This window comes from Ochotona princeps, chromosome 22 (genome assembly GCF_030435755.1).
Source record: "Ochotona princeps isolate mOchPri1 chromosome 22, mOchPri1.hap1, whole genome shotgun sequence".
Taxonomy (NCBI): Eukaryota; Metazoa; Chordata; class Mammalia; order Lagomorpha; family Ochotonidae; genus Ochotona; species Ochotona princeps.
This window is the reverse complement of record NC_080853.1, coordinates 21,012,182-21,155,466: the sequence shown is the minus strand read 5'-3', so window position 1 is coordinate 21,155,466 and position 143,285 is coordinate 21,012,182. Positions and strand designations below refer to the sequence as shown.

The window sequence follows — 143,285 nt, the reverse complement described above, 5'->3', positions numbered from 1 at the left end:
ACAGAAGCTCCAGGCCAACCCTTGAGGAATGCTGGAGTTCAGACCTCAGGAGCGAAGTCCCACCAAGGGCATTGCAGAAGAACAGCTGGTGAGACTGGAGGAAATTTCTGGGGACAGAAAGACCTCCCACCCACGGACTTACTCCCCGCAGATTCCCACAATAGCCAGGGCTGCGCCAAGCCAAAGCTGAAGACAAGAGCTCCACGGAGGTCTCCCACGTGAGTGTCAGGGACCCAAGTTTGAGCCATCTTCTGTTGCTTTCCCAGGTGCGTTAACAGGAAGTTGGATCAGAAGCAGAGGAGCCACGACTCAAGCCTGTCCTCCAATATGAGATGCCAACATCACAAGTGCCTGCTTAATCTACTGTGCCGTAATGCAGGCCTGAGCTGGTTCCATCTTCCAGTCATTCCACCCACTTCTCACACCCTCACTGCTACCACCCTGCTCCAACAGTCTCTTCTCTTCCCCTGCACATGAGAGCAGCTTCCCAAGAGGGTAGGTTGGGCTGTCATCTGCCCAATGGACAGTAGTCAGAGAGATCTTTCTAAAACATAAGTTACTTAACTTCCTCCATTGATCCAAGTGAGTATCAGCAAGACAAACAAGTGCGCCCATGCCCTGGGATGGCATAGACAGAGGTGCCAGCGAGAACACCACAAACAACAAGTGCGCCCATGCCCTGGGGTGGCATAGACAGAGGTGCCAGCGAGAACACCACAAACAACCAGTGTGCCCATGCCCTGGGATGGCATAGACAGAGGTGCCAGCAAGAACGCCACATAGTAACGGCCTCTTAGATGTGATGTGAAGAAAGCAAAGTGTGAGCGTTGCATGATCATTAGTAAAAGAAAAACAGAGAGAGAGTGTGTGCGCATGCGTGCACACTTGACTGTATATAAAAAACACCATTGAAAGACACAAGATGGACCTGATGCAGCAGCCTAGTGGCTAAAGTCCTCACCTTGCACACACAGGGATTCCATATGGGCACCGGTTCTAATCCCGGCTGCTCCACTTCCCATCCAGTTCCCTGCCTGTGGCCTGGGAAAGCAGTCATGGATGGCCCAAAGCCTTGTGACCCTGCACTTGCATGGGAGACCCAGAAGAAGCTCCTGGCTCCTGGCTTCAGATCTGATTGACTCTGGCCATTGCAGCCTCTTGGGGAATAAACCAGCAGATAGAAGATCTTTCTCTCCTTCTCTCTGTAGATCTGACTTTCCAATAAAAATAAATAAATACATACATCTAAAAGAAAAGATGCAAGACAGGAGGGGACTAGGGTAGGGGCAAATTGCTTATACTCCAGGACTTCTGACTGCTGAACCCTGATACTGTTGAACAATCCCATTATCTGTTCAGCAAGAAGTCCATTCTGTGACAAGTTCTACACGAAACAAGCGATTCACTCTCCTTTCTCACCTCCCACCCCACTGCACAGAAAGTCTCGTCTCCTTGCCTGTAAGGTCTCAGAACCTGCTTGCCTGCATCTCTGCTCTTGTCTTCCAGCACCTTCTCCTCAAGCCCCAGCCACCCTGGCCGCCTCTTGACCCTCTGGATGGCCAGCATGGCTGTTAGGGTATGTGCTAACACTGACCTCCCCAGACAGCTCAATGTGCTTTACTGTGCAGAGGCTGCCCTCAGAGATCCCTTCCTTAGGCAGGGAGCCCCGAAGTCATTGAAATTTGCTCCCCTTCACTCCCAACACTGAAAGCTTACTCTGCTTCCTTCACAGCAATTGCTCCATCGGAAGCGATGTGATGTGCCTGTGTATCCTGCTCCTCCTCCGCTGTGCTGCCAGCCAGCATAATCTTAGCACCTGAACTGGTGCCTGGCTTGGGCTCTACAACATCTTGCAAATGAATGAATAGTTTTCTGTCTTTCCTACAAACTGGTCCTGGCAGTCATAGTCAAGATCCTGGCCTTCATTCTGCTGCTTCCCAATTCACAGGGACGGCGTGCCGGCAGCCACGGCTCCCATCCTGGCTTTACTCCTTGTAGCTCTGTGATCCCAGGCGAGTTGCAGACCTCACTGGGTTTGGGGGGGGATGAGTAAGTGAAGGTTGGGGTGTACAGTGTTCCTCCGGCAGTCCTCCCTGAAGAGGGCTGGATGGAAATGACTGCTGCCCATTTCAGGAACAGAGACAGGGCTTGTCTGGGGAAATGCCCTGCCTGAGGCCACAAAAACAGGGGAGCAGACTTTCAGTGTTCTGGGCTTCTAGCTCTGTGCTCAGTGCCCAGACCTCAGGTTTTTTCCTCCTCACCCTCTTCAGATTGAACAAGAGCCCGGTGCTTCCCCAATGTAACAGCAGCCTAAGCTTACCATCAACACTTTCCCCAACCCCAGGCTGATTTCCCTCCTTGCTGGGAATTGGTCATTTGTCTTTTGCTTTTTCTTCCTGTAAAGGAGGAATGTTCTTGGCCCAGGGAAACAGTGTGTAGACTTTTCTCCAACTGCCTCATCAGATGAAAAGCCGTGCCATCCCAACTTAGGAAAACCGTTCATCTCAGCGTTTCTTAAAAGGAATGAAACAGTTGATCGGTTTTTGCCTCTGCGTGTTTATTTGTTATAACGATAGAAACACCCTTGTTACGGCCCTGGGAATTGAAACCATGTTCTGATTTAAAGTATCTAAATACAAACGTAATTTTCCAGGCATTGCGTTTGTATTTTATTTTCTCAATTTAGACCACAGCCTGCAGGAACGTGGGGCTGGGTGTGTAACGACCTGGAGGGAGTTGTGAATCTCTGAAATTTGACAACAGATGTCACCGATCGCATGTTGTTCACAGAGCCCTCGGTGCTACCTGCCGTTTCAGAGCTCATACATCCCCCCTCCTTTGGGTATAATAAAAATTGTTGCAAGCATGCAATGGTTTATGGTCAGAATTTTCTGTCTCCTAGTCCCAGCCACCACGTCATATCTGACCTTGTTGACCCTGCCTGTGCGGGCTGTAGGAAGCTACAGACATCATCCCATTTTATAGGTAGGGAATCTGAGACCCCACAAAGTACCCAGTATTGCCCCAGGATGTGCAGAACGTGAGTCGTTGCACCTGTCCATGTCCGAAGCTGAGCTCCTGCCAGGCTACCTTGGTTCATGTTCAGCGCCACTGTACAGGGTCCTTGCATTGTGCCATCCATGGAGTGTGTCCAAAACCCGTTGGAAGAAGCAGATGTGTGGGCATGATTGGGATGAAATACAGCACCAAAGCCACCAAAACAATGCACAGAAACTCCCAGGAACCCCAGGAACCCCCCGCAACTGCCCTCAGCACCTTCCCATGTCTGCAAAGCTTGCGCTTTCACAAGTCCCGTGCCCCCTTTCTTTTCCACCTCTACTCTGGGAAGTGGCACTCAGTTGCATCACTCAGGGATCCAGCCAGCCTGTAACCAGAGCTTGTCAGGAGCCTGGCTCTGACACTGCCAGGGAGCAGAGGTTGGGCCATGCCCTTCAATCACATCACTTTTTTCTTTTTCATTTTTAAAAAATATTTATTTATTTTTATTGGAAAGGCAGATATACAGAGAGAAGAGACAGAAAGGAAGGTCATCTGTCCAATGATTCACTCCCCAAGTGACCGTAACGGCCAGAGCTGTCCCAATCCGAAGCCAGGAGCCGGGGCTCTTCCGGGTCTCCCATGAGGGTGCAGGGTCCCAAGGCTTTGGGCCGTCCTCGACTGCTGTCCCAGGCTACAAGCAGGGAGCTGGATGGGAAGCAGGGCTGCCAGGATTAGAACCAGCACCCATATGGGATCCCGGTGCGTTCAAGGCAAGGACTTTAGCCGCTTGGCCACTGTGCCAAGCCCTCTTTTTCATTTTTTTTAAGGACTTTTTCCATTTGAAAGGCAGAGTCACAGAGAGGAAGAGAGCAATAGAAAGTGGGAGAGAGAGAAAGAGAGAGAGAGAGAATCTTTCATTCACTGATTCGCTCCAGTAACTACTAGGGATGGGCCAGGCCAAAGGCAGGAGCCAGGAACTCCATCATGGTCCCACAGGTGGATGGCAGGGACCCACTTGATCCAGCCTCTGTTGTTTTCCCAGGTATATTACCAGGGAGCTGGATTGGTAGTGGAGCAGCTGGGACCCAGTTGGTGCTCTAATGGAGGATGCCGGCTATACTGACGGTAGATTAACTCACTGTCCCACAAGGAAGCTCACTCTTCAATAACACATGAGAATGTGTTTGGCATCAGCTGCCAGCGTGTGCATGAAGTTGGGAGGGCAGAGAGGGGAGAGGGTGAAAGCATGGAGACCATCCATGCTCTTTTGGAATGAGCCTCCAAGGGACACTCACATTTGCTCATTCTCAGCTGTAGTAGAAGTGCTTTCTACACCTGGTCCCATCTGACTCAAACGTGCTGCTAAGCAATGACCCTCTCTCTCCCATTTTACAGATGGGGAAGGGGAGGCTTCGAAGTCAGCATGATTCTACCAGAAAAAGCAAATCCCTCAGGAGGTCATAGGTCACGGTCTTGTCCTGCTGAGCTTTGGTCGTTGGGATCCCAGGGCCAGCTCCTCCCCGCACCCTCTTCCATCAGATGTGGTTGCCACATCTGGCTCCTGGTCCAGGCTTGGCAACCACGGGCAGGCCACGTCATCCCTGGGGTGCTGCCTGCAGGGAGTGGGAGGGTAGTCACGGATCATCGGTGGTGCTCCTGCATGGAGTGCACTTCTGGGGCCAGCCCTGAGTGACACAGGGTCTCTTACACTTGACCGTGAGGGTTAGAGGACGCAGGTGTTTTGTCACCTCTGAAGCACCAGGCAAAGGCAAGCTGTTACAGAATGGATATTTCTGCCTCACCAAAGAAGTGGTGGCTCCTCTTGCCCAAGACTGGGTTGAAACCTTTCAACTACAGCATCAACTGGGAAACTAAGGAAAACTCCACCTCCAAAAGCAGAACGTTTGCCAAGGCAGACCAAGTCTTGCCTTTTATTTATTTTTCACATCCCCAAATATTCCATTTTTTTTATAAAGAAATGAATTTTAAGGGAAAAAACAAAAAGGACCTGGGGTTAGGGGTATAGAATAGAAAATCAGTGCAAATGTGAGCCGTCTGTGTAGTTGTTTCATAACCACAACAGGTTACAACAAAGGCCCAAAGGTGGCAGTGTCCCCTGGCCAGGCTGAAGGTCTCCATTTCGGGATGTGGCATTTGAGCTGTAGTCTTGGGTTTAGGGGTGGTTTAATGGGGGAGGGTTTGGGTTCAATCAGATTTCTTTTAAACAAGATTTATTTTTAAAAATTTATTTTTGTTAGAAGGCAGGTTTACAGAAGGGAGAGACAGAAAGATCTTCCACCTGCTGATTCACTCCCCAAATGGCTGCAGCGACAGAGCTGAGCTGAGCCAAAGCCAGGAGCCGGGAGTTTCTTCTGGACCTCCCACATGGATGGACTTGGGCCATCCTCTGCTGCTTTCCTAGGCCATAGACAGAGAGCTGGATGGGAAGTGGAACAGCTGGTACATGAACTGGCACCCGTATGGGACATTGGTGGCTGCGGGTAGAGGATTAGCCTGTTGAGTCACAGTGCCGGTTCCTCAACCAGACTGGAACAGAACAGCCTTTGACCTAGGCAGAAGCAGGTGACGCATTGGCCTCATGCATGCTGTAACTACACAAGTTCCTCCCCAGGAAGCAGTGCATTGTGGTCTTCCACCTTTCCCACATTTGTGCAACACACTCACTGAGTCCTATTGTATCTCATCTGACAGGTGGACATTTTAGGTCACTGTGGATCAGAGGCCAGCTGACTGCAAGTCTCCTGGGAGCGGCACCAGCCTGGCCCAGGCGCAGCAGGAGCTACGGAGGCCACTGCGGGTGGGGGCACCCCTGGAAAGCCTTTATGCCTGGGTGGGCAGGCATGAGGCTGGAGAGGGCAGGAGAAAGAGAGTTTTCCCCTCCAGTGGTCCAGATGGGGCTCCAGTGCAGAGCCATCTGCTGCCCATCTCTCAGCAGGAGGGACTGCCCTTGTTCACTGGCCCATCTCTCATCCACAGCATCATTCAGTTAGTCCTTCCTTCACGTTGCATCTCCCACTCCCGGCATCCAGCACTCAGTGCTGATACTCGATAGATCCGGAGTCTTCAGCATCCAGAGCTGGAGAAAAATGCTCTTTTTCTGAGGAAAGGGAGGCACTTACAACAGGAAGCTATCTGTGCCACCCTCACCCCTCATTCAGTTTCCTCTACCAACCTGGCTCTACGCCCTCCCACCCTGGCTCCTCGCAGCGGGGAGCCACATCCAGGGTGCCTATCTGCAGGGTTGAAGGAAGCAAGAGGAGAGCCAAGGCCAGCTTAGACAGCTGGGGACGCAGCGGGGAGCAAGCCCACCACAGTGTGGGCAGCTGGGACTGGGGCCGACTGTCCCGAGAAGTCTTGGGGACTGATGGGTCACAGGCTGGGTCTTCCCAAGGAGACCAAGCAGCAGCCAGGAGCCTCACTCCCAGCCAAGTTGTGTGGCACCTTGGCATGGCAGGGACATGGCACACACTACTTACAGCACCAGGGGCTGCTGTCATTGTTTTTAAAATAACGCTGATTTTTTTTCATTGGCTTGAAAGGAAGAGAGGCAGAGAGACAAACAGACATCTGTTACCTGTTAATCTAGTCCCCAAACACCCACAACCGCCAGGACTGGGTCAGACCAAACCCAGGAACCTGATGTTCCATCTTGGTCTCCCATAAGGATGACAGAGAGCCACGTACTTGAGCTCCAAATACTTGCTGCCTCCAAGGGTGTACATTAATGGAAATCTGGACCCAGAAGTGGAGCCAGAGTCCAAACCTGGACACCCTAATGTGGCATGCGTGGTTCCCCAAGTGGCATCCCAAGTGTTATGTCAAACACCAGCCTCCCCACCCCCACTGTACACCACTGATCCCAGTAAATTTATGCAGTTTCAAACCAAGATCCTCCTAACTCCTCTCTCCTCTGCATAAAAGCCACCCAGAGGTGGGCCCAGCGTGGTAGCCTAGTGGCTAAAGTCCTCGCCTGGAACGCACTGGGATCCCATATGGGTACCGGTTCTAATCCCAGTGGCCACACTTCCCATCCTGCTCCCTGCTTGTAGCCTGAGAAAGCAGTGGAGGATGGCCCAAAGCCTTGGGACCCTGCACCCGTGTGGGAGACCCAGAAGAAGCTCCTGGCTCCTGGATTTGAATTGGCTCAGCTCTGACCATTGTGACCACTTGGGGAGTGAATCATTGGATAATATTCCTCTCTGTCTCTCATCCAATCTGAATTTCCAATACAATAAATAAATCTTTTAAAAAAGAAAAAAAGAAAAAGAAAAGGAAAATGCCACCCAGAGGCAATGGTAATGAAAGTGGAATCCAGAGTTGTGCCATCTGTTAGCACACTCCCCTGCCCCATTCTGCCGCCCTACCCTGTACAGATTCTGGGAGGTCCGGGTTGGGGAACGAACACCCTGGTCTGGGGTAGGCTCCCCTGTGATTCTGCTAGGGTTTGTCTGCTCTGCCTCAGGTACAGTCGGGAGGGTGACAGACTCTAGAATACTTCCCAGAATGATACCAGAATAACCAGAGCGAAGACGAACCCGGCATCTGCCAAGTGCCAGGCACTGTGTGGTGGGCAGATTAACTCACGGCCCCCTACCATGTCTACAATAGGGAGTTAGTGTCATCTCCCACTGCAGTAAATTATATTATAAATCAGCAAAAGGAATGCTATAAACTGAGGTTGGGGAGGGCTTCCCTGACATCTTACAAATGAGGAAATTGAGGTCTAGAGCTGACACATCACTTATTCACTGTCATGGAACTTTCTGGAACCAGACTTCTAAACCACTCCACTAAACATGCTCAAAATGCTGAAGGGAATAGGGAGAAGAACCTGGGTGTGGATCCCCCAGAGCAGAACTCCACCCCTGGGAGAAGCTGAGCAGAGGCACGCGCATGGAACGAGCACTCGCAGAGGCTGGACAGGCAGCGGAGGAGGATGGCCAGTGTGCTGTGTTTCAGCCCATTGTCTGATGCTGTAACACAATGCTTAACACTGGATGATCTGAAAAGATCACAAATTTGACTTATGGTTCTGGAAGCTGGCAGGTCCAAGAGCATGGTGCTGGCCACAGGCATGGGCCTCCATGCTACATCAGCCCAGAGCAGAAGGAACGGCCAGGAAGGGCCAGAGGGGACTGCAGGAGAGGACCAACCCTGCTTTTCTCAGAAATCTACCCTGTGATGACTAATCCCATCCTATCGGGAACACCAACTCTGCGGGCAGAATCCTCATTACCAAGCCACCCCTAACATCCAAACTTTAAGTCTCTTGCACTGATGTTTCCAACACATAAACTTTGGGAAATGTGTTCATACCACACATGGCAGAGTGTACGTGTGTGTGCGTGCATGTGCAGAGAGGAGGTCCACAGACAGACTGAGGCTGGTGCTTGGGAACCACGTCCCATGCTGGGCTGTGGGCTACCTACACTGGCAACCGCAGGGGGCCACTGGGAGTTCACAGATTCTATCCAAGGAGGACCTTCCCTAGGGAAAAAAGCAATCCTTAACATTCTGCTTTTGCCATGAGAATCCTGAAGTCCAGATGAAAGGGACTCACTAGCGCTCACATCACTGGTTAGGAAAAGAAAGAAAGCTGGCCATCTTGCAGCTCAGCCCTTTCCACCCAGGACATGGGGAAATGGGAAGTAACAGCCCCTGCTCCAGGCCCTGGACCAAGCATTTTACTGCTGAGCTCTGGTTTAGCCCGAGAAGAAAGGTGTGACCTTCCTGAAAGCTGTCCAGAAGGAGTGCCATGAGGCATGCCCAGGGAAGGCACCTCACACCAGGGAAGGGGCTGGAAGGATCTGCTGGAGGAAGGTCACATTAACTCCACCAGCGGTTCCCAAAGTGTGGTCCCACACTGGCAGCGCCAGCATCACCTGGGAACATGCTCAGGCTCCGCCCCATGCCTACTGAATGAGACCCTCCAAAGGAGGGGCCGGCCACCTGCCTCACAGTAGGTATGTCAGATGATGCTGATGCTTGCTCAGGAAATCAAGCTAGACTCTCTCCAGGGTGGCTGGCTCTAAGCTACTGCAATCTAGCTCAGTCTCCACCAACCCCTGTTGGCCTTGAGGTGCCTAGGAATTCCTTTTTAAAAAAATCTCTGTTTTATTGCACAGACATGATTGACAGGTTGGCCAGAGGGGAGGAGAAAAGAGAAAAGGCTTCTGGACCTGGTGCAATGGCTCAATAGATAAATCCTTGCCTTGCAAGAACCAGGATCACATATGGGCACCAGTTCATATCCCAGCTGCTCCACTTTCCATCCTGCTCCCTGCCTGTGGCCTGGGAAAGCTGTCGAGGATGGCCCAAAGCTTTGGGACACTCCACCCACATGGGAGACCCAGAAGAGGCTCCAGGCTCCTGGTTGGCACTGTTCCAGTCATTGTGGCTGCTTGAGGAGTGAATCAGCAGATGGAAGATCTTCTTCTCTGTCTCTCCTCTTCTATGTAAATCTGACTTTCCAATAAAAGTTAAAAATAAATCTTAAAAAAGAAAAAAGAAGTGCTTCCCTTTTACAAACAATAATTCTAAAGCCAGAAGCACTTCTGGAGTGGGAGGTGCAGCGTCGGGTCTGTTTGACCCTTGCAAGGGTGTCGGTGAATGGACCCAAGTGACCACTAAAACACACTCAATTTTGGCTCCATTGTTTTTGAGTGCAGGCTCCCGCCAGGACCTCAGAGAGAAAATTACAAATCAGTTGGAGTGAAAAAAAAAAAATCAGTTGGAGTGCATGGAGAGGGGTGTGTCAGTGTCCTTGCCGCTCTGGTGTCCTGATTCACTGCCCCAGTCTCAGGGGCCTTCCTAGCACTCAGCAGGTGCACCGAACTGGAATCTTGCTCAAGGCCCTGGTGCCAGTCCTTACCCTGCCTGCAATGTTCTTCTGTAGGCGTTTGCAGGAACTTGCTCTGTTCCTCTGTATGCATACAGCTCTCTGTTAAATGCCCCCTCATCAGAGCAGCCCCTCCAGCTAGAGTGTCACCTGCTGCCATCCAATTCTTCTTACTCTACTTCAGTTCCCTCCACCTGATATTACCCAACCTACCCTCATGATAGTGGAGAGGGTTGCAGGAACTTATTCTGTTACCGTATGCATACAGCTCTCGGTCAAATATCAGGACAGGGCTGCGAAAAGCTCATGGGCAATGTGTATGACGCAAAAATCATGCATGGATTTCAATGAGTGCTGTATACCAATATAAACTTATCTTTTCACAAAATTAATCTTTTTTCTTCGAGCAGCAGAGAAACAGACACACAGAGAGATCCTACGTGCTGGTCCAGTTCCTCAGATGCCCACAGCTGGGCTGGGTGAGGCCAGAGCCAGGAGCCAGCAATACCATCCAGACCTTCCCCCCTCCCCCGGCAAGATTTAATGATTTGAGCCGTCGCTGCTGCCGACCAGGGTCTGCACTGGCAGGAGGCTGGAGTCAGTAGCCAGGGTGCAGCCAAGACACTCCGACGTGGGATGCCAGGCTCTTCGGCTCCCAGCTAACCGAGCACTTCGCAAACTTGATTTTGAATACCATGTTCTTCACCAGCTCTTTGAAGTCTCCTTGTCTATTCAAGAATGCCTGTATTAGATACGTCAATGCTGACTGAACGTCCAATGTTCAGATCAAAGCTGACGCACAGAACAGCAAAACTACATGCCCAAGGTTGGCAGGCAAAGTGGTGGAAACAAAACGCAGCCCTTAGCCACCCCCCGCCCCCCACCATCGTCAGATATCTTCACAGAGACCTAGTGTGCAGTAGCGCCTTCTTCAATATTGCATGGATGAGACAATTAAAAATTAACAAAGCTCTGCCAAATTTATCTCGCCTGTTTCTGCATATGTAACACAGGGACTGCAGTCATCCAAAGTCTTGAGACCCTGCACTCGTGTGGGAGACCAGGAAGAAGCTCCTGGCTCCTAGCTTTGGATCAGCTCAGCTCCAGCCATTGCAGCCATTTGGGGAGTGAACAGCAAATGAAAGATTTTTCTGTCTCTCCTCTCTGTAAGTCTGCTTTTCTGATTAAATAAATAAATAAGTAAATCTTAGGGGGAAAAAAAGCAGAAGGTCTGGCTTTGGTGACATACACTGCGTGAAGTGGAAACTGGCCCGCGGATGAGCAAAAACCAAGGTTATATGCAGGGCACAGCGGTCACCGCCATTCCACAAGAAACCAGATTCCAGTGGAACAGCAAAGTCAGGTAAAGACAAGAAGGCTGAGGACAAGGGAGTCCTTCAGATAAGGGAGTGTCGGCTGTAGCAGCACAGGAAGTTCCCCCAAGTATAAAAGCCAGCCATGGTGCATTTGTTTCTGTATCCCCACCCACCTGCCCTCGCCAGTACTAAAAAGACCTCCTGTAACTGCTCTCTCTCCAGGCTGGTGCCCTCTGGAGTACAGGCTACCTCCTCTCCACAAGTGCCTATTGAGTCTCTGGTGGTCAATTTCCCTACCAAGAGGGACATAGTGACGCCAAAGGCAGCTGGTTGTTGGTGTTGTTTCAGCAGCTCAGCTATGCCAGGACACCTGACTGAGTCTTTTCATGGGAAGATGGCTGCCACCACCCCAGCCATCATGTCTGTGCTCAAAGCGGGAGGGAAGAACAAATGCTTCCAGAAGCTTCATCCCCACTCTGCATCCAACCTGACAGGCTTTAGCTTATGTCTTATCAGCCAGAAGAGGGTACCAAGGACACCTTGAATTGGGAATGCGGGGAGCACTTAGACCACATGTTGATTCCTGCAGTGGGTCTGGCTACACAGTTATCCTCTTTGGAGGATGTTGCCACTGCTGTTCTCAGGAATAAACACTGGGAACTGTGGTCTTCTTTGTATCCAATCCCTGTCTCTGGCTGAAACTTTCAGCTCCCAGCCCCATTAGAGATGTCCTTAAGATATCTGAATTTGCAGGGATGGGAAGGGCAGACGAGTGACGCCCCCAGTACCAATTCCAAGTGATGTGTGTTCCACACCGTGTCCCTTCAGAGGTTCCCTACCTCCTAACTTTCGCCTCATCCTCTCCAGCATCACCACAAGCCCCAGCTAATGATTCCAGGCACCTGGCACATCATATGCTGCCTTCCCTGGAGCATCTGCAGGGAGCTGGAGCAGAAGCAGAGTAGCCAGGTCTGCAACTGATGCTCCAATTAGGGATGCTGGTGTCACAGGTGGCGCCACCTTGTGTCCACAAACCCTGAGTGCATCCGTCTTTGTGCTCTTCCTCTGTGAGTACACACAGGGGAGTAGGAGTGCTTATACAACCTCATGGGGTGCCCATGCCTGCCAGCCCTTTGGCGTTCCCAGTGGTCTTGAGCAGGTGTGAGTAGGTGTGAATAGGTCCTTTCTGTATCTCACGGAGCCCGACTTTGGCCCTTGAACCTCTGATTTCCAATCCTTCATCTAAGAGAAGCCAATGTCGACGGTTAAGTTCTTGGTTGCTAATAACAGAGGCCTCCTCCTCCTGCAGCAGGGTGGAGCGAGGCACCTCAGTGCCTAGGTGGCCTCTGGGAGCCCCCCCTGAATGTCACTCGCTGCCCTCTGTTCTACTCTTCCTTCTGTGCAAGCCGTTGTTCTCTGCCAGGGCTGCCAAGAGCTGTAATACTCTTGCAGTTATGCCATTCAGACTAAGTCCATGTCCCAGTTCGATGCTCCTAGGATTGGGGGAGTCCAGTGGACTGTGTGTGTCAGGGACAGTGGAATGGGGGTCCTTGTCCTAATGCTTCAGCCTGCTAGCCTAGGTCTTACCCTAAGGAGGTTAAACTGTTTCTGGGGTAGGTTAGATGAAGCAGCCCCACAGGGATCCCCTGTACTCAACAAACATTAAGGCTCCCCAATATAGCAGACATTTTAGTTCCTGCAGTTGTAGATGGAGTGACGGGGGCCGGGGAGGGGTGGTAGAAAATTGCATTTCTGTCTGAAGGAGCAGGTGCAGCTGTGAGCTCAGAGATGCCATTTGCACGCACTCCCACCCCTTGCTATCTTGCCGGCGTCTCAGGAGCCAGCCAAGTTCTAGTGCAACATCCAGCCCTTCAGCACAGTTTGTTTATTCAGGCACAGTAGATGTGGTAGGTTGGTTTCATGTATAATCTAGACAAGTTAACCAATTGAACAATAATACGTGGGATGAGAAATTGCCTGGAACACACAAGCAATGCAAACTGACACAAGATGAAATAGAAACTCAGAGTAGCGCTGAGGGTATTGAAGACATTTCCTTCCTTATCATCGCTAATCACCACTTGCACCTGTTCCTGCCCTACAGGGGACCTATAGCTAAACCCACACGGTCCAGACTCAGGGGCAGCTGGCCAGGAGATGGGATGTAATTTTCATTTGGGCCAATCAAGACTTGGACATGGAACTGACTGAGGTCAGTGTGAAGAGGATCCGGACACAGCATTTTCTCTGCTGGTGTGGCTTATAGCAGAGACACTGCATGTGGTTCTGGAAAATAGCAAGGACAGCAGTTGTCACTCACTTCAGCTGGCAGCTTCCTCCTGATTGTGGCAGGGACAGTAACTCGCCACAGCGTGGCTTTGGGAACTGCTCCAGAGAGATGAGCAAAGGGGCCGTTTCCTCAATTTGTCTAACAGCCTGTATAGCACTTATCACTCTGGGATAAATTCCTTTGTGTAAGTTATAAAGAGTAACTCTATTCTCTGAAACTCACTAATAAAACATCATGGCTTAGGCTGGGCCTAGCTATTCCTCCAGGAAGCTTTCCTGGACTTATCAGAGCCTCCAGGAAAGGCTGAGATGAGGCAGCCCTCCAGCTTCCACGGCCCCTCCCCAGGGTATTTTGCAAGCTGCTTTGCTGAGGTTCTGAGCTCTATGCAGGTAGGGCGTGCCACGTGTATTTCCCACTGGGCTCTGCTGGCCTCCTGAGTCCCATGGCTCACTGCGTCCTTGGTACCAGGATATCTTAGCAGGAGGCTTCCTCTCCCAGGAATTAGACCCACTGGGTGTCAAAGAATGCGAATTAGCGACTCAGTCACTAATGGAAGCAAATACAGCCTGGTCCCTCATTGCCTCTCAGAATCCCATTTCAGCAGTGGCTGCAAATCCAGGCAAGGCCAAGACAAACTTATGGTGCAGGGGCGGCTGAACGTTTTAGCTGCTGAGCGCACCCTCTGCAGATCTCCCAGCTGCCTGCTGCAGTGGCCTCCAGACCACCCACACAGTGTGGCTGCTGCACCTCCCTGTCTGAATGAGCCCTACCTGGAATGTTCCCAGGTCGGCAGGGGCCAGCGAGGGCTTGTTGGAAGCCAAATGAAAAATCTCTAGCAATCTGAGTCCTCATCTCTCATGCCACGGGTGCCCGTGACATTGTAATGTATGGCCAGAATTACGGGCTAATGGGAAAGCATTGTGACAGGAGCTCAAGGGCCAGAGGCTGGGCAGGAGTGAGTGTGCTGTGGGGGCACCAGCTGCTGCTAACAGGGCCAAGGCAGGTAAGCTTTGCGATCCCTCCGCACGTGGGCCCAGGCAGCCCCCTTCCTCTGTTTTATCTACCCCTCTCAGGACACAGGGCTGCACTTGCTGCTTACGACACTGCCTAGGCTGTGTCTAGCACACCACGTGCCTCTGTGCTCTCCGTCCCGGTCCACTGTTTCCCACATGGCATCTGTGACTGCAGCAAAAACCTCATCTGGCTGGAAGTGTCCAGGCGCTGGTGGCCCTGGAAATGGCCCTTGGGGGATACTCTGGAGCAGCACCATAGCCGGGCTGCTCCAGAGAAACAGGAAACACTGAAGCTGGTGTCCAGGAAAAGATGGATTCTGGAGAGTGGAGCGGCTCCTGGTATCTCAGGGTCTGCCTTCTGCTCGCCGGAGGCCCAGGAAGGCCACTGGTAAAATCCAGCCCGCAGCCAGAGTCCTCAGAACTGGAAGTTCCATGGTCAAGCATGGAGGACAGACGTCCCAGCTCAAGTAGAGACAGCCAGGTGTCCTTCCTTCATCTTTCTGTTTTGCTGGGAGTCCCAGACGCAAAGGATGATGCCCCCCCACACTAATGAGGGACAATCAGCCTAACCTCCTTATCGATCCAGGAACAGCCTCACAGGTGCATCCAGAAAGTAGAGCTGTAGGAGCTACCTGGATGTCCCTTAGTCCAGGCCAAAGGAGACATATAAGGGCTGTCACAAGCCCTGGGGACCCCTGGTGGAATTGAGGCTGTACTGTGCAATGATGACTCACTGACTTTCACATCCTTGGGGCCGCCTTCCCTTCTGGTATCAGTTCCCCTCTTCCCCTTCCGGGGCTTCCTGTCCCCCTGCACCCCCGTACAAGCATGCAAATCCTTGCCTCAGGGGCTGCTTCCGCCAGAAAGTCCTAGACACTTAGTCCTCTTACTAGGACAAAAACTACCAGAAGTGTGGGGCTCTTCTTCACAGGTGCAACCCAGCCCCACAGTGACTCTGCAGAGACACCTGCTGAGCACATTATCCATGCATCCAATGGAGATCCCACAGGGGTGGGTGTTGTGGGACAGACTAGCTTGGAGCACTTCCAATCCAGCTTCCTGTCCACTTTCCCTTGCTAGGAAACAGTAAACCGTTGCTCAAGCCACACATGAGGCCCTGACACCCATAGGGAAGACCTGGATGGAATTTCTGGCTTTGGCCTGGTCCAACCCTAGCTGGTGTGGCCTTTTGAAAAATGAATCAGTAGATGGAAAAATACTCTCTCTCTTGTTTTCTGTTTTTTTTCTCTCTCTCTGCCTTTCAAATACAAGCACATAATAAATGCATATAATATACATAATAAGCACATCTATTTTAAGTGTCAAATCAACCAGGATTTATGGAGTATGAGCTCTGAGCCAGGCTTCCAAGGCATTCCCAGAATCAGACAGATGGGAGTCTTGCCCTTCGGTGTGGATTCCAGCACAAGGAGAGAGCCTGGTGCTGAGGCCCAAGACAGAGGGGGTGGGGATGCCAGGAAGATGATGACACAGGGACACAATGGAGATCTTGGGACACAGCCCCATGCAGGGCTGGTTTCACGGGACGTGTGGTCTGTGCATCTCATTGGCCACCACTGTGGCTTGGGTCCCTCTGAAGTCACTCACTGGCCAGGAAGCCAGAGGTAGGGTGAGCTAGCAGTGGTCCCCAGAAGTGGTCCCCAGCTGCGCGAGGTGGTGCAGATTCTGAGTCCCTCCCCGCTTTAAGTCCTAGTTCTGCCGTTTACTGAGTTTTCTAATCTTGATTGAGTCACTTAATCTCTGAGCCTCATGTTCTCATCCATAAAATGGACACAAGGTCAGTCAGCAGGATGCCATGAATTTCTGTTTGTGCGACATCTAAGATGACATCTGACTGTCCCATGACCGTCACTGAAGCTCCTTGATCTTGCTTTGTGAAGAACTTAACTGTATGTTGGGAGACTGTCCAACACTTGCTTTACTGTCCCTGTTAGGGGTCCTGCAGAATATTCCATTTTACAGTGTGTCTAAGTCCCGCTAAACTGACAATGTCCTAATCCCTTCCCTGCCACTCAGGCTGCCTGCCGTCCAACTCCTCACTCATATTTCTTCAAAAACAGCACTGAGGTGCTGGCACTGTGGTATAGGAAGCTACACCTAACTTTCACTTGCTACACTGGCATTCGAGTCCCTGCTGTTGTACTGCCGATCGAGCTCCCTGCTTGTGGCCTGGGAAGGAGTAGAGGACGGCTACTGCACCTGTATGGGAGACCCAGAAGAAGCTCCAGGCTCCTGGCTCTGCCTAGCTATGGCCGTTGTGGTCATTTGGAGAGTAAACCGGTAGACGGAAGATCTCTCTCTTTTTTTCTCTCTCTCTTCCCTTCTCTTTGCAGATCTGCCTTTCCAATAAAAAACAATAAAAATAAATCTTAACAACCAAAGAAGATAGGACTGAAATGCAGGCCTAGTCCAGGCCAGCACCCACCCCTGTCTACTTTCTTCTCCTGTTTGCACGGAATCTCTTGCAACACCTGTCCGTGTGCCCCTCTCCCTGCACAGTGTGTGTGCAGGAGCTGGGATCTGTGCCTTTGTGCTGTCTACAAAGCCATGAGCAGCTCCGGGCTTCATGCTGGTCACATCCTGAACACTGGGCTTGACTGTAATTGCAGTAGGCACACCATCACGCATTCATTCAGCACACCTTGGGTCGAGACCTCTTGCACACATTTGCATGCCATTAGCCTCTGTTTGATTGGACCCGGGAAAAAAAAGCAACAGATACAGCTTCCGAGTGAGTCAGGTCGGCCTCTGATTACTCAGTGTGGGAGCTGAGGACTTTGTGGGTGCACCTGCCCTAGTCTGAGCTTACAGCCGTGGCTTAGCAAACTTGAATCACATCTGTGCCCACAGGGCTCATTTGGGTAGGGACTAGGTCTCATATCACCCCAAGCCTCAGGGTGCCTGAGGCTGGGTGATGCCGTGGCTGTGCCCAAGCCCTCCTCTCCTACCTGTCAGGCAGACAGTAAGTGCTGGGTAGGGCAGTAGCATCTTACCCTCGGTGCCCCTTGTACATTCCCAGAGCACAAACGTTCTTTGTAATATGAATGAAGGGACAGAGGAATGAATGAATGAACAAACAAACATACAACATCCAGGTAATCTTTCCAAAGCACAGTTGCAACCCTGTCCCCTCTTGCTCAGGAATCCCCCACGGCTCCCTACGAATGCTGTGACTGTAAGGAGTTATTCCAAAATCCTTCCCTGGACCCGGTGCCATTCCTTCTTCCTCATGAAGTTCGCGCCATCCAGCCGTCCACCAATCAGATGTAACCTGGCATTCCACCTGAGAATCCCACCCCAATCTTCCAGCCCCCTTCCCAACTCCGCCCACTCGCCAATCATCCCTAGGCATTCACCTGCAGGCGCCAATCCCCTGGGGGCCTGGCCTCAATCCCTCCCAATCCCCACCCCCTACACCTGGCAGACCAAAAGGCCCCCCCAGGCGTGGCTCTCTTCTCTGATCTCTCTCTTTCCTCTCTCTCTCTTCTGTCTCCTTTGCCCGCTCTTCTTTGCTCTCCCCTTCTTCCTTCTTTCCTGATCTTCACCACCCCTACCCTGTTCCTGCTCTGTTGGAATAAACCTGAGATACCTCGTTGCGTCTGCTATTTTCAGCTCACGGTAAAGAACCAGGTTGTGGGAATTAGCTGCGCGTAATAATATAATAATATCGTAATATCATATGAACTAGAACTCTCAATCTTTTTAAATAACTAACAGTGACAAAGCCCAGGGCTTCCCTCTGGAAGTTGCGGTTTCCCATGTCTTGTTCCAAGCCTATGAAAGCATGAACTATTACTGCACACAAACTGTTCCAGGCCTGTGTCAGGGACCCTGAAACCAGGGCTTGCACAGAGAGGAGGGAAGGCTCTTCCTCACCTGAGCTGTATGATTTCTGCTGTCCTGCTCCGGCTCCCCTCCTCCCTTCACCCTCCACACCTGGCTAGAACACTTACAGGTCCTGGCCCTGAGGAGGTGCAAGCAGGTGCAGTTTCCCAGTACCTGTGAGAGGGAGGAGCCTTAGGAAGAGCCTGGGGTTAGCCTCAGAGCAGAAACTTTACTGCACTTCCCGGGTCCTACCAGGAGAGGGCGACAGCGTCCCTGGCTACAGGTGCAGGAGTATTTTCTTGGTGCTGTATGCAGGATACACCTCAGAATTTGAATTTTTTAAAACATTTATTTACTGAAAGGCAGAGTAATGATGGAGAAAGAAGAGAAGCTGATTTACCTTATCAGCTGATTCATTCCTCAAATACCCACAAACGCCAGGAGCCCCAAACTCCTTCTAGTCTCCCACAGAGGTGACACAGATTGTCTGGACCCCCATCTGCTGCCTTCCTAGGCACATCAGCAGAAAGCTGGGTCAAAAGCAGAGTGGGCAGGACTCAAGTCCCTGCTCTGCTATGGTATGCAGGTGTCCCAAGCAGCAGCTTTTAACCCACTGCGAGCAGGTGTGGGTGAGTGCCTGAATGCTTGTGGGAGTGGAGGATGCTCCAGTATGTGACTGTGTGCATGGGGTGTGTGTGTGTGTGTGTGTGTGTGTGTGTGTGTGTGTGTGTGTGTGTGTGTGTGTGTGTGTGTGTGGCGGGGAGAAGCCTGAATGAGACTGCATGCCTGTTCTCTCTCAGACCCCTGGGATTCCAATCTTCCAGATGGGGTCCCTGCTGTTAGGAGACCAGCGCTTGGGAAGGGGAGACAGAAAAACAAATGAGTGAATAAATAATTTCACTGGGAGAGATTTTTTTTTAAGGTGGGGACTGGGAGAGGACTTTTTCAAGGTGGGACATGTGGGAAGCCAGGTGATCTCCGAGGAGATGACGTACCCAGTGGCAGAGAGAAAACAGAAGGGACTGGTCAGGAGAGGATGCAGGGGATGTTTCCAAGCAGTGAGCAGAGGGGGCTGAGGCCAAGCCCAGGACAGGAAGTCCTCAGCCGGGCCTCCACAGTAGGGTGGCCAGGGGTTCATGCTTTGCGAGCACTTCCTGCTGCTGTTGGGTGGGAGTGTCTTAGACTTGGATCAGCAGTGGGGAGGCGACTTAGAGCAATGGTCAGGGCTGCCCGGTCCAGGGCAGGCCCCCAGAGCTGGGAGGGGGAGCTGCACTCAGCTCACCTTGGAGGTGGCTCTGCCGGGTGGTGGGGAGGCAGAGGCGACAGGCAAGCTCTTGTTTTGAAAGGGGCAGGACTTGGAAGGTGACAGCTGTGTTGAGAGCAGCCTGGCCTTTCAAAGCATGGCTCTGGCATGGCTCCCTGATCAGCTCAGGCCTCAGAGGCTGGGGCCTTCCTCTCTCCTCCGTTCTGAGGGAGATTCTGCAAATAGCTGCCCGCCCCCCCAGCATCTAGGCTCACCTGGATGTCCTGCGGTGTCCTGGACAGTGTCCTGCAGGCCCCTGGAGCCCAGCACTCTCCTGGGGACAGGTGGGGTTCTAGGCAGCTCCCTCTCCTCCACACACTGTCCTTCATTCAGGTTCTGGGGGACAGAGATGAGCTGTCTCCTCTGTGTCCTACCTGAGGTGGACGCCCTGGCAAAGACACCAGTCGTTGTCTTAGTGGGCAGTGGTAGGGAACTGGGAAAAGTGACCTGGGATCTCGGCCTCATCCTGGCCAGCCGGTGAGAGCTTGGGTCAGCTGTTGAACTCCAAGGGTGGACAGAGAACAGTGTGTCTTCCAAAGGCCCAGAGGCAGCCCCGGAGCTCTGGGGCCAATGCTTGCAGCACTCCCTAGGGATTGGGGTGGGAGGGCCGTGCCTTAGGATGGGGCTCCATACTCTGGGGTGCTCAATCCTGAGAGGGTACCCCAGAGGTGGCACCCTGGACTTTGGGGATCTGCCCCACCCACACTCCTGTCCTCCCCTTCTTACCCACCCCACCCCTCCCCTCTTTCCTGCCTCCCCTCAATGCCAGCCATAGACACCGGGCTGTGTAACCAACCCCAGGCTCAGGCTCGGGCTCCTACCCAGTGCGCTGGTCTCTGGGCAAGAACGACTAGATGGTTGCTTCACTTGCTAGGAAGTGTTGGACGGTGCAGACAGAAACTTCCTGGCTATCCCCTAATCCCCTCGCCGCCCAGAACACAAGGTCCCAGCAGCCAGGTCAACCACTGCATAGCTGGTCAGTGCTGGGAGCGTGGGGCTGCCCTTGGTGCCTGGTGGTGGCTGTCACCAGGCACCAGACCAGGCTTCCAGGCCCAAGGTTAGCCACCCACCTGTTTCTGGGCTTTTGGGGGTTGCCTGCAGGAGGGAGGAGGAGGGCTGTGCTTCAGGAGCAGGGTCTGTAAGTCATCACAGCCCCAGCACACAGACTGGGAAGGAGCTGGAGTGAGGAATCCCTACTCCTCCGCAGGGTCAGAGACCCAGAGAACAGGAAGTGCTCCAGGGCTCCCAGAGCCAGTGGCAGGCCAGGTCTGTTTGCTAACTCCCCTCCGGTTAGGAGCACTGCCCCTTGGCCAGTTGAGATTGCCCAGCAAGCAGCAGGCAATGCTGGGCCCCCAGTCACTTCAGCTGGACTCACGGGAGTTTCAGGTGTCTGTGGACGTGTCTGGAGGCCTTGCATGAGTGACAAGGACCCGGTGCAGGGCGCTCTAAACCTTCTCCTTCCATTTCAGTCACTTTACCTGGGTCTCACAAGGGGACAGTAGCCAGGTTAAAGCCTTGTTGGAAAGGGGCTGATCCACGAATTGGTTTGGCAACTGGGAGGGGGACTTCAGAGAAGGGACTAGCTGGGGTTTGGAAATGAGCAGTGTGCAGCTCCCACTTGCTGGCAGCTCTTGGAACGGGCCTTCACAGCTCTGAAAATTTCCTTTCATGTTGTCTGGGGCCTCCGCACTCCACTCAGTGCTGTGAGCCCTCAGAAGTGATGGAGGGCCCGACTGATTCATTTACTATTGCCCTTCCCACTTCTAGCTAACCAGCTCAAGGGAAGGGTGGACCTTCCTGGGGGTCTCTCAGTTCATTGATTGATTGATTGATTTAAAGGGCAGGCACAGAGAGAAACTGAAAGAACTTCTATGCACGGGTTCACTCCGCGATTGCGCACATTGAGTAGGACTGGGCTGGGCTGGGCAGGGAGCAGAGAACCCAGACTAGCTTTCCCACAGGCATGGGTGGTAACCCCTTGAGCTATCACTGCTGACTCCCAGGGCATGCCTGTGCAGGAAATGGAGCCAGGACTCAAACCCAAACACAATGAGACGAGAAGAGGGCGTCACAGAGTCAGGATGCCCACTTGCCCCAGAACCAGGTCCATCTTGCCAATGGTTGGCTCCATCTCCCTCACGCATGTCCAGCATGCCGTAGGTGCTCAGCAACAGGAAAGAAGGAGATGAATCCTCATCACGCCCCTGCAGGGACATGGGTCATCCCAGTGGCCCAGCAGCTGTCCTCCCTTCCCACTGGCCATTCTCACGCGTTCTGTAGCTGTCCCCTTCCTCTGCAGACCACTCGGATGGTAACCATGGCAACGTCTGGCATTTGTGAGTGCTTGCCCCATCTCTCATTGCATCTCATCTACACAGCAAGCCTGGTGCACAGGGCAGGGCTCCCAGCCCGTTTGCAGAGGACAGAAGTGAGGCTCCCAGACAGGAACTCGTTTTTAAAGGTAGCAGGCTGGGATGCCAACCGCGACACTGCTAGGAGAGGCGGCCACATTCTGACTGCCAGATTTGACAGAACCCCGTCTCTTCCAGGAGCGGCCCCCATAGCCTGGAGCTGCCATGCTGGCTCTCGCCTGACTCCCAGCTGAACCCTCCAGCCTCTGCCACAATCCCAAGATTCCCAGTTATCTCCCCAGAAATTCTCCTTTTAGCCAAATGCTCACGACTCTGCTGAGTCAGGAACAAGAGGCACAGGGACAGAATCTCCCCAAACCTGCTGGGGTCTTCTTTTTTTAAGATTTATTTTATTTTTATTGGAAAGTCAGATACATAGGGGAGGAAAGACAGTGAGGAAGATCTCCAGCCACAATGGCTGGAGCTGAGCCCATCCGAAGCCAGGAACCAGGAACCTCTTCCAGGTCTCTCACACGGGTGCAGGGTCCCAAGGCTTTGGGCCGTCCTTGATTGCTGTCCCAGGCCACAAGCAGGGAGCTGGGTGGGAAGTGGGGCCACCAAGAGTAGAACTGGCACCCATATGGGATCCCAACGCATGCAACGTGAGGACTTTATCCACTAGGCTACGGCGCCGGGGCCCCGACAATGAGCATGTCTTTTTGTGGGTCTGCAAGGAAGTTTGGGCCCAACTTGGCAGGGAATTTGGTGGGGAGGGGTGTTTGTGATGTGGGCATGGTACTGCTGAGGGGCTCACTCTGCCTTATGGGGTGTCCCCACTCTCCCCCTGTGCTTTGCAAGCCTCTGCTTTTCGGTGCTTGTCATTGTCCCCAATGGCCAAAGCCTTGGTGACCACCACCAGACTCAGGGTGGGAGGACACCATGCAAGGGCATGGCTGGAACACAATGGGAGGCCTTCTAAAAAAGTGTTCATGATTTAGTTGTTTTCACTTGAAAAGCAGAATGAGAGAGAGAGAGAGAGAGAGAGAGAGAGAGTGTCTTCCACCCGTTGGTTCACTCCCCACATGTCAACAGCCAGGGCTGGGCCAGGGCCAAAGCCAGCAGCCCAGAATTGCATCCAGGAGTCCAAATGTGTGTGGCAGGGGCTCAGGCACTTGCACCATCATCTTCTGCCTCCCAGGATGGGCACTAACAGGAAGCTGGATCAGCAGTGGAACAGGAACTCAGACCCAGGTCTCCGATGGTCTGGGGCATCCTGAGCTGTCTCTATGCCCAGTGTGTGACACTGTTTATCATCTCTCACAGCTGGGGAGGGCTGGCATTGTTTGGGTTGGGTGCTGCAACGAGCCTGGGTGAGGAGGCCACTGCCCATGGAGGGTTTGCACCGCTCAGCAGCGCACTGAGGAGGCAAGGGCAGAGCCAGGATTCCCCCGACCTGCTGGGCTTCTCTGTCCTTAATTTCCACTGCTGAAGGCAGGGCTTGGTTTTTCTCTCCCATGTCAAACAAACCCATAAGATAATTTCCCCTGCAATAAGGAGAAATGCAACAGTAAAACATTTGTTGTGCAAAATTAGCTAGTCCCATTTCCTGCGAGGAGCACTGATCTGGGATAATTGCTTTTATGCACAGAAAAATCAGAGAGCGACCTGAGACCGTTCTTCTCGGGCCCAGAAAGGTCGCCTTCTTTAAAAAATCAATTACCTATTCCCACTTCAGAGAAAGCGCTTCACGGATGCAGTCTACATTTTAAGTAGGATTCAGGGCTCCAGGCTGAAATCTCCCTGAAAATTCTGTGCAGGGACCAAACGGCCAGGAGAGGCCTCCAATTACCTTCACTATTGACGTTGCAGGTGGCAGAACACAGCGGCCAACTCAATAATGAGCTACTACTTCTCATCCCCAAGAAAGCCCAAAGTGTGGAATAAGCATTGGGTCTGGTTTCCCCTGCCCAAGCTTGCTCTGCTATTGACGGCGATTTGCTGCCACACGCTCACAACCTGACCTATCGCATAGAATGGGAATGGCAGAGACTGCCAGTCCTGAGCCCCATCATATGCAAGTTCTGGGCTCCAGGAGAGACCCGGGTTCAATCTTGATTCTGTGCTTTCTCATCGTGTAAAATTGGTTAACAGCCCCAGGCCTTGGTGTTCTCATCGGTAGAGAGAGAAGAACAGTGAAGTACCACAGGGTCTGGTACAAGTGTCCTGAGATGTTCTGGGCAGAAGCCGTTTGTACAAGGTCAAGGTCCAAGACAAGGAAACTGTGGGGTTGGGCACTTCCCTTGCACCTTGTGTCTCTATCTTGCTACAGTAAAGGGTTCGGCTCTGGAGCAAGATCACTTGGGGTCAGATTCTGGCTCTGCCCCTCACCAGCTGGCAGACCCTAGGCAAGGTACTTCCAGCCTTTATGACCTGGACTTGACAATGGGATCACCCATAGCACCTGCAGTAAAAGAAACCCTTCCAAGAGCAGAAAAAAAAAAGCCTATGATTCCCTTGTCCCCAGCTGCAGTGGAGGGAGTTGGAGGAAGGGTGTGGAGGAATTTGAGGGGCTTTGGGCAAGGGGGAGTGGGCTAATTGGGACAGGGGTGAGATGGGTGAGGCCCTGGTGGGTAAAAGGAACATAGACGGCAGCAGCTCTGAAGTGGGGTGGAACAGAGAGGAGCAGGCACCAACAGGAAGAGTTCCGAGATGCTGATGGGGCGGCTTGAGCTCTCTGTCAAGGCGACCCCGGAGGAAGCTAACCATGGGCTAAACCAGCAACCCTGGGTTCAAGTCCTTCCCCATAGGTCTAGTCTCAGCTCCTCCAGATAAAAAATGAAGAAAACATCATGCAGGTTTTTTATTTTAAACTTTATTTATTTGAAAGTCAGTTATAGAGGGACACACACACACAAACGGTGGAGAGACAATGTGTGTTTGAATTGATCTGTGGTTCACTCCCCAGATAGCTCCAACAGCCAGGGCTGGGTCAGTCTGAATGCGGGAGCCAGATGCCTCATCCAGGTCTCTCACGTGAGTGCAGGGATCCAAGCACTCAGACCATCTCTCACTGGTTTCCCAGGCCATTATTAGGTAGCTGAATTGGAAGTAAAGCAACCAGGACTTGAACTGGCGCACATATGGGATACCTGTGTCAAAGGCAGCGGCTTTACCTGCTGTGCCATGGTGCTGGTCCCAATGGCACACAGCTTTTGGAGTGTTGCAGCAAGAGAGATGCATCCAGTACAAAAAGGCATGGCCTAAAGCATGAGTGAGAGTCTATAGTAGGAGTGGGCACTTGGCCATGGCAGAGGTCCAGTCCTGTATAGAACCCCGGCTACCTCCCTCTCTTTACCGCATGATCTGGATTTCTCTCTTCATCTGTAGCCATCTCCCTGCCTGGTACCTTAAGTGCCAATGAAGTAGGAGCTGGAGGGACGGATGACTCTGAGTCCCCAGCAGCTGGCCTGGACTTGGCACAGAGTACTCCCAGAGACCTAACGAGAGCTATTCCATGCTGCCCTTGGAGCAGGGACTGGGCTCCTTCATGGAACAGCCCTGCAAGCTCAGGTATGGGCATGGCAGGGCAGGCCCGCTTGGAGTCACTGGGGGTAAGAGGAGGCCTGGGGCGCTGGGTTACGCCCATCGAGGCAGGTGGCTAAGTCCCAGTGCAGGAAAACTCAGCAGGCAGGAGGGCGCTGACCCCGAGGGAGCATCTGGAGCTGGGGTTATGTGTGGACAAGTAGAATGAAGAGGCCTGGTCTCTCAGAGTTGGGCTGCCCTAGGAAACAGTGCCTGGGACACTCGGAGCCTGAGCCCGTCACAAGCCCTGCGCGTCCATCCATTGCGGGCTCTTTTCAGAGCCACTGGGCCAGGCAAATGGGTGGTGGCCCCTGTCAGGACGATTAGGGAGCACAAAGCTGAAGGGCTGGCAGCCTGGCATATGGCCTGGGGACGTTTCTCTGGGCAAACCCAGAATAAAGGCCCTGCCTGCCCCCTCTCACCCCTGCTCAGTTCCAGGTTATGCAATATGTTGATGCTGGAAGTGGCAACTACCCAGCCCGCTGGGAATACTGCCACACCTCAGGAAATGAGTCTTGGGGGCGGGTGGGTGACCCAGCTGGCTAGATACTCCTGCAGTATGCCCAGCACGCATACAGCCATGTCCACCAGGACCAACACACACCACTATCCAGGGGAGAGAAGAGGCCTAGCTCCTCTGGAACCCTTTCTTTTGGGAGTTCCGTCTTGTGTACCTGGTGGGGACAGGCACTCCTCAGGTGACCAGGACAGAAATGACAGTTCTGGGGGAACTGGTCCTGAGACTCATGACACAGGTGGTCAGTTAGAAGGCCATGTACACTCAGGAGAAAAATGTCACCAAAGCCAGCTTAGGAAGACAGAGGGTGTGGGTGGGCAGTTGTCAGGGCAGGACAGGGTTGAACGTGAATAAACGCAAAAGCCCTGTGGCAGGAGTGGCTGGCCTGAGAATGACCCCAAAGCTAGCGGCTTTGGAGCAGAGTGAGGGGAGAGTGGGCGAGGAGGGACCAGACAGTGGCTCACTAGGGTTGCATGTGAAGGGATTTGTCTGCGTGGGCAGGACTCTAGTTTTGCCCTTAGGGAGAAGGATGCTGTGGTAGGGCCTCAGCCTGCGCTGTTGCTGTGCACAGCATGGTGACTGCACAGCTCATGCCCACACAGAGCTGGGAGTCCCTGAGCTCTGTGCGGGGCGTCGCAGGACATCTGCAGTAGGCACACGTGTTACTGCCCCGTGTTTGCTGCCTGCAGTCCACCAGCCCAAGCTTTCAAAGTGAGCTTCACTGTAGTTGATTCTGCGGAGAAGAGGCTGAGAGAGAATCCAGGCCTAGGTCAGTGGTTACGGAGGGAGAAGCCACTGCCTTCATCCCACGTTGGAGAACCGGTTTGAGTCGCAGCCGCTTTCCCTCAAATCCAGCTCCCTCCTAATGGGAAAGTAACGGGAGGTGGTCCAAATGCTTGAGCCATTCATGTGGGAAACACGGCTGCAGTCCAGTCTCCCGGCTGCAGGCTGGCCCAGCCCCAGCATTGCAGTTATTTGGGGAGTGAACCAGTGGATAGAAGATCTCACTTTTTCTCAGTAATTGTCTTTGAAATAAATAAAACAACTTTTTAAAGGGGAATATGGCTCAGAACGGGGAGGGGGTACGAGTCTACCATAGGAGTGGGCACTTGTGTCCCATGGCAGAGGCCTGGATTCTAGTCCCAACCCTGTGCGGGGAAGCCACCCTGGCCACCTGACTCTATTTACCCCATGACCCCGATTTCCCTCCCTTTACGTTGACTCACAGCCTGATGCATGCTTCTCTCTCCCTGCCTGGGGCTCTATGTGCAGCAGGAGCTGGAGGGACAGAGGACTCTAACTGTCTCTCTCCACAGAAAGACACACACATACATGCACACATACCTGTGTACGTATAGATACTAACGGACGGATAGACAAACAGATGACAGATACACAGACTGTTAGATACAGACGGATGGATAGACGAGAGAGATGGATATATGGATTTAGATGGATGGATAGATAATACAGAGCTACAGACCTAAATAGTTGATATAATCAGGAATCACCCAAAAACAAAGGGAGTCCAAGTTCCACTGATGTCATGCTAACAATGTTGGGGTAATGCACTTTCTAGCTGTTCATGTTTTGTTTTCAACTCAGGATTCTAGCAGGCATTAGAGGTCCTACATCCCTGCCAGGGCCTGACGCAGAGGTCCCTCCCCTTGTCTTCCTTCCGTGACTTTGATGGTGCTGGAAGAGACAGTTCAGTGGTCTCATGGAATGCCCCTCAATTTGGGTGCACCTAATTGATTCCTCGTGATTAGACTCTGATGAGTTTACACAACACCATGGAGGTGTGGTTGCATTTGTTGCGTTACATAAGGAGGCATGGTGCCAGCCTGCAGATGCTACACTGCACTCATTTGACTGAGGTTTACCATCAGATCTCTCTTTGCAGAGCCAGTCTTTTCCTCTGCAATTGACAATCTACCTGTGTGATGAAGCATGATATCAGGGACGTGTGCATGCACGTCCTGTTTTCCTATAGATGTTCACATGATGATCTCAGCAGTGCCTTACTGGTGCCAATTACAGCAATGATGGCTGCAAAACAGACTTTTTCCCAATTCTATGATCCTTTCTAACAATCTGTAACCTTCACTCCTGCCTTCCTGCCTGCTTTCCTGAAATGTTACATTTATAGACTTTGTTGCTAATATCATTCACTGGTGGGAAATCCATAATCATCACAGCTCTTTTTTTTTTGGATTTTTTTTTTTTTTTTGGAAAATCATATATACAGAGAGGAAAGACAGAGGGGAAGGCCGCAATGGCCAGAGCTGTGCTTATCTGAAGCTAGGAACCAGGAGACTCTTCCGGGTCTCCCACACAGGTGCAGGGGCCCATGGCTTGGGGCCATCCTCGACTGCTTTCCCATACCACAAGCAGGGAGCTGGATGGGAAGCGGGGCCACTGGGATTAGAACCTGCGCTCATATGGGATCCCAGCGTATGCAAAGCAAGGATTTTAGCCGCTAGGCTACCGCACCAGCCCCATCACTGATTTTTTTGATCCTTAGCTTGTTCCAAGTTTGGACTACAGGAGTGCCTGCAAATTCACCTGGGTGCTTCTTTATTCACTTATTTAAGAGGCAGAGGGATTGAGAAGAGACAGAGAGGGAGTGCTTCTATCTGCTGGCTCAGTCTCCAGAACCTGGGAACTCAATCTGATCTCTCACATGCGTAGAGGAAACCCATTCTCAGGCCATCACCTGCTGTTTCCATGGCATTCATTAGACGGAAGCCGGAATTGAAAGCGGAAATGGGCACTGCAAAATGCAACAAACACCTGCCCCAACCTGGTATTTTTTTCAAAAAAATGATTTTATTGAGTCATAGCATACAAGAAACGACATGTGTCTAAGCGCACTGCTTATTCCCACAGCATATCCCCCGTCGCATTCGCTTCCCTTCGCTCAGCGCCGTTACTTTGAGATTGACCCTTCCTGCTGTGGTCATTCTTTGCGTTGCCACACAGACAACCCACCATTTGCTTCTCTGTATGTTGGTAGCCTGGTGAGCAGCCGGTCGTTTCTGGTTTTAGGTCTACTACAAATAAAACTGCTGCTCCTGATAGGGACATAGATTGTCTCTGCCCTTTAGGGTAAACACCTAGAAAAGAAATGGCTGTGTGGTTTGGGAAGAACACAGGTTTTTAAAAACTGCCCAAGTGTTCAGACTGTTTTTCACGTCTGCCCTCAAGGTGCCATACTTCTAGAACCTTCCACCCGCTTCCCTAGCATGGGCACAGTCAGTGCCTTCACATCTCAGCCTCGCCCTCGGCTGTGCAGTCACATCTCACTGGGGTCTTCACCGCCATTTTCTAAGTTTCCATTGGCGGATAGGGTGAGTCCCTGCTTTTGTGCTGTTTGCTACATGTTAGTCTTCTGTGACTCTCCTGCCAGTTTCAGGAGTGTTGTTCAATTTCTGATTGCTCGGTGCGGAGAGTTCTTTATATCCTGGGTGCACGGTTTTTATCAACAAGTATCTGTGTTTTGTCTGTTCATAGCTAGTCCTGAGGAGCATTTTTCTTAAGGTTTGATGCACTTGCATTTATCTCCTTGCTCTTTTATGAATCTTGCTTTTGGTGCCTGAGAGATAGCTGCCTAACCCCGGGCCATGAGGATTTTCTCCAATAGGTTTTATCATTTGAGCTTACACTTAGAACTGTGAGCCACTTGTTTTCAAACGTTTCTTACTTTTTCAAGTTTTTTTTTTTTTTTTTGAAAGGCAGATTTTACTGAGAGGGAGATCTTCGATCTGCTCGTTTGCTCCCCAAGTGGCTACAATGGCTAGAGCTAAGGCAATCTGGAGCCAGGAGCCAGGAGCTTCTTCCAGGTCTCCCACGTGGGTGCAGGTCCCAAGGCTTTGGGCCATCCTCGACTGCTTTCCCAGGCCACAAGCAGGGAGCTGGATGGGAAGTGGAGCTGCCGGGATTAGAACCTGCGCCCATATGTGATCCCAGTGCATGCAAGGTGAGGACTTAAGTCATTAGGCGTCGCGTCGGGGCCCAATGTCTATTTATTTTAAAAAGTCTTATATTCATGTGAAAAGCAGCACAATGAGATGGCTATCTAGAGAGAAAAATCATCCATCTGCTGCTCTCTCTGCAAATGGCTATTGTGGTCCAGTCTAGGCTGAAGCCAGGAGTCAGGACCTCTGTGCTGGTCCTTCCCAGGGGAGGCAGGAATCCAAGTACTTGGAACATTATCTGCTGTCTTCCCTGGCACGTTAGCAGGTATCTGCATTGAAAGTGGGCTGTTCAGGACTTGAACCAGTGCTCTGATGAAATGCTGGAGTCGAAAGTGGCAGCTTAACCCACTGCACTACAACACCAGCCCCACCAAGCTTATCTGCTGCATGCATTTTCACCAGGACATACTTGGCTGCCCCTGGAGCACTTGGCAGTGTTTGTAGCACCAGACTTCAGGCAGAGATGCACTTTGGCATGGCCATTAAGCTGCTGTGTGGGTCCACCTGGTTCCAGATCAGAGTGCCTGGTTAAGGGACAGCTCAAGCCCTCGGGTCCCTGGCACCGACATGGGAGACCCGGATAGAGCTCTGGGCTTCCACCTGTCCCAGCCTTGACTGTAGTAGGCACTTGTGGGGAGTGAATTAATAGATGCAAGCTCTTCCTACCTTCTTTCTCTGCCTTTCAAATAAAATTAAATAACTAAGAACATGTGACAAACACAGTACCAAACAGACTGCGAACACGGCTTTTGAGGAAGCGGAGAGCTGAAGTGGAAATCGGAGGCCTGTCTTGTTAGAGCTCAGCTGGGAAGCAGCGTGGGGACAGGAGCAGGGGTGCTCCAGTAGCTTGCTGCCCCGCACACAAGACCTGATGCTGGCCTTGGGAATAACAAGGACACTTCAGTAAGCACGTGTGCTCATAAACAGCACCCACAGCGATGAGCCACGGACGTCTCTCCGTGGGTAGGTTTTCTCAGCCCTGTTCTGTCATTTTTGCTGTACAGGTCTTCGGTGTATTTGTTTAAATTTATACATAGTAATTCATATTTCCCAATGATATTTTAAATTTTTTTTCTGCTTCAATTCCCAATTACTCATTGCTAGCATGGAGAAATACAGTTGGGGAAAAAAATACAATTGATTGTTGTACATTGATCTTGTGTCTGACAATCTTGCTAAACTCAATTAATTGAAGAGGTTTTTTTTTTCTTTTCTTTCTTTCTTTCTTTTTTTTTTTGTAGTACAGCCTATTTGGTTTTCTCACCTGGATGACTGTTATCTGCAAATTAAGACAGTTTTATTTCTTTTTAATTGCATGCCTTTTTTTCTTTATTCTTGTCTAACTACTCTGGTTAGAAACTCCAATCCAATGCTGAATGTCTGGAGTGGACATCTGGTCTTGCTTCCATGGCAAGGGGACGACATTCTGTGTTCTGAACATGACATTCGCCATAGATAACTGCCCAAGCAAGGACAGATTTGGAAAATGTGTAGACCTCATTGGAAAAGCTGTAGCTCAGCCAGAGGATAGCAGGGAAGCTTCATGGTTGAGCCAGGCTGGGGCTGAGTTGGAAAGGCAGGGCAAGCAACAGGCAGCCCTGCGGAATGTGGTCAGGGGAGCAGGCCCTTGGCAGTGCAGGTGGACACACAACTGGGGTCCGATCATGGTGGGGGTGGAGAGGAACAGAGGGAGCAATGAGTGTTAAGTGCCGGCCTTCAGGTCACATGAGACCCTGATTTCTTGAGGGGTTAAGGCTGTAAGATTGCAGACCGATTGTTCTGGGCCATGGCTGGGGTGGGAATCCCCCAGATCCCCAACCTTGTCATCTAGCACTGTCCTAGCAGCATCTTCTAGGGAGAGCTTAAACCCATGCTCACGGCAGAAGAGAAACACATGGGGCTGGCACAATGGCTCAAATGGCTAATCCTCCCTGCTTCAAGTGCCAACATTCCATATGGGTGCTGACTCATGTTCCCGCTATTCCATTTCCCATCCAGCTCCCTGCCTGTGGCCTGGGAAAGCAGTGGATGATGGCCCAAAGCCTTGGGAACTTGCACCTGCATGGGAGACTTGGAAAAAGCTCCTAGTTGGCTTAGCTCCAGTCATTGTGGCCACGTGGGGAGTAAACCAGTAGATGGACGATCTCTTTGCCTCTCCTTCTCTCTGTAAATCTGCCTTTCCAATAAAATTAAACCTTGAGAGAGAGAGAAGAGAAGAGAAAAGAAGAGGATACTCTTGAAGAAGCCTGGGGCTTCCCAGAGGGCAGCTATTTAGGAACTGAGTAGTGTGCAATTACTAACCTACATAGCTGGGCAGGACTGGCTGTTTTAACCGTTCCCCAAAGCCAGCTGCAGAGGGGTTTGTGACAGTCCTGGAAAGCAAATCTGGGGTCTTGAGAGCAGAGAGCTCACTGGGCTTTGGGGCACAGGCAACTGACTCAGCTGGGCTGACAGCCTGGACTAAGCACCTTTTTGTTCCCAGGTTCTGGCTCATCTGATGACCCAAGACAACCAGGCACTGATCTGGGCTGGAGTTACACAGCCTTCCCTCCCAGGCCTCACCCACAGATCCTGCCAGAAATAGGTGACTCAGACACCCATGGGCTTGCACCCCAGTGGCAGATACAGGGTCAGACCCAATGTCTCTCAGCTCCCGGGATCCATTTCTTCTGTGTCTCCCACGTCTGGCTGAACAGACTCCACCTCGCTTCCCTCAGTGCTTGTCATCTTGCGACTGAGCTCAGGAAACACTCCTGCGATCAGGGAATGCAGGATGATCTGCATGTTGGCCTTGACCCGCCTTCCCTTCCCCCAGTGTCCAGCTGAATACGGGGGGATCAGTTAGTGCTCAAGGCACGCAGAAAAAAAGGTGGGGAACATATGGAACAGCTCCTGGGGCCAGCATTTAAAGTACTTTATTAATTCATCTGACCCTTAGGACAGTCCCACCACAGCGCTTTCATCAACTTGTCTTAGACGTGAAGCCAATAAGGACTACAGGTTAAGGAAAGTGCCTGGGATCACACAGAAGGTGCGAGAACTGCAACTCCAACCCAGGCTTACCAGTTCAGACCCTGCTCTTGTCATCCCTACAGGATACTGCCCTTCCTCCCCAATCCTGTGTGTCCTTGGCTGCTGGCACAGGGAACACGGGCTCACCAACCATTTACTGACCTACGGCTCAAGCACTGGAGCCCAAGTTGCCAACAGCCCGCCTGCACCAAGCGGTCCCGCTGGCTGCGGTCTATGCGCAGCCTTGTGGCAGGTAAAGGCATCCTGCACTCCTGCTGCCTGCAAGGAAGGACTGCCCTAGTGGTAGTGTTTTTGAGCCTAGACGTGCAGAGCTCTGGTTAGTGATCATGACAAAGCGTCCCCAAGACTATATCAGCGTAGCTATTACTCCCCAACAGAGTCCTTCTCATCTTCCAAGAGGGACAAGGGGCATTACTTTAGTTCCCCAGCTGGGATGACATCGGGTGGCCGTTCCCCATCCCTGGGTATTGATGTGCCTGGGCTGCTTGCTGGGAGCAGCCCTTTCCTCTCCCTCATTCCCCCAGATACATGTTGTCTCATCCACTTTTCCCCGTTCCTTGATCCTCTCCCTCTTAATCTGCGGTCCACATCAACTATGTAAACATCATCAGAAGCAAATTTACTATAAAAAAAAATTAAAAAAAAATAAAAAGGGGTCCAGCTCTTTTCTTCCCTCCCTTTTTGTGTCACTACTTGGGATGAAGATGAAATGCCTGATGCTCCAGCAGCCCTCCTGGACCAGAAGGTGACCTTGAAGAAGGAAGCCACTTGCTGAGAAGACAAGGGAATGCTTGATGACTTCCTGTAACCAGCACGATAGCCCTAGATGGCCACTTTCACCCTCGTCTTACATGGGAGAAAAACCAACTCCTCCATGTCTGGGGGGCTTCTGTGAGTGCAGTGGCACCGAGTCCTCACAGATCTAGGCCAAGTGACTGTGCTCACTTTACCTAAGAGGAAATGAAGTCCTATCAAAGGAGAGCAACTTGATTTGGATCCACGTAGTCTCACGGCAGAGCCTGAGCAGGTGCCTCCTGGCAAAACACTAAATGCGTGTGTCTGGTGTGGACAAACACAAGCTGGAGGGCGGCTGCCAACGTGGGTGCTGGGAATGCAGGGTTTTGGCAGTGGCCTTGGGTTGCTGGCTGCGGCAACTGCTCTCTGTGTTCTTGTTACATTTAGATCGTCTGGGCCTGGACCCTACAGCATTCTGGCCAGGGACCCAGACCGTACTTATTAAATTTCTCAGGCTCTGGTTTGCCTTCCAGGCACCAGTAGACCAAACAGAAGCAATTAATGGAGGGAAGCGGCCCAGGAAACAGGTGGTGGTGGGGGGGTGGAGGTTGGGGAACAGTTCAAGTCCCCTGGGAGGGAATCAGGAGCTGTGAGCTGTACAGGTGCTTGTATCGAGCAGCCCCCAGGGTGGGCATGGGAGTCTTTTCTGCAAAACCCAAGCTCAGGAACCGATGACATGTGATCAGGGCAGATACATCAGGAATCAGAGCAGCAGTGCTTGCTACAGGACCCCTTGGAGCCTTTAAAACACATGAGGACTCATTACTGGGTTAACATGGAGACCTATCTGGAAAGCATCTCAAGGGGTATCTTTCTGCTCTGCTTAAAACAAAACACACTGGAGCGGCACTGGGGTCGAGTGGGCAAAGCCACTGCCTGCAGTGCTGGCATCCCCTATGGGCGTTGGTTTAAGTTCCAACTGCTCCACTTCAGATCCAGCTTCTTGCTTACGGTCCAGGTGCTTGAACTCTTGCCACCATGTGGTAGACCTGAAAGAAGCTCCTGGTTGGTGGATTGGCCCAGCTCCAGTCATTGCAGTCATTTGGGTAGTGTATCAGCAGATCTCTCTGATTCTGCCTTTCAAATATATACATAAATTGTTAAATGAGAAACTGGGGTTCAGAGAGCACCACGCCCCAAGGCCTGATTAAAAAGTGATGCGTTAATGTGAACCATCCTATCTGCATCTAGGACCCACCATGCATTGGGCCCAGAAAGAGAAGCACCTGGTAGGTGCTGGTGGGTGTCACAGTGGATGTGAACATGGGCACCTTGGGCCTTTAATCTTATCAGCACATTCTGCTGTTACCACATCAGTGCTTGTTTCACAGGGAGGTTATTACCCATCCCTTTACCCCTTTGCACCCAGAGCTATGACCCAGAGACCGGCTGCAGATGCAGCAGGACCTCAAGGCCTGGGCCTAGCTCCATTGCAGAAATACCCATGACTTTTGCCAACTTCAGCAGACCTGAAACATGCACCCAGGCAAACCCATCCACTGTGGGCCTGGTGTTCAGAGAATGAAACCCTAGAGCAGTCTACGTGTGGGGTTTTGTTTTTATGTGCTTGATGCGTGATTGCTTATGACATGCAGGTGAAGATGATAGGAAACTCGTATCATGAATGGCCAACACTCAAGTCCCAGGGGCATGCACCCATGCCCACCAACTATACACGGTACATGGCTGTTTAGGCACTTTTGTAGCACAGCCACTGTCACAGGGGCTGTGTGACCCCTCAAGGCTCATGGGATTTAGTCTGGCCCTTGGGAGAACAAGTTTGTTGACTACTGTTGCCCAAGGGGTTCATCATTCACATCTGCTGATTCTGCTCTGGTTTCATTCCTCCTTCACTGGGCTGGCAGGAAGCAAGTGGCCTTTGACTAAGCCTCAGGAATGGAAAGGGATTATGAGCCAAGTGCCCGTCTTACCGTTGCCCATTGCCCTTCAGGCCTTCGGCAAGCTGCCTGCAGCAGGGCTGTAGAAAGAGAGGCAGCCAAGATGCTGCAGGTCATCAGTGGAGTGACCTTTGGAAAGCCAAGCAGCACAGCAATGGCTCTAGGCCAAGGGAGCAGCAGGTGCAAAGACCTGAGAGGGCCTGGGGGAAGCCTGGATGAAATGAAATCCAAACATCAGTCTCCATCACTGCTCTGGGCCACAGCTGAGTGCAGATTGCATTGAGGGGTGCATGCCTGAGATGTGGTGCTGAGTTAAAAGACTTCCAGCCAGGGAGACAGGCAGCTGCTGTAGTTCTCAAGCTGAAAGTTAGGAAGGGATGGAGGGGCAGCATGTGCCCTACACCTTCGCCCCAGTGCTGAGGCCTCCCCTGCCCCCTAGACCAGTATGCCACAATGGTATAGCTGGGAGTGGGCCCAGACGTGCAACTGCCAGATGTCAACTCTGGCTCCGCCCAATATTCCAGATCCTTCTCTGCAGGGCCTGGGGACACATTCCTCTTTGCAGTGTCCAGCATGGTGCAGCGTGCCACACCCAACTCCACAGACCCCAGTTTGGAGCCCTTCCCTAACTCCACGGTGCCCACACACACAGGATTGGGAAGAAATGCTCAGGGTAGGGGCCCACTGTGTATCTTGGATGGAAAATCTGTAGTACCACTAGCCTCTCTGTGGAATGGATATTTGCTCATCTGCAGATGTGAAAATAAATGCCTTGGGACAGACACTGTTGAGAAGCTTTCCCCCAGCACCCACTCACTGGACACCAAGCCCTGGGCTGGAATGTGGCTTGTTCCCTCCTGGATTAGAACGGAAGCCTGCCTTCTCTTCCCCCTCCAACACCCACATTCCAAACTCCTGACTGTGTTCTGCTGTGGTTTTGCTCTCCCTGGGGCTGGCCTGGGAGGTGGTGGGCTCCTTATCCAACCTCACCTGCCTTTCTCAGACAGCTGGGCTGCAAAGCCGTAGACTCCAGAATCCCAAACCTCTGTCTTGCAAAAGGAAGCCACAGGAGCATTTGCTTCCAGGTTAGAATCTGCTGGACACCCTAGGCCATGGTTGGGAGGGTGGCTCTAGTCATGCTCACTCACTGCAGGGAAGGCAGGGTGCCAGCATAAGTTCTTGGGGCTGGTGTGCTGACCTGGCAGGCACACAACGGAAGAACCCAAGTCCTCACACAGAGTTTCTGGCTTCTCTGGCTTCAGTATTCCCATCATTGCAGGGGCACTCAGCTTATAGCGAATTCCAGTCTACGTTTCACCTGGAATGGGATTTTTGTTGGCCCACATCTAGGGGATGTGTGTTTGCTCAATTCTGGGTTCCTATCCCAACCACTGCACTTGATCTGATGTTTGCTGTCCAGGCACAGAGGCTGTGGGCTCAGGTCACCTGGCTGCTCCGACACCTGAGAGCCTGAGCTTCCTGCTGAGCACTCCCAGATGGCGCTCCAATCCTCCTACTGTGACCCTGAGCTCAGGCTGGAGCAGGGAGCCCTGCATGGCTACAGGCTGAGAGCACCTTGGTGATTAGGGTGGGGCAGGATGGGTTGGGAGGGGACTGGCTCCAGCCTGAGACCCCTGGGAGAGCAGAGCAGGGCTCGTCTGAATTTGGGGACCTCTTAACTGGGATGAGGGGGTCCCTAGCTCCCGAGTACCTGTTTCTCAGAAGACAAGCTGAAGAGTGTCCTCTCACCTGAGAGCACAGAGGGACTGGGTGACCTTTGCCAGGACAGGGGATGCTGAAGGTCCGGATTGGTGTCTCAGTGCAACTCAGTGGGACAACAAATCACCAAGCACGTGCTTTTCAAACCACATATGGCTTCTCTGACCCCACAAATAACTTTATTCACACAAACGTCCCTTAATTTACAAAGCCTCAGTCATTCATACACGTTGGGGGATGCACAGTGTTCGAGGAACTTAAATACAACGTTTCATACCAACCCGAGTAAACCAAGTACAAAAAAAGAGTCTTAGAAAGGTTGTTCACACGTAGGTCCTAGATTACCAGCTTCTGTGCAAAAAAAGGAAGAAAAATAGATTCATTAACTCGTATTTGAAACTAACTTTGTGTCTGGCTTAAAACCTGGTTGCAAGAAGCCATGAAGTGCACTCCCTGCTTAGTTGCAGATGCCCCTGGGACAGGAAACAGCCCCTATATTCACTCGTGTCCTCCTTTCCCTGGGAGAAAACAAGGGGAGAGGGCCCTCTGACACCTGCAACCTCAAGGGTGGTGGGCTTGTCTCTTGGTGATGACTTACGGGCACACTGCTGGCCAGTTCTGTCTCAGGCCAACGAGGTCTGCCCTGGAGGGCAAGAGCAGTGGGTACCAGGAATAAGAGAGCAGAGGCAGCACCAACCTCAACCCTGGCTGTTGTGGGGCTGCAGGCCCCAAGGAATTCCCAGCAGCTGCATCCGTCTGGGGGCCACCTATCAAGGGAACACTCCAAGACCCGGCTGGAATGACAGCCAACAGTGTTCTCCGGCAGTGTGGGGGCATGAGTAGGAACAGGGTGGGAGGCGCCCCCTGGCAGGGCAGGGCTGGGGCCAGGGGAGAGCAGCTAGGGCCCCTCCTCAGGGGGTGACACTGTAACTCCTGTTTTTCCAAGTTTCCAAAGAGAAACCAAAGCTAAAACCCAGACATAACACCCTACTAAGGTTTGTCTTCTAAGCAAGTAAATAGCCGACAGCATTAAAGAAAAAAAAAATTCCCACCTTGTCAGCAATTTTCCTTGTCTTAGAAAAAGATACAGACAAAAATAATAATAATCTTATTGCTCCAAACACTGGTTTTCTAGGCTAGGAGGCAAGTGATGCTACATGAAGGAGCGGAGAGTCCCAGAGGGTGGGAACACCCGGGGAATGGGCAGGAAGGAGTTCAGAAGCAGGAAGGCTGTGGGGTATGGGGAACGCGGTCTTAGCACCACCGGGTTAGGGAGCAGAGTAGGGACAAACCTCCCCCCGCCCCAGCACCTCTGCCTTCATTGGCTCTGGGGCACTATGGGCAGGCTTTGTGCAGGCACTGAGCTCGCACTGTGCTGGGCTCAGTTCTCCTCCAGCTGTAAACAGGGTTATTTCTCAGGTAAACATCTTAACACCTTCCCTTGGGAAGACAGCCATGGGGTGGGGGCAAGCCACAAGCCGCGTTGGGATGGGAAGACAGAACCTTTGGGGCTGAATCCTGGGGCCCAGCAGGTGGCCAGACAGAGCCAGTCTGGGACAGCCAGCTGGCAGAGTGCTCCTGAATGGAGGGAAGAAGCCAAGAGTGCATCTCTCTGCAGCACAGCTCTATTCTGGGACACAGCTGTTGACTGCCCAGGCAGTGGGTGGGGAGACATAGGCCTGTGGCTACCTGTGAGTGGGGAGGTCAAGAGTGCAAGTGACAGATGGACAGAGGGACATGGAGTCGGAGGGCTGGTCCGTGGAGGACAATGGGATAAGGCACTATGATCAGTCCTGCCTGCTCCTTGCCAATGGTGACGTCACACTCAGATCTATTAGGGCTGAGACAAGATTCTCCCTCCTATGGGCCACTTTTGCACAGATTCAAGGGAACGAATGATTGCCATCTAAGGTTTGGAAACTCCTAGAGCCTGGACACATCTAACAAACTTGCCGGCACTGAGATGCTGCCCCCTAGAGCCACTGGCAGGTGCAGGACCTAAGGGAAGGGACAGTGAGAGGCCGATTCTCAGGGAAAGAGGTGGACAATGGCTTGGGACCACAGGGCTCCGCAAGGACACTCACCATAGCCAAGCCTACACTTATGGAGGCTGACCTCCACCTACCTGGCCGAGTGCCAGGTGGAGAGAGGGCAGATATTGGGGTAGGACAGAAGAGAGAAGGGAAAAGAAACAAAGGGAGGGAGAGAGGCACTTGGAGCTGGGAAAGGAGGCCTGGCTACCATGCCAGAGGGAGCTGCTGTAAACCAGGGCATGGGCAGCTGACTCCCTGACCAGGCGGGCCTCTGGTCTGCTGGAGACACGGTGATACTAAAGAAAACAAGAGTGGAAGCACAACAGCCCCTCTGAGAGGAGCAGCAGAGCATAGGACAGATGGAGGTGAGGTTCAAGGCCCTCTCAGAGAGTTGAGCCTGACTGTGGCCTGGGGAGCTGGGGTGGGGAGTACGGGGGCTGTTTTTTCCACTTGCTCATATGCAGGGAAGGCAGCTGCCCCTGCGGGATGGCGGGTGGGGGGAGGAGACAGGAACGCAGTCCATGCAGAGGCCAGAGAGAAGGGGCCCGGTCATGACGGCAGCCCTGCGGGTCCTCTGCTAACAGCAGCTGCCACCGGCCCAGGAGGAAGCAGCGTGGCCCGGGGGCCAGGAGAGACGATAGGGCCAAGGGGTTGGTGCTTTGTGGGGGTCGGAGACGCCCCTCTTGGTCGCACACAAGCTATCTCCCCTACCAATCCTATGCTGGTTTAGGTAAAACAAGAAACAAAAATGAACACAGAACAAGTCCTGTTCCTTTCTCAGGAGACCACAGCAGGGAGCAGCGCTGTGGTGCGGTAAAGGGTAGTCTTCTCCCCAGGGTCTGGAGGGCGAGAGCAGCCCTGGAGGAGTCTCTCCTGGGCGCTGTTGCAGGGGTGCAGGCAGTGGTGAAGGACAAGGGTGCAGGGCTGAGTGGGGTCATGGCTGGAACACTCTGAGGAGGCAAGGCCCCTCTGTGTGCAGCCCACCCAGCAGACACCTCCCTGCTTGCAGCAGGCCTTTTTTCCTCTGTAAGATGTGTTGACGCTCAGGGTGGGCACCAAATGGAGAGTCCTCAAGGGTGAGAGAGATGGCGTTTCATGGAGTGTCACTGTAGGTGGCAGCGTGGGCCCAGGTGCACAGGATACACCATTCACTGTAAGGAGACAACAGTGACATCCAGTAAAGACACCACACCCTGTTATTGTGGCAGTGGCCAGGGCCAGAGTTTAGGGCCCCACGCAGTGTGTGGGACACCCATATCCCAGACACTTGAGGGCACATGGGGAGAAATGGTCCAGCAGGCAGAGGGCGAGGTGTGCTGGCTTCTTGGGAATGAGGTGCCCCAGAAGACCCTGCTATGGCCCAGGCCAAGGTTTGGCACGACAGCTTTTCCCTAACAGGGTGCTGGGCGGGGTGGCTGTCCAGCTATGTCAGCGAGTGGGAGGAGGCAGGCTCCTCTCACTTCTTCCTGGGTCCCCGGTGGATCAGAAAGCACAGTGGGAGGAGCCGCTGCTTAGAGCTCTGAACCCTGGTGTGGCTGGGTTCCCAGTAGCTCTATGAGAACACCCACAGTGAGTCCTCTCCAGGGTTCTGGGCAAACCGTGTCATCTTCCAGGTGGTTCTTGGCTGCTGGTTGTTGTGTCCAAAGCCAGGATCACCCCCCTGAGGACCCTTGCAGTTCCCCCTTTTACGGAGAAACTCTCCGCAGGACTCCTCTGGAGAAGTCAGGTGCTACAAGCACAACTGGGAGGTGTGTTAAAATGAAAGACAACAAAGGGAGAGTAAAGGACATAAACCAAGTTGCTTCCTGGCCCCTCACAAAGCCCAACAAGGAAACTGATGTGTATGCTTTGTCCATATTAAATTCTTTCAAAGATGGCCTGTCCACAGAGTGGCTTCCTGCTCTCCTGAAGTTTCAATGGTTTAAATTAAAGCAGAGAAAGAAAAGACAAAGTAAGCAACACTAGAAGAAGAAACGCAAACAAAAGTTTCACATTGCTGGAGAGCCAGCTGCCGGGAGATGGCCAAGTGGCCAGGCCACCACTGTCCCCTCTGCCGTCCTCGGTCCGAGACACGATGAGACTCTGGGTCCCGACCTGGAAGACAGAAGGCAGGCAAGGAATGGACACAGGGCCAGCAGGCTGGGAGGGGGGGTTCTCAATGCTTTCTGTGGAGTACACAGAGTCTCACTCACTGTTAACTGCCCCCCACCCCCACTCCAGAACTATTTCCCCCTTTTCAGATAAGGCAATCACAGTGTAGACTAGGAACTGAACTGGCTGTGAACCTAGGCACACTGGCTCCTGTCCCTAATCTGTGCTCGAACCTCTCCCTCACCCCTCACGCTGGCCTCCCTCCACTGTTAGGAGAAAGAGGCCACAGGACCTAACCTGCAAGGCCAGCCCTGATTCCTGGTTCCCTCCTCTCTTCTTGCCCTGCCATTCTCTCAAGGTTTAGTTAGCCTGTCTTTTTTTTTTTTTTTTAAGATTTATTTTTATTACAAAGTCAGATATACAGAGAGAAGGAAAGACAGAGAGGAAGATCTTCCGTCCGATGATTCACTCCCCAAGTGAGCCGCAACGGGCCGGTGCGTGCCAATCCGATGCCGGGAACAAGGAACCTCCTCCAGGTCTCCCACGCGGCTGCAGTGTCCCAATGCATTGGGCCGTCCTCGACTGCTTTCCCAGGCCACAGGCAGGGAGCTGGATGGGAAGTGGAGCTGCCGGGATTAGAACCGGCGCCCATATGGGATCCCGGGGCGTTCAAGGCGAGGACTTTAGCTGCTAGGCCACACCACCGGGCCCTAGTTAGCCTGTCTTAGAGCTGGGAAAAGTGAGGTACAAACTCCGCACCAACGCCTTAAGGGCCGGAGATGTGAAGCAGGGCACCAACCAACTACACAGTCCCATCCTGTCCACTGCTAAGCACTTCATCTAAGACAGGGTCAAGGCTGTGGAACTGAACCCAAGGTTGAGTACTGTGCTGTCCCTTGCTCTCGTTGCCTGTGTCACAGGTGGATTAAGAGGATTCACACACATAAACAGCTTAGATAAGCATCTGTCCCGCCAGTGTTAGCTGACCTGTAAGACAGGACTTTTTGAGCTAAGGCCTAGAACATGAAAGCCCAGAGGTGAGTCGAGGCAGCCCTACTCAGGCACCTGAGCCGAGGGCTCCATCCTGGTAGGGCCTTGGCCCAGCCCTGTTCTGCCTCACTGCACATGCAGTTGTCCTCACCACCCCGCCCCCTGCACCCAGCGCGGACTCAGTCTTCCCTATGTGTTGCCCATTCCCACAGGGCCCTGGCTCCATGGGGAAGTGTGCCTCCCACCTGAGCCTGCTCCCTGGGGGAGACAAGACAATTTACTTCCCACCATTCTCATGCTTGCGAGCTGTTTTTAGGTCTGAGTAGAACAATGGCTGACATGCTTGCTGAGCCCATTCCTCCTTAGTCAACTGTTCCCATGCAGAGAACTCAGACCACCCTCTTACCCAAACATTGGCTAGGGCACTTCCTCCACACCACTGGGCAGGGTAAAAGCCTTCTGTAAGGCAGCTGCGCAGTGTTTTCAGAGCACCTGAGGTGTCTGCAGCCTCCTTACTCCACCCCCGCAAGTCGAGCATCATTAATAAACCTGAACATTTATAAGGCCTTTCTGAACCAAAGTATTATTTAACATATGGACAAACACTTCCCATGTCCAAATGAAAGTCTACGGAAGCACCTGACCCCTCATCTCACTGATGCAGCAGGGAGGCAGCCGTGTGCCCTTTGGACAACATGGCAGCAGCACTGCTCTGGGCTAAGGAAAATGGTGGGGGGATGCAAGGCTGGGGAGGGAATGGACAGCAGTGCCCACCTGAGCAAAAGCAGCCAAGCGACACAACCCAACACCCTCCTCTTTCCTCCTTCGCTGACTTATAATACTGCATACACCACATGGTCACAAGACATTGTAGTAGGAACAGAGAACAGGCAAAGATGGGGCGTTCCAACAGAAAGGAAAAGGTCCAGATGCAGGTTCTTGCTTTGGAGCAATGATGGAAAAGTTCTCCAATGAGAGGCTAGATGTGTAAACTTCCATATTCTGCACTGGTGATGGGTGACCCAGAGCGGGGCGGGGGGTCCTGCAGTGAAACAAGTGTGCTAACAGGGTATAAAGACAAGGGAACACGGGCTGGCGCTGTGGCATAGCTAGCCAAGTCTCTGTTTGCAGCCGTTACAGGCATGGCATGCATGGGTCAGTGTTCTGGGTAAGAACGGCACACCCTCCAAGGCACTTGTGGCCCAACAGTGGTGGAGGGCCCAGCCCAGGCAGGCCATGTATGTTGCCGTTTATCCTAGGGGAGGAATATGATGCGGGAAGGCCTGCTGGCTCACAAGTCCTTACACTCTGTCTCAGGTCTTGGACTGAATTCCCCTAGTATATCTCACCTTATTGCCACAGCTACGCTCATTTGATGAGCATTTAATCTGAGCCAGGAAAGGCGTCATAGGCTAGGCCTCTCCCCACGTACTGGGGCTAAGGAAAATGAAGCTAAGAAGGGCTGCACGGCAGATAAGAGGCAGAGAAAGGGGCAAGACCCAGGTCAGCCTCACTGCTAAGCTGTGGCTTTCACACATGCCTCTTTCTAGAGACAGGAGGGGCCCAGCGGAGCTTCAGCCCCACGGAAGCTCTGCACTGACAGGAAGCCACTGAAATAGGCTCACTGAAGGCACAAGTCTGGGGCCAAGGACGCAAAGGGGGATGCAGCGCCAGCCACACAGCGAACAACTTTCCAGCGATTTCCTGTGCCAGCCAAGTAGTTGTCTGGTGTGTTCAAAGAGTCCGGGGAGCCAAGCTGCTCCCATGAAGGCCATTAGAGCTCAGGGGCCTGAGAGACACAGGCAAGTAGCACAAGCTCGGCATGGGATGGGCTGCTTCTTCTTTTCTTTGTTTTTGTAAGATTTATTTAATTTTATTACAAAGTCAGATATACAGAGGAGAGACAGAGAGGAAAATCTTCCGTCCGATGATTCACTCCCCAAGTGGGTGCAACGGCCAGTGTTGTGCCGATCCGAAGCCAGGAGCCAGGAACTTCCTCCAGGTCTCACACATGGGTGCAGGGTCCCAAGGCTTTAGGTCGTCCTCCACTGCTTTCCCAGACCACAGGTAGGGAGCTGGATGGGAAGTGGAGCTGCTGAGATTAGAACTGGAGCCCACATGAGATCCTGGAGTGTTCAAGGCAAAGACTTTAGCCGCATGGCATCCTCCATGCTGACGGCCTGTCATGGAGACAGTACAGGCTACATTCAAACCTGAGCTCCGCCACTGCCCAGCCCTGTTCCTTCTCCTGCTACAAGAGGAAGGTAGCAGCGCCCGGCTCGGGAGGGGTGGCGGGGAATGCAGGAAGATCTAGCCTCACTGTTCTTAGGGGGTCACAGATTGGATCACCTGTACCTGTTAAGGCTTCCTTCTGTAATTTTCTGTCCTATTTCCCAGCCTGGGGCTAAGAATGGAGGCAGTGGAGGCTAAGGATGGCAGTCTTGGCCACACTACCGCCACCATGGTCTTCGGGAAGCCAAGGAGTGGCAGAAATATCTCCTTCTTCTTTTGACTCGCTTATCCCAAGGACAGATTTTTGAACCCTAGAGACCTAGAACTCTGAATTACAACTATGGAAATCTCTACTTTGGCTGGCTGTGAGCACGGATCCTTCTGTATCTTGTGTGATCGTTGTCACTGTTTTCTGTTACAAGGGTGGGTTGACACCCCAGGCATTTGTCAGGGGCAGGCTTCTTGCTGGCAAGGCGGATGGGGACGTGCAGCCATGACGCCAGTAGGCGTCCCTCCACTCCACACGTCCACAGTTATCTACACAGACAAGGAATTAGTTCAGTCTCAGATTACGCAGCAAGTCACCAGAAGCTGGCGAGTGAGTGGCCAAGTCCTGTTCTATTTCACTTTGCCTCTCATCTGTTTTCCAGAAAGCAAGCTGTTTGGCTGATCTACTCAGATGATGGCACAGGATAAACTCAAAGTGGTGCTGCTGGGGAAGAGCAAAGCGCTCACCGCACCTACACCCCCGCTCCGCCTCCAGTGCTGCCTGTGGCATGATCACGGCAGCTGATGCTATGCTGGACACCAGGCAAGGTTTACTATACAACGCCTCCTATGTCCAAACACCAGCTAGGAATTATCCCCAAGCTATACACGAGCAAACTGAGGCTCAGTTATCCAATTGGAGCACATCAGTTTGCAGAACAAGCAAGCTTCACCTATGCACCAAAGCAAAGCAACTATCAGGATAAAGGAGGGCAGGCCTCTCCTTTATCTAAGTAGGATTAGCTTCCAAATGACTCACTTCTCACATATTTCACACAACAGAGCATCCGGCTTCTCAGACCTCACACGTGGCCCTGGGGCTTCAGCGGCCCTGGCTCTACTGTCTGTTCCAATCAATCAGAGGCAAGAAGGCCAGGCAGCCCAGCTTTTTGGTGCGTTCTCCCCAGCTTTTTGGTACGTTCTCCACAGCTCAACGAGCAACCATGGTGCTTCAAGTAGGCCAGACTGGGACACCCTTGCTATCAGTGCCCTGTCATCAGGGTGGAGAAAATGGGTGTGGAGATGACGGAGGGGACAGGGCTGTTTGCAGTGTGCAGGCCTGTCTACAGGAAGGGAACAAGAGGCCAGTTGCCCCAACATGCACACCCGAGGCAGGTCTTACGTAATTCATGGTCTTTGAGTCCTGATGTGTTCGCACACAGGTGGGTAGGGATCCAAGAGCAGGTCCTGGATACACGATGGAGCACTGCTCAGGGCATACAGCACAGAACAGTGAACAGGTGCTCTTGGTCCAGGACATGGGCTTCGAAGCAGGAGGATGCAAAGCTGATATCCCCTCTCTACCTAGTACAAGCTCTGATCTCTTACCAAACTATGGTCCCCAGGGCTTTCTGAACTTAAAATAAAGGCAGGGGATGGTCTGGTGTTGCCCTGCAGCTCTTGGGTTACTAAGTGATGTTGGGGTTTTTAAAAGGAACTAATATCCGGTGATTGATGGAAACTGGGAGTTAGTACCTGGCAATAAAAATTTAATTTACAAACCATAGGGAATCAGTCCATTCAATGTGACAGGGTTTAAACATCAAAATACAGTTCTAAGAATCCCTGCCTGGGGGGCCAAGTTTCCAAGTCACTGCCAAGAAGTGAACACCCATTCTCACTGCACGTCCACACCAGCAGGTGCACTGAGGGCTGGCTGTTCAGCCCTTCCTCACAGAGCTGGGCCGCCTCTCTGAGCTCTCACAGCCGGTGAGGATGTGTGCTTCCAACCCGGGCTACTTTTCCACCATGCTTCTCCTCTCTTCTCACGCCTCCAGAGCTGATGGCCAAAGTGAGGCAAACTTCCAGGCTTTTTCTGACGCTGCTATCTCCTTAGTTACAGAACCCGGGTACTGCTTAGATTCCAGCTCTCTTGACTCCTCCTTTCAGGTCTTTCAGCAGGGCCCTCCCACAGAGGGGAAACACAGCTAGCTGTCTGCAAAGCCACAAAGTTTTAGATGGACAGGGTGCTCCACATCCATGTGTGGCTAATTGGAGCTGGCCTGGCTCAGACTCTGTCCCCTGAACCTAAGCTGGTCACAGTAAGAGGTTAATGAGAACAGAGCTGGGTTGGAAAGACAGGTTGGGTTTTAACTCTGTGGGCTTTCCCACGCATTATACACTACGGTATCCTTCTAGGTCCAACCATCTGTCATCCAGCAAAATCACCCTGTCACTCCTTCACTGACAAGTGGCTCAGGAGGTAGTGATGGGCTTCTGTGTGGCCAAGGCATGGGACTTCCAGTCTCCAACTGAAACCACAGAAGTGAGAAAGCAGGGGCTAGGGCAGACCTGTCAAAGACAGAGCATCAGCTCTTGCGTAGCCACGGGTCTCCCTGTGCCTAAGGAGACTCCCCTACCACCCACATCTCCATGCCCTACTTGAATGTGTGCAGAGGAAGCCAGTCTCATTAGTGCTCTTAGGGCAGACTGTCACACAGGCATTAACAGCACAGGTGTAATCCCAGGGATGTGCTCCCAGGTGGCAACCTGCTAAGAGACTTTGCACGCATCTTTCTGGCACAGTATCGACACCTCTCAGATTCTGAGAAGGATCTTAGATGTGCAAAAGTGCTGAGGGTCAAGCAGAAATCTGCCTTTTATCTGAGGACTTGGTGGGGTCCCCGACACAGCTGGGCAGGGATTGCTGGTGGAGGCCTTCCTGGCAGTGGGATTCTAAGGGTTCTGTTTCACCCCGGTCATGGTCTACAGCTACACACACTCTTGCGGCAACAGAGAGCAGGGTGTGCCTCACTGCATCAGGAGACATGAGAAGAGCTTCCAGGCAAGATGGTACAGCTTCCGCAAACAGATGCCAGCTTTACCTTGAGTGTGCAAGTTTGATCAGGGCCGTGAATGGGGGGTACATGCAAAGCTCCAGGAGTGGTCACTGTGGAAGCTCTTAGACAAGGAGACTTGGTTCTTTTTCAGCAGGAATCATGTCAGCACCCCTGATATGCTGAATATTAAACCCTCTGACTCCCTGGAGGGTGCTGGGGCTGATACTAAAAGTTTGCCAAATGCACAGAGGAGAACTTGTCAGGCAAGACAGAGTTCTGAGATGCAGGTCTCTGTGGTGACCAGCAGCCAATCATCCACCTGGGTCTCAGGACCCAAATCCATGCAGACCTGCTGTTTGGGGAAAGTTGAGAGGCCACTGGGGTGCCTGGGTAGTCTCCCCTAGCGCCCCAGTTCGTAAACAGGCACTGGGAAGAACCCAAGACGGACTAAGGGGGAACTTTCCCCTCCAGAAACTTAGCAGTAATTGGCAGTTAGCTATGTGAATATCTTAATTCCCTTCCTCAATTTGTTAAGTAAAGGGTTGAAGCAAAACCTGCTAACTTTCTCAATTGGTCTCTGAAGAGACAGGTTCAGCTGCGGCTGCTATGATTAGCAGAGAGGGCTCCAGGGAAAGGCTGGGATCCCCGGGTTCTCCTTAAGGGCTCTCTGCCAGGAGGTAGACACCGGAGAGGCTGTTATGAGCGGAAGGGGACAGGTCACACTTCCAGATGGGCACTGGACAATTTGTGGTTCTAAAAAGGAAAACGCAAACAAAGCAGCACCCAAGGGGTGGTCTGGGCGGAAGGAGCCCCATATGGACACCTGATTGTAAGAACTAGTGCAAAGCCCACTGTGCCTGGGTCAACCTGCCTTGGACATGGCCATAGGGCTTGGAGATCTCTGGGGGCAGGGGAAGGAGGGAACCACAAGGTGGAAGTGAGGAGTGAGTGAAAACCTGTGACAGTCCATGAGGATCTGATGACAACAACACATCAACACACAACGTTGCCTGCTCTGCTAGCACTGCACTCACAGGATGCACCACCCTCATACACTTTCCAGACAAGGAGACAAGGCTAGGGAAGGGAGGTGACCTGCCCTGTCACCCCACTGCTGAGGCAGAGCTGCTGTTTACACCTAGGCTTACCAGTCTCCCAGGGCCAACAACAAACCATGGAACGCCACTATTATGGAGGCTCAGGGTTCCAACTGCCCAACCTGGTGGCCACCTTTTCTTCTGCACATGCTCAGGGTGGTTGGTGTCTGGGCAGTGGCACACACCATGGGCATGTGCACTGCCAGATGTGGCATCTCAGCTCCCTCTTCAAGGTGGGCTGACAGTTCTTCCTTCACTGAAACTGACTCACTTTCTTAAAATACAGCCTCACACTCCACCACCCACCCACCTAGCCCTAGCTCCATCTTTTCTGTGGGATGAAGTTCATCCTCTGTAGGCTGACATTCAAGGATCTTAGCATTTGGTACTACTCAGTTCTCCAACTCTGTGAACCAATCCAATGCTAAAGGCACATGTCCAAAACATGGCCACCCTCACTACTCCCTTCTCTGAGCTCTGGGTGGCCCTGGGATAGCTGCTCAGATGATCTCTCTTTGGTAGCTTCATGGAGGACAGCATGGTAGACTCTGGGACTCCAGTCCTTGAACTGGCACTCATGACTCGAGTGGCCAGGGCCCAGTCACTTCCTGTCGCAGAAGACAGCCACAGCTGGGACAATAGGAAGGATGCAAGAAGATAAAAAGAGGCGGGAACACCAAGTCTGGCAAACAGCATGTGCTCTGCAAATTGAGGAGGGCGGGGAGAGGCAGAAACAGAGAACACATACATATCTTCTTACTCTCTTTCTTCATGCCTTGTAATGAACAGAGACTGCAGATTAGCTGAGGCTTGTTCCTATCCAGAAACACAGTGAATGCACGACAAACAGCAGGCTTGCAGACTTGGCAAGCACCAGCCAAGCGAGAGCAAGAGCAGCTGTAGGGGGCCGCCCCTATCCTCTGCTCTCCTATCATTCAACCACAACATAAAGACATGCTGGAGTCCAGCCCCTTCTCACCAGCTAGCCACAGGCCACACTAAGCCCACGGGGCAGTCCCCAGCTCCTGGGCCTTGCACTGAAATGCAGAAGGCTATCAAGACCAGAGACCTCCTTCCTTCCACCTTCCTCCCTTGTACTCTCTTCCTTAACTTGAAATAGAAAGTATTTCCCAGTTTACAAATCAAAGTGGCTCTCAAAATCAGTTTTACAGCCAGCAATCATGGCCCTGCTGTTATGTAACTATTAAAGAGAGAGGGATGCTGGCGCCGACAGCCGCTCTGCAGCAGAACCACCACGTGACAGGACCCTGCACAGGTCTGTCAGCTCTAAAAAGCAAAGCAACACAAAAAAAAACACGAGAATGCTATGTCTTCCAGACCCAGCTCCAGCCAAGTACACAGGTAAACAGAGATGAAGACGAACTAGGCCTGTTGGTCACTTAGAGGCTGATGGGCCATTCCACACCTGTGAAGCAGCCCCTTGCCCCACACCAGTGTCCCCCAAGAAGACCAAGATGACAGCACACAGCTCCCTAAATACCTGTGTGGAGGGGGGCTGGAGACACTGTGTATGCCTCGGCTGTGCCAGGCAGCCTCCAGCAGCCAGGGTTTCACAGGGCCCTGCCCTACTCCCTCCCAATTCAAGCCACAGGCCACCTTTGGGCCACCCTTTTCAGTCCTTCTGAGACGCAAACAAGGCCACCACCTCTACCTTGCTCTAGCCGGCTCCTTTGCACTCTGCCTAGCAGAATCTAATTTAATGTTACCTCAGAGACTTTTTCTGTCTTGGGCAGGTCATCTATTTTGTATTTGTTTCATCCACACACAGCTGAATTGTGTCTATGGTTTTCCTTCCTGCCATGCCTCTCCAACCCAGGCAGTATGTGTGTTGGTAGGGGGGGAAGAATGGAGGGTAGAAAGGGGGCAGCGCATAAGTCTGCATGTGACCTGAAGTGCCAATTCCAACTCTGCTACCAGGCCACGAACACCCGGCACCTGATGTCAGCTTCAGTCACATCCCATCTAAACCCTGGGGACAAATCCTTGGCAGCCTCATTTTGCAAAAGAGGATGCCAACGCTGGAAAGCTGCCTGGGCCTGAAATGGACTGAAGAGGGACAATCTTCTATTCATGACTAGACCTGGCACACAGCAGGTGCTCAAGACAGGTCCGTGGAACAAACAGAGAAAGCACAGAACAGAGGAAGTTCAGATTCAAAGCCATGTCTAAGGCTTCTACTGGCCTTAGAATCAAGTCCCATTCGAGCATCACAGGGTTTCCTTATAAACTCTGCCCTGGTGCCTCAGTTTTCCCTTTCTCCTTGCCTACCAGACACTTCACAGGGCTCCTGTGACCACCATGCTGGCACCCACCTGAGCTGATTCTGATGTCCCAGGGTGAAATGGAATATCCCCTCCTCCTCCTCTCCAGGTGCAGGAAGCCAAGGGCCACTTCTCATCCTGAGGACAAACACACTGAAAGAGCCTAAGCACGACTCACTGGCTCTGGGCCTACTGTCACCAAGGACATGGGGGACATGGGTGGTCCTCCAGGACCTGGGGAGTAACCCAAGGCCAAAGTTATTGCACTAGGCCATTATAGCACCCCTTGGAGAAAGCCAGTAGCAAAGCCTTGCAGGCCTCTTCAGTACATTCTACTTCCTGAGAGGGTGGGCGCGAAAGTGAGAGCAGCAGTCCATGTTCACAGGATGGCAGTGGGATTGACTGGCCCCATTCTCTCTGCTACAGTGGTTCTCCAGTAGGTGGGCGCATTAGCATCCCCGGGGGAGCCCAACAGAACACTCCTTCCCAGCTTCCAGCTCCAGGTTTGCAGAGCCAGAAATCTTCCTTGCTAACAAGCCCCCAAGCAATACTGCTGGTCTGGAGATCATGCTTGGACAATCACTGTTGCTCTGGCTTTCCATGATGTTGTGTGCGTGCGTGTGCATACTGGGGGAGGCAAGCAGAATGTGGGTGGGGTGGAGGGACGAGTAAAGATAGCTTGAAGGCACCCCCAAGATCACGGACTACAATCTCCACCTACTACAGCAGAAAATGCCTTACCCATGACATTCTCCATCCTGCCACTGAAGATGGAAGGGTTCCATTGAACCCCAGTTACTGCTACCCAGGGCCACGTAAACAGACTGCAGAGGACGCACAGCTGGGTCCTCTGGCATCCACCCCAATGAATTCTGCAAGCAGGTGGGAAATGAGCACTACTGATAGCTGTCGCATTACTATGGGACCTGGGAAACAGGAGTAGAGCCGCATTCTAGAACTCTTCAAGGTTTCTAGTGCTCCACCTGGCCATGGTCCAGGCCCTAGGAGACGCAGGGCAGGAAGGGAGAAGGACTGCTGGATCAGGCTGTGATGACATCTGGATTTCAGTTTAGGCACTTGGCCTAAACTCCAGAATAAGCTAAAAGGTTGAGAGCCACCCACCCTGCTGTGTCCAGGGCGTGCAGAGTCACTTGTTTCTGCTGCCCGGTGCAAAGCCAGTGTTCCTTCCAAGCATTTATCATATCCAAGCTCACAATCTGGTTACTAACAACAAATGATCTTTCTTGGTGACTTGTAGTTCTTTGTGTCTGGCACCAGGAGCGGGGCTACGCGGGTGATGCCCTGCACACTGCCCAGCCTGACAGCTGCCTACGCCCACGCCACGCCTCTGATGCATCCCAGACCTCAGCTCTCAAGCAGGCATGTCTGAGGCATGTTCAAAGGACAAACAGTAAAGAAAAAAAAAAAAAAACAAAGGGGTGCTGCTCTGGGTTTTACGGGTTTCCTTTTCCCAAAAAGATGTAAGTAAAATGCACAATGAATCCATTTCCTTACACTATCTTGGCCATCTTCCTACTGAAACAGATAATCAACCCTAAAACCCAACTGGACAGATAAATGCAGCTACGCTTCCCACCACTGCCAGAGCCTTTGAATTCGGAAGTAAGCCAGCACCATTCCCAAGTCCTTCTCCAGGACTCCCCAGGACCATTTTTTGCAGCCTGGGAAAAAAACAGCATTTTCATCTTGTTCACTGTGCCCTCTGGTGTATCTGGGTGGCTCTAATCCATTCCTTCCAGGTCCCCCAGACATCGCTTTCTTTAACAAGGAAACAAAACACTGAATTCCTTCTGACCTGTGTATGGTGCAGGCTGAGTTATAGCTTCCCCCTGGCACCTCTCAATGAAAGTGAAATTCCTTTAAGGTTGGGAAATTCATGGCAGTGCTTTACGGTATTGATTTGTTTTAAATGTGGCTGGCAGTTTTAAGAAGCACTGGAGGAAGACTCCATTCCTACTGGTGCTCCAAAGCTAGGCACCATGCATTGGGGGCTCTCAACTCTGCCTTGCTTTACCCAGACACAGCTTGGCCACTTTCCCTGGCCCGAGGTCCACAGTGTGTCCTGTCCCACTGCAGCATGCATTGTGAGGTGGCCTCCCCCTCCTCTCACTTGGCTTACCTTCAAGAGGCAGCCCCAAACACAGTTCCTCCAAGATGGGGTAGCAGGTACCCTGAGCCCTAGAGTAAGCCATAACCTGCCATACCTTAGGGTCCATATCTTGTCCCTGCTACTGAATTGTAAGCTTGCAGACAACAACATGGAGGTCTAAGTGATCAAGGCCACCTCTGGCCACATGCCTGCCACCTGCCAGCAGGGCTCCTGCCCACATCTAGGTGATCTTTCACTACAGGGATGCGGGGAGGCCCTACAAGTCAGGGTGGTCTAAATGACGCAGTCTTTTGCTTTAGTCAGGATTCAACAGGTGAGCCAGAAACATAGCAGCCCAGCCCATTTATGCTTTTGGGCCCTTATCAGCCTTAACACTCAAGGCTGGATTCAGTCTGAAGCGGCTTTCAGCCAGTCTCCCAGGAACGATGGCAAGGATGCCATTGCTGTCTGAGGCCTGTCCTCACAGCTCACACCAGGCTGCTGTCACACTTGCCCAGCATCTGTATCCAGGATGAGGATGCTCAGGCCCCCACTTTTAGCCACAGCTGGAGGGGTAGCAGGTGGTCCTGCAGTAGTGAGGGATACTTGACGTCGTTGACACTTGGGGGTTGCCCAAGTGTCAGCTGGAGGAGAAACCCATTGTTGGTCCCCAAGTCAAAGCCCAGCAAAGCTTGAGGAATCAGCTGCAGGACTGCTAGCCAGGCACACCTTCATTCAAGCCCTAACTCCCCAAGCCCTGGAAAAATGACCCTCAGCTTCTTTACCTGCAATGGCACGGGCTGTGGACGACATGGGAACGGTGCATGTGGTGTGCTCTACTCAGGGAAGGACCCTTCAGCCCTGGTTTTGATAACCAGCGGCTGCATTGTTGCATCCCTGGGCCAACAGGAAATGGGAGCTGAAGGGTCCCCAAAAGCACCAGGCAGCCTTGCTCACAGCTGGATGGTTACAATAGCCACTCAGAGGTGACCAAAAGGGTGCTGTCTGGGGCAAGTGGAGCCAGTGATGCCAGAGTGCACAAGTGGGCCATGACATCAACAGCCCTGGGGCCTGCCTGTCCCCTCCTGGATGCCTTCATGTCCTGTAGAGCTGTGAGGGACAGATTATCCCTGAGGGCTGCCAGCTCTGTTATGTAACAGACGGCTCAGCACATCCTGTGGATACAGCAGGAATAATCAGGAGATGGCAACAGCAGGCCACTGGGGAGCTGCCTGGGTCTGACAAAAAAGCACCAATCATTCCCACCTGGGGAGGAAAACAACTCAGAAAACACCAGCACCCAGACAAGGGCCTGAGGGATGTGTGGTGCCCAGAGCCACAGGGGTCTCCACAGCTGAAATCTGAGCTTCAGTCTCCTGGGGCAAAAAGAACCAGGAGCCTTGCTTCTTCTGCCTCCTGGACTCCAGCACCACTGTGCCATGTGCTGGTGACATGGCAAGGCAAAACTGTGACCCCCGCCTCACAGATGGACTCAAAGATGCCAGATCCAAGACCTGCTCATCAAGGCAGACATCCTCCTCCCATGACCAGTGAGCTCTCTTCTGTAGCTAAAACTGGATTGCCCAGTCCACCCCAGAGTACAGGCTGGCACCTCCCTCCTCCCGGCCTCTTTGCTGGCAATTCAAGCCTCAACTGAACACTACTTTGGGATCCACTTCTGAGTGTAGAATCAAACCACCGGCTTCAGCCTGTGACACCCAGAGGTCTTCCCTGCTTCCACTTCCCTTTGGGCTGCCAGACTGTCAACCTGCCTAGGAGACCTAAGCACCTCTCACTGCAAACCTACCCAGTACCTCATGTCACTCATCTCCGAATCCTTGGGGCTAAGTGGGCAGAACATTCTACTTTCTGTTGCTCATGAACTGTGCAAACATTTGAAATTTAGACATAAAATATACCATGCTGGCACCAACAAAGACCCTAGCTCAAGTGTAGGCTTTGCTTCTTGTTAGGAATTTACTTGCAGAGAAGTAAATGGAGTAACGGTCATAAAGCATTAATCCTCCTCCTCCTCACCTCTGGTCACCAGGGCCACTGTTGCCCTTCTAACAGCCAGGCCCTTGGCTCCCGGGTCAGGAGGCAAGGTTTCCTGTGAGGGCCTTGCCTACTGGTGGTCCTAGGCTGCCACCCCCAGGGGAAGGCAGTCCCATGAGGCAGGGACTAGTTCACGGCTGTCTTGATGGCAGGGCTATGAAGTCACATGTATTAAGGCAGGGACCTGGAGACCCAGCTGGAGTCCCGAGTTCCCAATTTCTTACCTAAAACTTACTTTTTAATTTATTCTCTGGGGTCCCTGGCAGACTTGGCTATTTAAAACAAACCACATTAATTAGGCATCTTGTTCCCACCTTTTGGCCTTGTATCACTGTGGACTGGCCCGATACTGAGAGTGTGACACCATTTCGGTAGAATTCCGCTCAAAGGCAGCCTCAACAAGCAGTGGGCTGCTGCTGACCAGGTCGGCAGGAGGAGCTTCCAGATCCCTGTGACACCATCAGGGGTGCACCAGGGGGTCTGGGAAGCCCCAAGGACAAAACCTCCCATTTCCTAAAACAGAGCTGGATGCTGAAGCTCAGGTAAAGGGGTCAACAGGTCACCCAGCATGTCAACCTTGGGCTACACCTTTGCATCCCAGGCTAGGACAAAGGGAGCAACAAGGCTTTAGGCTTCGCCTTTTTCCTGGGATGGCAGGCAGCCCCAAAGGCCTCACATAAACCAAGGGATTTTCACTGTGACGACACAGCCCCTCCCCTGTGCATCCCACATTACATCGACATTGGATTTCATTGAACCCATTCCAGACTGACATCATCCAGGGGCTTGGCTTCAAAAGGCCCTAGTAACGAAGGTTTGTGTACTGGACGGCAGACTTGGCCATGGGAGCAGACCTGTCATCCCACAACACCCTCCCTGCAGCAGGTGGGCGGTGGCACCCAGAACACCAGTTTGGCTGGCATTTTGCTTAGGGTAAGGCTTGTGGCTGGCCAGCAAGAACCATGAGAAATTATTAAATGCCTTCCAAAAGTGACAAACATAGGGGAAAAGGGACCCATCACTGAGTAACCTTTCCACCCCAGGCCAGGGAGACTCGGAAAGCCCACTGCATAACCTTCAACATGGACAGATTATTTAGGGCGTCTTGCAACCTCTGGGACTACCAACAACCTCCATAAGGTAAACATGACCAGCTCTACAGATAGTATAACCGAAGCCCAGAGAGTTCGGGCAATAACTTGCCTGAGGCCACACAGCCAGTAAACCACAGCAAATGGGATTCAATCCCTGCCCCATCATTAAGCAATGCTTTCAGGGGAATTCCAAGTTTCCAACTCAAAGTGCATCTCTCTTACTTTTTGCAAAAATTGGAAACCATTTAGCCCTGACTTAAATGCTAGTCTTAAGTCTATACTCCTAGATTACGGAGGTGAATGGAGGTCAAGTGTGTTTGCTGTGGCTAGACTAGAGGCAGGACCAGTCTAATAGGGAAGTTGGCCAGGAGCCAGGAGGCTCCAGTTCTGTGCTTTTCTCTGGGGCTCTGGAGAGCAGGTCTGCAGCCACCACTCACTTCACAGCAAAACACCTCGGGAAGGCTCCCTGTGTACCGCTTCTCCCAGCCTGGGCTGGGCCGCAAGACTCGGTCAAGCCTTGTCTTAACAAGACATTATTTGCCCATCTCACTTTCATTCCCTCTTAAGTGTGCACTGGTGTTTTCTAGAAGTTCTATTATAAGCAGCACTGCATCACTCTATAAAGCAGAAGGAAATGAGAATCGAGCTGACTATGAAGGTGGCCGTTATAGAGATCTGGAACCATAAAACAATGCTGCGCTACTCTCTGAACTCGGTTTTGAAAATACAATACTCATAACACACCAAGTTTTTTATTTGCTATTCATTCCTTCATTTGAAAGGACATTTAAAGCATTCCTGTTTTAGCATTCAACACTACGAATATCCACAGCTATAACCCCAAACCCAAACTTCTTGCAGTCCTCAATTTCAAGAGCATAAAGCGGCTTACAGACCAAAACCTCTGCCAATCACTGTTCTGCCTGCTCTATCTCTTCCCTTCATCCTCTCTTGAGGCCAGGCTACTCAGGGGCACTGAGGGCATCCTGGTGCTAAGCCCAGGTGCGGTTCTTCAGCTCTCTTGGTCACAGGCAGAAGAAGCCATGGCTGATCGCCTCCTCCCATCTCCCAGTTCTTTCTCCACAATTGAGGCTCGAGGGCCCAGGAGCTCAGTGCCCTGACCTCTGTGTGCACCTACCACAGGACCTGGGCACTCCTCAGTTCATATCTCTAGGCTGGACTGGACCCCCATCTCATCCATCTGGATGCTAAACAGGTGTGGCAAACTTTCAGATGGTTGAAATCAAGCTTCCTACAACCAAGCTTACTGCTTCACTATCTTTCCAGCATTATCTGGAGACAACTGTGTCCTAACCAGGTCAAAACTTGGAGTTACTGTTAATTCCTTCTTCCTATACCTCACACTTAATCCAGCACGAAATCCAATTGGATCTTGAGGTCAGAGTTTACTAAACCCCATCACCACCTCCCCTTTCCACACTGCTTCACACCGCAACACTCCTCAGCTGGATTGTCACAGCAGTATCCCATCTTAGCCCTTACTTGCACAGGAAACAAAGGGACTCCTTCAAAACTGAGATCAGATCAACCCAAGTGTAAGCACCAATGGAATTCCACCTGTCTCAAAACCCAAAGTCAGTCTTTTACCATGGCTCCAAAGTTGCTGCACTCCCTCCCAGCTGCCTCCTGGCTCTGTCCTTTCTGCTCCTGCATTCAAGCCTTTACACTGACTGTCACCTATAAGGGATGCTCTTTCCCAAGAAACTCAAGACACTCCTTGAACTTTTTCTCATTCTTCTCCAAGGACACTGTAGAGACATGTGGATCTTTTCCATTTAAAAGTACAACCCTTGGGCCCGGCAGCGTGGCCCCACGGCTAAATTCCTCACCTTGAACACTCCGGGATCCCTTATGGGCGCCGGTTTTAATCCCGGCAGCTCCCTGTTTGTGGCCTGGGAAAGCAGTCGAGGACGGCCCAAAGGCTTGGGACCTTGCACCCGCGTGGGAGACTCGGAAGAGGTTCCTGGTTCCCGGTTTCGGATCGGCACAACACGGGCCACTGCGCTCACTTGGGGAGTGAATCATCGGACAGAAGATCTTCCTCTCTGTCTCTCCTTCTCTCTGTATATCTGACTTTGTAATAAAAATAAATAAATCTTAAAAAAAAAAAGTACAACCCTATTCTCACTTCCCAGCACTTAGCATTGTCTAGTAATTACGTTTGCCCACTGTCTGCCGTCTCCTCAACATAACAGAAACCCTACAAGTGCAAAGTGTTGTCTCGTTCACTACAGTATCGTCTGTGCCTATAATGGGAATAGATACACTGAACGAACAGACAGATCAAGCCTGATTCCAACTGGCCAGATCCAGTCACCCACCACTACTGAGTTGAAGCTTTTGGCACAGGGTTTGGCTGTGAGCATAGAGACTTAGGCCCAGGATCACAATTTTAAATGCCCACCCAATATTGGGCAGAACAGGCAACGGTCAAATTAGCACCACTGGCACTGAAATAATCTATTAGACCACAACTTGGAGATTACGATGGGACGCATACCAGTAACTGCTAATCTTTTCTCCCTTTTTAAAGGGCACCCAGTGCTTCTAGATGAGGGAATCACCCCTATTGAGCTAAAACTACCCTGCAAATCTGTAAAAAAAAAAAAAAAAAAATCCAAGTATTCAATCTCTGATTTTGGAGCTGGTGTGGTGGCTCAACAGACTAATCCTCTCCCTGCAGTGTTGGCATCCCATATAAGCATTAGTTCTAGTCCTGGATTATCCACTTCCAGTCCAACTGCTTTTGGCCCGGGAAGGTGGTGCAGGATGGCCCAAGTCCTTGGGACCCTGCACCCATGTAGGAAAGAACGCTTCTTCCAAGCTCTGGCTCTCTGCTTTGGATAAGCCCAGCTCCTGCCGTTGTGGCCAAATTGGGAGTGAACCAGAAAATGGAAACTCTTTCTCCCCGTAAATCTGTCTTTCAAATACAGATAAGTCAATCTTATCAACAACAACAAAAAATCCTCGATGTCAAGTTTTAACAACATAGTTCTAACCCAATTCCAGACTCTCTTCCAATGACAACCTTCTTCCTATGCCAGATCAGACCTGAATTCTAGACTCTTTCAAAGGGATGAGATAGAAATGGGAAGTGACAGCATGAAACATAATTAAAACACTGTCTAGCCAAGCCCTCTGGCTCATAACATACCACTACTCTAAAACTAGCTGTGGTAAATGTTGTTCTCTCTCAGTGGGTAGCAAGACAAATTGGCCTGACACATGTAAGGTACTCAATAATTGTGGGGAAAAAGTGTTTGTGGAATGGGAGAACTCAAGCTAGTGACTCACTCCTTAAATACGTGTGCTAAGAACACATCACAGACATCACCAGACTCGACCTGGTGTAAACAAACTGCAGCAACAAATTAGGGTGAGTTAGGAAGAGAAAGGACAAGAAAGAACTGACCAACGGGATGAAAGGCCCACCTGTGCCTGAGAATTTGAGGCCTCACCTCTGTAGTCACTGGAATGGGTCCTGGCTCCCATCACCTCGCATCTCACGGCCAGCTTACCATATCAATATTAAGGAAAAGGTGGCCAAGAGTAAGGCAAACCTGCCCTTGACTTAGCAGGACTTCAGGTAAAACTACTCCACCCTGGCAGGGCTGTCAAGCCTGTGAAAATCTTCGCCACACAAAGGGCTAGATATGCTTTCCCTGGCCAGTAGTTAAGATCCTGCTCTGGTCTACAGAAGTAGTACACACTTCAGGATTTCCCAGCCCAGCCCTGCTCTACACTGCTTCCTTCCCTCTCTAGGCAGGGCCTCCCTGACCCCCATATCCAAACCCAGTCTCCCATGTGGCTTCAGGTCCTCAGCCGAGGCCACTCCTTCCACCTGGTATACCGTCTGCCCCCATTTCCCTGATTTTTCCTTGGGACACCACAGCCTCTGTCCCCCATCCCTCCAACAGAAAGTGCAAAATCAACTCTCCCTAACTAAGCTGTGGAACTCATAAGGATGGGGGGTCATTTCTGATTGGGTTGATCAGGTTACCCCCAGAGCCTGGCGCAGTACCTGACAAATCAGAGCCCAAAATATAGTATGCAGGCTCCTGCAGGCATATCCACTAACAGATCCTCTACAATCTGTAACACGGAGAGCCAACCTGCTATCTAAGCAGAATGGTTCAAGAAGAGTACTGTACCTAGGATGGGATGTCACACTGAAACCCACACTCTCCAGTATGACAGGAGAAGGTTCCAGTGAGTGACAAGAGCAGGGAGCAGCACTCCACCTAACTGTAACAGGTCTAAACTATGTGCAATTGGAGCTGGATGACAGGGACAGGACGAGGAATAGTATTTATTCTTTGAAAATAACACACTTTCTACAGTGATCACTGATTACTTGATGGTGAGAGAAAGTGTTTTTCTAAGGACCTGAAGAGACTCAAGCTGAAATGCAACCTGCTTTCAACCTTCTGCAGACTTTCCAGCTTGTACTCAAGAGGTAGCCCCACGTCCCTCCTCGTCAACACTTAGAGAGATGGCTAAGAACTGGCACGTGGTTCTCCTCAGCATGGCACTGCCTGCTTGGCAGGACCCACTCCCAGGCCCAGGGTAAGAATCCAGTCCAGTAAGCATTCGTTCATGCAAAACAAGGGAAGTGGACTCACCTAGTTTACAACACCCAAGATGCTCAGCCCTGAATTTTTAAGCAGCACATGTGACCTGGTCCATTCTGGTTTCAAGTTCAAAGGCATCAGGCCGGTCCTGTGGGTTAGCAGCTAACATGTCTTTCAAGAGCTGCTTGATCCCCTCAGACATGGAAGTCCTACGTTTCTGGGGGATGTGCAACTCCATCTTTGGGTTTTCTAGCAGCGCCTCGCCAACAGGGACGATCTCAGTTCCCTGTTTGATGTAGGTCCCCAGGAGTTCCTTCTTGGTCTCAGAGTCAATAAAAGTGATTCTCTCGATCATGGCCCAGATGATGATGCCCAGGGCAAAGATGTCCGCCTTGGCCGTGTAGTGTCCCTCCCAGACCTCGGGAGCCATGTAGAAGTCCGAGCCGCAGGCTGAGGAAAGCCAGTACTTATTCACATTCACATTTTTGTTGTCGTGATTGCCCTCTTTGCCTCGGGGTGCCAGCCCAGCACAGACCTTGCTTAGTCCAAAGTCGGCCACCTTGAGGATGGGGGTGCCCGACCGCTCGGTGATGAGGATGTTGTCCGGCTTTAGGTCCCTGTGCACGATGTGATTTTTGTGCAGGAAGGCAATGGCACTAGTGAGCTGGAGCATGAAGCTTTTGTTGGTGGCTGGGTCAGGCCTCCGCGACAGGACATACTGATTGAGGTCTCCACCTTCGCAGAACTCCATGACGAACCAGAGATAGCAGGGCTCCTCCGCGTAGCCCAGGATCCTCTCTCCTGGATCAAAGACAGCAAGCGGCTCTGTGAGACAGGCACATGTGCACACCACTCAAAAAACGTAGCGTACTACAGCGCAGAGTGACAGAGCTGACGACCAGGGACTAAGACTGTTCCCTTCACACACTGACCTGTTTCTATCCACAGACGACAAGGTCAAGACACAGGCATTGGGACAAGTGTCAAGCACTGGAGTTTAGAACAAAGTCAAGAGAGGAGCTCAGTTTTGCACTGTCTGGTGTGCCTGAAAGCCACAGTTTGGTTTCATTATGTGGCTTCCAAGCAAGCAGCTCCCCCTCCATCCTGCCCACAGCTGCTGGTGAAGACACAAGGTGAGGTACGAAACAGCTATCAAATGCCCACTGCTTCTGCCACTGTTATTCCATGCCAAGTCAATGGCCTTCCCTCTCCTCTTTGCTGACTTGCAGGAGGATTCTTACAAATGCACCTAGAGCTGCACCAACATTTGGATTTCTTACGGCTTATACTCCAACCCATCAGTAGTCTCTGCCAGCCTACCACATGCCTGGCACAGGTTCAGCATAAAACAAGCCCCGTCTTTTGGAAACTGGATGACAAGGATCTGCTGCTGTGGGTCCTTCACCGGCATCAAGGTCAACCTCCATGACTCCATAAAGGGTGGGCCTGAGCCCCCACATCTGTAGAAGTCAGAAAGGACAGGACTCGAGTTAATCTCTAAGGGACAGGCAAGTGAGGCAAAAAGGGAATCCCAGGCTGGGAGATTATGGGGACACATGGATGGCTGGCAAGTCTGGCAGAACGACAGCAGCTACAGTAGATGCCCAAGATATGTGATCCCTGAAACTTGGGGAAGGATAGTGATGAATTTCTCTAAGAAAATCTCAACTGACAGTACATTGAGCCCTTGTAACATGGAACGTAGCTGAGGACTGCAAGCTAAGGTAAGCAGGCAGAAGTAGGCTAAGAGGGCAACTGTCTTCATCTTGCTCATGAGGAAGCTGAGCTGCAAAGGATGGGTCTGCCTTGCAAGCTCTCTGGGCATTTGGAACTGAGCCAGAACCCGAAGTCTAGTCCTCTCGTCCCCAGCATGCTGTATCCACTGTAGCAAGGGCTGTATCTCCTTAGGTAAGGCCCTTAGCCCCCAGAGTCTCTCCTACTCGTTTTTTATCTGACATTATAAAAAAGAGAACCAGTAATGTGGGTATGCTGCTAACCCAGTAGCCCTGAAATTACCAAGGACTCACACCTGCTGAAGCCAGTGAGTCGGAGTTCTAGCTTGAGCCCAAAGACAACTTGACATACAAAAGCTTTAGGTTTGTGACCACAATCTGACAGGTCTCATTTCCCTTGTCATTATAATTTTGCTTCTATTATTCACAATCAGAGCAATACAGGTAGAACCAGTTTAGGGCAGATGGGTTTCTTTTTTTAAAAAATCAGTTGCTTCCTTTCATAATCCTTTCTAGGTCACTGGCCAAGTGAGTCGAGCTGCTGAACCTAAAAGCACTGCAAAATGAAGCAGCAATTTGAGGCCCAGACTGACATAGGTTGTAGAGCAAAGCTATGTTACAATGGGAGCAGGAGGGGCTGGTGCCATGGTGAAGCACACTATGCCTCCCACTGCAGCACTGGCACCCCATAATGTGTACTGATTCCGAGTCTCAGCCACTCCATTTTGGATCCAGCTCCCTGCTCCTGCATCTGGGAAAGAATGCTGTTGTCATACCCAATTTACAGGTGAGGAAACTGAGTTCAGATACCAGCTAAGACTCCAAAGTTAGTTAAGTGGCTGAAACTCAGAACTGGGCCCAGGTAGTGTGGCTAGAGTCCATCTTCCTGGGAGCCAGCACTGTGTCATGGTAGGCTAAGCCTCTGCCTATAGTGCCAGCAGCCCACATGGGTGCCACTTTGTGTCCCACAGGTTCCACTTCTGATCCAGCTCCCTGCTTACAGCTTGGGAAAGCAGCAGAAGATGGTGTAGATCCCTGGGCCAGCACCCATATGGGAGACCAGGAGAAAGCTCCTGGCTCCAGATCAGCCCAGCTCTGGTTGTGGCAGCCATTTATGGAGTGAACCAGCAGACAGAAGACCTGTCTCTCCTCCTTTCTAAATTTTCCTTTCAAATAAATACAAAGAAATAAAGAGAGGAACAGGAAAACATTTTCTGATGGTAGAGCCAGAAAGGAAAAAAATTAAAAAGCCATCAAATCCTTTCTGCAAGGGCCCCATTAGAAAATAGTGAAACTTTGGGTGGGGAAATAGAGGATGGAGAATGATGTTTTATATACAAAGTTGGTAACTAAGGTAACAGAAGCAGAAGAAAACAAGCCTGCAAAACAGACTATTATGTAGGGCTAGGTTATGAGAATTCAAGGAGAGAGAAAAGGGCACACGCGCGCACAGGCGCGCGCACACACACACACACACACACACAGTGCTCTGAATCAGTGACTGGGTGGGGCAGGCTGCTCTGAGGTGGTGAGCTAAGCTGAAGGCACAGTGGCTGAGACGCTGTATCAGAGTGCCCCGGGCTTAAGGCTGTTTCTGTTTAGACCCCAGGGGATGGCTCAATCACTCAATCATTGCCTCCCAAGAGGGAGACTCAGGATGACTTCCTGGCTTCCAGCTTCCACATGGCTCAGCCCCAGATGTGGTGGGCATCTGAGAAGTGAAACAGCAGATGGAAAATATCTGTCACCGTCTTTCAAATAAATCTATTATTTTTTCAAATATTTATTTATTTTTATTGGAAAGTCAGATTATACAGAGAGGAGGCGAGATGGAGAGAAAGATCTTCTGTCCATTGATTTCACTCCCCAAGTGACTGCAATGGCCGGAGCTGCACCAATCTGAAGCCAGGAGCCTCTTCCCGGTCTCCCACACAGGTGCAGCATCCCAAGGCCTTAGACTAGCCTCGACTGCTTTCCCAGGCCACAAGCAGGGAGTTGGATGGGAAGTAGGGCTGCTGGGATTAGATTCGGCTCCCATATAGGATCCGGGGGCGTTCAAGGAGAGGACTTCAGCCGCTATGCCACCACACCGGGCCCCAAATACATACTTTTTAAAAAAGTAGCAGCAGCCTACCAGACTCCAACATAGCTGACTGATGGAGTTGTGGTTCAGGTTCTTCTCAGCTCAGGGAGCTCCCACCCGTTCCATGTTTATTTCCTCAGTTATGGGATGCAGAACTGAACAGACATAAACAGCAAGTACTGGACATCTCCACGTGAAATGCAGCATTTTGAGATGACAGAAGTACTTCAGTTTCCTAACTTCTTTGTCCGGTATCACCTGACAATTCTGCTGGGAGTTAAAAATTTCGCTCCCTAAAAGAAGTAAACAAACAACTAAATCGTTGAGTAAATGTAAGTAACTTCCTTTCTGAGGCAGGAAAAGCAAGCAATATTTGAAGGCAACACAGACTTCAGGCAGATGAACCTCTGAGAGCCCACCGCGTTTTAGACACTACTTCCAAAGCTCATTACACAAGTGACCTCATCTCAACGGACTCTGCTTTAGAGGGGGGAAACTGAGGTTGAGAAAGGTGAAATACCCTATTTGAGAACACTGCCACAGCAGCAACACAGAAAATAAGCCACCCTGGTCATGTCCTTCCAGACAACCCCAGTGCACAGTGGGTTAAGAAAATGAACTCTAGGGGCTGGCATTAGGACCCACAGTGGATTCCCACATACACCATGAAAGTGCCAAGTTGCAGACCCAGCTGGGGTTCACCATTCTAGCTTCCTGCCACCTACACAGGAGACCTGGGTTGCATTCTCTGTACCTGGCTGCAGCCCTGGCCCAGCCCAAACCCAGCCACTGCAGATATTTGGGGAATGAACTAGTAGATGGGCAATTTCTCCCTACCTCTCAAATAGAAGCATGAAAGAGAAAATGTACTTTAATTAAAGCTTTCTGGGTCTCAAAACATTATTCCATGGTCACAGGGAGACAGAGAAATGCTAAAAACACACCAGGCTGGCAATTCTAGCATTCAATCCTGGAGGGCTAGTTTGAGTCTCGGATGCTCTGCTTCCTATTCTAGCTTCCTGCTGATGAAGCAGGTGATGGCCCAAGTGCTTGGGTCCCTGCCAGCTATGTTGGAGCCGAGGACAGAATTCCTGCCTTCTGGCTTCAGACTCGGCAGCTGACCCAGATTTGTCTGAAAGCAAACCAGCAGATGGATCACTGTCTCTCCCTTGCTGTCACTCTGACTTTCAAGTAAACAAATCTTGAACAGAACAGATATGTCATTGCTCATGGAAATAAATGAGTGTTTAAGTCTCCGAGTGAAATGTGGCCTGCTTCACAAAGACACCTGAGGCTAGCAGGCTGGGGAGGAGGACCAGTCAGCACAAGCATTAGAAAGGCAGGCTCCTCCTGGAAAGGCCCTGGATTAAGCCTATGCCAAGCCTGGCCACATGCTAGATTGCCAGGTTCTAGTCAATTCCATTTAGATGTCGCCTGAGCACACACTGCTTGGGTCAGACCCTATGTGTGAGAGGAGGGAAACTGCAGCCTGTGCCCATACGGGCTTCTGGTCAGAGACAGAATGACTGCAGGCTCCGAGAGCCAGGAAGAGGGGACGCAAAAGGTGGCAGCAGGACACTGCGGAGGTCCTTCGTCTGCCTCTCCGGGGAGGGAAGGGGCACCCAGGCATGAGGGCCATGCACCTGCAGTCAGCGACCTTACCAGACTGGGAAATCAGAAGAGACACAGTGCTTGGTGGTGTGAAATGAGGCTAGAGACGCCCTGGAGCAGACTGAATTCAAGAAACAACCGAGTTCCTATCTTAGAAAGATGCTGCTTACTGAGCCAAGCAGTTATCAATTTTAAGACTTAGTATTCAGGTGAGGCCAGCCAGTGTGGTGACAACAGGGCTTACCACTGACCAAGTCTGCTTTGTACTTCAGAGCTGTTACCAGGTACAGCAGTGTGCCTGAGATAGTGGATGGAACAAGACAAGCCCCCGGGGAGGCCTGAAGGGCCAGAGGCAGAAGCCAGTGGGGTCTGACCCGGGAAGCAAAGGCTGTCAGGAGAGGTAAGGAAGGAAATCAGGGAAGGTCTTAGGGTCAATAAATTTGGTTAACTTATCGCATGGGATGGCAAGAAAGAATTCAGAACACTTCCCCCCCTTTCCTGCAAACACTTGCCTACTCAGACACAATCACACCCCCTTCCACAAGGAAGGAAACTGAGGCTTGCAGTAAGCTGCCAGTGTGTGGTCTCACGGCTAGACAGGGACAGCGTGGGCAGAGCCTGCCTCCTCACTTCTCAGGGCGGGCAGCGCAGCTCCACATCTGACCATCCTAAATCCCACAGCAGCACGACTTCACACCTGGACGTTTAACTCCCACAGCGGCATGAGCTCCTGAAAGCAACTCTGACATCCACCACCCCAGGGCTCCTAACAGTCGGCAAGGCCTTGGTGCCAAGGGTCCAGCCACACAGCATCAGATTCAGTGTTCAGTAGTGAAAAATTGTGATTTGATGTAAACGTGCTGGATTGACAGTAATTCAAGTAAGGCAAGTCTTAAAAATGCTCAATCCAGTGACTAAGAAAATCCTATCTTTTAAAAAAGATTTATTTATTTTTATCGGAAAGGCAGATATACAGAGAGGAAGATCTCCTGTCCACTGGTTTCACTCCCCAAGCAGCTGCCAACAGCCAGAGCTAAGCTGATCCGAAGCCAGGAGCCAGGAGCTTCTTCTGGGTCTCCCATGTGGGTACAGGGACTACAAGCTCTGGGTTGTCCTCAACTGCTTTCCCAGATCACAAGCAGGGAGCTAGATGGGAAGTGGGGCCACTGGGACCAGAACCACCGGTGCCCATATGGGATCCTGGCACATTCAAGGTGAGGACTTTAGCCATTAAGCTATTGCACCAAGCAAGAAAGACCTTATTTGAAGAATTTATTCTGTAAGTACCCCCAAAAGGCAAAAAAAAAAAAAAGACAAACCCTACTACCACCACCAAACATTCAAATTCTTCAGAATTGACACGGTACACAGCCTAACAGAAGGAATAGAAACAACTTAATTGCTCAAGAATGGGTAACAGTTAATTATGATATCACCACTTGGCTGAATGATTTAAAGAATATTACATGTCAACAAATATTGAATTAAAAAGAAAAAAGGCATATTAAAATTCTTCTTAGGAAAAAAAAATTAGAAAACTTAAACAATAAAAGGTCTGGGAAAGTTTTATCTGTTTCTGATCAGCAGTCACACATTAAACTAAGTGTCCAGCTGAAGATCAGACCCAGAGGCCAAAGACCAGGCCCACCTGGCAAGTCTCCCCATAGACAGGCGTGGCCCAAGCCCTAGTCCTGTCGGCGATCTGGGTTGACACTGGGTACCATGTCAACACTATAGGGTGTTGCGGTACTTCCTAAGATTAGCCCAACAGATTCCTAACCGGGGCTGCCAGGACAAGATGTAGTACAAAACAAAAGCCAAGAAAGGACCTGCCAGTCAGGCAGACCTGGTGGTAGAGCCAGCAGGCTTTGGGTCATCATGGCATCCCCCAGCCATATGACTCTGGGCAAGCTTTGGACCCTTCAGAACTGGCTTCATTTGTCATAAATCACACAGAAACTCCTAATATATCACTAGGCTGATGTAAGGATTAACTGTGACATCCAAAGCAGCTTGCATGGTGCTTGCACACAAGAGCAGATAAACTACTAGTTGTTAATTATGTTAAAATCTCTGGACGTGGGTGGCATCCAGCCACTGGGGCCATAAACATGGGGGAAAGTGGAACACCAGCTGTATGTACATCTAGATGGTGGTACCTTCAATGGTGCTGTACTGGACAATTACTGACCTCAAAGGATCTTTAATTTTTTTATCTACAAGACTAGCGGGAACAAAGGGTTAGGCCATGGCTTATGGCATAAGCATCCCACATGGGTGCTGGTTTGAGTCTCCGCTACTTCATTTGCACCTGGAAAAGCAGAAGATGGTCCAAGTACTTGGGTCCCTATGACCGCGTGGAGGGCCAAGAAGCAGCTCGCAGATTTGGCCTGGCCCAGATCTGACTGTTGTAGCCATTGGGGGAGTGAACCAGCAGATGGGCAATCTTTGTCTCTAACTTTCAAACAAATCTTTAGAAGAAGAAAAAAAACAAACCAGTAGCCAACTTCTCAGTGGATTAAGTGACAGACTGACTGTGAGAACACTGCGAAAAGCACCACGGGGCCTTGCAGATTCTAGCAGCCAGGCCGAGAGCAGGCACTATGGCGGTGTGGGCTCAGGATGTCTCGTCAAACCTGAGGTGGCACAGTACAAAAACAGATGGCCGGGGTTCAGTGACTGAGTGAGATAAATTAAGATAAGATTCAAGATCTAGACAGGCTTAAAAAGGCAAAAAAGCAGAAAGAGTAGCAGTAAGCAAGTAGAATAAGTGGGTCAGGACAAGAGTCTGTCAGTTTGGAATTCACAAGGGTTTCAGTCCTAAGGATACCACCAAAGGCCAAATTCAAGGTAACAGGAAAGCTAAGCTTTTCCTAAAAGCTTTCACTATAAAATGTCCAACCCAGTCAGCCCCAACTAACCAAAGCTGTCAAGTAGGGTGGGGCTGCATCCACCTCCTACAGCTAGTACCTCAAATCCCCAGTGAACACCAAAGGATGTAGTACTGGGTCAGAGGCAAAAAGATGTCTGTATGGCTGACTCACAGCATTCACAGGCAGCCCAGGATGCTGGCAGCTGGGACAAATGGGAGGTACCCACAGAAATAAACCAGCAGTGCTATAAGCACTGATTAACATGTAATGAAAAGTAGAAAGTAGCCACCAGCTCCTGAGTAAAATATAATCATGCCCATTTATAACCAAGCTAACCAGAACTCAGAACTTAAACCACCTAACCCCAGCGTGCTACACAGCAGACCTGTGGGAACATCTGGGCTTGAATTCAGGCTTTGCTCTTACTAACCCATTGTCTCAGCTGCCTTACTTATAACCATGACTTTCAAAGGGCGGGTGTGAGGACAACTGAGTTCCTTTAGACAGCACCCAGCACATGGCTACGGTTAAGTGTTAGCGCTGCACAGGCTGAGCCCAAGTTCACTCTTCTACTATAATCCACTAACTTACAGGGCCCCCAAACATCACTTTCACCCAAGTCGAGATAGGCCAAGATCATCATTGGCTCTGTTTCGGTACTGGGGAGCTCCCTAAACTCAGGCCCTGGCCACAGCAGCTCTGCACCAAGACCCTGCCTGAGCTCCCAGAAACCCTCCGTGGCTCTATGATGCCAACTCTGGTGACCTAATACCGTGTTTACTCAGGTGTGTGTCACAGACAACATCATGCACACAGCATCTCAGAGTAGCTGGGCTCACAGTGGTCACTCAGATGGGCACACAAGAAAAATTACTTCCCAAAGACCCAAGTTGCCACTCCTACCAAGCCACCCACAGGCACCTTGGGGAGAGTAAACTTAAAACAAGGATTAAGGCAGAGATAGGGTTGTTGGCCATGTCAGGAACCCATGAGGCTCCAAATGCTCCCAAACTCTTAGCCACTCAGTTTTCTGGGTCTTGGAATTGGTCCTGCATGGGTCTGTCTGACTTGTCTGCCATCTACCAAGTGGCAGTCATGTGAACTTTGTTTTCAGTGCATTTGCAACAGGGTCCTTTAGCACCAGAAAACACGTGACTTGGAGCAAAATGTGGGGACTTCATCCTCTTTTTTATGTGGAAAGTTTACAGGACGGTAAAGCGCAGGAGGCTGGCTTAAGTGCTGTCACCGTCTCATGCCAGGCATGTCCTCTTTCTGGATTGCAGGTCCCTTCCTTGTAAAACAGAGACCAGCTCAGACACCCAGGACTTCTCTTGCTGGCGTCAGCCCTCCATCTCCTGCTCCTGGACAGGACCTTCTGGTCCACACTCAGAAACGGAAACACCACACTTCCAAGTCTATCAAGCAGAAGACCAAGCACCACACCAGCTGTTCCCTGCTCACCTGGGATACTGGATGATTTCCTGAGAATACAGAAACATCTTCCATGTATGCAGTAAGGGTTGTCCACCCTGAAGGGGAAAACAGCTACTCTACGGGCTCAATGGTGAAACAGGAGTCCACGCGGTCCAGCCTGCCCCTGGCAGCCCCTGCTAATTTAGAGCTCCGTGCTCTGTCCAGGGCCTCGACTCAGCCCAGCAGCCCCTCTTGCAGGGACCTCTTCTTTATCACTGAAGTCTTCTCCCAGTCCTCGCTTCTCCTTACGTATTTTTATTGGAAAGGCAGAGTTACAGAGAGGAGAGACAGCGAAAGATGTCCTTCTGAGCTTGACTACGACTCCAGCCCGCTCATGGCCTTGGGGGCGGCAGCCATCTTAAAGGTTTAGCTCACTCAGGACAGGAGTCTTTAAGCAATCCAGCATGCTTTACCCTTTGACAACTCACCCACCTACAGAGCTGGCAGCTGGCTCTTGGCACACCTGGAGAGGAGCAGCCAGCAGGCAGAGAACATCTGCTACCCTAGTCATCACCGGACAGTGTGTGTACACCGCAGCTGTTCAGGGATGGAGGGGTAACAGTCAGTCACAGGGGAGACTTGAGAAAGCGCAGGGAAAACAGCAGAACACAGAACATGGAGGTCAGACACCAAAGGTCAAATCCAAAGTGAAAGCAAGGTGATGTCCTACTGGCAAGTCAAGCATTTGCTTCAGGAGCCTACAAGGCAGTTTAACACTTTTTAAAGCCCGAAATCCTTCTCTAAGTTGCCAGGGACCACAACGCTGAGTGAGAACCAGGTGAACGCAGAGATTCCTCCCACTTGGACATGACCCCGGGCAACAGACCAAGATGCACTATAGTGTAGAAGCCTGTGTCAGGCAAACCTATGCTGCAGCAACCTGGGTCTTTGTTCTCACTGTCAGCAGCCACTAACACAGGACACGGAATTTTCTTCCCTGCTCTAGCTCACTGCCCAGAAACCTGTACAGATATTTAAAGTTCTAAACAACTGCCAAGACAACAAAAGCAACAAATTTGTCCACTCGAGGACTTAGTTTTAGTTTTCAAGCGGAGGATGCAAACTCTGTCAACTTGGTGTTGTGGAGAACCCAGGAAATAAAGACAAGTTTGGGACGAGCAGGCAAGGCCAACATGAATCTCAAAGGAAGTGAAGGCCTCCTGGGAGGCCTGGGGCAGAACCTGCACCTGCTGAGGCAGAACCTGCACCTGCTGAGGCAGAACCTGCTCCTGCTGAGGCAGGCATAGGGTGCCTCTCACTCACTACACCTGACACTGTGGGTCTGCGAGTGGTCCTCCCACCACGTGTGTACCCCACCCCTGCCTCTCATGGACCCAAGAATGTTGTATGAAACAACTTGGCCCATGTCTCCCAGCAGCCTCACCCTTGGGAGGACAGCCCTAACCAGTCATGCTTTGGTTTACTGCAGATTCCACACAGGAGCAGAATCTAAATGTAGCACCCTGGCGTGGCGACCCAGCACCTCCATCTGTGGCTGCAGGCTTCAGGACTGGGCGTCAGTGGCCAAGGGTCCCCCACTGTGGGGCAGTCCTGGGACACCGAAACCCAGACCGCTCACTCAGCACAGGGAAGACACTGAGAGGGAAGGAGGGAAAGGAGGTGCTCCTGGAATACAGAGGGTGAAACAAACCCACAGGGAGCAGACAGGCTCCCCCAGAACAGTGTGGGGATGGGCACGAAGGCCGGAGCCCATCACGAAACTCCCACCCTCCCAGGGAAGGAGAGACCTGCTTAGCCCTTTGCAGCAACCTCAGACACAGAAACAAGACTAGGAGTTCTCCTTTGGTTAGGCCCGCCAAAGTTCCAAAGGCAACTTCTAAGCTGTGTGAGAAAGCCAGGAGCCGTGGTCCGCCTTCCCCTGCCAGGCTGAGTTCTGTCAGCCCATTTTCTGCCTCAGTCTCTCTGTTTAGGCAAAGGGAACGGAGCTTTACTGGTGAGGTTATTAACCAAAAGTCTCTTCCCGTTGCAGACTGGAAATGCGGCGTCCCACCAGGGGATGACATGCTACTACTCTAGCTTGTGGCCCCTCTCCTGGCCCACTCGGGATGGGAATGCGGTGTGCATCGAGTGGACACTCCGGCCTGACACATTCCTTCACTCCAGGCCACACGCTACCTGGCCATTTGTCCTGGAGGGCTCACGAGCCCCCCTGCCTCGGGGCACCCCTCACCTGCCCGCCCCCTTTAGTCTCAGAGGTTAAGATTGAGAATGAGGACGAGCCGGGGAGGCCAGAGATACTGACGTTTTCTTAGGTGACAGCCTGGGCCCACCCGCGGCGGAGGAGGGGGTGGCTGGTCTGTGGGTCCCAGAGGACGAAGGGCTGGGGGTGGTCTTGGGCAAGGTAGACTGTGATGAGAATTCTCGGGGTGGCAGTCTGGGTGGGGGGAGTGGTCCAGCAACCAACAGGGAACCAGAGAGGGAGAGGAGGAAAGTTTTCTTTTTGTTCGTTTTGGGAGGGAAAAAGAGAACAGCCTCTACACAGACAGCGAGGGGCGGGGGCCGTCAGCAGAACCCAAGTCCGCCCCCCCTTCACGCCCCCAAAAGACCCTAGGAACGTTCACTAAGATGACGAGGAGTACTTGAACGAGCTCTTGGTTATGAACTTATGAACATCCCAGCTAAGTTCATGCGGGGTGCCAGGCGGGCAAAGGGGTGGGGGCTCCCCAAGCCTGGCCGCGGGACAGGAGGGTGTGTCGGGGCCCGGGCTGCCGACTCGGGGAGGGTCAGGGCGGCTTACCTTTGAGCGAGGTCTCCACGAGGCGCAGGTAGAGCTGCGAGTTCTTGTTGCCGTGGCTCATGCGCTGCGCCAGCCCGTTGCGCTGCAGGACGCACTCCTCGAACTGCACCACGTTCGGGTGGCGCCGCTTGAGGCTCGTCAGGGCCCAGAACTCGGCCAGCGCCAGCTCCACGTTCTCGGGGGCGTCGCAGCGGATCTTCTTGACCGCCACCCGGGCCCCGCTGCGCCCGGCCACTGCCTCGTACACCACGCCGTAGCTGCCGCGCCCGATTTCCGCCAGGAGGCTGTAGCGCGGCCGCGCCGACCCGCCGCCGCCCTCAGGCGGCCGCCGAGCCAGGTAGGCCTCGCCCGGGGCCTCGGCCGCCACAGGATTCATGGCCTGGGCCGCCGCCGGCCTCAGCTTCGCGCCGGGCGCCCGCGGCACAGGGCTTCGCCTTTTCCGCTCCGGGCTTTGTGTTCCTCGGCGGGCGCCGTCCTCCTCCCCCGTTTCCATGGCTGCGAGCGGCGGGGGGAGCAGCAACGGCGCTGCCCGGGCCCCCCCTGCCTCATCCCTCTGTCCGGCCCTGGGACGCGGAACAGCGGGACCTTGGATTGTGACCTGCGAGAGAGAAGAAGCGTTGAAGCGACCAGGCCGAGGCGGTGAGACGAGGAGCGCAGGCCGCGGAGCGCCCCACCTCCGCCGCCACCTCCTCCCGCTCCTCGGGCCGCCGCGGCCCCTTTAAGGCAGAAGGCACCGCCGCTGATTGAAAGGGGGAGGGGAGGGGAAAGCGGGACGGACGAAACCATAGGGCCCGGACTCCGAGGGGGAACCGGAAAGGAAAGCAGCATCTCCCCCGCGCTCTCAGTTACTTGACTGTGCGGGACAAGCCAAAAAAACCGAAAAGCAGAAACGAAAATCATTTGTGAAAATCGCCTTCAGGAGCGATTCGCTGCGGAGTGCTTGTCCCCATCCTGGGTCCCTTCCCAGGTCACCTCCCTCTGCGCGTCTCGCCTTCTGTCCTCCCGGGTGTAAACAGTCCCATTGAATTAAGCCTCGGCCGACCCAGCGGACCGACCCAAGTTCCCCGCAGGCGGCGGGGGCGGGGGGGGACGGCGGCCGGTTTGCGAGGTGGGCTCCCTGGAGCGAGGCGAGCCGCAGCTGCTCCGGCCCTCCCCAGGCGCCCGGGCCGCGGGGACAGCGCCCCGCCTCGGCCACGCTTCCGTCACCCCGTCCTTACCTGGCCGGCGCCCCTCGACTTGCGGACGGGACGTCTTCCCCCCGGCAGCCTCGCTCCGGGATGGTCCGCTCCGGACCGGAGCTGCCTCGGGGACCGAGCAGCGCGGGAAGCGGAGGACCGGGTGCGCAGGGCGACGGGTTCTTCTGCTGCTGCTGTTCCTGCCGCCGCCCCGGGGCCCGCGCACGCCGAAGCGGCCCAGGCTCCCGGGCCCCCGTGGCTCTCCACGTGTTCGCGCCAGCTGAGCCCTTTACATAACCTTTTTATATAAGCCGCGTCTCCCTCCCGCGCGCGGGCCTGCGGAGACTCCTGGTGGCCCATCCCCCGGGAAGGCCGGCCGGAGAGCGCGCCAAGCCAAGCCGGCTGCTGGGGGAGGTCGAGCGGGGCCGCCTCGACCCCCGCGCTTCGGGGCACGCCGAGCCGCGGCCCAATCGCCTGCCACGACGCTCGGGCAACCGAAAAAAAAAAAAAAACCGCGCCAAAGCTCCTCGAGCCGCCGCCGCCGCTTGCCGCTCTGAGGAAGGAGCTCGCCTGCAGTGGAGCCACGCCGTCGGCGCCTAATAAATGCAGATTGGGAGCTGGGATTGGCCGGCTGCATGGATTCAGGGCCGGGCGCTTCACTCCCACCTACTAATCACCGCCTCCCTCCAGCCTTCCGACCCTCGCCCTGTCCCTTCCCTCAGTAAAATCCCGGTGCGACCCGGGCCCTCCTTCCCGGGGCGGGGACGGCTGACGGGAGCCGAGCGGGAGGTGCTCGCTGTAGAAGCCCTAGGTAGGCACGTTTTTTCTCCCCCCCACCCATGTCTTCGTTCACGGGGTGGGACGCAATGTATGTTAGTGTACAGGTGTGGGTATCGGACGCCACTAAGGGGGCAGGTACCCCTGGAGAGGGGAGCAGGCTGGAGGGGGTCCCGGGTTCGTAGGTCAGCGTGGTTCTCATCTCCGGAAGGTGCTGGAGAAAAAGGCCGCTCCTGGAGTGTTCACCTGAAGTCCCCCTCATCACTTAAAGAGGCATAACAAGTGAAAGCAAACGTACACAAACATTGCAAGAAAAGTAAATAGCTGTCATATCCCTTAAAAAAATAATCCCTTTCAGCAGGAGGACAGTGTTGTATTTTGCTTTTTTTGCATGAGCCCATTCTCTCTTGGGTGTGTCTGTACATATTGTGTATTTATAAACTTCTTCCTAAGTCAGGTAAATACCCCCTTCCCCCCACGTGGCTCCCAGCTCCCACCCCTGGGAACCTGGATGCAGTTCCTGGCCCTGACAGCCCAATCCTAGCTATTGGGGGGCCATTTGGGGAGTGAACCAGCAGGTGGAAGATTCCCCTCTCTCTCTCCCTTACTCTGCCTTTCAAATAAATAAATATTTTTGGTAATTCAATTCGGAACTCACATTCTTTTGACCCACATCCGGAAGCCCATGACACTGGCTTGTCCCAGTACTGGTGAGGTAACCTCGGTCATTCCATCAGGTGGTGCCTGCCACCCCGCAACCAGCAAGTGTGCCAAGGGAAGATTCGTTGGTACTACCTCTATCCTTCTATATCTTTTGTCAGGTTTTTGCTGTAAGGCTTAGGAGATACTGAGTGGAACTTGTTCATAATATATTTTCTTGCTGCTGCAATAAGGCGCCAGCTATCCGGTGGCTCATGTGGCCGAAATAACTCACTGCTGTGGAACCTGAAGGTCCCAAGATGCAGGTGCTGGCAGGACAAAGAGGCTGTCCCCCTGAGGCCTTACCTTGGCATGGTGACCGCCTTGTCACTGTCTTCACAGGGTCTTAGAGCATACGTGTCCCAGCTCCTCCAACGTGACTGTCATGGGAGTGGAGACCCAGGCCCGGCGTCATGGCCTAGCAGCTAAAGTCCCACTTCAGTGCCCTTGTTTTACTTTATTCACCTGCTTAATGACCACTCGAGGGTCTGATATGATGGCCTAGTGGCTAAATCCTTGTCTTGCATCTGCCAGGATCCATATGGGTGCCAGTTTGTGTCCCTGCTGCTCCACTTCCCATCCAGCTCCCTGCTTGTGGCCTGAGAAAGCAATGGAGGACAGCCCAAAGCCTTGGGACCCTGTACCCGCGTGGGAGACCCGGAAGAGACTCCTGGCTCCTGACTTCAGCCTGGCCCAGCCCGGTCTGTGCAGGTATTTTAGGGGAGTAGACCAGAGGATGGAAAATCCTTCTCTCTGTCTCTCTGCCTTTCACATAGAATGAAAATAAACTAAAGGAATATCAGTGGTTGTGTTTTTGATGGACTTGATGGTGAATGGAGCTCCCAGAGTGGATCGTGGAGTTCTGTTGCATATAAACCTTGTGACTAAGTTTGATTATAAAGTGAGAAGCAAAACAAAATCCTGCTCCATGATGGTTGTGTGTTTATTTAGAGGCCTCCAAGGACTGAAGGCATTGTTTCCAGCCTAGCCTTGTCCCTGCTGTCACTCACTTTGGGTTGACCAAGTCTGTCCTCCCAGCCGTGTCCTCAGTTCTGAGGGAGATTGCATAGGAAGTTCTAGGATGACAACAGGCGGTATTAATGCAGTTAGAAGGCCAGGCTACTTGATAAGTGATGGATGTTTTGACCCAATTTTTATTCTTTATTTTAGTTCTTATTATATAACTAGCGTGTACTTATTGTTATGGCTTAAAGGTCAACATTTTTATAAAAGTTACACCGCCTGCAAATCCAGGATCGCCTATGACCATCTATTCAAGTCCTAGTTGCTCCGCTTCCAATCCAGCTCCCTGCTAATGGTCCTGGGAAAGCATCAAAGGATAGCCTGAAGGCTGGGGTCCATGTGGGAATCTCAGCTGGCATTCTGGGCCTCTGGCTTCAGCCTGACCTTGGTCTGGCCATTGCAGCCATTTGGGCAGGAAACTAGAGAATGCCAGCTCTTCACCTCTCCTTCCATCTGTAACTCTGCCTTTCAAATAAATAAATCTTTCAAAAAAAAAAAAAAAGTGACCTGTGTAGCAGGCCCAGTGCTCAGTGAGGAATTCTTACCTTCATCTTGGCAAGTTCAAATGAGCATTAAACCCCTTTTACAGATGAAGAAAATGAATGTTAAGGCTGCAGACTCGTCATATCACTTTGCTCTGCCAAGGTGGGTAGTATGGACTTCCACAGCAACCTGTCACCTCTGTTGACACTTGCTGGTCTCAGCATCCTGGTTCTTCCTTAGGGCCAGGCCTGTAACTAGAGCTTAGTAGTCAGTGACAGGAGAGATACAGGAAGCATGAAGAGATAAGGAGTGGCCAGGAGGCTTGGGGCCCTTCCCGGAGGCCTGGGTTACAGAAGACAAGCTTTTTTTCCCCCAGTTGATTAATTTGAAAGGCAGAATGCCAGCGCATGCATTTGCATCCTCTGATTCACTCCCCTAAATGGCCTCAGTGGCCAGCACTGGGCCAAACTGAAGCCAGGAGTCAAATTTTATGCAGGTCTCCCACGTGGGTGGTACACTGGGGACATCTGCTGCTTACCCAAGCACATCTGCAGAACAGCTGGAATATGAACCTGGCACTCATACGGGGTTTTTAAAAAGATTTATTTATTTTTATTGGGAAGGAAAATACACAGAGAGACAGAGAGAAGATCTTGTATCCACTGGTGTGCTCCCTAAGTGGCTGCAATGGCCGGAGCTGAGCTTATGTGAAGCCAGGAGCCAGGAGCTTTTCCAGGTCTCCCACATAGGTGCAGGGTCCCAAGGACTTGGGCCATCCTCCACTGCTTTCCCAGGCCACAAGTAGGGAGCTGGATGGGAAGTGGAGCAGCCAGGATACGGACCAGCACCTACTAGCAAAGCATTTGGAGGTAGAGGATTAACTCTTTGAGCTATTGCAATACCCCATTCCCCCGCCCCCATATGGGACCTTAATTCATTGCACCACAATGCTGGCTTCAGAAGGGAAGCATTTTGGTGGGCTGGGTGTTGATAGCTGGGAACTGAGAACTAAGGAATTGAAGAGGAAGGGGTGGGGCTCAGAGCATCATTTGTGCCCTTGGTGAGTGAGACCCCAGGGATGTCTCTGACACTGGCTGAAAATTGGCAGTGACTACACTGAACCAGGATGGAGTTCCTGGCTGCTGGCTTTGGCGTGTGTGGCGTGCTGGTTAAAACCCTGGTTGTCATGGTCATTTGTGAGGAGGACCAGTGCTTGGAAGATCTCTCTCTCTTTCTCTCTGCCTTTCAAATAAAATGAGAATTTAAAAATTTAACAACCAAAAGTCCTAGCAAATGTGTATAATCAAAAATTATGCATGAATTTCAGTTTTTGGCATTAAAATAGGCTTTGATTGTCCATGAACTACTTTGAAATCTTATTGAATACTGCCTCAGAGTAAAAAGGCAGAACAATGAGGCTGGGGCTGGCAATCCAGCTCCCAGCCTCATCTCACCATTTAGGAATCTGGGAAGCCAGCCTGGAAGGCAGGTCGGCAGGGGAAGGTGGGTGGAGGGGAGGAATGTGGGAGGGCTGGTGGCTGGGGAGAGGGCACGGGATGCTGCTCCACTGGGCAGGCTGAGACTGGGGGTGGGGCTTCGGTGTGAAGGGGTGGGCTCCTTCACACTGTAGTAGAGAAAGCTCAGGGTAGAGAGGCTTAAGGAAGAAGATGGTATACATGGGATGGGGAAGGACTCTAGAGGCCACTGGTGCCTCAGTGGAGCAGATTTCTCTGAGCAAAGGTTTCCAGGAAAGCCTGTGGGAAGACTGTAGCAGCCCAGGTGAGCCCAGGTGAGCCCCCTGCCTAAGGGAGCTGGAGTTCAGAGGTTGCAGGAGCACTGACTTCAGGGAAAAGGAAGAGCCCCTTCCTTCCCTATTAACTCTACACTGCTGTGTCACCATTTTACAAATGAGAAGACTGAGGCTTGCCAAGGTTTTCTAAAACGAATGGATTACCTGCGCTTGAACCCCTAATAGTCTGAGGTTTGGATATCTATACCCTGAGCTGTTGTAGCTGTGGCTGTCAGGCTTAAGCGCCCCCTTATCAGGACCTGGAGGGGCCTTAAAGCATTGCTGGGCCCTGCCCCTAATCCCATAAACCTGAGCCAGCTTGTGGTTATTTACGTTTCTATCAAGGTTGGCCATAGAGCTGATGCTGGTGGTGGTTCCCCTGTAGACCATACTTGGAGCATCACACTGCCTGTACGGTACTGCTCTCAGAGTGAGCATAAAACTGGAAGCATTGAGGAAGATTTGAGTTCTGGCAAACAATTCGAGATGAATTGGAGCAGTTATGTGGGAAACAGCAAGCAAGACAGGAGGCGGTTATTAGAGCCAAAAAGCAAAAACAATTTATAAGAAAAACGTTATAATCATCCTCAGCTGCAACGCTCAGCTGGGAATGATGTTACATTGTCATCGTATTGAAAAGCAGCACATTGATTTAACCAAAAATGATGATGCAATTATTCTGGGAAAATTGGACATGGAGTGTGTGTATGTGCGTGCAAGGCAGAGACCAGGAGAGGATCAAATCTTTCTCTTCTATTACTGTAAGTTAATGGAAAAGAGCTAAATTTTAAAAGAAGTGATACCATAATCAGGAATGAAAAAGCAACTAGAGGATCAATTATGGCTTCTGGGATTTGACGGGAGATGGGACAGAGATTTTTGTGATGAGCTTTGCAGTAGTGTGTAACTTGTAGCATCCAACTCTTAAACACCACATCCCTGCATTACTTGGATTAAGATTGGAATCGAAACAATGAGCATGCGTGAGCGTTAGCCACCACTGGAGCAGCATGTCAGCTGGGTGGCGCTGTTCAGCTTTGGCCAGGACCCTCCACTTCCTGCCACCTAAAACCCTCCCTGGGGGCTACAGGTGGCCCTCCCCTTCCAGGTATGCCGCGGCGCCGCTGCCCCTAGCGAGGCTCCTTCCAGAGGACTTCTAGTGCTAGTCGTAAAAAAGCAAAGATGAGTGCAGAGACAGCCACCTTGTCCCCAAATCTTGGTTTTCGTTTCCAAAGTTCCTTCTACTGGGAGCTGAAAAGGCTGTGAAATTCCAGTATTTCTTCCATTCCCTTCTGGGGAGGAGCAGCACATGCACTGTGGGTTAGGCCATGCATCTGAACCCTTGCTGCCGAGTTCTTGGGAGTTGTTTATGATTCTTTAAGAAAGACAAAGGACTACAAGGCACAACCAGCAGGGCATGGTCCTTCATTCTGTAACTACTCAGAATAAATGATTGGAGAGTCTGGTTGAAACACAACCATAAGGCGACCAAGTACACTCATTGATCAAAATGCAGAGTAAAACAACCTTTTAGGAAGGCAATTTGAAAGCTCATTGCTTATTAATATACTTAAAAATTCATATAGTTTGATCCAACAATTCCATTTCTAGAAATATTTTCCCAAGTAGGGAAAAATGTATGGGGAACTAGGATTTTTATTGTGACCATTTGTAATGATGAAATACTAGAAACACTCAAGTGCCAACAGCAGGAGAGCGTCTGGGTACGAGCAAGTCATCAGCAACTGGGAATTGCTCTGTGTGTACGGCCAGCTGATAAATATTCTCAGTGTTTTGTTGTATGGGGGGAAAAGGCAAATACAAATGAGGGTCTATAGTATGACCTCATATGTTGTAAAATGCAGATCATAATTGTTGATCCTCAGAATTAGAGCTCTGTGTTGGGGTGTTTCTTAGTGCTGACATGTACTGTCAAATTCCAGTAAGTACATTTTATTCCTAGTTTGTTTTCCTTTTTCTGTGAAAAGTGAGATGCAGAGAGTTCATGTGATTTTCTCAAGTCCGTACCATTCAAAAGTGATGGAACTTGGGTTCAAAGCCAGGCCCTTCCAAGCCCAGAGCTCATGATCCCAAGCCGTGCTGCAGTGTAGCCTTTGTGTTTCCATGTCAGGCTATGCGTGCATAAAGGAAACACTTGGATAACTAAGCGTCTGGATGCCAAGGAGTCTCTCTGGGCAAGTCTTCCATGTCTGCCACCATTTTGTATGAGTCATATTCTTTCTGTGTGGGTATTCATTTTTTAAAAAAAGATTTATTTATTTTTACTGGAAAGGCAGATATATAGAGAGGAGGAGAGACAGGAAGATCTTCCATCCAATGATTCACTCTCCAAGCAGCCGCAATGGCAGGAGCTGAGCCAATACGAAGCCAGGAGCCAGGAGCTTCTTTCGGGTCTCCCATGCAGGTGCAGAACATCAAAGCTTTGGGATGGGCCCGGCGGCGTGGCCTAGCGGCTAAAGTCCTCGCCTTGAACGCCCCGGGATCCCATATGGGCGCCGGTTCTAATCCCGGCAGCTCCACTTCCCATCCAGCTCCCTGCTTGTGGCCTGGGAAAGCAGTTGAGGACAGCCCAGTACATTGGGACACTGCACCCGCATGGGAGACCCGGAAGAGGTTCCTGGTTCCCGGCTTCGGATCAGCGCGCACCGGCCAGTTGTGGCTCACTTGGGGAGTGAATCATCGGATGGAAGATTTTCCTCTCTGTCTCTCCTCCTCTGTGTATATCTGGCTGTAATAAGATGAATAAATCTTAAAAAAAAAAAAAGCTTTGGGATGTCCTCAGCTGCTTTCCTAGGCCACAGGCAGGGAGCTGGATGGGAAGCAGGGCCACTGGGATTAGAACCGGCACCCATATGGGTTCCTGGCTCGCTCCCATTCAAAGCGAGGACTTTAACCACTACACAATTGCGCCGGACCCAGTATTGATTTAAAAAATTTTTTTTTTTGTGGGCATAAAAAAAAACCAACAAGATTCAGTTAAAAACATGCACATACAGGTTGAATATTTCTTATTCAAAATGCTTGGGCCCAGAAGTGTTTCAGATTTAGAATGTTTTTCAAAACTTGGGGTTGTGTGCCTATACATAATGAGATATCTTGGGGATAGGACCCAAGTAAAGGCATGAAATTGGTTTATGTTTCCTGTCTTAACACTTACCCTGAAGGTAATTTTGCACAATACTGTCAGTATGTGTGTGTTTTAATTGGGGCCCATGCCATGAGAACTGTTGTGGAATTTTCTATTTGTGTCGTTGTGTTGGCTCTTAAAACAGTTTAGGATTCGGGAGCATTTTGGGTTTTTAGATGAGAGAGGCCCAACCTGTGATACATTATAAGGTAGAATGTTCCTCATTACTTAGTTGCTCCGTGAGTAAGCTGCTCCGGTCGACCGATTTGGAGACTGAGATGAACAAACACATTTACTGTGATAGAGGAACCCAGGATCTGGTGAGGATGCAAAGAAAGAAATTTCCAGACTGTAGCCTTCTGCAGCTCCATGACTCTGGTTTTGCTTTAGGTTTTAGTTGCCAGGGAGAAGTGAGGTTCAAACCACAGCTGTCAGCACTTGAGAGCCATCCTGTTTGTGCTGTTGGGCACCAGGGCCTATGTTGGGCCCCAAGTATTACACTCTTGCTGTCTTTCTCCATAGCAATGAGCGTGGGCTCAACAAACATTTCCAATACCAGATGTGAGGCCCTGTGTACGAGATGAGGATGCCGGGATGAGTGAGTGTGCTTGCTGTAGCACAAAGTAATCAGCATTTACATTCCTGGAGTCCCTTCCAGGTGCCGTATCACACGCTTCTCACATGTACCAAATGACCAAGTCCTTAGCCTGGTGAGCTGCTGATGTTATCTGTATGTTTCAAACAGGTTTCTCTGAGGATACAGAGAGGTGAGGCAGCAATGTCACACAACTAGAAAGTGAATGATCAGAGAGATCTAACCCAGGAAAGTGTTTGGAAGAGCACAACCCAAGAGCCCAGCTTAGACAGAACCATCTTGATAGCAACGAGCATCAGCAGTGACAACGGTTCCAATCAGAAGTCACATCTCTGTGGGATCATGCTAGGCTTGACTCGACTACAAATGACTCTCCCATTTTTCATAAGATGATTGCAAAGAAGCAACTACTGGAGGGGATCAGCTTGAACAGAGAAAGTGTTTTTTGCTTGTTTTTTAGATTTATTTATTTGAAAGACAAACACATCCAGAGTGGATGAGGGGGAGAAGTGGCAGAAAGAGATTTTTCATCTTTTGGTTCACTTCACCAAATGGTTGCAATTGGTGGGACTGAATCAAGCTGAAAGCAGGAGCCAGAACCTCCGTATGGGTCTCTCACATGAGTGGCAGGAGCCCAAGCACTAGGGCCATCTTCTGCTGCCCTCCCAGGGGCATTAACAGGGAGCTGGATTGGAACGGCCAGGTGGAACAGCCAGGAATTGAACCAGTGCCATCTGACATGCCAAGCACTGTAGACAGTGGGCTTACCCACTATGCTACCATGCTGGCCACTGGACTTATGAGTTGGGCTTCAGCTCTACCACTTGTTGGGCACCTTGGCTAGGTCACCTCGCCTGTTTCAACTTACTTGTCAAGTGGGGGTAGTGCCAACCACACAGATTTGTGTAGGCATATTTGCCATGCTTAATAAATGAGGTTAGGGACTGGCATTGTGGGCAGCAGATGAAACTGTTACTTGTCATTCTGGCAACTCATACCAAAGCTCTGGCTTGAGTCCCACTGCTCTGCTTCCACTCCAGCTCCTGCTAATGTGCCTGGAAAGCAGCACACAAGATGGCCCAAGTATTTACCCCTTGTTACCCATAGTGGAAGACTTGGAAAGAGAATTTCTGTTTCTCTCTGTCTCACTCTGTATTTCAAATAAAATAAATGTGTAAATACACACATACACACACGACTAGTGTTATTGCATAGAGAATAAAGCTGCTGCCTGTGACACCAGCATCCCATATGGGTCCTGATTCATGGCCTCGGTGCTCCACTTCTGTTTCAGCTCCTGGGAAAAGCAGCAGAAGATGGCCCAAGTGTTTGGGCCTCTGCAGCCCTCGTGGATCACCTAGATGTAACTCCTGGCTCCTATCTGTGGCCTGGCTCAGCCCTATCCATTGCAGCCATTTGGGGACTGAACCAGAAAGTGAAAGATCTCTTTCTCTTCCTCTCTCACCCTCTGCCTTTCTCTTTTTGTAACTGCCTTTCAATAATAAAGAATATAAGTCTTAAGAAAAGAAAAGACACCTGCATCCCATATGGAAGTGCCTGGGTTCAGTTCTCAGCTCTGGTTCCTGGCTGTAGCTTTCCTGCCAATGCAGATCTTGGAGGCAGCAAGTGATGACAATAAGTAAATATTTTAAAATTTGAAAAAAAAAAAAGGAACGCAAATAATGCTTGCTATAAAAGTGAGGTCCCTACCTGGGGTCTACCCTAGGGCTCCTTGCGGTTTTCACAAATAGGACGGCCAACAGCTTTGTGTGAGTGAACTGTGAGATTGTTACGTTGTGCGTGCAGACTTAGTGGAGGGATAGAAAACAGTCTGCCCTAACATTAAATGCACGGGGACTTCGAGGATAAAACAGTTCAATGACAGCAAGCTATAAGGACTTAAAAAGTGCTGGGTCACAGTTTAGGTGGGAGAGAAAATGATGTGACCTAGAAAGTGTGCTGATGACACAGAAAGCTTCTCCTGTGAAAACAGAATCCTGAGCTCATGGATATTCAAGAGAAGATAGAAGAAAATTGTTTCTGAACTGGGAGAGAGGAAAAAGAAAACCTCAGTATTTCTAAATAAGTTTCAAAATGTCTTTCTAAAATAAGAGGTTAGATACTAAATGTAGACCCTGAATTATTTTATCTACAGCCTTAAGAATTTCTGTGTTGGGGCTGGCCTTGTGGCCCAGTGAGTGAAGCTGCTGCAGTGCCAGCAACCCATAACAGTGCCAGTTCAAGTCCCAGCAGCTTCTCTTGGGGTCCAGCTCCCTGCGAATGCACCTGGGAATGCAGCAAACGATGGCACAAGTCCTTGGACCTGTGTACCCACATTGCAGACTCGGAAGAAGCTCCTGGCTCCTGGCTCCTGGCTTCAGCCTGACCCAGCCCTGGCATTACTGCCACTTGTAGAGTGAATCAGCAGATGGAAGACCTCTCTCTATCAGATAAATAAGTAAATCTTTTTTTAAAAAATCAAATTCTGTTTGATTTCCCTGCCCCTTTCCCTTCTTCCGGGAAAACTCCAAGAACGCTTCTAAACTACCATCCTAATTTAAATTGCTGGCTTACCCTACAAATGTAGAGCTATCTTGACAGAATGCTAATGGTGATTAATTTAGTATTCTTTTATTGCCTTATGGTTGTATAGGTCTATGCGGTATTTCATAAAGAAAATAACAAAGCAATTTGCAAATATAAAGCCTTGATACTTAATTTTAATTTCTGTGTTTCAAAATCACGGCAAAACAAGGCAGGCTGTTCAATACTATAATAAATTCAGGATCTATCTAGAAAGGCCCCAGAAGCTGCTCCTATGTCCTAAAGCATTTGCCTACATTGAGTTTCTTCTTGAAAAGCAACTCTTTCAGGCATGACGGGAAAAATCAAGGGCATCTGCCTGGAGTGTGAGGTCCCCAGCTCCGACTAAGGCCTGACAGTGCAATTTCTCTCCAGCTCTGCTCCCTGACTGCATGCTGGCACTGTAAAATAAGACTTGGCAGGAGTGTTTACAACACAGCGATTGGCAGCTCTTCACATCAGGGTTGCTTGCATTATCCTGTCTGCCTCTACCTGTCCAAATAACTCCCCGTGCTTGTACTGGGTTACCAAAAGTAGTTACCTGCTAGATTATTCTGAAGATTTCATGAGAGAAAGTAGGCAGAGCAGCCAGCCCTGCTGGGGTGTTTGTGTATGTGAGTAAGTAACTCACACTCAACAGTGTAAACAAACAAGTAAGCACATGGTTATAGCAAGAAGCTAGTTTCCTCCACAGCCTGGGCCTCTGTTCCAGTCCTTGTCCTGAAAGGTAAACTGTTTCTCTAATTTTTATAGACATGCCCTGCCTGTATGCGTACCAGTGTACATTTGTGTATGCGCATGTACGTATGTATTTGCCAAACGGTCACATGTCACAACAATGACTGCTGTATGCAGATAGATGGATAGATAATCTTGTAAGGGGGAGCAGTATTGTGGTGTGGTGGATTAAGCCTTTTGTTTGTAAAACCAATATCCCAAACTGGAGTGCCAGTTTGAGTCCCAGTTGCTGTATTTCTAATCCAGCTAATGTGCTTGGAAGGCAGTGGCAGGTGATCCAAATATCTCATCTCTAGCTACTCACATGGCAGACCTAGACGGAGTTCTGGGCTCCTAGCATCAGCCCCAGCCTGGCTCAACGCTAGTCTAATCTCTCTCTCTCTCTCTCTTTTTCTCTCTCCCTCCCCCTCCCTCTTTTCCCCTTCACACACTCACACACACACTACCTTACAAGTAAATAAAGATAAGTCTTAGAAAAGATAGCAGGCCACTGACTTCTATTAGGCTCTTGTACTGAACCTAACACACCAAACCAATATCCAGTTAATTACAGCAGCTGAGCCTTTGTTAATTGCAAGAGAGTTTGCAGCCAATTAACTAATTAAATGATCCCGACCCTTTATTTTCATTCTTTTATAAATGTTGATGGATCATGTTGTTGATGTGAGGTCTCAGAATCTGTTGTGAGTTGGGGGGTTATTTGTTCTCAAATTATTTTTGATTTGTTTAATTTTTGTTTATTCAAACCCCACAGATTTTATTGCCTGTGAAATTTTCCTTTAAAATATATGAATGCATAAATTATATATATGTATATCAGAAATTATCCTAAATGGGCTTATATAGATCTAACTTAATATCTTTCAGAACTGTGCATTATTAACATTTTTGGATGTGCCATGATTATTTACATGGTCTCTATACATACCATTGAAGTTATTTCTCATTTCTTGCAAAACAAATGATGGTCATGGGATAAGGTTATCTTCTGTTCCTAAACCTGAGTTTATGAGTGGGCTCAATTCCTGGACATGGAACTAGCAGGCGAATAAGTGGAGGCATGTTAAGTGTTGGTTTGATCGATACATTGCCTTCTAGAGATCATGACAATTTAATCTGCAGGTCTTAGCCTTGTGAGTACTTGAGTGCCACCACCACAAGACATCGTCTGACTTTTTAATCTGTGTCATTTGACAGTTTTTGACACCTTAGGGACGTAAATGGCCCTCACGGTATTGATAGAGAAATTTGGGTGCAGGGGCAGCACCCTACTTTCCAGGGTGCACACAAAGCAAACAGTGAGAATGTGGGTAGGTGTTTGGCCTGTTAAGATGCAGTTTGGAGCTCTCTGTCTCATGTTACTGGACCTGGTTTTAAATTCTGGCTCTTTGCCAATTCCAGCTTCCTGCTAAGGCGCACTCTGTGAGGCACAAGGTGAAGACTCAAGTGCCTGGATCCTTACCATCCGCGTAGAAGATGTGGATTGGGTTCACAGCTGTTGGCCATGGTGGGCATTGAGGAATCAACAAAGTTATGCAAAGTGTGTCTGCGTGTGTGTGTGTGTGTGCACGTGCACGCACGCGCTCTCCTGTATCTCTACATCTCAACTGGTGACTTTTTAAAAATAAAAAAATAAAAATGACAGGTCCAGACAGCCTGGTGCCATCAGCCCTGCCAGGAAGTAGGGAGGGACCTGAGGGCCCATCCCTCAAGAGGCTGGCCTGGCAGCCTCTTTGTCTTCTTTGCTTTCCTGGCATGCAATTTCTCAGGAACAGGGAGGACTGAGAGGGTGTGAAGTGTAAGTGCCAGGGGAAGCTTCAGTACAGCCCGTTCTCTTTCACACGCTAGCGGTGGCTTTCAGAAGTGCAGATGCCTCCTGACTCTTCAGAACTTTGGGGCTGAATATTTCTCAGAGTTCCTGAGCTAACAGCACTGGGAGACCAGTTAGAAATGTGTATCTGGGGACTCTTCAAACACCTAGGGGATCAGACCCTCTAGGGTGAGACCCAGTAGCCTGGGGTTTCTTTACAAGTTCCCTCTCACAGCAAATCAGGTAAAACTGAAGCACAATCAAATTTGAGAGCCACTGACTACAGAACAAAGTCTGCTGCAGCTTTGGTATCCATGGCGCCTCTGACTCTGGTGTCCTAGCCCACCTTTACTGCTTAACTCCCTTACTTTCTCCTCTCTTGTTCGTGGGCAGGTGGAACTTCTAGCTGACTTTCAAGTACTACTAGAACAACAGACACTTGCTTGAGTTGCGTTTCTGGAGGCTCCCTTGCACTTGTATCTCCACTTATGGGGCATGCACATTGGTGAAGTGTGCACATTGGTGAATTGCATCCTTCGAAGGAAACAGCATGCCTACTCTTCCCCCACTCCTCTCTTGCACTGGCTGGAATCCTGAGGTGGTGGTTTGGGATCATGCAAACAGACACAGATAGCTCAGGTAAAGAAGGACTTGGAGCGTGGCCTAGTGGCTAAGGTCCTCGCCTTGATCCCATATGGCCGCTGGTTCTAATCCCGGCAGCTCCACTTCCCATCCAGCTCCCTGCTTGTGGCCTGGGAAAGCAGAGGAGGACGGCCCAATGCATTGGGACCCTGCACCCACGTGGGAGACCCGGAGGAGGTTCCAGGTTCCCAGCTTCGGATCAGCGCACCGGCCTGTTGCGGCTCACTTGGGGAGTGAATCATCGGACGGAGGATCTTCCTCTCTGTCTCTCCTCCTCTGTGTATATCTGGCTGTAATAAGATGAATAAATCTTTAAAAAAAAAAAGAAAAAAAGAAGGACTTGGGATTCCTAACATCTCAGGGTCACCATGGGAACCAAAGAATACATAGGACAGCTCCAGTTACAGAAGAGAAGAAACTTTTATTTTCTTGTGGTCCTTGCTGTTTCAGGTCTGCGTTGAGCTTGCTGACCCCTCCACCCTCCCTTATACAGCGCCTTTCAGTGGGCAGTCCTCCATCTACCTGACAACATCCCTGCCTTCCTCTCAAGGACTAAGTCAAATGCGGCCCCTTACCCCGATCCTAGGAGAGCTGCTGCTGCTGCTTTCCTGGGCTGCTCATTCCCTCAAAGGATTGCCACCTCCGGGTTCAGTTTTTCCCCTGCAGTCTAGAGCTCTGAGGCAGCAGCTGGGTGTGAGCATTCTGGAACATTCCCTTAGTCTGGCTCCCTGTCTGACATGTGGACGATACCAACACATGTGTTTTCACTGGCAGTTTAAGTCAGCATTTGCTTTTTCTCATGCGGAATGGGGCTCCGATGTCTACTCTGAGAGTTCAGAAGGCATGTGTAATCTGAACTGGTAGCCTGAAATCCTTTTCCTCTCCCTACAGTAGCTGTGGACCAAGCAGACTAAGGCTGGCTACAGGCAGGTGTGTTGGAGACAGACTTGAGGGTGTTAGGGATATGGTGAAAACTGTAAATCAGGAGAAACTGTTTTATGATTTCTCTGCATAACCCATTAAGCCCAGGTCCATGCTGGGCCTGAAGAGTGTGTGACTGCTTCAAGGTCAAGGCTTGTGGGAAGCTGTGACACAGGAAGTCCTTTCTGAAAAGGCCACTCGATCATTACATCCCAAGTTTCATGCCCTCAAGAGCCTTTTGCCTCCTCAGAACAATGTTTGTTCTGTGGGACCAAGCCAAAGCAGAACATGCTGACCTTTATTCTGACTCAGAACTAGATGTCCAAAGCAACATGCTGTCAACCAAATGGGCACTCCCTGTGTCTCTGCAAACAAGTCATTCTCATGAATATTCCAGTAGGCCATCAAATATTTATTGGGTATCAGCTTTGTCACAGGCTCTATACAAGGGAGTGAACCAGCTCCTGTTCCTGCCCCCACCTATTGGAACTCCTTGAGCACACGTGTGAACCAGTCATAATGCTAGTTCAGGGTTTTCCAAAGTGAGGCCTGGGGATGCCTGGGGACCCTTGCGTTTATATATTCTGGAGAACAGCAGCTTTGTCAGATGTGTGGTTTGCCAATATTTTCTCTGAATGTTACTGTCCTCTTCACAGCATCTTTGTCAGAGCCAAAGATTTTCACTTTGATCCACATTATCCACTTTCTTATCTGGATCACGTTTTGATGTCAACTCTAGGAATTTTTGATGTCAAGTCTAGGAATTCTAGCTGACATTTTCCTGAAGGTTTCATTGTTTTGTATTGTGTTCTAGACCTTGGTCCATTTCCAGTTAATCTTGTGTGTCAGGTATGAGCCTAGGTTGGGGTTTAAATTTGTTGATTGGTGTTGCCATGGCTTGAGTGTAGCCCCCAAATTCCATACCTGGGACATGTAGTCCACAGATTTTCTATGTGAGTGATATTTGAGAGGTGGATTAGAGGTATGTGATTGAATAGTGTAGGCTCCACCTTTATGAATGGACTTATCCATCCATGGATTAGTGGATTGTGGGATTAATTAGTGGATTATTGGTTGAGGAGTGGCTTGGTTGCACTGTGGATATCCCTTCCCACAGGTTCAATCTGACCAAGTCCCATGCTGCAGTATGATATGGCAAGAGGCCCCTTGCCAGACACTGGGCTGATGCCGGCTCCATGTACTTGGGCTTTTGAACTATGAGCTAAATAAAATTTTTTTCTTTATAAATTACTCAGTCTGTGATATTCAGCTCCAGTAGAAGAAACCAGGACAAGACAATTACCAGTTATTTTTGAGGAATCCTGGGAATAAAGATGTGAGAAATTCTACAGTATGTGCAAAGTGCTATGGGAAGATTAAATTTGAGTTAGGTATTCCTGGAAGACTTCCCAGAAGTGGCAGCATGAGTCCTACTTTGGAGGGTGAATAGGGTTCTATCAAGCAGAAATTTTCTTTTCTCTGGTCTTCCATAGCTAGTGAGGCTAATTTTTAAAGGGCTGTGGAAAAAAGGAGTAAGGAATCGGGCAGATCTTGGTTGAAATCCTTCTTCATTACTTGTGTACCTACTTTCCCTAAGCCTCAGTTTTGCTTTCTTTTTGGATTTTCTTTGAATGAGAAGAGAGTGAGCTTCCATCTGCTAGTTCAGCCCCCAAACTCCTCATTGAGAGTACCAGAGCCCAGGGTTGAGACCTCAGTTCAGGTTTCGCATGTGGGTAGTAGAAACCCAGCTACCTGAGCCATCTTCATTGCCTCCAGCATCTGTTTACACAGGGAAGGCTGGAGTTAGGAGTTGGAGCCAGGAATTGAACCCCCCCCCCTCCCCAGCACTCTGATGTGGGAGGTGGGCATCTTAACAGGCTAAATAAATGCCTGTTTCCAACTCAGTTTTTCTTTTGTGTAAACCAGAGGCTATAGTGATTTCTTGTCATGGAAATTGTGTTGGTCACATGAGATAAGTGTGTAAGCTGGCAGGCACAGCACTTTGCTCAGGTCGGCTGGGAGTGGATGGAGGTTACCTTTCTTCCTGCCCTGGTTTCCTTTGCCTTTCTCCAGGGCATGCAGTTAGGACTTCCCCTTTGATGCTCAGGCCATGCAGGTCTTCTTTCTCAGTCTCCTCCCCATCTTGTCAACATGAGTGGTTCACAAACCCAAGCTGTTCTCAACTGTCACAATGCCAACACTCAATCTTGAATCCCAGAAGGCGTCTGAAAACACAGGTTGCTGGATCCCAGTCTGACAGCTTCTGACTTAGTGAGTTTGGGGTAGAATTGGATTTTCCAGTAGGTTTCCAAGTGATGTCCAGTGCTTCTGCTGCAGGAACCACACGGGAAAGTACCCCTCTCCCTGGTTTTTGCTTTGATTTCCACATATTGTGTGGAAAGAATGAAAATGGTCACATTCTCAATCTGATTAGGTTTAAAAGGAAGGGGTTTGTTGAGTTTGCTTTTCAAAACTCATAGACCCTTAAAGATTTGTTTAGGATTTATGTATGTATTGTTTGTGGGGGTTTTTGCCCCTCCCTCCATACCCCATTTGTGTTTTTTAAGAGTCAGAGAAAAACAGCCACAGACAAGGACAGCTCTCACCCACTGATTCACATCCCAAATTCCAGCAACAGCCAGGAAAACTCAATCTGGGTCTCTGGCATGGATGGCAGGGAGCTAAACATTTAGGCTATCCAGTGCTGCTTTCAGTGTGCATTAGAAGGAATCTGGAACTAGGACTGAATCTGGGACACAAACCCTACTTTTCTGGTAGAGAATGTGAGGTTCCCACCTTCAGTACTGCTCCCACTAGGCCAAGTGCTCACCCCTGTCTAACCTTTCATCATGATTTTAAAAATATAAAATGAATCAGCATAACCATTTTGAAGTGTAGAGTTCAGTAGGATTATGTGTACAAGAGGGACTCAAAAAGTTCATAAACAATTGAAGTATTTTATAACTTTTTTTTTCCTGAACTTTTTGAAGGCCCCTGCATTCAAGGATGCCCAAGTCTTGCTTCTGTCCTCTTCTCTTGGTATTAAATCCACTCCTGGCAACAAGGAGGATGTGTTGTGGATACAACCTTTCTGTCTTTGACAAAACCAATGACAGTACTAACTTGGAAACACTACACACAAAGACCAGAACTAGGATGGCTGGGAGGAGAAAGCTCAAGTACGTTGCTAGAATGGAGTCATCTATCAAAGAACATCCAGTTTACCCCAGAATGGCCAGAATGCCTTGGGAACGGGCAAAAGGTGGTGGCGTGGAAAGCACAGTGTCAAAAGCACTGGGGGGCTCGGCAGCGTGGCCTAGTGGCTAAGGTCTTCGCCTTGATCCCATATGGCTGCTGGTTCTAATCCCGGCGGCTCCACTTCCTCTCTATCTCTCCTCCTCTCAGTATATCTGACTTTGTAATAAAAATAAAATAAATCTTAAAAAAAAAAAAGATTTAAAGAATTAAAAAAAAAAAAAAGCACTGGGGTTGATTGAGAGTGTTTGTCACATGATGGTTTTGCCCTAGGCCATCAGCCCCACCCTAAGACACCACCAGGGGATTTAATCCCTGGGAAACTTGAGTCAGAGTGTTCTAGATTTAGTGACCAGAGTGACAGCAAAGCAGAAGGGCGGGAGATTGAGCTAGCATAGTTAATCAAAGGCTTTGCCCTGAGTGATGGCTTCCCAGGCTACTCCAGCTCTGGAGTGTTCACATCAAGGCTTAGCCATGGTCCTCTGTGTTCACAGGCAATGGAGCAGATCATGAAGACGTTGAACCAGCCCAGAGGCAAGACCTGTAGTCACGACTCCTGGGGCTTCTCCATGAAAAATTTGATGAACCCTCCACCCAGACCTGCCATGAAGCGCTTCAGCTACCAAACCCTCTCCTTGTACGTAATGCTTCCTTCCCATCACCATTGCCCTCTGGAATAAAGAGGTAAGAGATCAAGCAGAGGAATCTGGAGAAGCAGCGCTTTGGATGGTTCATGTGTGTGCCAATCAAGGTGGGCTTACAGAATGCACTCTCAGTCTAGGCAGGGGGTGGTGGCTGCTGTGGGTGGACTTGCGTGGGATTGCTTCTAGGCAGGATGTGTCAGATTCTTAGGGCATCCTCGAAGTGCCCTGCAGTTCCCTAAGAAGTACTGAACAGCTGACTGGGGCTCTTGGACTTGTCTTGAAGTATTTTTCCCTCGACCCCTTCTGGCCTGCACTTGCAGGCACCTTTTTCCTCATACGTGGAGGTAATTCCTCCTCTTTCTTCCAGATTCATCTGGAAGATGAATATCCAGTTTTCCAGGAGGTCCTCCCTGGACCCCAGTCTCCTGTTTGGGTTCAGGGATTCTGGGGTGTTTCCCTTGCTACCCTCCCATTCCCACCCCACCACCATGCACTCTCCCCATGCCCTTTACAAAGCTGGGTCTGCTGCCTCTGGATGAAGATGCTCACCTCCTCCCAGCAGCCTAGCTGGAGAGCTGAACAGGAACATCCCAGCAGCTTCTGCCTTCCCAGTCTCAGGACAAAGCACTGGCTAATTGGGCGGAGAGCTGGACTGGATAGGAGTGAATCAGTTCAGACCTTTGAATTACACTTCAGAACTCAGCAGAAGGCAGAGTGAACTGGCTGGAAAAGAACAAGGGAAAGACGGGGTAATTATTAAAACACTCTGTGCCTCTGAGCTTAGGCTACCTACTAGAGCTGGGCTCACTGAGGCTCTTCTGAACACTGGGGAAATTGAACTTGAACTTTGCAAAGGAAAATCAGGGTCAAGGCAACATTTCAATCTTAGAATTCAGTACCAGATGCTGGGATCTGTCAGGATGGGAGTGCGGAGCGTCCAGATGGGCCCAGTCGCAGTCCGTATGATACGCAAAACAGACATTGCTTACTCAGGGCCTTTGACTGTGTCTGGAGATACTTATGATTCTTAATGGGAAACACACAGTATGCAAGATTCTGGAGCTGTGAGTGGACACGTGCCTGGAGCTCAATCAGGTACCCTCACCCACACCTCAAAGAAAAAGTAAGTTACCCAGGAAGTAAGGATGTGTGGAAGGCTGGCTGAAAGGGGTAACAGTCCCAGGAGACCCGTGTTCCCATTGCAGGGGTGGCCATGGTGCCAAGGCAGATTCCAGGATCCCAGGAGCAAGGGTCAGTGCCTCAAATAAGAACCCCAGGAGGCAGGTGGCATATTGAGAAATCACATTATGGCAAACTAAGGGGAATTATAGAGAGAAGGAGGAAAAGTCTACAAACGGTGTAGTCTTAAGGAAATGGAGGCTCTACTCCTTTTGGGGACCTTTGAGAAGCAAAGAGCATTATTCCAGCCTTTATCCATTGAGTTGGCCCCAGTTACTGTGATGTTGCAGTCTTCTGGCCCTCACATCTGCGTGGGCTGAGCAGATCCCTGAGGAAGGGCCCAAGCAGTAAGAACAACTGGCCAGTGCCCTGTGGCTGAGTGGTTGTAATGGACACTGAGAGCATCACCTCCTGCTGCTACCCTGCTTCTCTCTGCTGTTTTATCTTTTATTTTTTTTAACCACCATATATCTTTCTATCTCAGATATATACCTCAGTACTTCATTTTTTGTGTTGCTACTGTAAGTGACATTGTGTTTTTAATTTCAGATTACACTTGTCTATTGCTGGTATATAGGCAAGTGAGACTTTCTGTGTATGAACCTTGTATTCGGCACTCTTGTGTAATTATTCCATTTCAGGATGTTTTGTATTTTTTGTGTGTTTGTTTTGCAGTTCTTTTTTTTTTTGTATGAGCAATCATATCATCTATGTACAAGGACCATTCTTATTTCTTTCTTCCCAGTCTGTGTGCATTTTATTTCATTTCTTGTCTTACTGCTTAGGTATGAATTTCAGTATAATGTTGGAAAGGAGAGGTGAGGGGAATAGTCTTGCTTGGTTGTTGATGTGACCAGAAAGCTTGTAGTTTTTCACCATAAAGTATTGGAGTTAACTGTGTTCTTAGACTTGACTGGCTAATATTCTGTCAAGGATTTTTGGATTTTTGTTCATGAGTGATTCTGAGCTATAGTTTTTGTTTACTTTTGGGGAGAAATGTCTTTTTTTTTAATAGGATAATTCTGGGCTCTTAGGATGAGCTGGGAAGTGTTCTCTAGTTTCTAGCTTCTGAAGGAGATGATAGCAAGTCAGAATATTTCTCCTCTAAATGTTAGGTAGAACTCATCTGAGCTTAGTTATTGATTGCATTCCTTTAGTCGATATTCTCATTATCTGTTTCCTCTTGACAGATTGTGTTTCCTGAGGAACTGGTCCACTTTATCTAAATTTATCAAACCTGTGGGCATGATGTTATCTACATTGTTCGTTTACTGTTCTTTTAATGTTCAAGAGTTCTGTGGTGATGTCCTCTCCTGTTGATTTTAGGTATTTCTGTTTTTCCTCCCCCTGCCTTTTCTTAAATTTAAGATTTACTTATTTTTGAGTCGTCCCAGCAACTATCTCCTCTTCGTTTCCCCTTTGGTCTCCCCACTGAAAAACAGAGCCCCTGCTCACTCAGCGCCTGGGATTTGAAGCAGCGCGCCCACGAGGCTCTGCACTTATTTGGACTTTGACAATCAGAGATGATGGCAGAGGTGTCAGCATCAAAAGCTCCTAGTTCGTGGTATTCTCACCCAGTATATGCAATATACTGGCGACATTATCATCAGGCAATGGTTTGGATGCGAAGCCACCAGAATGCCTACAGGAAGGCAGTGTGGTCCTATTTCAGCTCTCTGTGGTACTTTGCTCCTGGAGTTCAGCCCCAAAGTGCTTACTGGGGAGGCTGGGTACCCGCAGTTCTCCTATGACCATTGAATGGCCTCGCAGGACTTCCACTGCAGTGATCCACATTTTACAAGTTACAGGCAACTTCCTTATGACAGCAGTAGGAGCCAGGCCTCCTAAGGAGAAGAACAAAGCGTGGGAAGAGGAGGAGGAAGAGGGTGAGACTGAGTCAGACAGGGAGGTAGAATGTGACCTGAGCAATATGGAAATCACCCAGGAGCTGCGCCAGTGCTTTGTAACGACTGATCAGCACAGAGCAGAACGATAGCGGCAAGACAGCGGCAACAGCAGCTGGATGCAGCACCTGGATGACTATGTGAATGCTGACCATGACCTCTACTACTCGCACCGGCCAGTAGAGCCCCCAGTGGAAAGGCCTGGCAAGCGGCATCAGGCCGAGATGAAACTGCTGTACGGGGAGGCTGCCGCCAAGATCCAAGCCATGGAGGTGGCTGTGCAGCTGAGCTTTGACAAATACTGTGACAGGAAGCTGTCCAAGTACTGGCCGGTCATTCCCCTCAAGTTCTGAGCCTGGGTCGCAGGGATGCCAGGTGGGTGCCTGCTGAACAGAGTCCCCAGCCTCACACACTCCCCACCCCTTCATTTTGAATACCCTCTCTTCATCTCTGCTCCTATACATCCTTAGGGAAGGGCATTAGACTGAGTCCATGCTTAGTCACCAAAGTCCCCATGGGCGAGCACTGGGTGACTGTCACCCGACTAGAAGTCAGTAGGATGTTTACTGTTGCCAGCAGGAGAAATGTTGTCTGGAAACAAAGTGATGCTTTCACATAATAAGGATTGATGGCATTGTTGACAACAGCACTCCATTCATTAAAGGTCTTTTCCCAGAGACCAAGAAAAAGAAAAGGATTTACTTATTTTTATTGAAAAGACAGATCAATTTACAGAGAAAAGGAGAGACAGAAACACCCTCCAACCGCTGGTTCACTCCCCAAGTAGCCACAATAACTAGAGCTGAGCCCATCTAAAACCAGGAGCCAGTAGCAGTTTCAGGGTCCCAAGACTTTGGACCATCCTCAACTGCTTTCCCAAGCCACAAGGAGGATGCTAGATGGGAAGCAGAGCAGCCAGGATACAAACCGGTGACAAGATGGAATCCTGGTGCATGCAAGGTGAGGATTTAGACACTAAGCCATTGCACCAAGTCCCCTCTTTTTCTCTTTCTTTTTAGAAAAATTATTTTATTTGTTTGAAGTGTATAATTACAGAGAGAGAGAACGAGAGAGTTCTTCCATCTGCTGGATCACTCCCCAAGCAGCTGCATCAACCTGGGATGGGCCAGGCCAAAGCTAGGAGCCAGGAATTCCATCTGGGTGTCACCCGTGAGTAGCAGGGACCCACACACTCAGATTGTTGTCTGCTGCTTTCCCAGTTAAATAAGCAGGTACCTGGGTCAGAAGGAGAGCATTTGCACTTGAACTCAGCCTCTGCTCGGATATGCCAGTGTTGCAGGCAGGCATTTAACGTGCTGGGCCCAGTGCTGGCCCTATTACTGGTGAATGTTCCATCTGAGATTGAGAAGAATGTGTATTCTCTTGTAGGATGATGTGGTCTATAGATGCTAATCATATCTAGTTGATACATGGTGCCGCTCAGTCCAGCTCTGTCCTTACTGATTTTCTGCGTGCTGGGTTTGTCCATTTGTGATAGTGGCATATTGCAGTCTCCAGATAAAAATGATAGTTCCATTTATTTTATCTTGTATTCCTATCAGTTTTTGCTGTATGCGTTTTGAAATTTTGTTAAGTGCATATATGTTATGGATTGTTATGGAGAATTGGCCCCTTTTATGTCACATGCTGCCCTTCTTTCTTCCTGGTCATTTTCCCTACAGAAAAATCTGCTCTGGCTAGTATTTTTTGTTTGTTTACTTTTCTGTCTGATATTAATATAGATGCTTCAGCTTTTTTTTGATTGGTGTTATCCTGTTCTCTCTCTCCTCCTCTATTCAAAGAAATAAATACATAAATCTTCCTTTGGGAGTAAGATTTATTTATTTTTTCATTGGAAAGGCAGACCTACAGAGACAGAGAGAAGGATTTTCCATCCTCTGGTTTACTCCCCAAGTGGCTGCAACAACCAAAGCTGAGTCAATCTGAAGCCAGATGCCAGGAACCTCCTCTGGGTCTCCCATGGTGGTGCAGGATCCCAAGGCTTTGGGCTGTCCTCTACTGCTTTCCCAGGCCACAAGCAGGGAGCTGGATGGGAAGTGGAACAGCTGGGACATGAACTGACACCCATATGGGTACCAGTACTTGAAGGGATAGGGTTAGCCAATTGAGCCATTGCACTGGTCCACATAAATCTTAATTTCATTTTATTTATTTGAAAGAGACACACAAAGAGGGAGAGAGAAAGACACACACACACACACACACACACACACACACAGAATCTTCTATCCACATGGGCCAGTTGGAAGCCACGAATGAGAACTTCATCTAGGTCTCCCAGGCAAGTGGCAGGGACCCAAGCACTTTTGCATTTTCTGCTGCTTTCCAAATATGTTAACAGGAAGCTGGATCAAAAACAGAGCAGCTGGGACTTGAACCAGCACTCATTTGTTTTAAGTGGCAGTTTAACCTGCTGCCCTTAGAATTTTAAGGGAAGATTTTGTATGTTTTCTTTTTCTCTCCTTCCTTAGAATACCAGTGATACCTCTTTTTTTCCCCACTTTTTTTCAGTGTTCATCCCAGAACTTCTCTCTCTCTCTCTCTCTCGCTCTCTCTCTCTCACTGTCTCTCTCTCTTTCCACACACACACACACACGCACACACACACACACACACACACACACACACACACACAGTGGTTGCCCTGCATTATTGGTAGCCTCTCTTTGTTACCTGCAGCCCGGCAGCATCTTTGTGACTCCATGGTCCTGCCTCTGAGGGAGCATCAGAAAGGCAGCAACAGCGTCATGCTAATCACTCTCCACTGCATCCTGCCACGTGTGTGGGATACGTCATCTCAGATTATCACAAGGCAAAGGCAAGTGTAGTGCAGGAACATACCCAGAGAGAAATATATATTATTACAGTATATTACTATAATGTTTTAATTTTATCACATTGTTGTTAATTAATTCTTTTTGGACTTACTTATTTAAAAAAAGAATTGGAAGGAGGGGAGGGAGAGTATGTGTGTATGAGAGAGAGAGATCTTCCATCCAATAATTTACTCCCCAAATGCCCTCATTGGCTGAGGCTAGCCCAGGAGTCAGGAGCATTTTCCAGTCCTACATGGTGCAGGGATCCAAGCACTTGAGCCATCTTTTGTTGCTTTCTCAGGCACATTAGCAAGGAGCTGGATGGGAAATGGAGCAGCTAGGACTCAAATTTATGCCCATACGGAACACTGGTTTGCAGGTGGTAGTTTAACCAGCTGAACCACAACTCCAGCTCTATTCATTTCTTTTATAAAGAACTTTCTAATTTTCTTGTATTCATCATCATTTTATTTGAAAACCAAAAAGACAGAGACACGTGTAGATAGGTATCTTCTGTCTGCTGATTTGCTCCCCTGGATTCCTGTAACATCTAGGACTAGCCCTGACTGAAGCCAGGAGCCTGAAACTCCATCCAGAGATCCCTTGTGGGTAGCAAGGAACCCAAGCAACTGAGCCATCATTTGCTGCCTCCCAGGGTGCACATTAGCAGGAAGCTAAAAGCTCAAGCAGAGCCAGGCTTCAAACGCAGCATCTTTGGCATGGAAGGTGCATGTCCTGAACAGCTTCCTAACCACTGTGCCAAACACTTATCCCTGTTGTTAATGTCATGTCATGCCTAAATTATGAGTTAACTATCATCATAGATATGTATCTATTGGGAAAGCCATAGCATAGATAGGACTTGATACTACTCATGTTTTCAGATTTCTTTTGAGGTTCACATGTTCTGTGAAGAACAGGGGTGACTCCTGTGTATAAGATGCATTTTTAATTATACATAATGCATATGTATTCTGGTGGTTGCCCTAGAATTTGCCATAAATATATGTGTATGTGGGTGTTGTATACCAATATAGATATATGTGGGTGTCAAAAAAGTTAATTGGAAACCAGAATTAGAAAGATGTGTATTTTGGTGTGAAAAATTCTGAAATCTAAGCATGTTAGAGAGTCTTCAAAAATTTACATAGATGCATCTTATGAAAAAAACTATGCAGAGATTTCAAAATTATACGTGAAATGTTATATACATAATGTGTATACAAATAGAAGCTCATTGTCATGTAACACTACACTACTTCATAGGTAGTGTATCTGGTAGCAACAAAAGATACAATAAAATATTCCTACTTCTGTCCTCCCACTCCTTTTGTCATTGCTATTATTCATTATTCATTTCCCTTATACACAAGTATCCTCATCTGTGTACACACATACACACACACACACACACAGAGGCACTGAAGCATGCATGATTAAATACATTATTGCTGTTTTGATTTTGAACCAACTGGTATCAATTAAGAATAAGAAAAATGGAAAGTTTTTGCTTTGTTCTCGCTTGTCCTTAGTCCAGGGCTTCCTCTCATTATTGTACTCTAACCTTTCCATTTTCCTTTTCTCTCAAAAAATTCTTTTCAACGATTCTTGCAAGGCCAGTCTGCTGGCAACAGACCGACTGCAATTTCTGTTTGAGAAAAATCTTTCTCATTCACTTTAAAGGGTAATTTCACAGAGGACATAATTTTAAGTTGGTGACTTTTTTTCTCTTCATAGTTGAAATATTTGCTTCTGGTCTCTTGCATGCATGGTTTCTGAAGAGAAGCCAGAGGTCATGTTCTTTGCTCTACTCCAGGTAAACTGTTTTCTGCCAGTGGCTTCTTTCAAGGTTTTATGTATTTATTTATCTTTGATTTTCTGAAGTTTGGCTATGATATTCAGAGGTGTCATTTTTGAGTGGTTTTTGAGTTTTGGCATTTATCCTATTTGATGTTCTCCTGGCTTTCTGTATTTGTAGTTTGGAATTTGATATTCATTTGGCGGGCATTGTCAATCACTGTTGCTTCCAATATTATAAAAGATCTTCCAAAAGTTCATGGGAAATACATATTATGAAAAAAATTGTGCCTGGATTTTAAAATGTTTTGCACTAATAAAAGCTCATGCTGACTTGTTGTGACATATCTGAACAGGATCTTGCTTGAGGCTTTAAAAAGGATAAAACATGTTTTTTTTAAAGCCTGTATCACAGCAACATGAATTTGGCTAAAATTTAAATTGAAGCAAAGAAAAAACATCGTATTTATGGTGAAGCCTGGGTGGAGAAAAAAAAAAAGCACAATCTTTGATGCTTTATGAAAAGTTTATGAGGACAAAGTCCCAAAGAGATCAGTGATATGCTAATGGGAGCTCATTTTCAGAAGGGACATGCTGATATTGAAGATGAAGCACATAGCCACATCAAGTTGAAAGGCAAAAATGCATCTCACTGACGACTTTCAACTAAAGAAGACCAAGGCCAGCACCGTGGCCCACCTTTGAATGTCAGCTTCCCATATGCATACCAGTCCATGTCCCAGCTGTTCCACTCCCCATCCAGCTTCCTGCCTGGAAAAGCAGTAGAAGATGGCCTGAGTCCCTGAGACCCTACACCCACGTGGGAGATCCAGATAAGTTCCTGGCTCCTGGATTCAGATCAGCTCAGCTCTGGCCCTTGCGGCCATTTGGAGAGTGAATCAGCAGATGGAAAATCTTTCCTTTTCTGTAAAACCTGTTTTTCAAATAATAAATTAATAAACAAAGCTCCATTGTTGTCTGCAGCTCTGGGCACAAAGGTGATACCCACTGGACAGATGTAAATGACTTCCTATTCTGTTGGGTTGTGGGGCTCCATTCTCAAGAACATGCTTTGGGCAGGACATCATTCCCTACTTTGGAAGGGGGCCCGTAAGGTCAGCCTTAGTGGTATGGGGAGAAGGCTCAGTGGCAGAGAAAAGTTGATGATGGAGTCTGGTAGTGATGCGCCTTCGAGTCAGAGCTAAGCAAGCTGTCCTAAAAGTTGGTCCTGAAAGGATGCATTTATTTATTTTTTTTTCAAGATTTATTCATTTTATTACAGCCAGATATACACAGAGGAGGAGAGACAGAGAGGAAGATCTTCCGTCCGATGATTCACTCCCCAAGTGAGCCGCAATGGGCCAGTGCGCGCCGATCTGAAGCCGGGAACCTGGAACCTCCTCCGGGTCTCCCACGTGGGTGCAGAGTCCCAATGCATTGGGCCGTCCTCCACTGCTTTCCCAGGCCACAAGCAGGGAGCTGGATGGGAAGTGGAGCTGCCGGGATTAGAACCGGCGCCCATATGGGATCCCGGGGCTTTCAAGGCAAGGACTTTAGCCACTAGACCACGCCGCCGGGCCCGAAAGGGATGCATTTATCAAGGTAAATGTTCTGAGTCCATGCTGACTTCATTGCACTGGCTTTGTTTTATATTGTTTCATCTGCCCAAGTATGGAACCTTGAAACTCCTGGAGAGATGAATGGGAAGATTCCATGTGCTAATCTCATTTCCAAATGTAATTGGTGTCTGAATTATGAAGCTCTCTGATTCCAAAGGCTACATTAGCAGAGCCATCCATCGTCCTCTTCTTCTAAATGGGCTGGGTGCCACTGTGATACATGTTCATTGTTCCCATCACAAAAGAGCAGTGGAGTTTGGTACAACCTTTCTGGAGGGCCATTTGCAATATATATCAAAATTTTAAGTTTCCAGAACCTTCAGCCCAGCCATTTCATGTCAAAGATTTCATCTATCACAAAGAAGTAATTGGACAAATGGATGAGGATATTTGTGTAAAGATGTTCATTGCAGCCTTGTTTATATTTTTGAAAAATTGGAAACATTCTCAATGTCCCCCAGTAGAGAACAAGGTGCGTAAGTTATGATAGTCACACAATGGCCTGCATACTACCCAACTGTTGCCGAAGATGAGGTAGAGCTGCAGGTGAGGAAAAGCTGCCATGCTACTCAGAAACATCCCACAGAGTGTTCACCTGTTTAGCTTCTCAACAGCAAGAATCGCTTTTGGTTTCTAATGCTTAAACTTTAGGTAGAGTATTTGTGTCCCTCAGTAACAATGTCATTTTGGTGTAAATGTTTGCAGAGGTAAATATTTTTATATGTATGTCTCTAAAACTCAACAGAATTAAAAAATGTATCTTGGGAAAAATGTTTTTCATGATACATCAAGTGGCATCAATAGATCGGACTTCCATGGAGAAATGTAGAAACAAAGGAACTGGGTCAGATACATCCTCTTCAGACTCCAGCGTGTCTGCCTGGGGACCAGCAGTGGAAGCCTGTGTGGGAAAGACCCTGCTTATTTCCTTCCCCATTCTCTCTGCCTGGAATTGGGGTGTGTTGCCTTGATGTGCAGCAATCAGCATACGGTCATGAGGCTGCAATCATATTCCCCTTTTTTTCTCTCTAATCCAAAATGATAGCTATAGGTCATGGGCCAGTATACATTACCTTAATGGAATAAATTTAAAAAGACTTTATTTATTTAAGTTTTGTTTTTTACCCCATTTGTTTATTTTATTTGAAAGGCAGAGGTACAGAGAGGACAGACAGGGGGAGATGTTACATTGGCTTGCCTGCAGTACCAGAAGTAGAGTAGCTGGGATCCGAACCTGGTTCCTATATAGGATGACAGTGCCACAGACAGAGACTTAGCCTAATATGCCATGGTGCCAGCCCAGAAAAGACATTTAGAAAGTGACTGAGTGACAGTAGAGGGGTTGTGTATCCTGGATGTGGCTGACAGGAAGAGAGACTACATTACTGCTAAGTAAGACAGGTGTTTACCAATCATCTGGTGATCTGGAAGGGATGTTAAGCCTTTTGCATCCCATCACAATAGGGTTTTCTAAATAGACTTATCTTTAAGACTTGCTTTTTTATTTTTTGGTTCATAGAAAATTTGGACAGAAGATACAGAGATCTTTTCCACATAGCCTCTCACCCACAAGCATGGCCTACTCCAGTATTGATATTTCCCACCCATGGTCAAGGGAAAAGATAAACTGATCATGATGGCTCCTTGTCCTTGCCATGGATTGGCGTGGAACAGGACATGTGATGTATTTGTGGCTGATAGGACATTTATGAGGTATCTCTGGTAAGGGTCAGAGTTCAGAGAGATGTGTCCTTACTTTTTAGAGACACAGGAAGGGAGGGTCTCTTCTAGTTTATTTCCTTTCTTCTTTTTTTTTAAATTTTTTTTTACTAAAGATTTATTTATTTTTATTGAAAAGTCAGATATACAGAGAGGAGGACAGACAGTGAAAAAAAATATGTCTGTTGATTCACTCCCCAAGTGGCCACAAAGGCCAGGTCTGACCCATTCCGGGTCTCCCACACAGGTGCAGGATCCCAAGGCTTTGGGCCATCTTTGAATGCTTTCCCAGGCCACAAGCAGGGAACTGAAAGGGAAACACATACAGGATCCTGGCACATGCAAAGCAAGGATTTCAGTCACTAGGCTACTGTGCCTGGCCCTTTTCTTTTATTTTTAAGATTTATTTGTTTTCATTTGAAAGGCATATCAGATTTACAGAGAAGGAGAGACAAAGGTCTTTCATCTACTGGTTACTCTCCAAAGGGCCTCAGTGATTGGAGCTGAGCCTATCTGAAGCCAGGAGCTTCTTCTGGGTCTCCCACAATGATGCAGAGTCTGAAGGCTTTGAGCCATCCTCCTCTGCTTTCCTAGGCCACAAACTGGGAGCTGGATGGGAGGGAAGCAGCTGGGACATGAACTGATGCCCATATGAGATCCTGCCACTGGCAAGGTGAGAATTTAGCTGTTGAATCATTGCACCATGCCCTCCTTTTTTCTTTTTAAGGCTTATTTATTTATTTATTTGAAGGGTAGAGTGTGAGAGATAAAACTGACCATCTGCTGGTTGACTCCCTAAATGACTGCAACAGCAAGGGCTAGGCTAGACTGAAGCCAGGAACCAGGCGTTCCATCAGACTCTCCCATGTGGATTACAGAAGCCAACATCAGCTCCTTCTCAGGTGCATTATCAGGAAGCTGGATGGGAAGTAGAGCAACTTAGCCTGGCTCAGAAATTCAATTATGAACTGGTGGTGCAAGCTTCACTGCTATGCCACGGTGTGGGCCCCCAAGACATGTGTCTGAAGACATGTGATGCCTGATCATTGTAGCTGCTGTCTGAGGATGACAGAGGGACAGTGAGTAAGGATCTGGCTCCTATTTGGTGGCACACTTTTAAACCTGGGTATAAATTCCATGGACCTTCAGGGCAGCTCAGTGAGCAGTGATACTCTTGTGCACTTTTCATAAACATCACTCATATCTGCACACACAATCCTTCCTTTTGAAAAGGACGGGCTGGTGTCTTCTGGCATTCTTCTGCATTGAACAGGCAAAAATCGAGAAGTGTAAGAGTGACAGGCTGAAAGAACAACATGGGGCGCTGAAACCTCCCAGGACCTAACCCTAAAAACAGGCATTTTCACTCTTGCACCAAAAGGATCAAGATGAAGCCAGCATGACTGTTAGACCTACAGCTGGGAAGACAGCCTGCCCAGCAGGAACTGTGGGCCACAGAGAACTGCAGCCATTAAGAGAACCAGTGACAGGGGTTAAGAGAATGAATACTCCAACCTCTCTCTTCTGTCGCTCTCCAGTTTCCCACCAGTGCTCCACTGGCCAAATCCAAGCAGTGGCCAGAAGGTAAAGGAGCCTGGGTGAGGGACATGCAAAAATGATTCTCCTGGTGCACAAAGCAGGGCCAAGAGAGGCAGACATGGATACAGAAAAAGAAAGAAGGGGTGGTCGGCATCCTCATTGCAAGATTATCTGCTTCCTATCCCCCAGAACCTGGAATCAGAGATTTGGGGATTGCCTTGACTCACAGGATACGGCACAGGCAGTGTTGTGTGATGGTCAAGGCAAGGTCGTGAAAGACCACTTGGACTCCGAAAATTCCTGACCTAAGGTGCTCATCATGGGAACCCAGCTACCACATGGTCAAGAGTTCCTAGATCTCATGGTGGGGGTCACATGCACGTGTTCTGGCTGACTACCCCACTGGAATCCCTACTGACAGCATGCTGAATGAGCTTCCAGAGAATTCTAGCACCCTGTGTCAAGCACCATGGCTGACAGTATGTGAAGCAAACACAAGCTGTTTCCAATAAACTACCTGTTTGTGATCCAAATAAATGTTGTTTTCAGGTTACTGAGATTTGGGATTATTTGTTACATGCCACAATACTTAGAGCAGAGGTCAGAGCAAGGCTCTAATGGGGTCCCTGAGTCAGACTGTGGGGTCTGATGTGTTCCCTATCACATATTCTCTATGTGATATTTGGTGAGTTGCTCGAATTCTAATCCCAATGCTTTCATCTGTACAATGGCAACAATGGTACTAAACATCTCACATAGCAGGGTTAGTGTGTAAAACACCTTGCTTAGTAGTGCTGAGCACATCCGTTAGCATCATTGATCACAGAAGCCCTAAAAGACCACAGGGAAAACTGTTGATCCAGCAAAGCTCAACAATAACAAGTTTATTGTCACTAGGGAAACCAACACTCAAAAAATGTCTTAATAGTATCTCTCAATGAGAAAATGAAATGAAGTTTAAAATCACTCGGTGATTTTAAGGTGGATTATATGCCAGGCAGGTAACTGGTTGGGATTAGGCAGAGATGGTGATAAAATTGCTTTGGTTAGGAGGCAACCAGGCAGGAGCCCTTGAAGTGGGCCTTGGTGAGCTAGCTACTTATCTCGGTGGGTTTAATCTTACCCTCCAAGAATTGACATTCCCTAGAGTAGCTATCCATGCTTTCGGTACTTGGTCCCAGTATTGTTTAATATATGGACAGAGAAATGTGTTCATTTCAGTTCTCATTATTGTACTGTTTTTGTTTCCATAGAAAAGAGGTCATGCCCAAACTATTGGTCTGAAGCTTGCGTTTTCATAGAAACCATTTCTTTACCAACATCTGTTAGTTCACTGTGTTCTCTGCAGCAGCAGCCTGGTGTTCACCTGTGTAGCTGCAGCGTGCCTCCTTCACCCTTTCCACATCAACAGGTACCTGGTATGTCTGTGTATTGGTTTAGGGGGGCCCAGATCCTCAGTGTAGTGCCTGGCACCAGGTAGGCACCCAGAAAGAGTTGGTTGCTGAAAGGGGAGTGCATATGAAGACTGTAAGATGCCACACAAGTGAGAGGCTGTGCCTGTAACTCCATCTTATCATGCCCCATTTTTGTCACCAGTATTAGGAATCGTCTTGGGGTTGCCTGGCACTGAAGAGATCCAGGAATTGCTTTGTGCCCTCAGTGAGGATGGTGAGAGCTCTGAGAGGCATAAAAACAGGGAGCCTAAGGAGGATGGGATGTGGGGGGCAGAGGTGACTGCTGGACTTGGCCATCTAGGAGGGTGGTGGCCCTGAGCCAGCCCAGCAAGAACAGAGTGTAAGTTTCCATGGCTGGGGACATTAGTAGCTGATGCCCTTGGATTCCACTGACTAGGCAGGGCAAGGAGCATCATTTAAAACCATCAGAGACCCTAAGGACAGCACAAGGGGAGAGGTTCACCTCTTCCTGTGGCCACTAGGACATTTCTTCTGCACCCAGATGTTTGGGGAAAGAGGAGCAGAAGAGGAAATATTTGAAGCCCTGTAGGGGTTTCAAGCTGATAATCAAACTCAACATCTGTGAAATGAAACAAAGGGACAGCTTTTCCACTGATGGTCACACCAATAGGGAGCCTCTGAAAATAGGTGAGGCATTTTTCCACCCAGCTTTCTATTGTGAAAAATGTCTAACAAAAAAGGTAAAATGAATAATAGAACAAATACATCACCATCGCCTAGATTTCTCAGTTATGTAGGGGGTTAGAGGCATAATTGTTTCGTTTGTGCTAATTTTTTCTGTAGCTGTTTAAATCACAAACATTCTGATATTTCACCCCTAAAGGCACGTCTGAGACATAAGAACGTTTTTCTACATCATGTGGGGGTGTTCTTGGTTGGCACTGGGGTGAGCTGTGGCACGCAGGTAGGCAAGGGGCAGAAGGGCTAAGTATCCAGCAACAGGAGGTTTGCTTCAGCACAAAGGATGTTTGGTTCAAGCTATGATAGCAATATCCTGTAGAAAGCCTAGCCTGGAAAAAGATAAACCTGTGTGGATGTAGGTGGGAGGCATGCTGTTATATATTTATCCATTATCTGTGTATGTTTTTTTTTTAAGATTTATTCATGTATTTGAAAAGCAGAGGGGTAAGGGGAAAGAGAAAGGGGAAGAGAGAAAAACAGAAAGAATCTTCCATCTGCTGATTCACTCCTAAAATAGCCTCAGTGACCAGAGCTGGGCTGGTCCAAAGCCAGTTTCCCACATGGATGCAGCAGCCCAAGGACATGGGCTTTCTTCCACTGCTTTCCCAGGCACACTAGCAGAGAGCTGGTTCTTAAGTGAAACAGGCGGGACTCAAACTGGTGCCCACATGGGAGGCTGATGCTGTAGGCTGCCCTGTGTATGTTTTCATTATGAAGGTAACATATAAGACTGTTAAGATACAGGGGCACATTACAAAAAAGAAGCAGTAGAAAAATTACCCATAATCTCATTATCTAAGAGCATTTTAGGCACAGTTCCTTCCAGGCCCTGTCGTTTCACATGGTTGAGATCATACTAAATTTATATAGCATCCAATCTTAGAAAGTCACACTTCTATTGGCTATTTAAAGTCTTCTGTCCTCTGCCCACTCACAGCCTGGCAGGATGGGGAGGTGGAGAGGGCAAAGGAAGTGTTTCTGAAGCAGTTGATAATGTGCCACTTCCAAAATGGTTCTGGTTTGTCAGTTGCTCATTTGCCCCATCTTAGACACTCATTCCCTCACTAAGTCCTCAGAATGGCTTTATGATGTAGGGATTATCGTGTCCATTTGCCAGATGAGACCATAAGGTATAGGGAGCTTACCTACAGCTACAGCTTATGTTCTTCTCATTCTGAAGTACAACCCTCAGAATATGACAGCCAGCTTTCCATGTCTGCAGTTAGCCAACCAGAGATCAACAGTATTCAAAAACAAATATTGCACCTGTCCTGAACACGGATAGTGTTTTTTTCTCCTTGTCATTATTCTTAGACAAAATAGTATGACAACTGTTTACACAGATTTAATTGGGTTAGGCATTATCAGTAGTCTAGAAGTGATTTAAAGGAGACAGGAGAATGTGTGAGTGCTTTATGCAAACACAACATTTAATATAAAGGACTTGAGCATCTGCAGATCTTAATATCTGCAGGGGATCCTAGAGCCAATCTCCCATGGATAACAAGGAGTCATTGCATCCACTCCCTGAACAGCTCCAGGAAGGAAGCAGGGATATTGGGGTATACAGAGCAGGTACTTGGCTCAAGGGTCTCTGGAGGGGGAGGTTTTGATTCTCGTCCACTGAAATGAAATGACAAGTAGGAATTATCCCCTTTTCCATTCCCCCTTTATCATCCACTAGATCAGGGTATGCTTGGGGGAGCAAGAACTTTTCCATCTCTGTCTGAGACTAGGCACTTGGGGCAGTCAGTACCTGGACTGAGAACAGAAGCTACTTGAAGAATGTGGAAGCTTCCATTCCCCTAAAGATTGGGCACAAGTTTACTCTTGTGTTTGCTAGTTGAGCAGTCACAGCTCAGTCTAGATTCATGGGGGGGGAAGCACACATCCCTCCTCTTGAATGAAAAGAGTGGCAAGAATTTTGTAGTTATAGTTCATCTACTTCAAGTAGTTCTTGTAAAATATTCTTTCCTGACACACATACAGAAGTCCACAACTCTAGAGCATGCAGACTGCACACCAGACACAGAGCCGGGCGCTTTCCCTGCTGTTGCAGGTAAGGGTGCAGGACACTTATAAAGGAAGGCTATTCGGCTCAACTCATGCAGCAGAGAGGGCATAGGGACAGCCTTGAACAGTAGCGGAGGCCAAGTTGTAATGCAGGTCTAAAGTTAGCCTTTGGCCAGTCCCACACACTGCAGCTGGAAATTCCCTTCAGTGTTATCCAGACACAGCCAAGATGAACTGGCCCTTATATTGCTGTATGGAAGCTACCATGGAAAGCTTAGAACTTTAAACAAGGGTGTTCTCTGCAGCTGACACAACCCTGGTAGCTGGAACATCACATCTGACATGGGGAGGGACTTTAGGAACCATTTGATCACACTGGATCCTCTCAACAGCTCTCTATGAGAAAAAATTTTAATTTACAACCCCATTTTACAGATGAGTAAGTGGGGGGGTTCAAGCAAAGTTAAATAATGGCCTTACAGCAACCATTGCACATCTGTTCTCAACTCTTTCAGGGAAATCACATCAGTACCTTGAATCCAGCCATGCTGGGAATACTCATATCATGGAAATCAGTGATTGCCACTACAAGTTGCCTCTGTCCCTGCTGGTGACCCAGCTGTTCAATGTTTGCCAGCATGCCCTTGGAGCTTAGTCACGTGGCCACACTCAACACAAGAGAACCTGGGAGTTGTAGTCTTGCTGGGTGCTCAAAGGAAAGGAAAATGGATACCATGCAGAGATCTACAAATGCCAGGATCCCTCCCTTCAACTGGAGCAAGTCCATAAACCACAGTCCTGCTACATACAGCAATGAGTAGGGAGTTGGCACAATGTCTGTTGTACTTACAACCACAGTGCACAACTCAGGGCTGAGTTCATGATGGCTCTAAACATGTACGCAGTGTCTAGAAACGCTGGAGAGAAAGGTTAGTAGTCACAGCTTGGGAGTCCCAAGACAGAAAGGGGACATTCTAGCCATTTTCTTTGGGCTTGAGTGAACCAGGATGACAGAATCAAGACCCTTGCCATGCCACTTGTCTTTGTAGGTCTCCTTCAAAATAAATGCTCCCAAGAGTGGTGCTCAGGATGCCAAAATTAATTCCTCAAAAGGTGGTGTCACAAGATGCCTGTGGGGCATGTGTGGGCTGAGGAGGCCAAAGCCTCAGGCGGGTGGAAAGGAGCCGTGTTCCCACCCACATGAACTGTCTTGGGGGACACCAATTAAGGAAAAGAAATAAGAGAAGACATGCGAGCCCCTGACAGCTGCTTCTTGCAGAGCTAATCTGGGTTGTATCTGACTAGGGAAGATGCTGATTGAGGCACCTGGCACCTGAACTCTGAAATAAGCATAGCTGGGCAGTGTGGTGGAAATCAAACAGGGCATGCTTGGTGCGTTGGGGAGGCTGGGACTTGGGGTCAGGCTGATGTGGTTGCATGTGCTTGGGGGCCTGGTGAAAGTTAGTGAAGCCTCTGTTTTGTGTTCTGTAGAAGATGGACAGTACCTGAATCTGGGGTGTGGGTAACACCGAGCACAGAGCGAGGCTGCAGCGTGGGCAGGTGGTAATTACAGTCAATAGGGAAAGGGGATGTGCTTGCTCGCCATGATGACTCATCGTGCATCAGGACCCCTCCCTAAAGCATCTCCTCTATTTGACTGCACCTCTGAGCCTCAAAGTGAGGGTTGGCAGCCCCTGGAGATTGTGATGGGAAAGCCCATGGAGTAGGAATTCACCTCCCCATTTCACAGAGAAGGAAAACGCTGCACCACAGACCCTGCAGACCCTGTCTCATGTCCTCTTGCCTTTTCCGCCTCGTGATCTCCAGGAGTTAGCACCTGCATCTAAACAAGGTGGTTCACTCATGTGGGTTCCCTTTTGGTGTCGGCCAGGCAGGCCGAGAGCATCAGTTAGGCTCCACCTCCCAGGGCAGCTTTCATACATTGATCTCCATGAGCCTTTGACCTTCCTCCCTGTTATTCCAGGGAATTCTGGCATCTGCAGTGTTGAGACCAAGTGTGGCCACCAAATAAGAAGTTAACGACATCTCCAGCCATGTGGGATTTCATATTGAATCCAGTCTCCAGTCGGTTCACTTGTGTCAGTGGATTTGCAGGGTTGTTTTCACACACTCTTCTTGATTAATACTTTTCACATTCACAGACACGCATTTGCTAGGTTTCTATTAGAAAAAAAGTTTGGGATTCTTTCTATATGTAGGCTATTTCATCCAAGGCCCTAATACGTGCCTGGAACATGCTGGAATCTAATTCTACTTATGATTCTAGGGGCAATAGGCAGTGTCATGGTGGGCCTTGAGAGAAAGGACCAGCCTATTTCAAAGGCATTTGCTGTGGATGAGATTAGCACATGGTTTTCAAGCAGAGAACATTCATATTTCACTACACTGGAGCCACATCCACTGGGAAGAGAAACCCACAGTGATCTGGGGACTCAAGGTTTTCAGTCTATCTGGGTTCAACCAGCTGTCCCTATCTCCTATTTTATGATTCCATTTTTCTCTAGTCAACATTCACAAATGAGTGACACAGTAAGGCTGTGAACCCAATGGGCATCATCGTTCAGCAACCCACACAATTAGATTGTGTGATATTCAGCAACATCAGTCATATAGCTAAAGAAAATAGTCTTTGAACTTGCCTGGTTTGAACTGAGCTTGGCATTGTCTTTCGATAATCATTCACATGCACTCAAAAGAATCTATCTCACCCTACAACCACTGTAGGCATCATTATTGCCTTAAGAGTCAAGTGAAGCATCCTCCTGGACTCCTTAGGCACTTGCTTCAGTTGGCTTTTCAGCACAGTCAACCACAGCTAACAGTTTGTTTACTTGGCACTGCATGCAAAAGGTTGCTAGCAGCCCATTTCCCATTGGCAAGGAGCTCATTACTTTGCTCAAGCCCCAGGATACAATCCAACCAATGCTAAAAATCTCATTCTTACAGGTCTATCTGCTGAGACGATTCTTGTGGAGCCAGTCAAGAGAGAAACACCACACAGTAATTTATCTGAACAAAGAAAGTTTAATATAAAAATGAGTATAAGAGAAGACTGGAGCAACAAAGGATGGGTTAGTAAGAAATAAAGAACTGCACAGGATACAGGAATAGAGAACATAAATGAGGAGGACTTAGAACTGTGACACAGTGCCCAAGGAAGGGTCCCCAGGCTCAGGGCTGTGATTAGGCTTGTTGCACAGTACAAGATTGTGGCTCGCTGGCCAGTAGGAAAGTGGCTGTGCAGTACTATACTGGGTTGGCAGGAAGGGATGGGAAAGTACTGCAGCAATTTGCATTCTGGAGTCCCTGTAATAGCCATGCCTGTGGAGATACCATTTGTGGGCCTTGCTGATATACTCACTGCCCAAGGGGAAGCTCTTTATAGGCAGGGAGCTCTCCTGGAGCATCCCACTCCGCAGAGGTTCTAGGGGCACCAGCTTGCTTTTAGGGACTGCTGGCTGGAGCCCTCCCTGCAGGCCCTGGTACCTGCCTTCCAGGAGCTGGATGCTGGAGAAGTCACTCACGTTCTAGAGCTGGGTGCTGCAGAAACCATAAGTCATGATAGGAACTGCTGCGTAATGGGGGAAACAGAAAGAGAATCGCCTTCCTCCTCCAATGTCTCTCTTATGCCCGCAGTGGTGAAGCTCCACGCTATGCAGACATGGTTATGAGGCCCATCTCCACTGTCCCAGGTCAGCCAAGAGAGGGTGAAAGGCAATAAATGTGTAACTGCTATAGTGAGCAGACGTTGTGAATTATCTAACACCTCAGTGTCCAATGCAGCAGTCTCCAAGGCTCATATGATTATTCCTAGTGACATTCATTAAGAGTTAGTAAAAATGGAAAATTCCAGCCCTTGGCCATGCTAGCCATATTTTGAGTTCTCAGCACCTACATGTGGGCAGAGGCTGCCATGTTAGGAAGGAACAGATAGATGGCATTTTCCTCCTTTGCAGAAATTTCTGTTGAATAGTGTTGATCTAGTGATTTGATGACCTCTTGGCTTTGGCTGTTAAAAAAGCTTGGAAACGGGTCTGGCACTATGGCTCAAGGGCTAAATCCTCACATTGCAAGTACCAGGATCCTACATGGGCACCAGTTCGTCTCCTGACTACTCCACTTCCAATCCAGTTCTCTGCTTGTGATCTGGGAAAGCAGTAGAGGATGGCTCGAGACCTTGGGACCCTGCACCTGCATGGGAAACCCAGAGGAGGATCCTGGCTTCAGATTGGCTCATCTCTGGCCGTTGTAGCCATTTGGGAAGTGAGCCAGTCTTTCTCTCCATTTCTGCTTCTCTCCATAAATCTCCCTTTCCAATAAAAATATTTTTTTTTAAACAAGCTTGGAGATGAGTCTATCCCTGTGGCTAAAACAGATCAGTCTGGTAGTCGTGTATGGGTCTGTATTCCTACCCTTGTACCTAGCCTCCTCCTGTTCTCCTTCTTCCTCATTTTCTAACCTATGTATTGTGTTCTGTCTATCCCTTTTGTTGAATTTTTAAAATAATGTTTAAGGATTAGATGGGTACAATGAAAGCCGTTGAGTACAAGACCCTGATTGTTTAATTCTTTAGAAAGCAGCTGGTGCGTTTGCCAAAGAAGGTACAGTGAGTGAACAGTCAGTCACCTGGAGCCATGGGTCAGAGAGAGATGATGACTCAGGTCTTACAATGCCCTTGTACGTCTCCCAGCACTGGATTTGCACTTTGTCTCCAGGAGCTGGGGAGCATGTCTGCCAAGGAAGTGTTTAGACCTGAGATTTAACCCACAATTGTAGCTCTCTTCTGAGCTTCCAAACGCTGGGCTCAAAGCCATAGATAATAGGAAAACATAAACAGAGATAAGGAAGCAACAGCTCCAGAGAAACCTGGCAGAGGAAACTACCATTGCTAGCTTGACTTATTTCCAGGGGCAGAGGAGGGGCTGAATGGGGAGTCCTCTATAGCCATCTCCTGAGACCTTATTCGCACCTTAAGTGTGTCTTGATTCCGGGCTGTCCTGTGGGGCCCTCTGGTCCATTTTTGTTCTACCAGGTTCTTAAGGGCCTCTCTGGCCATGCACCTGATTCCTGTCTCCTTCCTGTTGTGACTCTGCAAGTATGCTGTAATGGGTAAGAACCACATACACACACACACATATCTGAAAGTTGTGTATTCCAATGGCTCCTATAAATGACAAAAAGGAGCCATGGAGGATGAACCTCCAAGGTGCCAGCCTTATGCCTTGTGACATTTTGCATGTCACACTCTCCACCTAAATAGCTCTGTGATTTGCCCACTCCTTTACCCTTATTGCCACACCTCAGTATGGGTACCAACACCTCATCTCTTATTTGAAGAGCTCCTCTAATTGAACCTAAAGTGTCTTCTTTTCAAAAGGTGTAATTGACATACAATCACATTTCATGTTTTTCCTGTACAGATCGGTGAATTTTGACAAGCACACATAGCCCCATCCCTACCTTCATAATTGAGATGTTGAATGGTTCTGTTGCCCAAAACATTCCCTTGAGACCCTTTGCAGTCAACTCTTTCCCTCCACCCCCGGCCCCTGGCAAATGTTACTCTATTTTCTATCCATGTCGTGCGGCTTGACTAACTATAATATAAATAGAATAAGGCAGCAGGTGCTCTTTGGTGTCTGCCTTCTTTGACTCGCATTATTCCCCTGTGATTCATCTATATTGCTGCGTTTCTGTATTTTGTTCCTTCCTTTGCTGGGTAGAATCCTATGAAATAAATGCTCATGGCTTCTTTATCCCTTCACTGGTCAAGAGGCATCTGGATTATGTCCAGTTTTCTGACGATTATGTAGAAAGCTGTTCCAAACCTTTACCTCCAGTGTGAACATGTGTTTATATTCCATTTGGGCAAACACTTTGGTGCGGGACTGCAGGGCTGGCTGATAAAGATATTTCTGGCTTCAAACACAACTGCCAAACTGGTTTTTCAAGAAAGCTCTGTCATTTTATATTCCCTTTTTGTACACAAGAGTTCCAGGTACTCCACATCCTCTCTAACACTTGGTATGGTTGCTTATGATGATTCTTTCTTTAAGAACAGCATCTTAAAGACGAACAAACAAACAAACTTAGATGGACTCTCCTGCTGACACTACTGCGATTTCTTGCTATTCTCAAAGTTGCCAGAGTTGCCATCAAGATTCTGCACTTGTCAATGCTGGTTCCTATCTCAGAGCTTTTGTTTTTCCTTCTTCGTCCTTCTTTTTTTTCTTTCCCCAAACATATTCCCAACAGGCTGGTTGCTAGCAAGGTAGCAGAGAGAAAGCCTGGTGGGAAATTGTTTTATGGTCATGTCCACAGCAAATGAGAAAACTGCATTCTAAAAGCTTTGGCAGGAGCCATTATCTTTGGGCTTTTGTCACTGCAGACTGAATTCCACCTCTTCACATCCCACCTTTTGCCTGCTGAACCCTTGCTCTCTTTCTGTACCCTGATAATGGTTCCTTCTTATGTCCCCATGTATCTGTGAAAATTATAATAAAACAATTTTGGGGGGTGTTAAAAAGTTTTCATTTTCTTTTAAATATTGTTTACATAGTTGAGAGTGATGCATACCAAATGGGCTTCTGATTAGGGTGGGGAGGATCAGGTATGGAAGAAGGTGGTGGGACATATGTTTCAGTTTTTTTTATTTTTCCCTTCTATATCTATGGGGGCTGCTCCTTGCTGTCAGACTACGTTGGTACCCGAGGATGGCGGATGGTCATTAAAGATGCCTTAAAGAGCCTGATGTGGGGAAGAGTGTTGCAAGGGTATTACTTGAGTATTTTTTTTTCTTGAAAAATTTATTTACTTTTCTTGGAAAGGCAGATTTATGGAGAAGAGAGATAGAAACATTTTCCATTCACTGGTTCACTCCCCAAGTACTCACAGTGGCTAGAGCTGAGCCAATCCAAAGCCAGGAGCAGGGTCTTCTTCCACGTCTCCCATGTGAGTGCAGGGACCCAAGGCTTTGGGCTGTCTTCTGCTTTCCCAGGTTATAAGCAGGGAGTTAGATAAGAAGTAGAGCAGCGACGACATAAACTGTCATCCACGTGGATGACAGCACTTAATGGTGGGGAATTAACCAGTTGAGCTATCATGCCAGCCCCAGAGTGGTTTTAATAGTTCTGAGTTGATTTTATTGCTCCAGGGTTAAGAAAATCTTTCTAAAGTCTATTGGTTGACAAAGTCCACCTTAGTACATCCACAGACAGGGGAATATGCTGCAAAACTTGGCCAGGAAAATTGTTCAACCTATTCTGCTTGCCAACCTTTGATGAGGCAGTCAACATCCCCTGCTTGCCTCGATGAGCTGAATGTCATGTCCCTTTGTGCATCTTGGCATACTGTCCACCGCACTTTCCATCATTGCACTAAGCTTCAGAGAGGGACAAGAAACTGCACAAGCAACTCCACTGCAGCCAACCAGTTGGGCTGAGCCATTTTCCTTGGCTCAATCATTTTGTCCGATGTCCTTCTGTGCTCATGAATACTTTGTTTGGAGGACCCAGGGCCCAGAGAGGAAGAGTCTTGCTTCTCTGCTGGGTGTTTTCTCCATGCATAGACATGGTCATGACTGTTGAGTCCCCTGGGCCTGTCACCCTGGCACATTGTGCTGCAAGGAAATGAAGCAGAGGAGGAGCGGGATATCCAGGCATGTCATACCCTTTGTCTTGTTTACTGCCCACAGCATCCCTATATTTTTACCCCCATTTCACAGAGGAGAAAAGTGAGACTCTGGCAGGCAAAGGACGAGGCCGAAGTCACTCAGCTGGCACTATCCCTGTCCCTTTCCTCCAGCCTTGGGGAGCAACCAGAGAGGCACATGAGAGGCAACCAGAGAGCTTGGAGTGAGGCCTGGGAAGTGGTTCCCATGGCCTTATTATGCAGCAGCGCCTGCCAGCATCACCCACAGGGCTTTTGGGAACTAAGCACCATCAGGTGTATGATGGAATTGAGGAATTACACTTTTGAATGAGTTCCACGGTGGCAAGGGGGTGGGGGACATACTTGGAAAAGCAAAGCATCACCATGCACTTCCTTCTTCAGGCCTGTGGGACCTTTCACTGACCCTGGGTAATCGTAATAGCCAGCATTTCCTTGAACATTAACTATGTGCTTGATACTGTGTGAATAACTTCACACATACTGGCTCATAAGAGGCCCATTTTCCAGGTGGGGAAAATGAGGTACTGAGCTATTAGGAACATAGGAACAAAAGCTGGGCTTTGAAGTCATGCAGGCTGCCTCTTAATTCCCTACATGGGACATTATGGTAAGCACCACATGGGAAAGTATGGTACCTGTCTTTCCACCAACACTGAAGGGGTCAGTTTTGCTCTTCAGGGCAAGAGTCTGAGGCCGTTCGTGTTCACCCCACCATATGGTTTACAGCTGTGCCGCCTCCTCTCCTGGTTTAGTTTCTGGGCTTCACTTAAATGTCTCAAGCAAGTGACAGTTGACATCTTTGCTGGCATTGCAGGAGCCGGTCTCTGGCATGATGCTACTTCTTGAAAACTCCTCAGTGAGACACCAATAGTGACTACACAACATCGCGGGGGTTATATATAGCTTCCTCCTGGGAATCAGCGGCTCCAGAAGGCCAGGGGGTTTGAAGAGGATTCTGCAGAGGCAAAGCTGGCAGTGACACCCAAGTGCTGGGAGAACAAAAGCTTTAAATTGAACGGTGGCCCAAAATAACACTGGAAAGAGGAGCTAGTGGCAATTCATGGTAGTTAGGGGAGTGCAGAGGTTGCCCTTCCCAAGGCTAAGTGGCAAGGAGTGGCACAGTTAGCTGCAGAGTCCCCAAGAGCATGGGATTTCACTCCTGGAGGGACTATCAAGTATCTGTGAGTCAGTCCCTTTTTTCTTTTTTAAAAAGATTTATTTAGTTTTGTTGGAAAGACAGATATACAGAGAGGAGGAAAGAAAGAGAAAAAGATCTTCCATCTGATGGTTCATTCCCCAAGTGGCCACAGCAGCTGGAACTGAGCCAATCCGAAGTCAGGAGCCAGGAACTTCTTCCAGGTCTCCCACGTGGATGCAGGATCCCAAGACTTTGGGCTGTCCTCTACTGCTTTCCCAGGCCACAAGCGGGGAACTGGATGGGAAGAGGGCCTGCTGGGATTAGAATCGGTTCCCATATAAGATCCCAATGTGTTCAAGGTGAGGAATTTAGCTGCCAGGCCACTGCACCAGGCCCAGTAAGCCCCCTTTTACTCTGAATGAGCAGCGCATGGGCCAGTGAAGGTCAGGTGCTACTGAAGGTCACACAGCCAGGCAGGTGTCTCAGTCTCTTACCCAACTGGTGTGCTCCAGGGCGTGGTTGTTCAAGCAAAGACAGGCATGCAGAAGGAGCCCATCAAAGGAGCACTTTGAGCAGGACCATGCTGTGGACCTCATGGCCGTCAGAGGGCAATCCTTCCATAGATAAACTTTCGCAGTTTGTTCCTCTGGTTAGAAGCTTCCAATGGTTTCCTGTTGGATGGGATGAAGACCAAACCCTTGGTGAATGGATGTGAGGATTGGGGGAGATGATCTCATGAAAGGTATGACAGGTTCTGATGCAGTTAGTACAGTCATGTGACATGCAATGGTTAATAGTAGCCTGCAGATACAATCATTGCTATATCCTAGAATCTAGGTGTTTAGTAGTCAATGCCATCTATTTTGTGTAAGTAAAACCTATGATGTTTACACAGTGACAGAATTTCCCAACCACACATTCCTGTGAATGTTTTCCCAAGAATTCATGATTGAACTGAATTACAGTATGTATTAAGTAGTACTAAGTAGATGGGGTTTTTAAAAGATTAATTTTGTTTTTATTTGAAAGGATTATAGAGAGAAAGGTCTTCCATCTGCTGATTCACTCCCCAAATGGCTGTTATGGTAAGAGCTAGGCTGATCCAAAACCAGGAGCCAGGAGCTTCTTCTGGGTTTCCTATGTGGGTACAAGATCCCAAAGACTTGATTCATACTCTGCTGCTTTCCCAGGAGCATTAGCAGGCAGCTGGATCAGAAGTGCAGTGGCTGGAACTTGAGCTGGCATCCATGAGGGGCTTCTTTTCAGTTGCTTGCATTATTGTTTTGCTTGTCCAGGCATCTTGTTCTCTTTCCCCAATGTAATTATGAGATCCTGGAGAGCAGTGATGATTTTCTGGGCCCTTTGTATCTGCCTCCATGCTGTCTAGCACTGTGCTTCTCCCTGGCAGTTCTCCATCAATATGTATTTTTTTTAACCCCTGGATCAACTGTAATAGTAATCCTAATACAGCTGATGTATATCGAGTTCCTGATAGGAACTGCTGTTGGATCAGGTCTTGCCATTGCATTCACAGTTCCAGCTACATCTTACTGTAATGCTGTGAGGTAGATCCTTTTTTAGCCCCCATTTAACAGATGAGGGAACCGAGGCTTAAAGATGCAGCATCACTGGCTCAAGGTTACAGGGCTGCTAATTGGCTGAGATAAGACTGAACGCAGGCAGTCTGACGCCAGAGCCTGTGCTCTCCCTGGTGAGACAGCACCACCCCCTCTGCTATCGGGGAGATGGATAGGGCTATATTTGTTCTACTTGCGTCAAAGGATGATCTGAACACAATAAAATGAAATGACTGAATAGTGCTCAAAAAAATAAAAAATATGTATAAAAAGAAAGAAGTTAGGAGTTCAAATGCAAAGCTTTGCCATTAAACCTTGGGGATTTCCAGAGTCATTTAGCAGTGCTGAGTCCCTGACATTATCACCTGGTCCCATCTCCCATCTATTAATGTGTCCCCAAGGAATGGTGACGATGAGAAACTGGTGGTAATTGGAAGGAAATTGCTCCTCCAGGTGTTTCAGAGTGAACCTTAAATCTCTGCCCTTGCCAGTAAAGCAGGTCTCTGAGCAGTTCCATTTTGGTGCCTCATTTGAGATGACAGAAAAGTGAGAAAGCATTGATCCTTTTGAGGCACTTTTGGGATTTCGGGTTCTTGAGGCTGAATCTGCATGTTGTCTGTGACCAACTCATTATAGGTGTGGCAGGTTACAATGGGCAAGACAAGTTCCTATAACTTAAAAATAACCATTTGGTCCAGATCTGGGTAGGGAGCTCTCACCTGGGGGTGGTGGAGGACCGCATTGATTGAGTTCCACATAGAGAGGAGTATTCTAACTCCCCAAGGAGACAGGGCTAGGGACTCCAAAGCACAGCATTTGGTCCAGCATCCGGTCCAGCATCCAAATGCAACAGTCAGAGCAAGACCTCCTTGTGCTCCAGTCAACAGCAGATGGCACAAACTGTGACCGCCTTATCTTGCACTGACAAGAAAATTGCAGAGCTCATTAGCTGGGTGACGACTTTGCTGCCAAATCAGGAGAAACTCAAGACAATGGAATTATGCATCCATTAAAGAGAACGAGGCAGATGATAATGACAGTTAACATTTACTATGTCAGGGCAAGGATACGCACTGTGCAAGCATTATCTCATTTAATTCAACAACCTCATGAGGTAGGCGCTGTTATTCTCCTTTGACAAAGGAGGAAATGGCACTTGGAGAAGCTGAGTCACCTGCCCAAGTGTTCAGGTGGACCACATCCCAAATGCCCTCAACAGCCAGGACTGGGCCAGGCTGAATCCAGGAACTAAGAACTCCATCCAAGTTTCCAACAGGGGTGGCAGGAACCCAAATCCTTGGACCATCTTCCTCTGCTTTCCCAGGCACATTATCAGGGAGCTGGATTGAAAGTAGAGCAGCCTGGACTTGAACTGGCACTCTGATGTGGGACTCCAGGGCCAGCAAATGGCGTCTTAACTTGCTGCACCGTAACCCTGGTCTGCCATTAAAAACACTTCATTACACATGTGTATTTGCAGTAGAATTGATGGAACCAGAGGACTACATGTTAAGTGAAATGAGCCAGACAGAAAAATGCGTGTGCTGTATGTTCGACCTCACATGTGGAAACTCTGAACATAGAATAGTGGTCACTAGAGTCAGGGAAGTAGGGAGAGGGCTGGGGGAAGGTTGGATAATGACTACCACAACATGGACAGAAGGAACAGGGACCAGTGCACCACAGCATGGCTGGGTGGCTGCTTTATGCTTTCTGAACAGACAGAAGGACAGGACTGAAAGGCTTCTTCAGCATAAACCAAAAACAAGGAGAGAGAACGGTTCCTCGCCCTCGTTTGGTCAGCACATAGTATGTACTTCAACTGAAATGTCACGCTGTACTCCCAGTTTTTTCAGTTTGAAAATATTCAGACCAATGGAAATGTTGCAAGATGGTGCAGTAAACACCCATAACAAATCTGCCAATGGGATTCACATTGGTTAAGGGTATTGCAGCTGGATACCATCCATTCTGCATTCAAATGTACTCAAATCCCTCCCAGGAACCTTTTGAGCCAGTTTCTTCCCAAACTAGGGCTCAGTCTCCTTCCCTTTGGATTCAGGATGTGTGTTTTGGGTGGCAGTGCCTCAGGAGTGATGCTGCATCCCTGAGAATGTATTGTCAGTTGGTCCCCCAGGGTGATGCCAAAGCAGACCCATAGGTTAAAGCAGCAGTCATCAAATTTGCTGTTGGAAAGGAGCCCTCCTCCCTTTGTAAATGAGAAATCCTGAGGGTGATCCCTGGAGACTCGGTGAAAAGCCTGCTTCTCATACATAGAAGTCTGTGCACAATGACTTTTCTGCATAGCCATGCATGTGTCTGCAGTACATAATTCAAGAAGCTGGTGGCAGAGCAGTGTGCATAATTACAACCTTCCCTCTTTACAGACCCTCATGGGTATTCATCAGTAAGAGGACAGGGGTGCTGGCTGGGAAAGGGCTGATATGGCCAGGCCCCCCACCCCGCTGGGAGGAACCCCTGTGGTGAGTGTTCCCGGCCCCTCCTTCTGGGCTGCTCTCCTGAGTAATGAGCCCGAGTTTCTCTGAGTATGGATTTCCCTTCATTCAGCTCTTTCCTGATCTTTTTGTAGAACCACAAGGCCAGAGTCTCTTGCTTCCATCCAGAAAGATGCCCTCTGTCTGGATAGGAGCATCAGAGGCCTGACTGCTCCTTATATGGGGCTTTTAACAAAATTCCCATCTCCTGACCTGTCTGTAGCCTGTTTTAAGAGGAGCATGACACTGCCAATTCATGGACCTTTGGGGATACGCAGCACAAATTCCATCGATTTCCTGGTACTTCATTGCCTCCGTGGGTTTTAACTTGCTTGGGTTTGCTAAGTCCATTGCTGCAGGTCTATTTGCTGTTGTCTTCACTCCAATTCTCTGCATGCTTCTGAGGCCTCTCCTTCCTCCTTTTAATTATTTTTTAAAAGATATTTTGTTGGAATGTCAGATTTATAGAAAGATCTTCCATCTGCTGGTTCAGCCCCCAAGTGGCCACAACTGCCAGAGCTGGGCCAATCGAAAGCCAAGAGCCAGGAGCTTCTTCTGGGTCTCTGATTTGGATGCAGGGTCCCAAGGCTTTGGGCCATCCTCAACTGCTTTCCCAGGCCACAAGCAGGAAACTTAAAGAGAGCAGCTAGGATACAAACCTGCACCTATATGGGATCCCGGCGCATGTGAGGTGAGGACTTTGTCCACTAGGCTACTGTGCCAGGACCCTTCCTTTTAACCGTAACAAGAGGGCTGGCGTATAGCAAACAAGGGTTCAGCTATTGCCTGTGATGCCAGATCTGTTAGGATTGCCATTTCGAGTCTGTACTGCTCTGCTTCCAATCCAAATCCCTGCTAACATTCCTGGAAAAGCAATGGAAGATGGCCCAAGTATTTGGATCCATACCACCCATGTGGGAGACTCAGATGCAAGTTCCTGGCTCCTTGCTTTGGACCTGGCCCAGCCCCAGCCATTGTAGCTATTTGGGGAGTAAACCAGCAGATGCAAAATCTCTCTCTCTGGAACTCTGCCTTTCAATACGAATAAATAAATCTTAAGAAGTTAACTAAAATGAGAATTTGGAAAGGTGCATCATTGCTTACACTTAATCCTAAATCTACATTTTGTGATTTTCTATGGTTTCAATTTCTAATGAGCCCATATTTATTAAAACAAAGTAGAAATACAGTACAAGTGTTTACTTTGTTTTCAAAGATGCTGTAGATGAATGCAAGAGGTATGGGAGTCAGAGGCATTCTGATTGCCAGTGGAACCACTTCCCACTGGTTTAAGGAACAAGCAGTTGATTGGCTTACTCAGCCAGGATGTCCAGAGGGAAGTCTTGAGGGCTGCACAGGCACCGAGCCTCCAGAAGCGTCTCTCTTGTCTGGATCCTCTCTGCTCTACCTTGGCCTTTTCTGGCCCAGCCCCCTTGCGCTGCTCTGCATCTGCACAGGTTCCCACCTGCAAAATGGGGCTGTCAGGGAAAATGAGTGATGGAAAGGGTTGAACATTCATGCGTTCCACAAACAGAGCAGCTTTCTGAAATTCTAACCGGTAATAAGCATAATTGCTCTTCAGAAATCTACCCAAGGTCTCCGCCCCCAGGAGCAGGCGTGCCACGAGGCAATGCTGCCTGAGCTGATGTTAGGGCGTCTGGGTGAATGAGTCAGTCATCAGCCCCAGGGGATAGGCTCGTATCTACCCAGATCTCAAGTAGCTGTGTTCCACCCTGGACCTGCTCTCCAATTCTAAAGCTGAGCATGGGAGGGAGAGATCTATAACCTCCGCAGTGACAGGGGTGAATGACTGATGGAGCGCTCCTGCTCTTGTGTGCTGAACTCAGTTTCGTAGGGCGAAGGGCAGGGATGTGACCTCTGTGTGCAGCCAACCCAGCAATAATGGGAGAGTGTGGGCTGGACAGGCAGAAGCAAAGAAGACGCAGGAGAGGAGAGGCAAGGAAAAGTTGGTGAGCTGCAAATTCATAGCAAGTAGGTGGTCAATGTCACCAGAGAAGCATCCCACAGAGCTTTGTACAAGGATGGGACCCATGCCTCTATTTTCTCATCTACAGAGAAAACTCCTCAAGCACTCAGAGGTGGACACGTATGTGTCTGCAGGCTGCACTGATGAATGGAAGGATGGGCTTGCGCACACCACCAGTCCTAGCAGGTGCTCTGTAAGCAGTGGCCATGTTATCCAAACGATCAGTGTAATCAGGGATCATGGTGCTGGGACTGGGACCCTTGAGTCAGATCCCTCTTACTGCTCTGCTCTTTCTGTACCCAAAAAGGCAATGTAACATATTTGTTTGAAAGTGAGTTAGAGAGAGAGAACAAGCTAAACCCAGGAGCCTGGAATCCTATGTAGGTTTTTTACGTAGGTACAGAGACCCAGAAACTTGGCCATTTTCTGCTGCTTCTGTTGCTTTTCCAAGCACCATAGCAGAGAACTGGATGCCAGGATTGCAAGCAGTAGTTTAATGCACTGTGCCACAATGCCAGCACTCAGAAAAGGATCTTTTCAATGGAAAAAGCTGAAATTCATTGAGTTTTACTAGCAAAAAATAAGTGCTATTGAGAAGCATAAAATGTCATTTTCTTGAGGGCAGGAATTTTGCTTTTAAAGTGTTAATACCTCCATTGGATGAGGGGGTGAGGGGGCAGTCAGTGGCCTTAAATCATGTAGATGGGGAGTATATGGTTACCACTTCTCCTGAAGACAATTTGACAGAAAAGCATCAAAAAGCATTAAAAATATGCATGTCCTTTGCCTTAGCAGTCCCATGTCTAGAAATGACATCGAGTGGTTGTCTGCAGTGATTTACTTAAAAAGCTTACTGTGCTGATTGTTGCAGTGGAAAATTGGAAACAGCTGAAATGTTCGACAACAGGGATTTAATTAAATAAATAAAGGCACATCCACTCACAGGGCTGTGAAGCAGTCATTTTGAATGATATTGTTGGCAGAGTATCCATTGGTGTGGATATAAGATTAATTGAAAAAAGCAGGGCACAAAATTGTGTGTATGGCATGCGCCCTGCTGTGGACGAGCTTTTCATCTCCGTAGCATATTCTTGGACAGGCTCCACCATGAGGGTCCATCCTGGGCGCATGATTAGACCTGGGCCCAGGAAGAGCTGATAAAGCTCTCACGAGAAAAACAGCTCTTTCTTCATGATTGGAGACCAAGGGTCGTGCATGTCAGAAGCTGTCGTGTCTCTCTTTGCCTGCTTGTGATGAAAGAACGAAGAGAAAGCAGAGTTAACAGGTGCAGTGAGACAGATCCCCAATGACACTTGCTGAGCCCCTGGATCCAGCTGCCCTAGGAGCTTCACTTCTATGAGCCAATTCATTTTCTTTAGTTGCTTACATCAGTTTGAATTTCAAGTTAAAGAATCTTAACTCAAACTAGTCCAGTACTAATTTTTTTAAAAAAAAAATCAGCAACTGAACAGCATACAGGAAGGCATACATCCAGATGCTGGTTGTAGTGGTTGCTGGGTGGGCAGGGTGATGTCCTTGCTTGCTGCCTGCTTTTTGCTGTAGTATTATGGTCATTTCAAAACATGTGCACAAGTTCTTTGGCGTTCCTACTATCAAAATGTGAGCTTTGTTTCCTCTCCTGTGGACTTTAGAGTGACCTGAGAGGCTAAATGTCCAGGAGAGGGTTGTGGAGGTGATGCTTTGTGCCTTCCAACACCAGCTCATCCACAGCAGGTGGCCTGGGAAGGTTCTAAGTCATAGCTTTTGGAGCCCTGAGTTTCCATGGAAGGAGTCTGAGGCAGCAGCAGGATGAGGAAGCCCAGACCACCCAAAGGGGGACTCATGTCGATTGTTCCAACTGCCTGAGTCCAACCTGAGATCCCAGCTGCCTGCTAGCACCTACAGCAAGAGGCAGCTCCAGAAGATTGGGCCCCAGAAGTCAAGTCAGCTCCATCTTTGTTCTTTCCAGCTTAGCCTCTTGGTGGAGCAGTTCCATGCCATGCCCATACCCTTTCCACACCCCTGACCTGTAGAAGGTGGGAGTGTGATAAAATGTTACTGTAAGGTACTAAATCTTGGAATGGCTTGTCACACAACAATAGATCATTGAAACAGAGATTTTTTTTTTTGTCATGAGATGAGATTGTTCATGAAGTACCTAGCAAAAATGTCTCTTAACATTTGCACACATAAAAAAATATTCACCTAGGAATAGAGACTTGTCCCCCCATCTCCCTGTTCCTCCATGTTGTTGGGGTGGGCACAGAGGGAAACATGACAAATAGCAATTGACTTCTTATTCTACTGCTCGCTTAGGGGCCCAACAAATGAGCCAACATCTTAGCATCTTGATGACATCTGATATGTTGGATTACTGAATTCTCAGAAGCAGCTGTCTCATCTAATAGGTTAAAAATGACTTCAGCCTAATTGCAAATGTTGACTACTCTCATGAAGAATAATTTGGCAGTGAGCAGTACATGAGTTAGAAAGCTTAGATTTGAAAGTAAAAACAAAGATGCAGTGTCACGAGGCTTACACAAGAAAGGGAGTTTACTGACTTTCATATTTGAAAAGGGAAAAGCTAGGGTCAGCCCCACATGAGGATTACTCCAGTGGTGGTGTGACCGTATGCATGTTGATTTTTGTATCTTGCAACTTTCTTGCTCTGTCACTTCTAACACTTTCTCCCCCTTTCATGGCATCTTTACGGATTTCTACATATTCATAAATAAAATCATGTCATCTGCAGGCGTTTCTCCATCTCAGTTTGAACAGTCTTTAATTCTTGCTTTTGCTTAGTTGCTCTGAGGGAATCTTCCAGTACTATGCTGAAAACATGTGCTGAAATTGTACAACCTTATCTTGTTTCAGGCCTTGGAGCAGCTGTGTTCCTTTCTGTATTCCTCTCCTTTGCTTCCATGGTAGACAGGAGGGCTAAACCTTAGCCAGCAGCACAATCTCCCCTCGGGCTCACAAAATCGGCAGCACCATATTAGAGGGCTGTATTTTCTGGCTCAAGTAGATAGAGTACATTTTTTTTTCTTTTCTGAACATAACAAAATCCAAGGGAATCCAATCAGAAGAGATTCTTGCATTCCCATGTTCATTTCAGTATCATCCATAAGAGCCAAGAAATGGGATCAACCTAAGTGCCCACCAACAAATGAATGGATTAAGAAAAATCGGTGCTTATACATACCATCGAATACTATTCAGCCTTAAAAAAAAAAAAGAGGGGGAATCCTGTCATTCGCAACAACACATATAAACCTGGAGACCGTTGTGAAATAAGCCAGGCACAGAAAGTCCAATAGCATAGGAGCTCCTGTGTGTGTGCTGTCAAGAAAAGGGTCAGCCACAGAAATAAGAGTAGGATGGTGGTTAGCAGAGTCGGCTAGAGGCGAGGATGAGGATGGATGCAGAGAAGACTGGAAGGTATCAGTCACAGAAGGCAAAATTTCAGAGACAGAAAGAATAAGTTCAGGAGCTCGATTGTGCAGAATGGGGAACATAATTGATCTCAAAACAGGATTCCTGAAAGCTGCCAAGTCGGCTTTAAAATATAATAGTTTGATAAAAGAATACATATATTCCACAATGTATACATATGCATTATTTCAGAACGTAATGTTGTACCCTGTAAACAGATGCAGTTTTTACTTGACAGGCCCTGGAGAGGTGTTGAAAATATATATGTAGGGCGCGATGCAGTAGCCAATCACAAGGCTTAGTTGATAAGTTCCTAGGGAGGGAGGGAGGGTGGAGCTTGAGATCTTCAAGTCCACTGCTAAGTGCCAAGAGGGGACTGCTGTAACTAAAGCACTCTGGCAAGAGCCTCTTCTCACCCTCCTCCTCCATGGCCAACCTGGCTCATGTCCTAGGGCACTGCTACTTCCAAGTGAGCATTTGTGATGGGACCATTCACTGCCCTGGTTGGCCACAAGGATGCACGTGGTCAGGTACTGAAGGTACAACTTTGACATGCTTAAGAGATTGACCAATGACTAAACTACCTGGTCAGAATCCTGGCTCTGTCATTCATCAGTGTGACTTTAGATTGGTCATAAAACCTCCCTGGCATCTCTGTTTTACCATCTGCAGAATGGAGAAACAAATAATTCTCATCTCATTAGGTTGTTGTGAAATCAATATTCCTGAAATATTTGAAACAGTGACTAGAGAAATATTTATTTAATAAGTGCTGGTAGTTGGTGAGCAGGTCCTGGAAGGGTGTTGGCTGGTCCTAGGTCACGTGACATTAGAATCTGATCTGAGTGGAACCCTTTCCCCCACACAGCACTTTCAAGCCAGATGGCTCATCTGGTTGCTGTTGTTATAGAGCTTTTCTTTAACACAGGAAAAAGGATGGATTTCAACTATAAACACTACACAATACTGCCTCTTGTACATAGAAATACCCAGGCAGGTAACGATACTTAGTGATGGAAGAAGCAATTTTCCCTCTGTCATGAAGGATCTGCGATGGGGAGGCAAGGGAGAGGGAGGGAGGGAGATTATCACAGCTCGAGAAAGGATGCCAGGAGGGTGTTCAAGAAACTCTGGAGTGGATTCTTTTTTTTTATTATTATTATTTGTAAGTCAGATATACATAGGGGAGGAAAGACAGAGAGAAAGATCTTCTGTCTGATGATTCACTCCCAAGCAGCCGCAATGGCCAGAGCTGCTCTGATCTGAAGCCGGGAACCAGGAGTCTCCTCCAGGTCTCCCATGTGGGTGCAGGGTCCCAAGGCTTTGGGCCTTCCAAGCTGGGCCCTCAAGTGGATTTGTAACCCTCTGGCACTGGATTTGTATTCTGAGTTTAAAATCTAGTATTTCTAATTAGTAAGAATATGGTCTTGGGCAGGTCACTTAACCTCTTTGGATCACCCCTCTTTCTTTTCTTTCTTTTTTTTTTTTTTGTCAGATATACAGAAAATGAGAAACATTGATGAAGATCTTCTGTCTGATGATTCACTTCCCAAGTGGCTGCAATGGCTTAAGTTCAGGTGATCTGAAGCCAGGAGTCAAGAGCTTCTTCCAGGTCTCCCACACAGGTGCACGGTCCCAAGGCTTTGGGGCCATCCTCGACTGCTTTCCCAGGCCACAAGCAGGGAGCAGGATGGGAAGTGGGGCCACTAGGATTAGAACCGGCGCCCATATGGGATCCCAGCGCATGCAAGGCGAGGACTTTAGCCACTAGGTCACCACGCTGGGCTCCCCTTTTTCTTTTCATCTGAAGAATGGAGGAAAAATAGTAACTTTTCTCCTAGGGCCATTGTAAGGTTTAAGTAAGCTAATACATATAAATGCTCTTGGTACCCGGCACATACTGAATGTGAAAAGATTACAGATGTGAAGCTATGGTTATGACAAGGATGACAACATTCTTTGGTTTTACTAAAGATTTTTATTTATCCAACAAAGTGGGGGGTTGTGGAGAGAGAGATTTTTCATCTGCTGGTTGGCTGTTCAAGCTCCAACAGCAGAGGCTGAGCCAGGCTGAAGCCAAGAGGCTGGAGCTTCAGCTGGGTATCCCACATGGGTGCAGGGGCTCAAAAACCTGGACCATCCTCTACTGCTTTCCCTAGGCCATTAGTATGGGTCTGGATCAGCAGTGGAGCAGCCAGGACTTGAACCAGAGCCCTTATGAAATGATGATGTTGCAAACAGCAGCTTAACCTGTCATACCACAGCACTAGGCCCAGACAACGTTCTTTTTTTTTTTTTTTTTTTTTTTTCCAGACAGCATTCTTAAATACTCTGTGCCGGGCTATGGTTGTTCTAGACTCACAAAACCCCCAGAAGGCAAATGCTTCATCATCTCTATCTAACTCTATCTCCATCACCTCTGTTCCTCTATCGCTATCTCTATCTCCATCTCTATTAACTCTCTGTCCATCTCCACATCTGTATCTCCATTTCCGTTATCTCTCTGTCTGTCTCCACATCTCTGCCTCTATCTCCTTCTCCGTCTGTCATCTCTATTTTACCTGTTGAGGTGAGCATTTGAGTTCAGAAACCTTAATTGACTTGCCAAGGTCACACAGTAAGTATATGGTGAAGATGATGTTGAATCCCTCATCTGTGTGACTTCTGAGTCTACATCCTTAGCCAGGTACCATCCTTCCTCCCTTCAGTCAACAGTCCCACTGAACTTAAAATATCATGGGAGTGAACAGCAAGTCTTATTCCACTGACCCACTCCCACTCCCAGAGTAGGTACCAGGAACTGTCTGCTGAATGACCCATTGATTTTCACTCCCGCTGCTGGCACTCCTGGTCCCTCAAAGACCTTCCTCCGTACAGCTTTGAATTAGCTTTGACTGAACACAAAAGGAAGAGGATGAAAAAAAAGTTGTTCTCCCCAAGGATACAATTAATCAGAAGGCTTCAGTTGCGCACATCCCTCTGTCTGTATAAATACGTATATCAGTATCTGTATAAATAGTAGCAACCGCAAGGGTTGCTAACTGTGATGTGGTTGAATGGGAGACTGACAGCATGATTCATGGCTCAGGTCAAGTTTAACTCTAACCTGTTTGTGCAAGACAGATTTGCTTCAAGAACACTTTCTGTTGCATAATTGCTGTAAGCCCACCTTTTCCCCAGGGAGGGGATATTACCACATCAGCCCACAAGCTTCTGCTGCTATAAACCCCAGTCAGCTATGGAGTTGGCTACTTTCCCAGCAGTGTAGGCCCAGGTATGATATAACCGATCTTTGTTAGCACAGGAAGGAGCAATCAAAAATTGCAGCAGGAGGCAACTGCCAGAAAACCTGGGAATATGAAGCAGAGTACTTCTCGAATAGTGGTTTGGAGAAAGCCTTTCATTCAATTGTTCATCCACCCATCCCTCCAATCATTCATCCATCCACCCATCCACCTATCCATCCACCTACTCATCCATCCACTCATCCACCTATCCATCCACCCACCCATCCATTCATTCATCCATCCATCCACCCACCCACCCATCAATCCATTATCCATTCATCTATCTATCAAATTATTATTTACCCATTCATCGATCCACCCATCTACTTATCCATCCACTAAAAAACAACCTTAGTCAGGCATTCTGTATTTCAGAGCTGAATGGATTCCTAAGTAGTATACCTGTAGCGTTAGAGAAAATTTCCAACCTGCCTCCTCCAGGTTTAACTTTCTCATTCATCCTCTGAGTAACAGTCATAGGTACCTTTTGGAATATGCAGATTTATTCACTCTTGTGCTATAAGTATTTCAAAGATTTCCCATCACCTGCAGTAGTACTTAGGTATGATGTTCTTTTCTTCCCCCATCTTCCTGCCATATTTATTATTAAACTATGCTGAAACTTTTGTTCCTTATAGCAAATTCATCTCACATCCCCTGTCTTCAGTGTATGCTTAAACAATCTTCACTCATGCTTGAACTTACATTTACATATATTATAGATTTCTCCCTAATATTCTTCTTCTACCAAAACCACTGAGATTTTAGATTGTTAGCAGCTATTCTTGGGGTCAGCACAATGGCTCAATTGGCTAATCTTCCACTTGCAAGTGCCAGAATCCCATATGGGTACCACTTTGTGTCCTGGCTGCTCCACTTCCCATCCAGCTCCCAGCTTGTGGCCTGGGAAAGTAGCAGAGGGTGGTCCAAAGCTTTGGGACTCTGAACCTGCATGGGAGACCTGGAAGAGGCTTCTGGCTCCTGGCTTCAGATTGGCTCAGCTCCACCTGCTGTGGCCACTGGGGAGTGAACCAGAGGATGGAAGATCTTTCTGTCTCTCCTTCTTTCTGTAAATCAATCTACATTTCCAATAAAAACAAATAAGTCTTATTAAATTTAAAAAATTTTTATTTTAGAGGATGTTTACATAGTTGATCAGGGTGGTAAAGATCCAGGGTTAGGAAAAAGTGGGTGTGATCATTGTTTCAGAGTTTTCTATTACTTCTTTTTGTTTCCTGGGAATAGTGAATGGCCACCCAATATCAACCCAGGGTCCCTATGTGGCACATATTCCAAGGATTCTGCCCAGGTGTTTTCGATAGTTCTGAAATGCTGTTGATCTTGCTGATCCAAGGATGAGGAAATCTTTCCACTGTCTGTTAGCTGCCTTAGTTGACCTTAGAGTCTTGATTCATCCAGATATTTGCTATCATCATTTGGCTGGGGTAGTTCTCCAATTTGTGTTGTTCTCCTTCCTCTGCTATGGTACCAGATGTCCTTTGCACGCCCCAATGGGCAGCTATATCCTCCACGTGCATCAGGGCCTGCCGTCCACTGCTCCGTCTTTTCTATTGAGGAGGGTCAGTTCTTGCAGACAGGCCCAAGGAGTTGGACCCTGGCAGATTCCCCACCCCCAGGTCTCACAGACCCAGCACATGCAGCACAACACACATGCAGGCCTAAGGCCCTGGGCTATGCAACATGGACCCTGCCAGACCCCTGCTCCAAGGACTCACAACCCAGCACCCACAACCTCCAGACTGGCATGGCTTGACTTACCTCAGCATCCACCAGCGGGTGCTGCAGCCTGACTTGCTCCAGTTTGTCCCGAGTTCCAGCTCCTGCTAGGTGCTGCGGCCTAACCTGGCTCAAGCAGCCCCCAGTCCCAGCTCTAATGTAAGCTGGCTGGTGTTGAGGCCTGCCCCGCCCCTCCTCCACCACCCCTGCTGGTTCCCAGATCTACCAGTGGATGTTATGAACTTGTCCAGCCTGGCCTACCCCTAGGCCTGACCCACATGTATGCTGGTGAATACTTTAACCTGGTTTTGTTTGGGCTGTTTCTTGCCTTGGTTCTTGTGCTCACCTGCAGGGACTGCATTCTGACAAAGGAGTTCCCCAAACTCCTCAGTCAGATCAGATCTGGGTCCTTGGTCCAGGTTGATTTTGTCCACCTCTTGTCCTGGCAGGAACAGTGTCCTTGTCCAACCAGCCCACACCCATTCTGGTTCTTACTGTTGGGTGTTACAGCCCAGCTATACCTGATCCATGCCCCAACACAGCTCTCGTGTGGTTCAGTGAGAGTCGAGACTAGCACAGCCTGTTCTACACCCACCCTGGCTCTCATGAGTACCAGTGGGTACTGGAGACTAGCCCAGTGTTGCTCTCTCTAGACTCAGTCCATACCCATGCCAAGGCAGACTGTGGCTATGTCCAGCCCAGCCCACTTCCCCCATTCCGGTTCTTGTACTCACCAGTGGGAACCCCAACCCAGCTGTGGCATCCCTTTAGCTCCCCAACCAGGTCTGTTCCCAGCCACAGATCTTGTACATGCCAGCAGAGACTGTAGTCCCACTGGGGTGAGAACACACACCCGTCCTCCCCGCAGTTTCTGCCCCCAGACCTGCTTCTCTCATGTGCTGGCTGGTGTCATGGACCAGCCTAACATTACTCGTCCCCTGTTCCAACTCTAACTGGTGAGTTCTCTGATCTAGTCCTACCAGGTAGGCCCCCAGGCCTTGCTTTAGTGTATGCCAATGAGTGGTATTCAATGATGGTTGATGCTAACTACCCCAGCTCAGGTCTCCCACGTGTGCTAGTACTTCAGTCTTATCCTTAAAGGTCCTCCTGTTCCCCCCTCCAAACCAGTCTGTCGCAGTCCCCTTGGTTACCTGCAAGTACAGTGGCCTTGTCTATGGAAGTCCCTCAGTAGTCATTCCTCATCTGGACACGAACTCTCAGGTTCTTGCTCACCCCCACCTGTGCCATCCTCTAGACCAAATGTCAGTCCTCATCTCCAAGTCCCTAGAGCATACTGCTGAGTGGCCTGAGGGCTTCGCCGATACCTGGGCCACCTGACCTCAGTCCCGCCAGGCCTCTACTCCCACAGGCCTGGCTACCTAGATGCCAGTCCAAAAATAAATAAATCTTAAAAAGAAAAATAAAGAAACTATCTTTGTTCCATTCTTTTTTTCAAGAAGATTTATTTATTTTTATTGCTAAGTCAGATATGCAGAGGAGGGGAGACAGAGAGGAAGATCTTCTCTCCAATGATTCACTCCTCAGGGCAATGGGAAAGGTGCAGACTTCCTTGGGAGTTAGGTAAGATGTGAGCTGTTGGGAGGAACAGCATCTCTATGACCACTGGTGATTCCACCAGGGGAAAAGGCAACAGCACAGAAGGGCAGAGGCCGAGAGAACCACAAGGATGCAGAGCTGGAGGGCTGGCAATATTGCCACTCTCTGGGTCAAGCTGACTTGCATTCAGACGGACTCCAGTTTTGTGAACTGGTGAACTTTTTTGTCTTGCTCCTTCTTTGGGTTGGATTTTCTATCATTTGAAGAAACAAACTACAAAAAGGGCATCACTGCATCTCGAAAATGCTGATTCATCTTTAGCCTCAGCTCCAGTCTCACCTCCCTGAGAAGGCTTCAGGTGATTTACATTCTTCTGTTTCTAGAATCTCTTGGATCTCATGCTGCTCGGTGTGTGTTGATTATAAAGTGCCCGTACTCCCATATTTGATGGAGAACTGTGAAGACAAGGTCTGTGTCTCCTATGTGTGCCCACAGTCATTCCTGGTCTGTAGCTGGACTTAAAAGCCATCATCGGGCCCTGCACAATGGCTCATAGGCTAAATCCGCATCTTGCAAGTGCTAGAACCCCAAATGGTCTCTAGTTCATGTCCTGGCTGTTTCACTTCCAATACAACTCCCTGCTTATGTCCTGGGAAAGCAGTAAAGGACACTGCATATGGGAGACCTGGAAGAAGCTCCTGGCTTCAGATTGTTTCAGCTCTGCAGAGTGAACTAGTAGATGAAGATTTTTCTCTCTCTGTCTCTCCTTCTCTGCATAAATCTGATCTGCTTTCCAATAAAAATAAATAAATATTTTTTTTTAAAGAAGGCATTGAGTGTGCAGATAGGTGAATGCACACTAAATAAAAATTTTTGAAGAATGTCTTTATATCTTGGTCAGTTTCATTTTGTGATGAACAATTAATCCCTCCTTCAACTCCTGCAGCACTAGTGCTACTGAAAGAATATATATTTTAATGATTTATTTATTTTTCTTGAAAAGAGAGATTTACAAAAAGAAGGAGAGACAGAGCAAGATCTTCTATCCGCTGGTTCACTCCCCAAGTGGCTGCAATGGCCGGAACGGAGCCCATCTAAACCCAGGAGCCAGGAGCTTCTTCAGGGTCTTCTGCTACAAAGGGTGCAGGGTCTCAATGCTATGGGCCACCCTCTATTGCTTTCCCAGGCCACAGGCAGGGAGCTGGAAGGGAAATGAAGCAGCTGGGATATGAACCTGCGCCCATACGAGATCCCAGCGCATGCTAGGCAAGGACTTTAGCCACTAGGCTATCGTGCTGGGCCCAGCAAAAATATTTTTCGACTTAATGTTTTAATTATTATTTTAAGGTAACATTTTTTATTTAAATTATAGTCAGAAGCTTAAGGGGACTACCAAATAAGTATTCAATAAATAAAAAGATCATTAGCCCACCTGGAAAATGCTGGTGCTATACAAGGTAATCAAATGAAAAGGTGTTCAACAAGAGTGTCTTAATTGATAGCATTTCAGAACTATTGAACTATCAAAACCACTTGAGCAGGACCCTCGGAGCATGCCCCACATTGGGGACCCTGGGATAGCATCAGGTGTCCATCCCCTATCCCAGGGTATGGAGGCAGTTGGATGTGGCTTCTCCCCTTTTTCCCTACCTCCCCCAGATACTGGAAGACAAAAATGTGGAAACAGTATTCTCACCTACTTTCCTCTAACTCTTGACCCTTTCCATCCTAATCAACTATGTAAACATCATCAAAAATAAAATTTTTAAAAATATCTTAAACGAAAATGCTAAATTTAAATTTACCAGAAGTGAAAGTTAAAAAAAAGACACTGAAATTGAAATAAGTGCTGATTTCCAAATCATTTATTTTCACCTGAGTTAGTGTTTCCTAATCAAGCACTCCAAGGGGTTTACCAAGGAAATACAACAATAAAATGCAGTGTGGGATCCTGGATTGTATTGACATCACTAGAAGAATAGGCTATGTTATGTTTTAATCAAGCCTGTAGATTGGATAGTAATTGTGTTAATATTAAGTTCCTGGTTTTGACCATTGTGCTGTGGTCACATAAAATGTTACTATTGAGAGAAGTGAGGAAAAACATAGTAAATTCTCTGTTTTGTATTTTTGGCTTTGCTGTAATTCTTTAATTATTCCTAAGTAAAAAAGACCATTTTTCAAAAAACCACTTTAAGATGAAGAGAAAGATAAGAGATTGAAGGAGTTTTAATTACATTTTATTCTAGAGAAGATGGAATTACTCCTGTTATGAAACATAATGACATTTGCACCTTTCTAATTCTTTTCATTTACTCTTCCCCAACTTGCCAATTCCAGTTCATTATTTTTATATTGTCAAGATTGGGAACACTTACCTCCTTTTCTGCACTCATAATTATTGTTGGAACTCTTTAATTTCAATTATGTCTCTAAATACTGTATCTTCAGCTCGTGGCATTTTCCCATCCCTCTAGACTGCTGTATGTGAATCTATCTCTTCATTGGCCGGATTTCATAAATAAGCACTTGTAACAGAATGGCTCACTGCCGGTGTGTTCTCTGAGTTTATGTGCGCTTGAAAATGTCCATGTGTCACCATTAAACATACAGGAAGATCCAGCTGAGTAACTCTGCAGTTTGCCTTCAGCACTTTGTGGACATTACTCCATCATTATCTGTCACTGCCTTTTGTTTTTTGTTTTAAACAATGGCTTCATTTTTTATACAGCTTTATGAATTCTAATTCATGTAATACCTACATAATCATGACTAGAATCAGAACACAAAAGAGTTCCACTATTCCCTAAAATGTCCTCATGCTTAGAAACCCTCCCCACTCCTACCCCTTGGTAACCACTAACCTCCTCTCTGTCCCTATAAATGTCCTTCTGCCATATAGGTGAAATGCAATTGGAAGGAGACAGTATGCTGCCTTTTGTTACCAATGTCTTCCAGAGCCACTCTGAGATGCAACCTTAATATTCTATGCACATGTCAACAGTTTCCTTTTTCTTGTAGTGTTACACTGTGTTCATGACCTACAATTTACTTCATTATTGAAGGGCAGAGTGGTTGTCCCATGTGACCCTACACCAGCTATATGTCAGAGTTCCAGCTGTTCTACACCTTTTTAACACTTTGTAGTTAGTCCTCCTCCTCCCCTTTAATTTTAGCTATTCCAATAGGTATATAAAGGTATCTCACTATGTATTTTTTTAAACATTTGTTTATTTTTATTTGAAAGGCAGATCTTCAGAGAGAAGATGAGATAGACAGAGACAGATCTATTCACTGGTTCACATCCAAAATGACTTGCAACAGCCAGAGCTGAACTGATCCAAAGTTGGGATCCAGGAGATTCTTCTGGGTCTCCCGCATGGATGCAAGGTCCCAATGATTTGAGCTGTCCTCTGCTGCTTTTTCAGATCATAAGCAGAGATTGGAATGGAAGTGGAGCAGCTGGGATATGAGCCTGTGTCCACATGGGATGCCAGCACCTCAAGATGAACGATTAGCCTGCTGCTCCACTGCACCACCATGCCAGATGCTATTTTTGTTGTTTCCACATTATTATTGTTATTTTTTCTGTATCTGGGGTAAGTGAGGAGATAAAGGGAGAAGCCCTACTCAGCCTCCCACCCATCCTAGGTCCCCAACATGGGGCATGCTCCGAGGGTCCTGCTCAAGTGGTTTTGATAGTTCAACAGTTCTGAATTGCTGCCAATCTCAGCGTTCCAAGCACGATGAAATCTCTCCAGAATCCACTGGCTGATATAGTTCACTTTAGAGTCTCCGTTTGCCCAGATTTTCACTGCCAACACATGGCTGGGATAGTTGATTGATTTGTTCTGTCCTCTGTCCTCTGTTGTAGTACCAAGTGTCCTCTGCAGGTTCCGATGGACTGCCATATCTTCCATGTGCACCTGAATATGCTGTCCACTGCTCCGTCTGAGATTTTTAAGACCTTTAGCAAGCTAGGACCAGAAGAAGGCTTCCTTAACCTACCAAATAAGTAACATTGTTTTAAGATACATGATTGAATACTTCCCCCTAAGACCGGGGAAAAAGGCAGAGATGTCCATTGTCACCACTGCTATGTGACATTGTGTTATGTATGTTAGCTGCTGCCAAGAAATAAAAGGCATACAGATTGAAAAGCAAGGAATAAAACTGTCCCTATCCACAGGTAATCCGATGGCCTATGGAGAAAATCCTAAGGTATTTCCAAAAAGAAAACATCTCTGGCACTCACAGATGAGCTAGGCAAGGTCACAGGACATGTGGCCCACATGTAAAGATTCATCATATTTCTGTATACAATTAAGAAACAGTTAAAAACTGAAATTGTAAAAATAAAGTAAATCACAAAAAGTAAAAATACTTGGGAATAAAAACTAAAGAAAAAAATATCAGCTCTGCTGTAGCTGATCTGGCCATTTGGGGAGTGATTCAGCATTCAGAAGACATCCCCTCTCTAAACTCTGTAAAATCTGCCTTTCAAATACAAATAAATAAATCTTCAAAAAATTATGAATGGATATGGAATGTGGTTAAATGATTGTTCTGCATCAATTAGTAGGATCGTTTGACTTTCTTTATTGAGTTTATATGTGTTCAGATGATTGGTTGAGTTGGTTTTTATAATGTTTACCCAGCATGACACTCTCAAAGAAAAAACTTATTTGATTAAGATATATTGTGTGTTTGTATGTGTGTGTGTGTATGGAGGGTTACACACACATATCTTTACGTTAACATATCCTTCATTCATTAACATTTTGTTGAAATCATATTATGTATCAAAGTTAACATTGCTTAGAATTCTTTCAAACTGGTAATTGGACTTACTAATAGCCATGGAGATTTTTAGTCATCTGTGTCTTCTTGGGTGAGTTTTGGTAGCTTGTGGCTTTCAAGAATGTGCTATTTCAGCTAAGTTGTTAAACTGAAGTGGATTGAGTTGTTTATTATGTTTTCTTATTGCCTATTTATGCCTGCGTGGCCTATAGTGATATTCTGTATTTCACACTGGTTATTGGTAATTTGTGTTTTCCATTTGTCTTTGTTAGTTTCACTAGGGGTTCATCAATTGTATTGATCTTTTCACTGCAGCAGCGTAGGTTTGACTGATTGTGTCTATTATTTTTTGTTTTCAATTTCATTGATTTCTGGTCTTATCTCTATTATTTCCTTCCTTCTGATTGCTTTGAGTTTATCTTGTTCCTTTTTTATGTTTTTTTTTTAAGGTGATATCCTAGTTTGTTTATTTAATATCTTTCCTCTTCTCAAATATAAGTATTTAATGATCCACATTTTCTTTTAAGCACTGTTTTTAAGTTTAGCCCACAAATTTTAAAATGTTTTTCTCATTTTCCTTAAGTTTCAACTTTTCTAATTTCCCCAGAGGTCTCTGCTTTGGCCTATAGATTATTTAGGAATATTCTAGACAAAAATTCTAAATATTAGGGATCTTTTCCAGATAACTTTCTGTTACTAATTTCTAACTGAAGTTCATTGTGCTCAGAGACATTCTTGGGAAGATTTAAATTATTTTGAATGTATTAAGCTTCATTTTATGATACAGAGGTGGTCTACCTTGGTAAATGTTCCTTGAACATTTGAAAAGAATGTGTGTTCTGCTCTTCTTGGATGGAGCATTCTGCAGATGTCCGTTTAATCAAAATCATGGATGACGTTCGGCTCTCCTCCACCCTCACTGACTCAGCGTATTGCTTCATCAGTGACTGAGAAAGCAGGTGGCTTGGGCCATTTCTCCTTTCACTTCTAGCAGTTTCTGCCTCACGTATTTTGAAGCTGTCATTTAATAGTATTACGACTTTGTGCGTTGTTATTCCTCAATGCCCTCCCTCCTGATCTCTGCTAACTTTCTTTCCTCTGAAATTACTTTATCTGGTATAAAGAAAGTCACTCGGTCTGTTTTATTTTTATACATGTGCCTGCTTATTTATTCAAAAGACAGGGTAAGAGAGAGATCTTCCATGTGCTGGTTCAATCTCTAGATGTCCACCACAGTTAAGGCCTGGGCTGGGCCAAAGTCAGGGGCTTGGAATTTCATCTGGATGGCCACATGGTGGAGGGACCCAAACACCTGAGCCTCCCTTACTGTCTTTCAGGGCACAGGAAGCTTGAGTCAGGAGCAGTGTCAGGGGACTGAAGCCAAGCCCTCTGATGTGGGAGGTGGATGTTTTAAGCGGTGTCTTCCCTGCAGTGCCAGTGTCTGCCCCTGTCATGTATTTTTACAGAGTTAAGAGCAGAAAGGTTATCTATTCACCCAAGTATTTGCCATTCTTATTGTTGCTCATTGTCCGTGTTTCAAGTTTCCTGCTGGGATTGTCTTCCTGTCTTATGATGATCTTTATTTAGAACGGATATTTTAGTGTCAAAATCTTAGTTTTGTCTTTCATTTGAGGATGTCTATTTTGTTTTTACTCCTGGAGGATAGTTTTGCTAATGTAGAATTATAGATTAGCGATTATTTTACCTCTTTGAAAAAAAAAACATTGTGCTGCTGCCTGCTTCTCCCACAGTTTCTCTGATCAAAGAAAAAGAATTTCCTTCTACGAGCATTCTAAGTGCCTGCCTGGTTATTGTTGGTGTTACCATTTAGCCACTACCCAATCACTGTGGGACTGTAGATTTGGAGTAGGACTTGCTTAAGGACTGGTATTGCAAACCAAGATGGAATCTCACGCACTATCTCTGCTGTGTGTACCCACCCCATTACTCAGAATGGAAAGACAATACACAGTTCCAGAAGTTGCACTGTGTTAGAATCCAGCATAAAGAAGATCAAGGAAGCAGGAACAGAAGATGACCTGCCTTGTTTTGATGGTTTGTGCTGAGTGCTCAGACCTTCCCAGCCAACCTGCTGCCATTTACTTCTCCATCAGAAGTCAGCTGCTCCATGCATGCTGCCAGGTTCTAGTCTCATTCAGTGGGAGATGTAGAGTGGAACTTGTTTACTCATCTTATCTGGACCTTGTAACTAATTATGGTGCCATAGATGAGTGGAGGCCAATCTGGAGAGAGTGTAACTGGAGAGTAGGCTGTTCTAGAATCAAGAATTAGCACAAGAAATGATAATGGTTTGTCCTAAGAAAATGGGGGATTTGTAGATAAAAGTGTCTCAGAAAGATGCAGCTGATACAGAGTAAAGAGGACATGGTGATTGAGTCCACATACATTAGGGAAAAGAGAAGGAGTTAAGTTTGACACTGAGGTTTCTGGATCAGGTAACTGGGGATGGTGATGTCATTCAGAATTGGATAATTATCGAAGTGGCAGATTGTAGGGAAATGAATCTGGTTTGGAACACATGCGGCCTGAGACACCTGAGGAAAATACAGGTGGAGATGCTCAGGGGGACAGTTTGCTATGTGTGTCTGAAGTTGAAGAGGAGTCCGGGGCTTCCTACTGTATATGAGTGTCACCAGTTGCAGTTGGCAGCTGTTGGGTATGCCACTTCACGTTTATGTGACTAACAATCCATCCCCAGCTCTCAGCCACATAAGAAGGACAAACCCATTCAACTCTAGAAATGAGTATTAGCAGACTGGACTAATCCTCATATCCCATTTCACCTGGCCACAGGGGTTGGTTCAGGGTTAGGATTGAACTTGGCCAATGAGAATGAGGTCCAATACCTCTTTCTCATCCTCTTG

The 143,285-nt window shown here is 48.8% G+C and overlaps 2 protein-coding genes, 1 long non-coding RNA gene and 1 other non-coding gene across 4 annotated transcripts; 2 read left to right on the top strand and 2 right to left on the bottom strand.

Moving 5' to 3' along the window:
- Window positions 1-41,312: 41,312 nt before the first annotated feature.
- STK35 (serine/threonine kinase 35) lies at window positions 41,313-75,339 on the bottom strand. The gene is made up of 4 exons (XM_058679267.1): window positions 74,871-75,339; window positions 73,654-74,251; window positions 61,174-61,923; window positions 41,313-41,626 (listed from the first exon to the last, which is right to left on the bottom strand). The coding sequence occupies exons 1-3, from the start codon at window positions 75,186-75,188 to the stop codon at window positions 61,211-61,213; spliced, it is 1,629 nt and encodes a 542-aa protein (XP_058535250.1). The 5' UTR covers window positions 75,189-75,339; the 3' UTR covers window positions 41,313-41,626; window positions 61,174-61,210.
- Window positions 75,340-75,527: 188 nt separating this feature from the next.
- On the top strand, window positions 75,528-139,605 carry LOC131482948 (uncharacterized). The gene is made up of 3 exons (XR_009247415.1): window positions 75,528-75,639; window positions 93,786-93,975; window positions 139,475-139,605. It is a non-coding gene; the product is annotated as an uncharacterized LOC131482948 (long non-coding RNA).
- Window positions 96,641-97,537, top strand: LOC101520340 (gem-associated protein 8). The gene is given in 3 exon segments (XM_012927133.3): window positions 96,641-96,831; window positions 96,833-96,989; window positions 96,991-97,537. Coding segments are annotated over 3 exon segments (729 nt in total). The 3' UTR covers window positions 97,372-97,537.
- LOC118760191 (small nucleolar RNA SNORA32) lies at window positions 116,960-117,081 on the bottom strand. Its single transcript, XR_004996634.1, has one exon. It is a non-coding gene; the product is annotated as a small nucleolar RNA SNORA32 (small nucleolar RNA).
- Window positions 139,606-143,285: the final 3,680 nt, after the last annotated feature.

Coding starts and splice junctions, on each gene's coding strand:
- STK35 (XM_058679267.1), bottom strand. CDS start 75,188: ATGGGCCACCAGGAGTCTCCGCAGGCCCGCGCGCGGGAGGGAGACGCG. Junction 74,252..74,870: donor AGTCGAGGGGCGCCGGCCAG/GTAAGGACGGGG, acceptor TCTCTCTCGCAG/GTCACAATCCAAGGTCCCGC. Junction 61,924..73,653: donor CGTGGAGACCTCGCTCAAAG/GTAAGCCGCCCT, acceptor TCTTTGATCCAG/GAGAGAGGATCCTGGGCTAC.